General features: G+C 41.4%; 2 protein-coding genes, 1 long non-coding RNA gene and 9 other non-coding genes across 15 annotated transcripts; 1 reads left to right on the top strand and 11 right to left on the bottom strand.

Moving 5' to 3' along the window:
* Positions 1-5,552: 5,552 nt before the first annotated feature.
* LOC145457300 (uncharacterized) lies at positions 5,553-10,849 on the bottom strand. 2 transcript variants are annotated; one of them, XM_080335489.1, is made up of 2 exons: positions 10,485-10,849; positions 5,553-7,396 (listed from the first exon to the last, which is right to left on the bottom strand). In XM_080335489.1, exons 1-2 carry the CDS (start codon positions 10,731-10,733, stop codon positions 5,657-5,659), a joined length of 1,989 nt encoding a protein of 662 aa, XP_080191615.1. In that variant the 5' UTR covers positions 10,734-10,849; the 3' UTR covers positions 5,553-5,656. The 2 variants fall into 2 exon arrangements, with proteins under 2 accessions (XP_080191615.1, XP_080191616.1); XM_080335490.1 differs by having other exon boundaries at positions 6,263-6,398.
* Positions 10,850-64,835: 53,986 nt separating this feature from the next.
* On the bottom strand, positions 64,836-142,554 carry LOC145457481 (protocadherin-16-like). Of its 3 annotated transcripts, none has more exons than XM_080335697.1 (60): positions 142,092-142,554; positions 141,622-141,762; positions 141,409-141,558; positions 140,713-141,056; positions 140,395-140,536; positions 139,603-139,701; positions 138,825-138,934; positions 134,608-134,721; positions 134,433-134,548; positions 132,099-132,231; positions 124,593-124,791; positions 97,469-97,651; positions 96,544-96,793; positions 95,788-96,030; positions 90,647-90,780; positions 90,365-90,583; positions 89,789-89,892; positions 89,007-89,159; positions 88,413-88,563; positions 88,197-88,347; positions 88,026-88,136; positions 87,002-87,202; positions 86,705-86,850; positions 86,352-86,426; positions 86,184-86,284; positions 85,937-85,966; positions 85,726-85,876; positions 85,440-85,586; positions 85,175-85,375; positions 84,698-84,817; positions 84,038-84,182; positions 82,737-82,843; positions 82,028-82,166; positions 81,842-81,967; positions 80,525-80,770; positions 79,232-79,469; positions 78,871-78,992; positions 76,329-76,623; positions 75,675-75,859; positions 75,507-75,607; positions 75,059-75,201; positions 74,820-74,994; positions 74,378-74,512; positions 73,778-74,049; positions 73,244-73,412; positions 72,877-73,024; positions 72,295-72,416; positions 72,087-72,235; positions 71,506-71,676; positions 71,334-71,448; positions 70,441-70,569; positions 70,222-70,377; positions 69,509-69,708; positions 68,296-68,524; positions 67,984-68,185; positions 67,743-67,866; positions 67,544-67,676; positions 66,524-66,718; positions 66,235-66,384; positions 64,836-66,021 (listed from the first exon to the last, which is right to left on the bottom strand). In XM_080335697.1, exons 1-60 carry the CDS (start codon positions 142,329-142,331, stop codon positions 65,035-65,037), a joined length of 10,467 nt encoding a protein of 3,488 aa, XP_080191823.1. In that variant the 5' UTR covers positions 142,332-142,554; the 3' UTR covers positions 64,836-65,034. The 3 variants fall into 3 exon arrangements, with proteins under 3 accessions (XP_080191823.1, XP_080191822.1, XP_080191824.1); XM_080335696.1 differs by having other exon boundaries at positions 81,842-81,970; positions 82,031-82,166; XM_080335698.1 differs by having other exon boundaries at positions 67,544-67,673; positions 81,842-81,970; positions 82,031-82,166.
* Positions 91,748-91,865, bottom strand: Trnal-caa (transfer RNA leucine (anticodon CAA)). The gene is made up of 2 exons: positions 91,828-91,865; positions 91,748-91,793 (listed from the first exon to the last, which is right to left on the bottom strand). It is a non-coding gene; the product is annotated as a tRNA-Leu (tRNA).
* Positions 92,669-92,740, bottom strand: Trnaw-cca (transfer RNA tryptophan (anticodon CCA)). Its single transcript has one exon. It is a non-coding gene; the product is annotated as a tRNA-Trp (tRNA).
* Trnaw-cca (transfer RNA tryptophan (anticodon CCA)) lies at positions 92,838-92,909 on the bottom strand. The gene has a single exon. It is a non-coding gene; the product is annotated as a tRNA-Trp (tRNA).
* Positions 93,007-93,078, bottom strand: Trnaw-cca (transfer RNA tryptophan (anticodon CCA)). Its single transcript has one exon. It is a non-coding gene; the product is annotated as a tRNA-Trp (tRNA).
* On the bottom strand, positions 93,176-93,247 carry Trnaw-cca (transfer RNA tryptophan (anticodon CCA)). Its single transcript has one exon. It is a non-coding gene; the product is annotated as a tRNA-Trp (tRNA).
* Positions 93,345-93,416, bottom strand: Trnaw-cca (transfer RNA tryptophan (anticodon CCA)). The gene has a single exon. It is a non-coding gene; the product is annotated as a tRNA-Trp (tRNA).
* On the bottom strand, positions 93,514-93,585 carry Trnaw-cca (transfer RNA tryptophan (anticodon CCA)). The gene has a single exon. It is a non-coding gene; the product is annotated as a tRNA-Trp (tRNA).
* Trnaw-cca (transfer RNA tryptophan (anticodon CCA)) lies at positions 93,683-93,754 on the bottom strand. Its single transcript has one exon. It is a non-coding gene; the product is annotated as a tRNA-Trp (tRNA).
* Trnaw-cca (transfer RNA tryptophan (anticodon CCA)) lies at positions 93,852-93,923 on the bottom strand. The gene has a single exon. It is a non-coding gene; the product is annotated as a tRNA-Trp (tRNA).
* On the top strand, positions 114,349-126,626 carry LOC145457483 (uncharacterized). The gene is made up of 3 exons (XR_013920891.1): positions 114,349-114,467; positions 125,477-125,583; positions 125,782-126,626. It is a non-coding gene; the product is annotated as an uncharacterized LOC145457483 (long non-coding RNA).
* Positions 142,555-144,179: the final 1,625 nt, after the last annotated feature.

Below are 144,179 nucleotides of genomic sequence, written 5' to 3'. Positions count from 1 at the left end.
CGATTATGCTTTGGGACAAGACTCGAATCCTGTACGTGGTTAAAAGTGGAGCACTTGTATATAATGGAAATATCGGCGTCTTTAATCCGAGAGCTATACGTGTAATTTTGCGAAAGACGTTAACCAGGTGATGATACTCGCGCAATTTCTCTGAAAAGTAGAGATGAAATTCGACTCGAACTAGACGGTAGAATTGGCTAAAACTCGGTTCGATTATGCTTTGGGACAAGCCTCGACTCCTGAACGTGGTTAAAAGTGGAGCACTTGTCTATGATAGAAATATCGGCGTCTTTAATCCGAGAGCTATACGTGTAACTTTGCGAAAGACGTTGGCCAGGTGATGATACTCGCGCAATTTCTCTGAAAAGTAGAGATGAAATTCGACTCGAACTAGACGGTAGAATTGGCTAAAACTAGGTTCGATTATGCTTTGGGACAAGACTCGAATCCTGTACGTGGTTAAAAGTGGAGCACTTGTATATAATGGAAATGTCGGCGTCTTTAATCCGAGAGCTATACGTGTAATTTTGCGAAAGACGTTGGCCAGCTGATGATACTCGCGCAATTTCTCTGAAAAGTAGAGATGAAATTCGACTTGAACTAGACGGTAGAATTGGCTAAAACTAGGTTCGATTTTGCTTTGGGACAAGACTCGACTCCTGTACGTGGTTAAAAGTGGAGCACTTGTCTATAATAGAAATATCGGCGTCTTTAATCCGAGAGCTATACGTGTAATTTTGCGAAAGACGTTGGCCAGGTTATGATACTCGCGCAATTTCTCTGAAAAGTAGAGATGAAATTCGACTCGAACTAGACGGTAGAATTGGCTAAAACTAGGTTCGAATATGCTTTGGGACAAGACTCGACTCCTGTACGTGGTTAAAAGTGGAGCACTTGTCTATAATAGAAATATCGGCGTCTTTAATCCGAGAGCTATACGTGTAATTTTGCGAAAGACGTTGGCCAGGTGATAATCGCACGGATTCTTTTGAAACTACACTCTAATTTCAACCGGAACAAGACGGTAGAATTCGATGAAACTTAGTTCGAACATGATTCACGACAAGCTTCGACTCGTGTACCTGTCTACGTTTTGATGCCGTATCGATAATTTAAATGGTGACATCTTAAATCAGACGGCCATGTGCTAATTTTCGACAAACATTGGCGGAGTGATGATACTCGCGCAATTTCTCTAAAAAGTAGAGATGAAATTCGACTCGAACTAGACGGTAGAATTGGCTAAAACTCGGTTCGATTATGGTTTGGGACAAGACTCGACTCCTGTACGTGGTTAAAAGTGGAGCACTTGTCTATAATAGAAATATCGGCGTCTTTAATCCGAGAGCTATACGTGTAATTTTGCGAAAGACGTTGGCCAGGTGATGATACTCGCGCAATTTTTCTGAAAAGTAGAGATGAAATTCGACTCGAACTAGACGGTGGAATTGGCTAAATCTCGGTTCGATTATGCTTTGGGACAAGACTCGACTCCTGTACGTGGTTAAAAGTGGAGCACTTGTCTATAATAGAAATATCGGCGTCTTTAATCCGAGAGCTATACGTGTAATTTTGCGAAAGACGTTGGCCATGGTGATGATACTCGCGCAATTTCTCTGAAAAGTAGAGATGAAATTCGACTCGAACTAGACGGTAGAATTGGCTAAAACTAGGTTCGATTATGCTTTGGGACAAGACTCGACTCCTGTACGTGGTTAAAATTGGAGCACTTGTCTATAATAGAAATATCGGCGTCTTTAATCCGAGAGCTATACGTGTAATTTTGCGAAAGACGTTAACCAGGTGATGATACTCGCGCAATTTCTCTGAAAAGTAGAGATGAAATTCGACTCGAACTAGACGGTGGAATTGGCTAAATCTCGGTTCGATTATGCTTTGGGACAAGACTCGACTCCTGTACGTGGTTAAAAGTGGAGCACTTGTCTATAATAGAAATATCGGCGTCTTTAATCCGAGAGCTATACGTGTAATTTTGCGAAAGACGTTGGCCATGGTGATGATACTCGCGCAATTTCTCTGAAAAGTAGAGATGAAATTCGACTCGAACTAGACGGTAGAATTGGCTAAAACTAGGTTCGATTATGCTTTGGGACAAGACTCGACTCCTGTACGTGGTTAAAAGTGGAGCACTTGTCTATAATAGAAATATCGGCGTCTTTAATCCGAGAGCTATACGTGTAATTTTGCGAAAGACGTTGGCCAGGTGATAATCGCACGGATTCTTTTGAAACTACACTCTAATTTCAACCGGAACAAGACGGTAGAATTCGATGAAACTCAGTTCGAACATGATTCACGACAAGATTCGACTCGTGTACCTGTCTACGTTTTGATGCCGTATCGATAATTTAAATGGTGACATCTTAAATCAGACGGCCATGTGCTAATTTTCGACAAACATTGGCGGAGTGATGATACTCGCGCAATTTCTCTAAAAAGTAGAGATGAAATTCGACTCGAACTAGACGGTAGAATTGGCTAAAACTCGGTTCGATTATGGTTTGGGACAAGACTCGACTCCTGTACGTGGTTAAAAGTGGAGCACTTGTCTATAATAGAAATATCGGCGTCTTTAATCCGAGAGCTATACGTGTAATTTTGCGAAAGACGTTGGCCAGGTGATGATACTCGCGCAATTTTTCTGAAAAGTAGAGATGAAATTCGACTCGAACTAGACGGTGGAATTGGCTAAATCTCGGTTCGATTATGCTTTGGGACAAGACTCGACTCCTGTACGTGGTTAAAAGTGGAGCACTTGTCTATAATAGAAATATCGGCGTCTTTAATCCGAGAGCTATACGTGTAATTTTGCGAAAGACGTTGGCCATGGTGATGATACTCGCGCAATTTCTCTGAAAAGTAGAGATGAAATTCGACTCGAACTAGACGGTAGAATTGGCTAAAACTAGGTTCGATTATGCTTTGGGACAAGACTCGACTCCTGTACGTGGTTAAAAGTGGAGCACTTGTCTATAATAGAAATATCGGCGTCTTTAATCCGAGAGCTATACGTGTAATTTTGCGAAAGACGTTAACCAGGTGATGATACTCGCGCAATTTCTCTGAAAAGTAGAGATGAAATTCGACTCGAACTAGACGGTAGAATTGGCTAAAACTCGGTTCGATTATGCTTTGGGACAAGCCTCGACTCCTGAACGTGGTTAAAAGTGGAGCACTTGTCTATGATAGAAATATCGGCGTCTTTAATCCGAGAGCTATACGTGTAACTTTGCGAAAGACGTTGGCCAGATGATGATACTCGCGCAATTTCTCTGAAAAGTAGAGATGAAATTGGACTCGAACTAGACGTTAGAATTGGCTAAAACTCGGTTCGGTTATGCTTTGGGACAAGCCTCGACTCCTGAACGTGGTTAAAAGTGGAGCACTTGTATATGATAGAAATATCGGCGTCTTTAATCCGAGAGCTATACGTGTAATTTTGCGAAAGACGTTGGCCAGGTGATGATACTCGCGCAATTTCTCTGAAAAGTAAAGATGAAATTCGACTTGAACTAGACGGTAGAATTGGCTAAAACTAGGTTCGATTATGCTTTGGGACAAGACTCGAATCCTGTACGTGGTTAAAAGTGGAGCACTTGTATATAATAGAAATATCGGCGTCTTTAATCCGAGAGCTATACGTGTAATTTTGCGAAAGACGTTAACCCGGTAATGATACTCGCGCAATTTCTCTGAAAAGTAGAGATGAAATTCGACTTGAACTAGACGGTAGAATTGGCTAAAACTAGGTTCGATTATGCTTTGGGACAAGACTCGACTCCTGTACGTGGTTAAAAGTGGAGCACTTGTCTATAATAGAAATATCGGCGTCTTTAATCCGAGAGCTATACGTGTAATTTTGCGAAAGACGTTGGCCAGGTTATGATACTCGCGCAATTTCTCTGAAAAGTAGAGATGAAATTCGACTCGAACTAGACGGTAGAATTGGCTAAAACTAGGTTCGATTATGCTTTGGGACAAGACTCGACTCCTGTACGTGGTTAAAAGTGGAGCACTTGTCTATAATAGAAATATCGGCGTCTTTAATCCGAGAGCTATACGTGTAATTTTGCGAAAGACGTTGGCCATGGTGATGATACTCGCGCAATTTCTCTGAAAAGTAGAGATGAAATTCGACTCGAACTAGACGGTAGAATTGGCTAAAACTAGGTTCAATTATGCTTTGGGACAAGACTCGACTCCTGTACGTGGTTAAAAGTGGAGCACTTGTCTATAATAGAAATATCTGCGTCTTTAATCCGAGAGCTATACGTGTAATTTTGCGAAAGACGTTGGCCAGGTTATGATACTCGCGCAATTTCTCTGAAAAGTAGAGATGAAATTCGACTCGAACTAGACGGTAGAATTGGCTAAAACTAGGTTCGATTATGCTTTGGAACAAGACTCGACTCCTGTACGTGGTTAAAAGTGGAGCACTTGTCTATAATAGAAATATCGGCGTCTTTAATCCGAGAGCTATACGTGTAATTTTGCGAAAGACGTTGGCCAGGTGATAATCGCACGGATTCTTTTGAAACTACACTCTAATTTCAACCGGAACAAGACGGTAGAATTCGATGAAACTTAGTTCGAACATGATTCACGACAAGCTTCGACTCGTGTACCTGTCTACGTTTTGATGCCGTATCGATAATTTAAATGGTGACATCTTAAATCAGACGGCCATGTGCTAATTTGCGACAAACATTGGCGGAGTGATGATACTCGCGCAATTTCTCTAAAAAGTAGAGATGAAATTCGACTCGAACTAGACGGTAGAATTGGCTAAAACTCGGTTCGATTATGGTTTGGGACAAGACTCGACTCCTGTACGTGGTTAAAAGTGGAGCACTTGTCTATAATAGAAATATCGGCGTCTTTAATCCGAGAGCTATACGTGTAATTTTGCGAAAGACGTTGGCCAGGTGATGATACTCGCGCAATTTTTCTGAAAAGTAGAGATGAAATTCGACTCGAACTAGACGGTGGAATTGGCTAAATCTCGGTTCGATTATGCTTTGGGACAAGACTCGACTGCTGTACGTGGTTAAAAGTGGAGCACTTGTCTATAATAGAAATATCGGCGTCTTTAATCCGAGAGCTATACGTGTAATTTTGCGAAAGACGTTGGCCATGGTGATGATACTCGCGCAATTTCTCTGAAAAGTAGAGATGAAATTCGACTCGAACTAGACGGTAGAATTGGCTAAAACTAGGTTCGATTATGCTTTGGGACAAGACTCGACTCCTGTACGTGGTTAAAAGTGGAACACTTGTCTATAATAGAAATATCGGCGTCTTTAATCCGAGAGCTATACGTGTAATTTTGCGAAAGACTTTAACCAGGTGATGATACTCGCGCAATTTCTCTGAAAAGTAGAGATGAAATTCGACTCGAACTAGACGGTAGAATTGGCTAAAACTCGGTTCGATTATGCTTTGGGACAAGCCTCGACTCCTGAACGTGGTTAAAAGTGGAGCACTTGTCTATGATAGAAATATCGGCGTCTTTAATCCGAGAGCTATACGTGTTATTATTATTATTATTATTATTGGAAGAAGAAAAAGAGTGGCGCCTATCACCGTTAGGTCTTGTGCGCCACGACAGTACTCAATTTTAATATATAGCAGCAATTCAAATATATCGATTACAACTCAGCACATATTCTACCACGTATTTCAAAATGCTTGGATTCGTTAGTAAGTTGACGAGGCGAAATGGAATATTTATACAAACACAAGCACGACGCAGGAACGTTCTATGAAATTCATGCGAGGGGCATTTCATTATAAAGTGCTCAACCGTCTCAGGTTCATTGCAGGAGCTACAATGTGGTGAAGGCGCGATTCCAATCCTAAACAAGTGTGCGTTCAGTCCACAATGACCTGAGCGCAGTCGAAATAATATTCGGTCACTAATGCGATTTTCAAGAGGTGGTGTACTATGATGAAGGGATTCACGAAAAAGTTTGAAATGAGAGCCTTTATCTTCTTCGAGGTAATGTTGGTTCCAAATTTGCTTGCAATATTTCTGTATGACTTGCTTAGCTTCATGCCTTGTCAAAACTGTATTTGTAGGATTCCGCCCTTCGGATGACGTTGCTGCGGACTTTGCTAATTGGTCTGCCGCCTCGTTGCCTTTAATATCGACGTGTGCTGGTATCCAAACGAAGGTAATATGTATTTTCTGGAATTCAAGCTCAAGTAGATTAGTTGAAATTTCATTTGATAACTTACTCATCCTTCGGAAACGGGCTTTTTGTAGATGCTGCAGTGCACTGCAACTGTCCGACAGTAGTAAATATCTCTTGACATACGAGCCGTTTTGTAAAATCCACTTCAGTGCTTCGGAGATAGCAGTTAGTTCAGCTGTGAAGCTTGACGAATAGAAGGAACATCGTTTGGTTATCGACACGTGGTTTGGGATATACACTGCACATCCTGTTCCAAAGTCGTTTTTTGAGCCATCCGTATAAATATGGTCGTATCCAATGTATTTTTCTGTTATATATGAAATGGAATCCGACCGTAACTGTTCAAATGAGGTATTGGACCGCTTGAAATGCAGTAGATGAAAATCTACGCAGGGAACAGGAATTTTCCATGGTTGCACAGTTGTGTGTCGATACGTATCTATTGTGAAATGTTTGAGCAAGTCGATTTTTGATAGAAGGTTGAAGGTTCGAAATTTTGGATTTGTCAAACTGTATATTTCATGCCAGGTATCATCTAATAATTCCTTTGCTGGATTGTTGTTGGCGGAATGGGCAAGAAGAAAACAGCGATAATTAAGGCAGAGGTGTAAATGGCGGGTGTTAAGCGGCATCTCGTTACATTCGGCTTCTAAAGCGCAAATTGGAGTGCTTCGCATTGCACCGCAACAGAGCCTCAGAGCTTGATTATGTATTATATTCAGTCTATCCAAATGTTTCTTCGCTGCAAAAAAGTATGCTGGCATCGCGTAATCGATTGTACTCCTAATCATCGCTCGATACAATTGTAACAAAGAAGATCGACTTGCCCCCCAAGAAGTACCGGTTAGGAGTCGTATCATATTCAACCGCTTCGTGCATTTCGAGGCAATATTTTCAATGTGATATTTGTATGTTAGTCTTCTATCAAATGTGACTCCTAAATACTTCGCTTTTTCTTCAAATCTTAACGGAACTCCACCGAAATCGAGCGTATGATGACCAACTCTAATTTTTCTGGTGAATATCACTGCAATTGACTTGTCAGTAGAGATCTTGAAACCCCACTCGGAGCACCAATTGTGTATCACGTCTAATGATTTTTGAACTTCCGCTACTGCGTTAGTTATTGACAACTCACTGTCCCATACTGCACAGTCGTCAGCAAAAAGACCATTTCCCACCTGTAATAAGGGCGCCAAATCATTTATCATCACTGCAAAGAGTATGGGGCTTATAGCGCTTCCTTGCGGAAGACCATTTTCAAGTTGAAATGGGGTGGATAGCGAAGAACCAATGCGAACCGAGAACGATCTGTCACTAAGAAAATCTGATATCCATTTCAGCATCCTCCCATGTATGCCGAGGGCAGACAATTTATAGAGCAAACCATTTCGCCATACCATATCGTAGGCCTTTTCGATGTCGAGAAAAACTGCAACTACTGATCTCTGATTGTTCAGTGCCTTATATATGGTGTCATGTAGGCGAAGTATATGGTCTAGGGTACTGCGATCGTGCCGAAAACCAGACTGGGAGTGATGAAGAAGATTGTTCGTCTCAAGAAACCACCGAAGTCTATTTACTATCATCACTTCCATAACCTTACAAAGATGGCTGGACAATGAGATGGGGCGATACGATCCCGCTTCAGACGGATCCTTTTGCGGTTTTAGGATAGGAACGACGACAGCATGTTTCCAGGATTTAGGTAATTTTCCATCTCTCCATGAAATGTTATATAGCTTAAGAAGTTCGGTCTGGGCTGACGCCGAAAGATTTTGCAGCATTTGATAATTTATGGAATCATGCCCAGGAGAAGAGATTTTCCGACTCTGTATGGCCTCCCTAAGTTCCGACATCTGAAACGGCAAATTGATTGGATCTTCCAGATTCACATTGAAAGGTAGACACGATGTAATATGCTGGTCACGTTGACACTTGGAAAGGAGGAAATTTGAACCGTAGTTATCGGATCTGCTTATGGTAGCGAAGTGCTCGCCAATTATTTCAGCTTTTGACTTGTCTTCGGTGTGATCTATTCCATTTACTCGGATATCAGGAATTTGGTGATGCGCTGTTGTACCAGCGATGCTACGAATAACCCGCCATACGCGATTTAAACGTGATTTATTATTCAGCGAAGAACAGAAGGACTCCCAGCAAAGACGTTTTGCTTCGAGTATAGTTCTTCTGCATGCGGATCTGGCCTTTTTGAAGTTTATAACGTCTATTATATCAAATGTGCGCTTCATTCGTAAATATGCTGCTCTTTTCCTCCGAATCCTTCTCTCACATTCGGGACTCCACCAAGGGACAGATTTCTTGTCCATATTCTTTGTCTTTGGTATTGATTGATTCGCTGCTGTCTTTATGCATTTTGTTAGAATAGTATTTGCAGACTCCACCTCTCGTTGATCGGAAAGATCGATCATTTCATCTGCAATTCGAGAAAACTTCTTCCAATTTGCTTTCTTGAGAGACCACGATGGTGGTCGATAAAAAGAAGATATCGCCGAGTTTGTCATATACTTCGTGAATACTACGAAATGATCACTTCCTAGCAGCGACGAAGATATTTCAGTTTGGCATCTCGCGGCTATATCTTGAGTAGCGAGTGTTAAATCTAGCAACGACCAACGATTGACAGCATTGCTCGCGAGATTGATATGTGTTGGAGTTGAAGAGTTCAACATGACTAAGTTTGCGTGATCGAGGACATTAAAAAGTTTAGTCCCTCGTTGGTTCGTTTGGTAACTCCACGACCAATGATGTGCATTGAAGTCGCCAAAGACAATGGATTTTGGTGGTAACGTCTCGAAAATGCTCGCATCACTGTCGCGTAAGCGGCAGTCGGGTGGGATGTACACATTGTACAGTGATAGGCCATGAAGCTTCACACAAAGTACTTCGATGTCAGTTGTAGCAACTGCTTCGATGCTGGAGTTATGTGAAGATTTAATAAAGATCGCCAATCCACCGGAATGAAGGGATTTGTCCTTTCTGTGACAGTGATATCCTGGAAATTTAATAGAGTATTTTTCGATAAGGTGTGTTTCCTGGAGAATTATCGCATCTGGAGCCCGTTCCAGAGTCGTGAGAAGGTGTTTTAGTTCGTGATGCTTCCTATATAATCCTCTACAATTCCACTGTAAAAAGTTTAGTCCTATATTATCCATCGTTTGTGGGATTTGTCATCGGATTGGTGTCATTGATATCGTGGAAGGGTTCGAAAATATTTCTCATCGTGACAACATCTGCCTGTCGACCGAGATATTTCAAAGAAACTTTGGATACTATATTGTATACATCGCACTCCGTGTCTGATTTGCAGGCCGCCAATGTAAGCTTCACTATTTCAGCCAGTAGTGCGATCAGATGGATCGGATCAATATACGCTAACGAAGATTGCTTATTTGGTTCCAAATCAGGATGATTGTTTAGGTCGTTGCTTTCAATGTCTTTGTTTATGTGATTAGAGGTTGTTTGTAGCGGAATCTTCCTGATGGTGGCTCGGTGACTTGGGTTGTTAATTGTTAGTCGTTGATTGACGACACGCGTTGCGCTATCCTGCACCGCTTCACTGTAAAGACGCGTAGCTTGTGTTTCGGAATCGAGTATTGATTTAGCTTCGGAGTGAGTAACCTTGGAACGTTCCTTTATGATTTGTAATTTCGCCTGTTCTTTGTACACCGGGCACCCGCCATAAGCAGCACTGTGTGGTTGTTTACAATTAATGCAACATAAATCTTTGGTACACTTATCAACCTCGTGATCACGACCCCCACATTTTGAACAGCATTGTTTCCCACGACAGTTCTCTTTTGTGTGGCCATATCTATTGCATCCAAAACATCTGACCGGTGGCGGGTTATAAGGTTTGGTACGGAACCGTAGGTATGAAAAATGCACATAGTCCGGGAATGTCTCAGATGTGAAACATAACAAAATCGAGAGACTGCTCTCATATTTTCCATCTACTTTGCGCTTTAGCCGTTTAGCGAAATTGACGCCAATTTCATAGAACTCTTTCAAGATCTCTTCTTCTGTGATATCCAGCGGAACACCGGATATCACTGCTCGTGCTCCGTAAGGTTTGACACCAAATAATGAGGTTTTGACTTCGATCAGGTTGGAGTCCTTTCCTATTTGATCTATAGTGAGAAGTTTATCAGCCTGCTCTTTGGTTTTACAAGTTACAACTAGATCTCCAGAAGGCAATCTACGTATTTTTCCAAAATTGCCAATGTTTATCTTAAGTGCCTCACATACCTTTGTAGGATGTTGGTGTCCCATGCGTGTTCCATCAGACCCCGATAGCAGCACGTCAAGTTGTTGACTTGTTGCTTTTTGGCTATTAGATTCCTGTTCCTTCCCAACTGCATTATCCATCAGTGCAAATTTCTTGGCAGGTATTTTGCTTCTTACTTCGCACCACTCCCCATCCCCGCATTCTTCCTCAGAAGAATTGAAGGTAGTTGAAGACTTCCTCTTTGCGGAGGAACTTGTCTCCATATCCATATCTGGCTACGCCAAAGCGTAAATTGCTAGTAAGACACTTGTCTTGATTACCCACTCTGCTAAGCTTAAATGAACTGAAACGACGATGCGTCCGCACGCTACGACGTCTCTGAGCGAAAGAGCTATACGTGTAATTTTGCGAAAGACGTTGGCCAGATGATGATACTCGCGCAATTTCTCTGAAAAGTAGAGATGAAATTGGACTCGAACTAGACGTTAGAATTGGCTAAAACTCGGTTCGGTTATGCTTTGGGACAAGCCTCGACTCCTGAACGTGGTTAAAAGTGGAGCACTTGTATATGATAGAAATATCGGCGTCTTTAATCCGAGAGCTATACGTGTAATTTTGCGAAAGACGTTGGCCAGGTGATGATACTCGCGCAATTTCTCTGAAAAGTAAAGATGAAATTCGACTTGAACTAGACGGTAGAATTGGCTAAAACTAGGTTCGATTATGCTTTGGGACAAGACTCGACTCCTGTACGTGGTTAAAAGTGGAGCACTTGTCTATAATAGAAATATCGGCGTCTTTAATCCGAGAGCTATACGTGTAATTTTGCGAAAGACGTTGGCCATGGTGATGATACTCGCGCAATTTCTCTGAAAAGTAGAGATGAAATTCGACTCGAACTAGACGGTAGAATTGGCTAAAACTAGGTTCGATTATGCTTTGGGACAAGACTCGACTCCTGTACGTGGTTAAAAGTGGAGCACTTGTCTATAATAGAAATATCGGCGTCTTTAATCCGAGAGCTATACGTGTAATTTTGCGAAAGACGTTGGCCAGGTGATGATACTCGCGCAATTTTTCTGAAAAGTAGAGTTGAAATTCGACTCGAACTAGACGGTGGAATTGGCTAAATCTCGGTTCGATTATGCTTTGGGACAAGACTCGACTCCTGTACGTGGTTAAAAGTGGAGCACTTGTCTATAATAGAAATATCGGCGTCTTTAATCCGAGAGCTATACGTGTAATTTTGCGAAAGACGTTGGCCATGGTGATGATACTCGCGCAATTTCTCTGAAAAGTAGAGATGAAATTCGACTCGAACTAGACGGTAGAATTGGCTAAAACTAGGTTCAATTATGCTTTGGGACAAGACTCGACTCCTGTACGTGGTTAAAAGTGGAGCACTTGTCTATAATAGAAATATCGGCGTCTTTAATCCGAGAGCTATACGTGTAATTTTGCGAAAGACGTTGGCCAGGTGATAATCGCACGGATTCTTTTGAAACTACACTCTAATTTCAACCGGAACAAGACGGTAGAATTCGATGAAACTTAGTTCGAACATGATTCACGACAAGCTTCGACTCGTGTACCTGTCTACGTTTTGATGCCGTATCGATAATTTAAATGGTGACATCTTAAATCAGACGGCCATGTGCTAATTTTCGACAAACATTGGCGGAGTGATGATACTCGCGCAATTTCTCTAAAAAGTAGAGATGAAATTCGACTCGAACTAGACGGTAGAATTGGCTAAAACTCGGTTCGATTATGGTTTGGGACAAGACTCGACTCCTGTACGTGGTTAAAAGTGGAGCACTTGTCTATAATGAAATATCGGCGTCCTTAATCCGAGAGCTATACGTGTAATTTTGCGAAAGACGTTGGCCAGGTGATGATACTCGCGCAATTTTTCTGAAAAGTAGAGATGAAATTCGACTCGAACTAGACGGTGGAATTGGCTAAATCTCGGTTCGATTATGCTTTGGGACAAGACTCGACTCCTGTACGTGGTTAAAAGTGGAGCACTTGTCTATAATAGAAATATCGGCGTCTTTAATCCGAGAGCTATACGTGTAATTTTGCGAAAGACGTTGGCCAGGTGATGATACTCGCGCAATTTCTCTGAAAAGTAGAGATGAAATTCGACTCGAACTAGACGGTAGAATTGGCTAAAACTAGGTTCGATTATGCTTTGGGACAAGACTCGAATCCTGTACGTGGTTAAAAGTGGAGCACTTGTATATAATGGAAATGTCGGCGTCTTTAATCCGAGAGCTATACGTGTAATTTTGCGAAAGACGTTGGCCAGCTGATGATACTCGCGCAATTTCTCTGAAAAGTAGAGATGAAATTCGACTTGAACTAGACGGTAGAATTGGCTAAAACTAGGTTCGATTATGCTTTGGGACAAGACTCGACTCCTGTACGTGGTTAAAAGTGGAGCACTTGTCTATAATAGAAATATCGGCGTCTTTAATCCGAGAGCTATACGTGTAATTTTGCGAAAGACGTTGGCCAGGTGATGATACTCGCGCAATTTTTCTGAAAAGTAGAGATGAAATTCGACTCGAACTAGACGGTGGAATTGGCTAAATCTCGGTTCGATTATGCTTTGGGACAAGACTCGACTCCTGTACGTGGTTAAAAGTGGAGCACTTGTCTATAATAGAAATATCGGCGTCTTTAATCCGAGAGCTATACGTGTAATTTTGCGAAAGACGTTGGCCATGGTGATGATACTCGCGCAATTTCTCTGAAAAGTAGAGATGAAATTCGACTCGAACTAGACGGTAGAATTGGCTAAAACTAGGTTCGATTATGCTTTGGGACAAGACTCGACTCCTGTACGTGGTTAAAAGTGGAGCACTTGTCTATAATAGAAATATCGGCGTCTTTAATCCGAGAGCTATACGTGTAATTTTGCGAAAGACGTTGGCCAGGTGATGATACTCGCGCAATTTTTCTGAAAAGTAGAGATGAAATTCGACTCGAACTAGACGGTGGAATTGGCTAAATCTCGGTTCGATTATGCTTTGGGACAAGACTCGACTCCTGTACGTGGTTAAAAGTGGAGCACTTGTCTATAATAGAAATATCGGCGTCTTTAATCCGAGAGCTATACGTGTAATTTTGCGAAAGACGTTGGCCATGGTGATGATACTCGCGCAATTTCTCTGAAAAGTAGAGATGAAATTCGACTCGAACTAGACGGTAGAATTGGCTAAAACTAGGTTCAATTATGCTTTGGGACAAGACTCGACTCCTGTACGTGGTTAAAAGTGGAGCACTTGTCTATAATAGAAATATCGGCGTCTTTAATCCGAGAGCTATACGTGTAATTTTGCGAAAGACGTTGGCCAGGTTATGATACTCGCGCAATTTCTCTGAAAAGTAGAGATGAAATTCGACTCGAACTAGACGGTAGAATTGGCTAAAACTAGGTTCGATTATGCTTTGGGACAAGACTCGACTCCTGTACGTGGTTAAAAGTGGAGCACTTGTCTATAATAGAAATATCGGCGTCTTTAATCCGAGAGCTATACGTGTAATTTTGCGAAAGACGTTGGCCAGGTGATAATCGCACGGATTCTTTTGAAACTACACTCTAATTTCAACCGGAACAAGACGGTAGAATTCGATGAAACTTAGTTCGAACATGATTCACGACAAGCTTCGACTCGTGTACCTGTCTACGTTTTGATGCCGTATCGATAATTTAAATGGTGACATCTTAAATCAGACGGCCATGTGCTAATTTTCGACAAACATTGGCGGAGTGATGATACTCGCGCAATTTCTCTAAAAAGTAGAGATGAAATTCGACTCGAACTAGACGGTAGAATTGGCTAAAACTCGGTTCGATTATGGTTTGGGACAAGACTTGACTCCTGTACGTGGTTAAAAGTGGAGCACTTGTCTATAATAGAAATATCGGCGTCTTTAATCCGAGAGCTATACGTGTAATTTTGCGAAAGACGTTGGCCAGGTGATGATACTCGCGCAATTTTTCTGAAAAGTAGAGATGAAATTCGACTCGAACTAGACGGTGGAATTGGCTAAATCTCGGTTCGATTATGCTTTGGGACAAGACTCGACTCCTGTACGTGATTAAAAGTGGAGCACTTGTCTATAATAGAAATATCGGCGTCTTTAATCCGAGAGCTATACGTGTAATTTTGCGAAAGACGTTGGCCATGGTGATGATACTCGCGCAATTTCTCTGAAAAGTAGAGATGAAATTCGACTCGAACTAGACGGTAGAATTGGCTAAAACTAGGTTCGATTATGCTTTGGGACAAGACTCGACTCCTGTACGTGGTTAAAAGTGGAGCACTTGTCTATAATAGAAATATCGGCGTCTTTAATCCGAGAGCTATACGTGTAATTTTGCGAAAGACGTTTATCAGGTGATGATACTCGCGCAATTTCTCTGAAAAGTAGAGATGAAATTCGACTCGAACTAGACGGTAGAATTGGCTAAAACTCGGTTCGATTATGGTTTGGGACAAGAATCGACTCCTGTACGTGGTTAAAAGTGGAGCACTTGTCTATAATAGAAATATCGGCGTCTTTAATCCGAGAGCTATACGTGTAATTTTGCGAAAGACGTTGGCCAGGTGATGATAATCGCGCAATTTTTCTGAAAAGTAGAGATGAAATTCGACTCGAACGAGACGGTGGAATTGGCTAAATCTCGGTTCGATTATGCTTTGGGACAAGACTCGACTCCCGTACGTGGTTAAAAGTGGAGCACTTGTCTATAATAGAAATATCGGCGTCTTTAATCCGAGAGCTATACGTGTAATTTTGCGAAAGACGTTGGCCATGGTGATGATACTCGCGCAATTTCTCTGAAAAGTAGAGATGAAATTCGACTCGAACTAGACGGTAGAATTGGCTAAAACTAGGTTCAATTATGCTTTGGGACAAGACTCGACTCCTGTACGTGGTTAAAAGTGGAGCACTTGTCTATAATAGAAATATCGGCGTCTTTAATCCGAGAGCTATACGTGTAATTTTGCGAAAGACGTTTATCAGGTGATGATACTCGCGCAATTTCTCTGAAAAGTAGAGATGAAATTCGACTCGAACTAGACGGTAGAATTGGCTAAAACTCGGTTCGATTATGCTTTGGGACAAGCCTCGACTCCTGAACATGGTTAAAAGTGGAGCACTTGTATATAATAGAAATATCGGCGTCTTTAATCCGAGAGCTATACGTGTAATTTTGCGAAAGACGTTGGCCAGGTGATGATACTCGCGCAATTTCTCTGAAAAGTAGAGATGAAATTCGACTCGAACTAGACGGTAGAATTGGCTAAAACTAGGTTCGATTATGCTTTGGGACAAGACTCGACTCCTGTACGTGATTAAAAGTGGAGCACTTGTATATAATAGAAATATCGGCGTCTTTAATCCGAGAGCTATACGTGTAATTTTGCGAAAGACGTTGGCCAGGTGATGATACTCGCGCAATTTTTCTGAAAAGTAGAGATGAAATTCGACTCGAACTAGACGGTAGAATTGGCTAAAACTCGGTTCGATTATTTTTTGGGACAAGCCTCGACTCCTGTACGTGGTTAAAAGTGGAGCACTTGTCTATAATAGAAATATCGGCGTCTTTAATCCGAGAGCTATACGTGTAATTTTGCGAAAGACGTTGGCCACGTGATGATACTCGCGCAATTTCTCTGAAAAGTAGAGATGAAATTCGACTCGAACTAGACGGTAGAATTGGCTAAAACTAGGTTCGATTATGCTTTGGGACAAGAATCGACTCCTGTACGTGGTTAAAAGTGGAGCACTTGTCTATAATAGAAATATCGGCGTCTTTAATCCGAGAGCTATACGTGTAATTTTGCGAAAGACGTTAACCCGGTGATGATACTCGCGCAATTTCCCTGAAAAGTAGAGATGAAATTCGACTCGAACTAGACGGTAGAATTGGCTAAAACTCGGTTCGATTATGCTTTGGGACAAGACTCGACTCCTGTACGTGGTTAAAAGTGGAGCACTTGTCTATAATAGAAATATCGGCGTCTTAAATCCGAGAGCTATACGTGTAATTTTGCGAAAGACGTTGGCCAGCTGATGATACTCGCGCAATTTCTCTGAAAAGTAGAGATGAAATTCGACTAGAACTAGACGGTAGAATTGGCTAAAACTAGGTTCGATTATGCTTTGGGACAAGACTCGAATCCTGTACGTGGTTAAAAGTGGAGCACTTGTATATGATAGAAATATCGGCGTCTTTAATCCGAGAGCTATACGTGTAATTTTGCGAAAGACGTTGGCCAGGTGATGATACTCGCGCAATTTCTCTGAAAAGTAGAGATGAAATTCGACTCGAACTAGACGGTAGAATTGGCTAAAACTAGGTTCGATTATGCTTTGGGACAAGACTCGAATCCTGTACGTGGTTAAAAGTGGAGCACTTGTATATAATGGAAATGTCGGCGTCCTTAATCCGAGAGCTATACGTGTAATTTTGCGAAAGACGTTGGCCAGCTGATGATACTCGCGCAATTTCTCTGAAAAGTAGAGATGAAATTCGACTCGAACTAGACGGTAGAATTGGCTAAAACTAGGTTCGATTATGCTTTGGGACAAGACTCGACTCCTGTACGTGGTTAAAAGTGGAGCACTTGTCTATAATAGAAATATCGGCGTCTTTAATCCGAGAGCTATACGTGTAATTTTGCGAAAGACGTTGGCCAAGTGATGATACTCGCGCAATTTCTCTGAAAAGTAGAGATGAAATTCGACTCGAACTAGACGGTAGAATTGGCTAAAACTAGGTTCGATTATGCTTTGGGACAAGACTCGAATCCTGTACGTGGTTAAAAGTGGAGCACTTGTATATAATGGAAATGTCGGCGTCCTTAATCCGAGAGCTATACGTGTAATTTTGCGAAAGACGTTGGCCAGCTGATGATACTCGCGCAATTTCTCTGAAAAGTAGAGATGAAATTCGACTCGAACTAGATGGTAGAATTGGCTAAAACTCGGTTCGATTATGCTTTGGGACAAGCCTCGACTCCTGAACGTGGTTAAAAGTGGAGCACTTGTCTATGATAGAAATATCGGCGTCTTTAATCCGAGAGCTATACGTGTAACTTTGCGAAAGACGTTGGCCAGGTGATGATACTCGCGCAATTTCTCTGAAAAGTAGAGATGAAGTTCGACTCGAACTAGACGTTAGAATTGGCTGAAACTCGGTTCGATTATGCTTTGTGACAAGCCTCGACTCCTGAACGTGGTTAAAAGTGGAGCACTTGTATATGATAGAAATATCGGCGTCTTTAATCCGAGAGCTATACGTGTAATTTTGCGAAAGACGTTGGCCAGGTGATGATACTCGCGCAATTTCTCTGAAAAGTAGAGATGAAATTCGACTTGAACTAGACGGTAGAATTGGCTAAAACTAGGTTCGATTATGCTTTGGGACAAGACTCGACTCCTGTACGTGGTTAAAAGTGGAGCACTTGTCTATAATAGAAATATCGGCGTCTTTAATCCGAGAGCTATACGTGTAATTTTGCGAAAGACGTTAACCCGGTGATGATACTCGCGCAATTTGTCTGAAAAGTAGAGATGAAATTCGACTCGAACTAGACGGTAGAATTGGCTAAAACTCGGTTCGATTATGCTTTGGGACAAGCCTCGACTCCTGTACGTGGTTAAAAGTGGAGCACTTGTCTATAATAGAAATATCGTTGTCTTTAATCCGAGAGCTATACGTGTAATTTTGCGAAAGACGTTGGCCAGCTGATGATACTCGCGCAATTTCTCTGAAAAGTAGAGATGAAATTCGACTAGAACTAGACGGTAGAATTGGCTAAAACTAGGTTCGATTATGCTTTGGGACAAGACTCGAATCCTGTACGTGGTTAAAAGTGGAGCACTTGTATATGATAGAAATATCGGCGTCTTTAATCCGAGAGCTATACGTGTAATTTTGCGAAAGACGTTGGCCAGGTGATGATACTCGCGCAATTTCTCTGAAAAGTAGAGATGAAATTCGACTCGAACTAGACGGTAGAATTGGCTAAAACTAGGTTCGATTATGCTTTGGGACAAGACTCGAATCCTGTACGTGGTTAAAAGTGGAGCACTTGTATATAATGGAAATGTCGGCGTCCTTAATCCGAGAGCTATACGTGTAATTTTGCGAAAGACGTTGGCCAGCTGATGATACTCGCGCAATTTCTCTGAAAAGTAGAGATGAAATTCGACTCGAACTAGACGGTAGAATTGGCTAAAACTAGGTTCGATTATGCTTTGGGACAAGACTCGACTCCTGTACGTGGTTAAAAGTGGAGCACTTGTCTATAATAGAAATATCGGCGTCTTTAATCCGAGAGCTATACGTGTAATTTTGCGAAAGACGTTGGCCAGGTTATGATACTCGCGCAATTTCTCTGAAAAGTAGAGATGAAATTCGACTCGAACTAGACGGTAGAATTGGCTAAAACTAGGTTCGATTATGCTTTGGGACAAGACTCGACTCCTGTACGTGGTTAAAAGTGGAGCACTTGTCTATAATAGAAATATCGGCGTCTTTAATCCGAGAGCTATACGTGTAATTATGCGAAAGACGTTGGCCAGGTGATAATCGCACGGATTCTTTTGAAACTACACTCTAATTTCAACCGGAACAAGACGGTAGAATTCGATGAAACTTAGTTCGAACATGATTCACGACAAGCTTCGACTCGTGTACCTGTCTACGTTTTGATGCCGTATCCATAATTTAAATGGTGACATCTTAAATCAGACGGCCATGTGCTAATTTTCGACAAACATTGGCGGAGTGATGATACTCGCGCAATTTCTCTAAAAAGTAGAGATGAAATTCGACTCGAACTAGACGGTAGAATTGGCTAAAACTCGGTTCGATTATGGTTTGGGACAAGACTCGACTCCTGTACGTGGTTAAAAGTGGAGCACTTGTCTATAATAGAAATATCGGCGTCTTTAATCCGAGAGCTATACGTGTAATTTTGCGAAAGACGTTGGCCAGGTGATGATACTCGCGCAATTTTTCTGAAAAGTAGAGATGAAATTCGACTCGAACTAGACGGTGGAATTGGCTAAATCTCGGTTCGATTATGCTTTGGGACAAGACTCGACTCCTGTACGTGGTTAAAAGTGGAGCACTTGTCTATAATAGAAATATCGGCGTCTTTAATCCGAGAGCTATACGTGTAATTTTGCGAAAGACGTTGGCCATGGTGATGATACTCGCGCAATTTCTCTGAAAAGTAGAGATGAAATTCGACTCGAACTAGACGGTAGAATTGGCTAAAACTAGGTTCGATTATGCTTTGGGACAAGACTCGACTCCTGTACGTGGTTAAAAGTGGAGCACTTGTCTATAATAGAAATATCGGCGTCTTTAATCCGAGAGCTATACGTGTAATTTTGCGAAAGACGTTTATCAGGTGATGATACTCGCGCAATTTCTCTGAAAAGTAGAGATGAAATTCGACTCGAACTAGACGGTAGAATTGGCTAAAACTCGGTTCGATTATGGTTTGGGACAAGACTCGACTCCTGTACGTGGTTAAAAGTGGAGCACTTGTCTATAAAAGAAATATCGGCGTCTTTAATCCGAGAGCTATACGTGTAATTTTGCGAAAGACGTTGGCCAGGTGATGATACTCGCGCAATTTTTCTGAAAAGTAGAGATGAAATTCGACTCGAACTAGACGGTGGAATTGGCTAAATCTCGGTTCGATTATGCTTTGGGACAAGACTCGACTCCTGTACGTTGTTAAAAGTGGAGCACTTGTCTATAATAGAAATATCGGCGTCTTTAATCCGAGAGCTATACGTGTAATTTTGCGAAAGACGTTGGCCATGGTGATGATACTCGCGCAATTTCTCTGAAAAGTAGAGATGAAATTCGACTTGAACTAGACGGTAGAATTGGCTAAAACTAGGTTCGATTATGCTTTGGGACAAGACTCGACTCCTGGTCGTGGTTAAAAGTGGAGCACTTGTCTATAATAGAAATATCGTTGTCTTTAATCCGAGAGCTATACGTGTAATTTTGCGAAAGACGTTGGCCAGCTGATGATACTCGCGCAATTTCTCTGAAAAGTAGAGATGAAATTCGACTAGAACTAGACGGTAGAATTGGCTAAAACTAGGTTCGATTATGCTTTGGGACAAGACTCGAATCCTGTACGTGGTTAAAAGTGGAGCACTTGTATATGATAGAAATATCGGCGTCTTTAATCCGAGAGCTATACGTGTAATTTTGCGAAAGACGTTGGCCAAGTGATGATACTCGCGCAATTTCTCTGAAAAGTAGAGATGAAATTCGACTCGAACTAGACGGTAGAATTGGCTAAAACTAGGTTCGATTATGCTTTGGGACAAGACTCGAATCCTGTACGTGGTTAAAAGTGGAGCACTTGTATATAATGGAAATGTCGGCGTCCTTAATCCGAGAGCTATACGTGTAATTTTGCGAAAGACGTTGGCCAGCTGATGATACTCGCGCAATTTCTCTGAAAAGTAGAGATGAAATTCGACTCGAACTAGACGGTAGAATTGGCTAAAACTAGGTTCGATTATGCTTTGGGACAAGACTCGACTCCTGTACGTGGTTAAAAGTGGAGCACTTGTCTATAATAGAAATATCGGCGTCTTTAATCCGAGAGCTATACGTGTAATTTTGCGAAAGACGTTGGCCAGGTTATGATACTCGCGCAATTTCTCTGAAAAGTAGAGATGAAATTCGACTCGAACTAGACGGTAGAATTGGCTAAAACTAGGTTCGATTATGCTTTGGGACAAGACTCGACTCCTGTACGTGGTTAAAAGTGGAGCACTTGTCTATAATAGAAATATCGGCGTCTTTAATCCGAGAGCTATACGTGTAATTTTGCGAAAGACGTTGGCCAGGTGATAATCGCACGGATTCTTTTGAAACTACACTCTAATTTCAACCGGAACAAGACGGTAGAATTCGATGAAACTTAGTTCGAACATGATTCACGACAAGCTTCGCTCGTGTACCTGTCTACGTTTTGATGCCGTATCCATAATTTAAATGGTGACATCTTAAATCAGACGGCCATGTGCTAATTTTCGACAAACATTGGCGGAGTGATGATACTCGCGCAATTTCTCTAAAAAGTAGAGATGAAATTCGACTCGAACTAGACGGTAGAATTGGCTAAAACTAGGTTCGATTATGCTTTGGGACAAGACTCGAATCCTGTACGTGGTTAAAAGTGGAGCACTTGTATATAATGGAAATGTCGGCGTCCTTAATCCGAGAGCTATACGTGTAATTTTGCGAAAGACGTTGGCCAGCTGATGATACTCGCGCAATTTCTCTGAAAAGTAGAGATGAAATTCGACTCGAACTAGACGGTAGAATTGGCTAAAACTAGGTTCGATTATGCTTTGGGACAAGACTCGACTCCTGTACGTGGTTAAAAGTGGAGCACTTGTCTATAATAGAAATATCGGCGTCTTTAATCCGAGAGCTATACGTGTAATTTTGCGAAAGACGTTGGCCAAGTGATGATACTCGCGCAATTTCTCTGAAAAGTAGAGATGAAATTCGACTCGAACTAGACGGTAGAATTGGCTAAAACTAGGTTCGATTATGCTTTGGGACAAGACTCGAATCCTGTACGTGGTTAAAAGTGGAGCACTTGTATATAATGGAAATGTCGGCGTCCTTAATCCGAGAGCTATACGTGTAATTTTGCGAAAGACGTTGGCCAGCTGATGATACTCGCGCAATTTCTCTGAAAAGTAGAGATGAAATTCGACTCGAACTAGATGGTAGAATTGGCTAAAACTCGGTTCGATTATGCTTTGGGACAAGCCTCGACTCCTGAACGTGGTTAAAAGTGGAGCACTTGTCTATGATAGAAATATCGGCGTCTTTAATCCGAGAGCTATACGTGTAACTTTGCGAAAGACGTTGGCCAGGTGATGATACTCGCGCAATTTCTCTGAAAAGTAGAGATGAAGTTCGACTCGAACTAGACGTTAGAATTGGCTGAAACTCGGTTCGATTATGCTTTGTGACAAGCCTCGACTCCTGAACGTGGTTAAAAGTGGAGCACTTGTATATGATAGAAATATCGGCGTCTTTAATCCGAGAGCTATACGTGTAATTTTGCGAAAGACGTTGGCCAGGTGATGATACTCGCGCAATTTCTCTGAAAAGTAGAGATGAAATTCGACTTGAACTAGACGGTAGAATTGGCTAAAACTAGGTTCGATTATGCTTTGGGACAAGACTCGACTCCTGTACGTGGTTAAAAGTGGAGCACTTGTCTATAATAGAAATATCGGCGTCTTTAATCCGAGAGCTATACGTGTAATTTTGCGAAAGACGTTAACCCGGTGATGATACTCGCGCAATTTGTCTGAAAAGTAGAGATGAAATTCGACTCGAACTAGACGGTAGAATTGGCTAAAACTCGGTTCGATTATGCTTTGGGACAAGCCTCGACTCCTGTACGTGGTTAAAAGTGGAGCACTTGTCTATAATAGAAATATCGTTGTCTTTAATCCGAGAGCTATACGTGTAATTTTGCGAAAGACGTTGGCCAGCTGATGATACTCGCGCAATTTCTCTGAAAAGTAGAGATGAAATTCGACTAGAACTAGACGGTAGAATTGGCTAAAACTAGGTTCGATTATGCTTTGGGACAAGACTCGAATCCTGTACGTGGTTAAAAGTGGAGCACTTGTATATGATAGAAATATCGGCGTCTTTAATCCGAGAGCTATACGTGTAATTTTGCGAAAGACGTTGGCCAGGTGATGATACTCGCGCAATTTCTCTGAAAAGTAGAGATGAAATTCGACTCGAACTAGACGGTAGAATTGGCTAAAACTAGGTTCGATTATGCTTTGGGACAAGACTCGAATCCTGTACGTGGTTAAAAGTGGAGCACTTGTATATAATGGAAATGTCGGCGTCCTTAATCCGAGAGCTATACGTGTAATTTTGCGAAAGACGTTGGCCAGCTGATGATACTCGCGCAATTTCTCTGAAAAGTAGAGATGAAATTCGACTCGAACTAGACGGTAGAATTGGCTAAAACTAGGTTCGATTATGCTTTGGGACAAGACTCGACTCCTGTACGTGGTTAAAAGTGGAGCACTTGTCTATAATAGAAATATCGGCGTCTTTAATCCGAGAGCTATACGTGTAATTTTGCGAAAGACGTTGGCCAGGTTATGATACTCGCGCAATTTCTCTGAAAAGTAGAGATGAAATTCGACTCGAACTAGACGGTAGAATTGGCTAAAACTAGGTTCGATTATGCTTTGGGACAAGACTCGACTCCTGTACGTGGTTAAAAGTGGAGCACTTGTCTATAATAGAAATATCGGCGTCTTTAATCCGAGAGCTATACGTGTAATTATGCGAAAGACGTTGGCCAGGTGATAATCGCACGGATTCTTTTGAAACTACACTCTAATTTCAACCGGAACAAGACGGTAGAATTCGATGAAACTTAGTTCGAACATGATTCACGACAAGCTTCGACTCGTGTACCTGTCTACGTTTTGATGCCGTATCCATAATTTAAATGGTGACATCTTAAATCAGACGGCCATGTGCTAATTTTCGACAAACATTGGCGGAGTGATGATACTCGCGCAATTTCTCTAAAAAGTAGAGATGAAATTCGACTCGAACTAGACGGTAGAATTGGCTAAAACTCGGTTCGATTATGGTTTGGGACAAGACTCGACTCCTGTACGTGGTTAAAAGTGGAGCACTTGTCTATAATAGAAATATCGGCGTCTTTAATCCGAGAGCTATACGTGTAATTTTGCGAAAGACGTTGGCCAGGTGATGATACTCGCGCAATTTTTCTGAAAAGTAGAGATGAAATTCGACTCGAACTAGACGGTGGAATTGGCTAAATCTCGGTTCGATTATGCTTTGGGACAAGACTCGACTCCTGTACGTGGTTAAAAGTGGAGCACTTGTCTATAATAGAAATATCGGCGTCTTTAATCCGAGAGCTATACGTGTAATTTTGCGAAAGACGTTGGCCATGGTGATGATACTCGCGCAATTTCTCTGAAAAGTAGAGATGAAATTCGACTCGAACTAGACGGTAGAATTGGCTAAAACTAGGTTCGATTATGCTTTGGGACAAGACTCGACTCCTGTACGTGGTTAAAAGTGGAGCACTTGTCTATAATAGAAATATCGGCGTCTTTAATCCGAGAGCTATACGTGTAATTTTGCGAAAGACGTTTATCAGGTGATGATACTCGCGCAATTTCTCTGAAAAGTAGAGATGAAATTCGACTCGAACTAGACGGTAGAATTGGCTAAAACTCGGTTCGATTATGGTTTGGGACAAGACTCGACTCCTGTACGTGGTTAAAAGTGGAGCACTTGTCTATAAAAGAAATATCGGCGTCTTTAATCCGAGAGCTATACGTGTAATTTTGCGAAAGACGTTGGCCAGGTGATGATACTCGCGCAATTTTTCTGAAAAGTAGAGATGAAATTCGACTCGAACTAGACGGTGGAATTGGCTAAATCTCGGTTCGATTATGCTTTGGGACAAGACTCGACTCCTGTACGTTGTTAAAAGTGGAGCACTTGTCTATAATAGAAATATCGGCGTCTTTAATCCGAGAGCTATACGTGTAATTTTGCGAAAGACGTTGGCCATGGTGATGATACTCGCGCAATTTCTCTGAAAAGTAGAGATGAAATTCGACTTGAACTAGACGGTAGAATTGGCTAAAACTAGGTTCGATTATGCTTTGGGACAAGACTCGACTCCTGGTCGTGGTTAAAAGTGGAGCACTTGTCTATAATAGAAATATCGTTGTCTTTAATCCGAGAGCTATACGTGTAATTTTGCGAAAGACGTTGGCCAGCTGATGATACTCGCGCAATTTCTCTGAAAAGTAGAGATGAAATTCGACTAGAACTAGACGGTAGAATTGGCTAAAACTAGGTTCGATTATGCTTTGGGACAAGACTCGAATCCTGTACGTGGTTAAAAGTGGAGCACTTGTATATGATAGAAATATCGGCGTCTTTAATCCGAGAGCTATACGTGTAATTTTGCGAAAGACGTTGGCCAAGTGATGATACTCGCGCAATTTCTCTGAAAAGTAGAGATGAAATTCGACTCGAACTAGACGGTAGAATTGGCTAAAACTAGGTTCGATTATGCTTTGGGACAAGACTCGAATCCTGTACGTGGTTAAAAGTGGAGCACTTGTATATAATGGAAATGTCGGCGTCCTTAATCCGAGAGCTATACGTGTAATTTTGCGAAAGACGTTGGCCAGCTGATGATACTCGCGCAATTTCTCTGAAAAGTAGAGATGAAATTCGACTCGAACTAGACGGTAGAATTGGCTAAAACTAGGTTCGATTATGCTTTGGGACAAGACTCGACTCCTGTACGTGGTTAAAAGTGGAGCACTTGTCTATAATAGAAATATCGGCGTCTTTAATCCGAGAGCTATACGTGTAATTTTGCGAAAGACGTTGGCCAGGTTATGATACTCGCGCAATTTCTCTGAAAAGTAGAGATGAAATTCGACTCGAACTAGACGGTAGAATTGGCTAAAACTAGGTTCGATTATGCTTTGGGACAAGACTCGACTCCTGTACGTGGTTAAAAGTGGAGCACTTGTCTATAATAGAAATATCGGCGTCTTTAATCCGAGAGCTATACGTGTAATTTTGCGAAAGACGTTGGCCAGGTGATAATCGCACGGATTCTTTTGAAACTACACTCTAATTTCAACCGGAACAAGACGGTAGAATTCGATGAAACTTAGTTCGAACATGATTCACGACAAGCTTCGCTCGTGTACCTGTCTACGTTTTGATGCCGTATCCATAATTTAAATGGTGACATCTTAAATCAGACGGCCATGTGCTAATTTTCGACAAACATTGGCGGAGTGATGATACTCGCGCAATTTCTCTAAAAAGTAGAGATGAAATTCGACTCGAACTAGACGGTAGAATTGGCTAAAACTCGGTTCGATTATGGTTTGGGACAAGACTCGACTCCTGTACGTGGTTAAAAGTGGAGCACTTGTCTATAATAGAAATATCGGCGTCTTTAATCCGAGAGCTATACGTGTAATTTTGCGAAAGACGTTGGCCAGGTGATGATACTCGCGCAATTTTTCTGAAAAGTAGAGATGAAATTCGACTCGAACTAGACGGTGGAATTGGCTAAATCTCGGTTCGATTATGCTTTGGGACAAGACTCGACTCCTGTACGTGGTTAAAAGTGGAGCACTTGTCTATAATAGAAATATCGGCGTCTTTAATCCGAGAGCTATACGTGTAATTTTGCGAAAGACGTTGGCCATGGTGATGATACTCGCGCAATTTCTCTGAAAAGTAGAGATGAAATTCGACTCGAACTAGACGGTAGAATTGGCTAAAACTAGGTTCGATTATGCTTTGGGACAAGACTCGACTCCTGTACGTGGTTAAAAGTGGAGCACTTGTCTATAATAGAAATATCGGCGTCTTTAATCCGAGAGCTATACGTGTAATTTTGCGAAAGACGTTTATCAGGTGATGATACTCGCGCAATTTCTCTGAAAAGTAGAGATGAAATTCGACTCGAACTAGACGGTAGAATTGGCTAAAACTCGGTTCGATTATGGTTTGGGACAAGACTCGACTCCTGTACGTGGTTAAAAGTGGAGCACTTGTCTATAAAAGAAATATCGGCGTCTTTAATCCGAGAGCTATACGTGTAATTTTGCGAAAGACGTTGGCCAGGTGATGATACTCGCGCAATTTTTCTGAAAAGTAGAGATGAAATTCGACTCGAACTAGACGGTGGAATTGGCTAAATCTCGGTTCGATTATGCTTTGGGACAAGACTCGACTCCTGTACGTTGTTAAAAGTGGAGCACTTGTCTATAATAGAAATATCGGCGTCTTTAATCCGAGAGCTATACGTGTAATTTTGCGAAAGACGTTGGCCATGGTGATGATACTCGCGCAATTTCTCTGAAAAGTAGAGATGAAATTCGACTTGAACTAGACGGTAGAATTGGCTAAAACTAGGTTCGATTATGCTTTGGGACAAGACTCGACTCCTGGTCGTGGTTAAAAGTGGAGCACTTGTCTATAATAGAAATATCGGCGTCTTTAATCCGAGAGCTATACGTGTAATTTTGCGAAAGACGTTGGCCAGGTTATGATACTCGCGCAATTTCTCTGAAAAGTAGAGATGAAATTCGACTCGAACTAGACGGTAGAATTGGCTAAAACTAGGTTCGATTATGTTTTGGGACAAGACTCGACTCCTGTACGTGGTTAAAAGTGGAGCACTTGTCTATAATAGAAATATCGGCGTCTTTAATCCGAGAGCTATACGTGTAATTTTGCGAAAGACGTTGGCCATGGTGATGATACTCGCGCAATTTCTCTGAAAAGTAGAGATGAAATTCGACTTGAACTAGACGGTAGAATTGGCTAAAACTAGGTTCGATTATGCTTTGGGACAAGACTCGACTCCTGTACGTGGTTAAAAGTGGAGCACTTGTCTATAATAGAAATATCGGCGTCTTTAATCCGAGAGCTATACGTGTAATTTTGCGAAAGACGTTGGCCAGGTTATGATACTCGCGCAATTTCTCTGAAAAGTAGAGATGAAATTCGACTCGAACTAGACGGTAGAATTGGCTAAAACTAGGTTCGATTATGCTTTGGGACAAGACTCGACTCCTGTACGTGGTTAAAAGTGGAGCACTTGTCTATAATAGAAATATCGGCGTCTTTAATCCGAGAGCTATACGTGTAATTTTGCGAAAGACGTTGGCCAGGTGATGATACTCGCGCAATTTTTCTGAAAAGTAGAGATGAAATTCGACTCGAACTAGACGGTGGAATTGGCTAAATCTCGGTTCGATTATGCTTTGGGACAAGACTCGACTCCTGTACGTGGTTAAAAGTGGAGCACTTGTCTATAATAGAAATATCGGCGTCTTTAATCCGAGAGCTATACGTGTAATTTTGCGAAAGACGTTGGCCATGGTGATGATACTCGCGCAATTTCTCTGAAAAGTAGAGATGAAATTCGACTCGAACTAGACGGTAGAATTGGCTAAAACTAGGTTCAATTATGCTTTGGGACAAGACTCGACTCCTGTACGTGGTTAAAAGTGGAGCACTTGTCTATAATAGAAATATCGGCGTCTTTAATCCGAGAGCTATACGTGTAATTTTGCGAAAGACGTTGGCCAGGTTATGATACTCGCGGAATTTCTCTGAAAAGTAGAGATGAAATTCGACTCGAACTAGACGGTAGAATTGGCTAAAACTAGGTTCGATTATGCTTTGGGACAAGACTCGACTCCTGTACGTGGTTAAAAGTGGAGCACTTGTCTATAATAGAAATATCGGCGTCTTTAATCCGAGAGCTATACGTGTAATTTTGCGAAAGACGCTGGCCAGGTGATAATCGCACGGATTCTTTTGAAACTACACTCTAATTTCAACCGGAACAAGACGGTAGAATTCGATGAAACTTAGTTCGAACATGATTCACGACAAGCTTCGACTCGTGTACCTGTCTACGTTTTGATGCCGTATCGATAATTTAAATGGTGACATCTTAAATCAGACGGCCATGTGCTAATTTTCGACAAACATTGGCGGAGTGATGATACTCGCGCAATTTCTCTAAAAAGTAGAGATGAAATTCGACTCGAACTAGACGGTAGAATTGGCTAAAACTCGGTTCGATTATGGTTTGGGACAAGACTCGACTCCTGTACGTGGTTAAAATTGGAGCACTTGTCTATAATAGAAATATCGGCGTCTTTAATCCGAGAGCTATACGTGTAATTTTGCGAAAGACGTTGGCCAGGTGATGATACTCGCGCAATTTTTCTGAAAAGTAGAGATGAAATTCGACTCGAACTAGACGGTGGAATTGGCTAAATCTCGGTTCGATTATGCTTTGGGACAAGACTCGAATCCTGTACGTGGTTAAAAGTGGAGCACTTGTCTATAATAGAAATATCGGCGTCTTTAATCCGAGAGCTATACGTGTAATTTTGCGAAAGACGTTTATCAGGTGATGATACTCGCGCAATTTCTCTGAAAAGTAGAGACGAAATTCGACTCGAACTAGACGGTAGAATTGGCTAAAACTCGGTTCGATTATGGTTTGGGACAAGACTCGACTCCTGTACGTGGTTAAAAGTGGAGCACTTGTCTATAATAGAAATATCGGCGTCTTTAATCCGAGAGCTATACGTGTAATTTTGCGAAAGACGTTGGCCAGGTGATGATACTCGCGCAATTTTTCTGAAAAGTAGAGATGAAATTCGACTCGAACTAGACGGTGGAATTGGCTAAATCTCGGTCGATTATGCTTTGGGACAAGACTCGACTCCTGTACGTGGTTAAAAGTGGAGCACTTGTCTATAATGGAAATATCGGCGTCTTTAATCCGAGAGCTATACGTGTAATTTTGCGAAAGACGTTGGCCATGGTGATGATACTCGCGCAATTTCTCTGAAAAGTAGAGATGAAATTCGACTCGAACTAGACGGTAGAATTGGCTAAAACTAGGTTCAATTATGCTTTGGGACAAGACTCGACTCCTGTACGTGGTTAAAAGTGGAGCACTTGTCTATAATAGAAATATCGGCGTCTTTAATCCGAGAGCTATACGTGTAATTTTGCGAAAGACGTTTATCAGGTGATGATACTCGCGCAATTTCTCTGAAAAGTAGAGATGAAATTCGACTCGAACTAGACGGTAGAATTGGCTAAAACTCGGTTCGATTATGCTTTGGGACAAGGATCGACTCCTGAACGTGGTTAAAAGTGGAGCACTTGTATATAATAGAAATATCGGCGTCTTTAATCCGAGAGCTATACGTGTAATTTTGCGAAAGACGTTGGCCAGGTGATGATACTCCCGCAATTTCTCTGAAAAGTAGAGATGAAATTCGACTCGAACTAGACGGTAGAATTGGCTAAAACTCGGTTCGATTATGCTTTGGGACAAGCCTCGACTCCTGAACGTGGTTAAAAGTGGAGCACTTGTGTATAATAGAAATATCGGCGTCTTTAATCCGAGAGCTATACGTGTAATTTTGCGAAAGACGTTGGCCAGGTGATGATACTCGCGCAATTTCTCTGAAAAGTAGAGATGAAATTCGACTCGAACTAGACGGTAGAATTGGCTAAAACTAGGTTCGATTATGCTTTGGGACAAGACTCGACTCCTGTACGTGATTAAAAGTGGAGCACTTGTCTATAATAGAAATATCGGCGTCTTTAATCCGAGAGCTATACGTGTAATTTTGCGAAAGACGTTGGCCACGTGATGATACTCGCGCAATTTCTCTGAAAAGTAGAGATGAAATTCGACTCGAACTAGACGGTAGAATTGGCTAAAACTAGGTTCGATTATGCTTTGGGACAAGAATCGACTCCTGTACGTGGTTAAAAGTGGAGCACTTGTCTATAATAGAAATATCGGCGTCTTTAATCCGAGAGCTATACGTGTAATTTTGCGAAAGACGTTAACCCGGTGATGATACTCGCGCAATTTCCCTGAAAAGTAGAGATGAAATTCGACTCGAACTAGACGGTAGAATTGGCTAAAACTCGGTTCGATTATGCTTTGGGACAAGACTCGACTCCTGTACGTGGTTAAAAGTGGAGCACTTGTCTATAATAGAAATATCGGCGTCTTAAATCCGAGAGCTATACGTGTAATTTTGCGAAAGACGTTAACCAGGTGATGATACTCGCGCAATTTCTCTGAAAAGTAGAGATGAAATTCGACTCGAACTAGATGGTAGAATTGGCTAAAACTCGGCTCGATTATGCTTTGGGACAAGCCTCGACTCCTGAACGTGGTTAAAAGTGGAGCACTTGTCTATGATAGAAATATCGGCGTCTTTAATCCGAGAGCTATACGTGTAACTTTGCGAAAGACGTTGGCCAGGTGATGATACTCGCGCAATTTCTCTGAAAAGTAGAGATGAAGTTCGACTCGAACTAGACGTTAGAATTGGCTGAAACTCGGTTCGGTTATGCTTTGTGACAAGCCTCGACTCCTGAACGTGGTTAAAAGTGGAGCACTTGTATATGATAGAAATATCGGCGTCTTTAATCCGAGAGCTATACGTGTAATTTTGCGAAAGACGTTGGCCAGGTGATGATACTCGCGCAATTTCTCTGAAAAGTAGAGATGAAATTCGACTCGAACTAGACGGTAGAATTGGCTAAAACTAGGTTCGATTATGCTTTGGGACAAGACTCGAATCCTGTACGTGGTTAAAAGTGGAGCACTTGTATATAATAGAAATATCGGCGTCTTTAATCCGAGAGCTATACGTGTAATTTTGCGAAAGACGGCCAGCTGATGATACTCGCGCAATTTCTCTGAAAAGTAGAGATGAAATTCGACTTGAACTAGACGGTAGAATTGGCTAAAACTAGGTTCGATTATGCTTTGGGACAAGACTCGACTCCTGTACGTGGTTAAAAGTGGAGCACTTGTCTATAATAGAAATATCGGCGTCTTTAATCCGAGAGCTATACGTGTAATTTTGCGAAAGACGTTAACCCGGTGATGATACTCGCGCAATTTCTCTGAAAAGTAGAGATGAAATTCGACTCGAACTAGACGGTAGAATTGGCTAAAACTCGGTTCGATTATGCTTTGGGACAAGCCTCGACTCCTGTACGTGGTTAAAAGTGGAGCACTTGTCTATAATAGAAATATCGTTGTCTTTAATCCGAGAGCTATACGTGTAATTTTGCGAAAGACGTTGGCCAGCTGATGATACTCGCGCAATTTCTCTGAAAAGTAGAGATGAAATTCGACTAGAACTAGACGGTAGAATTGGCTAAAACTAGGTTCGATTATGCTTTGGGACAAGACTCGAATCCTGTACGTGGTTAAAAGTGGAGCACTTGTATATAATAGAAATATCGGCGTCTTTAATCCGAGAGCTATACGTGTAATTTTGCGAAAGACGTTAACCCGGTAATGATACTCGCGCAATTTCCCTGAAAAGTAGAGATGAAATTCGACTCGAACTAGACGGTAGAATTGGCTAAAACTCGGTTCGATTATGCTTTGGGACAAGACTCGACTCCTGTACGTGGTTAAAAGTGGAGCACTTGTCTATAATAGAAATATCGGCGTCTTTAATCCGAGAGCTATACGTGTAACTTTGCGAAAGACGTTGGCCAGGTGATGATACTCGCGCAATTTCTCTGAAAAGTAGAGATGAAATTCGACTCGAACTAGACGTTAGAATTGGCTAAAACTCGGTTCGATTATGTTTTGGGACAAGCCTCACTCCTGAACGTGGTTAAAAGTGGAGCACTTGTATATGATAGAAATATCGGCGTCTTTAATCCGAGAGCTATACGTGTAATTTTGCGAAAGACGTTGGCCAGGTGATGATACTCGCGCAATTTCTCTGAAAAGTAGAGATGAAATTCGACTCGAACTAGACGGTAGAATTGGCTAAAACTAGGTTCGATTATGCTTTGGGACAAGACTCGAATCCTGTACGTGGTTAAAAGTGGAGCACTTGTATATAATGGAAATGTCGGCGTCCTTAATCCGAGAGCTGTACGTGTAATTTTGCGAAAGACGTTGGCCAGCTGATGATACTCGCGCAATTTCTCTGAAAAGTAGAGATGAAATTCGACTTGAACTAGACGGTAGAATTGGCTAAAACTAGGTTCGATTATGCTTTGGGACAAGACTCGACTCCTGTACGTGGTTAAAAGTGGAGCACTTGTCTATAATAGAAATATCGGCGTCTTTAATCCGAGAGCTATACGTGTAATTTTGCGAAAGACGTTGGCCAGGTTATGATACTCGCGCAATTTCTCTGAAAAGTAGAGATGAAATTCGACTCGAACTAGACGGTAGAATTGGCTAAAACTAGGTTCGATTATGCTTTGGGACAAGACTCGACTCCTGTACGTGGTTAAAAGTGGAGCACTTGTCTATAATAGAAATATCGGCGTCTTTAATCCGAGAGCTATACGTGTAATTTTGCGAAAGACGTTGGCCATGGTGATGATACTCGCGCAATTTCTCTGAAAAGTAGAGATGAAATTCGACTCGAACTAGACGGTAGAATTGGCTAAAACTAGGTTCAATTATGCTTTGGGACAAGCCTCGAATCCTGTACGTGGTTAAAAGTGGAGCACTTGTCTATAATAGAAATATCGGCGTCTTTAATCCGAGAGCTATACGTGTAATTTTGCGAAAGACGTTGGCCAGGTTATGATACTCGCGCAATTTCTCTGAAAAGTAGAGATGAAATTCGACTCGAACTAGACGGTAGAATTGGCTAAAACTAGGTTCGATTATGCTTTGGGACAAGACTCGACTCCTGTACGTGGTTAAAAGTGGAGCACTTGTCTATGATAGAAATATCGGCGTCTTTAATCCGAGAGCTATACGTGTAATTTTGCGAAAGACGTTGGCCAGGTGATAATCGCACGGATTCTTTTGAAACTACACTCTAATTTCAACCGGAACAAGACGGTAGAATTCGATGAAACTTAGTTCGAACATGATTCACGACAAGCTTCGACTCGTGTACCTGTCTACGTTTTGATGCCGTATCGATAATTTAAATGGTGACATCTTAAATCAGACGGCCATGTGCTAATTTTCGACAAACATTGGCGGAGTGATGATACTCGCGCAATTTGTCTAAAAAGTAGAGATGAAATTCGACTCGAACTAGACGGTAGAATTGGCTAAAACTCGGTTCGATTATGGTTTGGGACAAGACTCGACTCCTGTACGTGGTTAAAAGTGGAGCACTTGTCTATAATAGAAATATCGGCGTCTTTAATCCGAGAGCTATACGTGTAATTTTGCGAAAGACGTTGGCCAGGTGATGATACTCGCGCAATTTTTCTGAAAAGTAGAGATGAAATTCGACTCGAACTAGACGGTGGAATTGGCTAAATCTCGGTTCGATTATGCTTTGGGACAAGACTCGACTCCTGTACGTGGTTAAAAGTGGAGCACTTGTCTATAATAGAAATATCGGCGTCTTTAATCCGAGAGCTATACGTGTAATTTTGCGAAAGACGTTGGCCATGGTGATGATACTCGCGCAATTTCTCTGAAAAGTAGAGATGAAATTCGACTCGAACTAGACGGTAGAATTGGCTAAAACTAGGTTCGATTATGCTTTGGGACAAGACTCGACTCCTGTACGTGGTTAAAAGTGGAGCACTTTTCTATAATAGAAATATCGGCGTCTTTAATCCGAGAGCTATACGTGTAATTTTGCGAAAGACGTTTATCAGGTGATGATACTCGCGCAATTTCTCTGAAAAGTAGAGATGAAATTCGACTCGAACTAGACGGTAGAATTGGCTAAAACTCGGTTCGATTATGGTTTGGGACAAGACTCGACTCCTGTACGTGGTTAAAAGTGGAGCACTTGTCTATAATAGAAATATCGGCGTCTTTAATCCGAGAGCTATACGTGTAATTTTGCGAAAGACGTTGGCCAGGTGATGATACTCGCGCAATTTTTCTGAAAAGTAGAGATGAAATTCGACTCGAACTAGACGGTGGAATTGGCTAAATCTCGGTTCGATTATGCTTTGGGACAAGACTCGACTCCTGTACGTTGTTAAAAGTGGAGCACTTGTCTATAATAGAAATATCGGCGTCTTTAATCCGAGAGCTATACGTGTAATTTTGCGAAAGACGTTGGCCATGGTGATGATACTCGCGCAATTTCTCTGAAAAGTAGAGATGAAATTCGACTCGAACTAGACGGTAGAATTGGCTAAAACTAGGTTCAATTATGCTTTGGGACAAGCCTCGAATCCTGTACGTGGTTAAAAGTGGAGCACTTGTCTATAATAGAAATATCGGCGTCTTTAATCCGAGAGCTATACGTGTAATTTTGCGAAAGACGTTGGCCAGGTTATGATACTCGCGCAATTTCTCTGAAAAGTAGAGATGAAATTCGACTCGAACTAGACGGTAGAATTGGCTAAAACTAGGTTCGATTATGCTTTGGGACAAGACTCGACTCCTGTACGTGGTTAAAAGTGGAGCACTTGTCTATAATAGAAATATCGACGTCTTTAATCCGAGAGCTATACGTGTAATTTTGCGAAAGACGTTGGCCAGGTGATAATCGCACGGATTCTTTTGAAACTTCACTCTAATTTCAACCGGAACAAGACGGTAGAATTCGATGAAACTTAGTTCGAACATGATTCACGACAAGCTTCGACTCGTGTACCTGTCTACGTTTTGATGCCGTATCGATAATTTAAATGGTGACATCTTAAATCAGACGGCCATGTGCTAATTTTCGACAAACATTGGCGGAGTGATGATACTCGCGCAATTTCTCTAAAAAGTAGAGATGAAATTCGACTCGAACTAGACGGTAGAATTGGCTAAAACTCGGTTCGATTATGGTTTGGGACAAGACTCGACTCCTGTACGTGGTTAAAAGTGGAGCACTTGTCTATAATAGAAATATCGGCGTCTTTAATCCGAGAGCTATACGTGTAATTTTGCGAAAGACGTTGGCCAGGTGATGATACTAGCGCAATTTTTCTGAAAAGTAGAGATGAAATTCGACTCGAACTAGACGTTGGAATTGGCTAAATCTCGGTTCGATTATGCTTTGGGACAAGACTCGACTCCTGTACGTGGTTAAAAGTGGAGCACTTGTCTATAATAGAAATATCGGCGTCTTTAATCCGAGAGCTATACGTGTAATTTTGCGAAAGACGTTGGCCATGGTGATGATACTCGCGCAATTTCTCTGAAAAGTAGAGATGAAATTCGACTCGAACTAGACGGTAGAATTGGCTAAAACTAGGTTCGATGATGCTTTGGGACAAGACTCGACTCCTGTACGTGGTTAAAAGTGGAGCACTTGTCTATAATAGAAATATCGGCGTCTTTAATCCGAGAGCTATACGTGTAATTTTGCGAAAGACGTTGGCCAGGTGATGATACTCGCGCAATTTTTCTGAAAAGTAGAGATGAAATTCGACTCGAACTAGACGGTGGAATTGGCTAAATCTCGGTTCGATTATGCTTTGGGACAAGACTCGACTCCTGTACGTGGTTAAAAGTGGAGCACTTGTCTATAATAGAAATATCGGCGTCTTTAATCCGAGAGCTATACGTGTAATTTTGCGAAAGACGTTGGCCATGGTGATGATACTCGCGCAATTTCTCTGAAAAGTAGAGATGAAATTCGACTCGAACTAGACGGTAGAATTGGCTAAAACTAGGTTCAATTATGCTTTGGGACAAGACTCGACTCCTGTACGTGGTTAAAAGTGGAGCACTTGTCTATAATAGAAATATCGGCGTCTTTAATCCGAGAGCTATACGTGTAATTTTGCGAAAGACGTTGGCCAGGTTATGATACTCGCGCAATTTCTCTGAAAAGTAGAGATGAAATTCGACTCGAACTAGACGGTAGAATTGGCTAAAACTAGGTTCGATTATGCTTTGGGACAAGACTCGACTCCTGTACGTGGTTAAAAGTGGAGCACTTGTCTATAATAGAAATATCGGCGTCTTTAATCCGAGAGCTATACGTGTAATTTTGCGAAAGACGTTGGCCAGGTGATAATCGCACGGATTCTTTTGAAACTACACTCTAATTTCAACCGGAACAAGACGGTAGAATTCGATGAAACTTAGTTCGAACAGTATTCACGACAAGCTTCGACTCGTGTACCTGTCTACGTTTTGATGCCGTATCGATAATTTAAATGGTGACATCTTAAATCAGACGGCCATGTGCTAATTTTCGACAAACATTGGCGGAGTGATGATACTCGCGCAATTTCTCTAAAAAGTAGAGATGAAATTCGACTCGAACTAGACGGTAGAATTGGCTAAAACTCGGTTCGATTATGGTTTGGGACAAGACTCGACTCCTGTACGTGGTTAAAAGTGGAGCACTTGTCTATAATAGAAATATCGGCGTCTTTAATCCGAGAGCTATACGTGTAATTTTGCGAAAGACGTTGGCCAGGTGATGATACTCGCGCAATTTTTCTGAAAAGTAGAGATGAAATTCGACTCGAACTAGACGGTGGAATTGGCTAAATCTCGGTTCGATTATGCTTTGGGACAAGACTCGACTCCTGTACGTGGTTAAAAGTGGAGCACTTGTCTATAATAGAAATATCGGCGTCTTTAATCCGAGAGCTATACGTGTAATTTTGCGAACGACGTTGGCCATGGTGATGATACTCGCGCAATTTCTCTGAAAAGTAGAGATGAAATTCGACTCGAACTAGACGGTAGAATTGGCTAAAACTAGGTTCGATTATGCTTTGGGACAAGACTCGACTCCTGTACGTGGTTAAAAGTGGAGCACTTGTCTATAATAGAAATATCGGCGTCTTTAATCCGAGAGCTATACGTGTAATTTTGCGAAAGACGTTTATCAGGTGATGATACTCGCGCAATTTCTCTGAAAAGTAGAGATGAAATTCGACTCGAACTAGACGGTAGAATTGGCTAAAACTCGGTTCGATTATGGTTTGGGACAAGACTCGACTCCTGTACGTGGTTAAAAGTGGAGCACTTGTCTATAATAGAAATATCGGCGTCTTTAATCCGAGAGCTATACGTGTAATTTTGCGAAAGACGTTGGCCAGGTGATGATACTCGCGCAATTTTTCTGAAAAGTAGAGATGAAATTCGACTCGAACTAGACGGTGGAAGTGGCTAAATCTCGGTTCGATTATGCTTTGGGACAAGACTCGACTCCTGTACGTGGTTAAAAGTGGAGCACTTGTCTATAATAGAGATATCGGCGTCTTTAATCCGAGAGCTATACGTGTAATTTTGCGAAAGACGTTGGCCATGGTGATGATACTCGCGCAATTTCTCTGAAAAGTAGAGATGAAATTCGACTCGAACTAGACGGTAGAATTGGCTAAAACTCGGTTCGATTATTTTTTGGGACAAGCCTCGACTCCTGTACGTGGTTAAAAGTGGAGCACTTGTCTATAATAGAAATATCGGCGTCTTTAATCCGAGAGCTATACGTGTAATTTTGCGAAAGACGTTGGCCACGTGATGATACTCGCGCAATTTCTCTGAAAAGTAGAGATGAAATTCGACTCGAACTAGACGGTAGAATTGGCTAAAACTAGGTTCGATTATGCTTTGGGACAAGAATCGACTCCTGTACGTGGTTAAAAGTGGAGCACTTGTCTATAATAGAAATATCGGCGTCTTTAATCCGAGAGCTATACGTGTAATTTTGCGGAAGAAGTTAACCCGGTGATGATACTCGCGCAATTTCCCTGAAAAGTAGAGATGAAATTCGACTCGAACTAGACGGTAGAATTGGCTAAAACTCGGTTCGATTATGCTTTGGGACAAGACTCGACTCCTGTACGTGGTTAAAAGTGGAGCACTTGTCTATAATAGAAATATCGGCGTCTTAAATCCGAGAGCTATACGTGTAATTTTGCGAAAGACGTTAACCAGGTGATGATACTCGCGCAATTTCTCTGAAAAGTAGAGATGAAATTCGACTCGAACTAGATGGTAGAATTGGCTAAAACTCGGTTCGATTATGCTTTGGGACAAGCCTCGACTCCTGAACGTGGTTAAAAGTGGAGCACTTGTCTATAATAGAGATATCGGCGTCTTTAATCCGAGAGCTATACGTGTAATTTTGCGAAAGACGTTGGCCATGGTGGTGATACTCGCGCAATTTCTCTGAAAAGTAGAGATGAAATTCGACTCGAACTAGACGGTAGAATTGGCTAAAACTAGGTTCAATTATGCTTTGGGACAAGACTCGACTCCTGTACGTGGTTAAAAGTGGAGCACTTGTCTATAATAGAAATATCGGCGTCTTTAATCCGAGAGCTATACGTGTAATTTTGCGAAAGACGTTTATCAGGTGATGATACTCGCGCAATTTCTCTGAAAAGTAGAGATGAAATTCGACTCGAACTAGACGGTAGAATTGGCTAAAACTCGGTTCAATTATGCTTTGGGACAAGTCTCGACTCCTGAACGTGGTTAAAAGTGGAGCACTTGTATATAATAGAAATATCGGCGTCTTTAATCCGAGAGCTATACGTGTAATTTTGCGAAAGACGTTGGCCAGGTGATGATACTCGCGCAATTTCTCTGAAAAGTAGAGATGAAATTCGACTCGAACTAGACGGTAGAATTGGCTAAAACTAGGTTGTTCGATTATGCTTTGGGACAAGACTCGACTCCTGTACGTGATTAAAAGTGGAGCACTTGTATATAATAGAAATATCGGCGTCTTTAATCCGAGAGCTATACGTTTAATTTTGCGAAAGACGTTGGCCACGTGATGATACTCGCGCAATTTTTCTGAAAAGTAGAGATGAAATTCGACTCGAACTAGACGGTAGAATTGGCTAAAACTCGGTTCGATTATTTTTTGGGACAAGCCTCGACTCCTGTACGTGGTTAAAAGTGGAGCACTTGTCTATAATAGAAATATCGGCGTCTTTAATCCGAGAGCTATACGTGTAATTTTGCGAAAGACGTTGGCCACGTGATGATACTCGCGCAATTTCTCTGAAAAGTAGAGATGAAATTCGACTCGAACTAGACGGTAGAATTGGCTAAAACTAGGTTCGATTATGCTTTGGGACAAGAATCGACTCCTGTACGTGGTTAAAAGTGGAGCACTTGTCTATAATAGAAATATCGGCGTGTTTAATCCGAGAGCTATACGTGTAATTTTGCGAAAGACGTTAACCCGGTGATGATACTCGCGCAATTTCCCTGAAAAGTAGAGATGAAATTCGACTCGAACTAGACGGTAGAATTGGCTAAAACTCGGTTCGATTATGCTTTGGGACAAGACTCGACTCCTGTACGTGGTTAAAAGTGGAGCACTTGTCTATAATAGAAATATCGGCGTCTTAAATCCGAGAGCTATACGTGTAATTTTGCGAAAGACGTTAACCAGGTGATGATACTCGCGCAATTTCTCTGAAAAGTAGAGATGAAATTCGACTCGAACTAGATGGTAGAATTGGCTAAAACTCGGTTCGATTATGCTTTGGGACAAGCCTCGACTCCTGAACGTGGTTAAAAGTGGAGCACTTGTCTATGATAGAAATATCGGCGTCTTTAATCCGAGAGCTATACGTGTAACTTTGCGAAAGACGTTGGCCAGGTGATGATACTCGCGCAATTTCTCTGAAAAGTAGAGATGAAGTTCGACTCGAACTAGACGTTAGAATTGGCTGAAACTCGGTTCGGTTATGCTTTGTGACAAGCCTCGACTCCTGAACGTGGTTAAAAGTGGAGCACTTGTATATGATAGAAATGTCGGCGTCTTTAATCCGAGAGCTATACGTGTAATTTTGCGAAAGACGTTGGCCAGGTGATGATACTCGCGCAATTTCTCTGAAAAGTAGAGATGAAATTCGACTCGAACTAGACGGTAGAATTGGCTAAAACTAGGTTCGATTATGCTTTGGGACAAGACTCGAATCCTGTACGTGGTTAAAAGTGGAGCACTTGTATATAATAGAAATATCGGCGTCTTTAATCCGAGAGCTATACGTGTAATTTTGCGAAAGACGTTGGCCAGCTGATGATACTCGCGCAATTTCTCTGAAAAGTAGAGATGAAATTCGACTTGAACTAGACGGTAGAATTGGCTAAAACTAGGTTCGATTATGCTTTGGGACAAGACTCGACTCCTGTACGTGGTTAAAAGTGGAGCACTTGTCTATAATAGAAATATCGGCGTCTTTAATCCGAGAGCTATACGTGTAATTTTGCGAAAGACGTTAACCCGGTGATGATACTCGCGCAATTTCTCTGAAAAGTAGAGATGAAATTCGACTCGAACTAGACGGTAGAATTGGCTAAAACTCGGTTCGATTATGCTTTGGGACAAGCCTCGACTCCTGTACGTGGTTAAAAGTGGAGCACTTGTCTATAATAGAAATATCGTTGTCTTTAATCCGAGAGCTATACGTGTAATTTTGCGAAAGACGTTGGCCAGCTGATGATACTCGCGCAATTTCTCTGAAAAGTAGAGATGAAATTCGACTAGAACTAGACGGTAGAATTGGCTAAAACTAGGTTCGATTATGCTTTGGGACAAGACTCGAATCCTGTACGTGGTTAAAAGTGGAGCACTTGTATATAATAGAAATATCGGCGTCTTTAATCCGAGAGCTATACGTGTAATTTTGCGAAAGACGTTAACCCGGTAATGATACTCGCGCAATTTCCCTGAAAAGTAGAGATGAAATTCGACTCGAACTAGACGGTAGAATTGGCTAAAAGTCGGTTCGATTATGCTTTGGGACAAGACTCGACTCCTGTACGTGGTTAAAAGTGGAGCACTTGTCTATAATAGAAATATCGGCGTCTTTAATCCGAGAGCTATACGTGTAATTTTGCGAAAGACGTTACCCAGGTGATGATACTCGCGCAATTTCTCTGAAAAGTAGAGATGAAATTCGACTCGAACTAGACGGTAGAATTGGCTAAAACTCGGTTCGATTATGCTTTGGGACAAGCCTCGACTCCTGAACGTGGTTAAAAGTGGAGCACTTGTCTATGATAGAAATATCGGCGTCTTTAATCCGAGAGCTATACGTGTAACTTTGCGAAAGACGTTGGCCAGGTGATGATACTCGCGCAATTTCTCTGAAAAGTAGAGATGAAATTCGACTCGAACTAGACGTTAGAATTGGCTAAAACTCGGTTCGATTATGCTTTGGGACAAGCCTCACTCCTGAACGTGGTTAAAAGTGGAGCACTTGTATATGATAGAAATATCGGCGTCTTTAATCCGAGAGCTATACGTGTAATTTTGCGAAAGACGTTGGCCAGGTGATGATACTCGCGCAATTTCTCTGAAAAGTAGAGATGAAATTCGACTCGAACTAGACGGTAGAATTGGCTAAAACTAGGTTCGATTATGCTTTGGGACAAGACTCGAATCCTGTACGTGGTTAAAAGTGGAGCACTTGTATATAATGGAAATGTCGGCGTCTTTAATCCGAGAGCTATACGTGTAATTTTGCGAAAGACGTTGGCCAGCTGATGATACTCGCGCAATTTCTCTGAAAAGTAGAGATGAAATTCGACTTGAACTAGACGGTAGAATTGGCTAAAACTAGGTTCGATTATGCTTTGGGACAAGACTCGACTCCTGTACGTGGTTAAAAGTGGAGCATTTGTCTATAATAGAAATATCGGCGTCTTTAATCCGAGAGCTATACGTGTAATTTTGCGAAAGACGTTGGCCAGGTTATGATACTCGCGCAATTTCTCTGAAAAGTAGAGATGAAATTCGACTCGAACTAGACGGTAGAATTGGCTAAAACTAGGTTCGATTATGCTTTGGGACAAGACTCGACTCCTGTACGTGGTTAAAAGTGGAGCACTTGTCTATAATAGAAATATCGGCGTCTCTAATCCGAGAGCTATACGTGTAATTTTGCGAAAGACGTTGGCCAGGTGATAATCGCACGGATTCTTTTGAAACTACACTCTAATTTCAACCGGAACAAGACGGTAGAATTCGATGAAACTTAGTTCGAACATGATTCACGACAAGCTTCGACTCGTGTACCTGTCTACGTTTTGATGCCGTATCGATAATTTAAATGGTGACATCTTAAATCAGACGGCCATGTGCTAATTTTCGACAAACATTGGCGGAGTGATGATACTCGCGCAATTTCTCTAAAAAGTAGAGATGAAATTCGACTCGAACTAGACGGTAGAATTGGCTAAAACTCGGTTCGATTATGGTTTGGGACAAGACTCGACTCCTGTACGTGGTTAAAAGTGGAGCACTTGTCTATAATAGAAATATCGGCGTCTTTAATCCGAGAGCTATACGTGTAATTTTGCGAAAGACGTTGGCCAGGTGATGATACTCGCGCAATTTTTCTGAAAAGTAGAGATGAAATTCGACTCGAACTAGACGGTGGAATTGGCTAAATCTCGGTTCGATTATGCTTTGGGACAAGACTCGACTCCTGTACGTTGTTAAAAGTGGAGCACTTGTCTATAATAGAAATATCGGCGTCTTTAATCCGAGAGCTATACGTGTAATTTTGCGAAAGACGTTGGCCATGGTGATGATACTCGCGCAATTTCTCTGAAAAGTAGAGATGAAATTCGACTCGAACTAGACGGTAGAATTGGCTAAAACTAGGTTCGATTATGCTTTGGGACAAGACTCGACTCCTGTACGTGGTTAAAAGTGGAGCACTTGTCTATAATAGAAATATCGGCGTCTTTAATCCGAGAGCTATACGTGTAATTTTGCGAAAGACGTTTATCAGGTGATGATACTCGCGCAATTTCTCTGAAAAGTAGAGATGAAATTCGACTCGAACTAGACGGTAGAATTGGCTAAAACTCGGTTCGATTATGGTTTGGGACAAGACTCGACTCCTGTACGTGGTTAAAAGTGGAGCACTTGTCTATAATAGAAATATCGGCGTCTTTAATCCGAGAGCTATACGTGTAATTTTGCGAAAGACGTTGGCCAGGTGATGATACTCGCGCAATTTTTCTGAAAAGTAGAGATGAAATTCGACTCGAACTAGACGGTGGAATTGGCTAAATCTCGGTTCGATTATGCTTTGGGACAAGACTCGACTCCTGTACGTGGTTAAAAGTGGAGCACTTGTCTATAATAGAAATATCGGCGTCTTTAATCCGAGAGCTATACGTGTAATTTTGCGAAAGACGTTGGCCATGGTGATGATACTCGCGCAATTTCTCTGAAAAGTAGAGATGAAATTCGACTCGAACTAGACGGTAGAATTGGCTAAAACTAGGTTCAATTATGCTTTGGGACAAGCCTCGAATCCTGTACGTGGTTAAAAGTGGAGCACTTGTCTATAATAGAAATATCGGCGTCTTTAATCCGAGAGCTATACGTGTAATTTTGCGAAAGACGTTGGCCAGGTTATGATACTCGCGCAATTTCTCTGAAAAGTAGAGATGAAATTCGACTCGAACTAGACGGTAGAATTGGCTAAAACTAGGTTCGATTATGCTTTGGGACAAGACTCGACTCCTGTACGTGGTTAAAAGTGGAGCACTTGTCTATAATAGAAATATCGGCGTCTTTAATCCGAGAGCTATACGTGTAATTTTGCGAAAGACGTTGGCCAGGTGATAATCGCACGGATTCTTTTGAAACTACACTCTAATTTCAACCGGAACAAGACGGTAGAATTCGATGAAACTTAGTTCGAACATGATTCACGACAAGCTTCGACTCGTGTACCTGTCTACGTTTTGATGCCGTATCGATAATTTAAATGGTGACATCTTAAATCAGACGGCCATGTGCTAATTTTCGACAAACATTGGCGGAGTGATGATACTCGCGCAATTTGTCTAAAAAGTAGAGATGAAATTCGACTCGAACTAGACGGTAGAATTGGCTAAAACTCGGTTCGATTATGGTTTGGGACAAGACTCGACTCCTGTACGTGGTTAAAAGTGGAGCACTTGTCTATAATAGAAATATCGGCGTCTTTAATCCGAGAGCTATACGTGTAATTTTGCGAAAGACGTTGGCCAGGTGATGATACTCGCGCAATTTTTCTGAAAAGTAGAGATGAAATTCGACTCGAACTAGACGGTGGAATTGGCAAAATCTCGGTTCGATTATGCTTTGGGACAAGACTCGACTCCTGTACGTGGTTAAAAGTGGAGCACTTGTCTATAATAGAAATATCGGCGTCTTTAATCCGAGAGCTATACGTGTAATTTTGCGAAAGACGTTGGCCATGGTGATGATACTCGCGCAATTTCTCTGAAAAGTAGAGATGAAATTCGACTCGAACTAGACGGTAGAATTGGCTAAAACTAGGTTCGATTATGCTTTGGGACAAGACTCGACTCCTGTACGTGGTTAAAAGTGGAGCACTTGTCTATAATAGAAATATCGGCGTCTTTAATCCGAGAGCTATACGTGTAATTTTGCGAAAGACGTTTATCAGGTGATGATACTCGCGCAATTTCTCTGAAAAGTAGAGATGAAATTCGACTCGAACTAGACGGTAGAATTGGCTAAAACTCGGTTCGAATATGGTTTGGGACAAGACTCGACTCCTGTCCGTGGTTAAAAGTGGAGCACTTGTCTATAATAGAAATATCGGCGTCTTTAATCCGAGAGCTATACGTGTAATTTTGCGAAAGACGTTGGCCAGGTGATGATACTCGCGCAATTTTTCTGAAAAGTAGAGATGAAATTCGACTCGAACTAGACGGTAGAATTGGCTAAAACTCGGTTCGATTATTTTTTGGGACAAGCCTCGACTCCTGTACGTGGTTAAAAGTGGAGCACTTGTCTATAATAAAAATATCGGCGTCTTTAATCCGAGAGCTATACGTGTAATTTTGCGAAAGACGTTGGCCACGCGATGATACTCGCGCAATTTCTCTGAAAAGTAGAGATGAAATTCGACTCGAACTAGACGGTAGAATTGGCTAAAACTAGGTTCGATTATGCTTTGGGACAAGAATCGACTCCTGTACGTGGTTAAAAGTGGAGCACTTGTCTATAATAGAAATATCGGCGTCTTTAATCCGAGAGCTATACGTGTAATTTTGCGAAAGACGTTAACCCGGTGATGATACTCGCGCAATTTCCCTGAAAAGTAGAGATGAAATTCGACTCGAACTAGACGGTAGAATTGGCTAAAACTCGGTTCGATTATGCTTTGGGACAAGACTCGACTCCTGTACGTGGTTAAAAGTGGAGCACTTGTCTATAATAGAAATATCGGCGTCTTAAATCCGAGAGCTATACGTGTAATTTTGCGAAAGACGTTAACCAGGTGATGATACTCGCGCAATTTCTCTGAAAAGTAGAGATGAAATTCGACTCGAACTAGATGGTAGAATTGGCTAAAACTCGGTTCGATTATGCTTTGGGACAAGCCTCGACTCCTGAACGTGGTTAAAAGTGGAGCACTTGTCTATGATAGAAATATCGGCGTCTTCAATCCGAGAGCTATACGTGTAACTTTGCGAAAGACGTTGGCCAGGTGATGATACTCGCGCAATTTCTCTGAAAAGTAGAGATGAAGTTCGACTCGAACTAGACGTTAGAATTGGCTGAAACTCGGTTCGGTTATGCTTTGTGACAAGCCTCGACTCCTGAACGTGGTTAAAAGTGGAGCACTTGTATATGATAGAAATATCGGCGTCTTTAATCCGAGAGCTATACGTGTAATTTTGCGAAAGACGTTGGCCAGGTGATGATACTCGCGCAATTTCTCTGAAAAGTAGAGATGAAATTCGACTCGAACTAGACGGTAGAATTGGCTAAAACTAGGTTCGATTATGCTTTGGGACAAGACTCGAATCCTGTACGTGGTTAAAAGTGGAGCACTTGTATATAATAGAAATATCGGCGTCTTTAATCCGAGAGCTATACGTGTAATTTTGCGAAAGACGTTGGCCAGGTGATGATACTCGCGCAATTTCTCTGAAAAGTAGAGATGAAATTCGACTTGAACTAGACGGTAGAATTGGCTAAAACTAGGTTCGATTATGCTTTGGGACAAGACTCGACTCCTGTACGTGGTTAAAAGTGGAGCACTTGTCTATAATAGAAATATCGGCGTCTTTAATCCGAGAGCTATACGTGTAATTTTGCGAAAGACGTTAACCCGGTGATGATACTCGCGCAATTTCTCTGAAAAGTAGAGATGAAATTCGACTCGAACTAGACGGTAGAATTGGCTAAAACTCGGTTCGATTATGCTTTGGGACAAGCCTCGACTCCTGTACGTGGTTAAAAGTGGAGCACTTGTCTATAAAAGAAATATCGTTGTCTTTAATCCGAGAGCGATACGTGTAATTTTGCGAAAGACGTTGGCCAGGTGATGATACTCGCGCAATTTCTCTGAAAAGTAGAGATGAAATTCGACTCGAACTAGACGGTAGAATTGGCTAAAACTCGGTTCGATTATGCTTTCGGACAAGCCTCGACTCCTGAACGTGGTTAAAAGTGGAGCACTTGTCTATGATAGAAATATCGGCGTCTTTAATCCGAGAGCTATACGTGTAACTTTGCGGAAGACGTTGGTCAGGTGATGATACTCGCGCAATTTCTCTGAAAAGTAGAGATGAAATTCGACTCGAACTAGACGGTAGAATTGGCTAAAATTCGGTTCGATTATGCTTTGGGACAAGCCTCGACTCCTGTACGTGGTTAAAAGTGGAGCACTTGTTTATAATAGAAATATCGGCGTCTTTAATCCGAGAGCTATACGTGTAATTTTGCGAAAGACGTTGGCCAGGTGATGATACTCGCGCAATTTCTCTGAAAAGTAGAGATGAAATTCGACTCGAACTAGACGGTAGAATTGGCTAAAACTCGGTTCGGTTATGCTTTGGGACAAGACTCGACTCCTGAACGTGGTTAAAAGTGGAGCACTTGTTTATAATAGAAATATCGGCGTCTTTAATCCGAGAGCTATACGTGTAATTTTGCGAAAGACGTTTATCAGGTGATGATACTCGCGCAATTTCTCTGAAAAGTAGAGATGAAATTCGACTCGAACTAGACGGTAGAATTGGCTAAAACTCGGTTCGAATATGGTTTGGGACAAGACTCGACTCCTGTACGTGGTTAAAAGTGGAGCACTTGTCTATAATAGAAATATCGGCGTCTTTAATCCGAGAGCTATACGTGTAATTTTGCGAAAGACGTTGGCCAGGTGATGATACTCGCGCAATTTTTCTGAAAAGTAGAGATGAAATTCGACTCGAACTAGACGGTGGAATTGGCTAAATCTCGGTTCGATTATGCTTTGGGACAAGACTCGACTCCTGTACGTGGTTAAAAGTGGAGCACTTGTCTATAATAGAAATATCGGCGTCTTTAATCCGAGACCTATACGTGTAATTTTGCGAAAGACGTTGGCCATGGTGATGATACTCGCGCAATTTCTCTGAAAAGTAGAGATGAAATTCGACTCGAACTAGACGGTAGAATTGGCTAAAACTAGGTTCAATTATGCTTTGGGACAAGACTCGACTCCTGTACGTGGTTAAAAGTGGAGCACTTGTCTATAATAGAAATATTGGCGTCTTTAATCCGAGAGCTATACGTGTAATTTTGCGAAAGACGTTTATCAGGTGATGATACTCGCGCAATTTCTCTGAAAAGTAGAGATGAAATTCGACTCGAACTAGACGGTAGAATTGGCTAAAACTCGGTTCGATTATGCTTTGGGACAAGCCTCGACTCCTGAACGTGGTTAAAAGTGGAGCACTTGTATATAATAGAAATATCGGCGTCTTTAATCCAAGAGCTATACGTGTAATTTTGCGAAAGACGTTGGCCAGGTGATGATACTCGCGCAATTTCTCTGAAAAGTAGAGATGAAATTCGACTCGAACTAGACGGTAGAATTGGCTAAAACTAGGTTCGATTATGCTTTGGGACAAGACTCGACTCCTGTACGTGATTAAAAGTGGAGCAATTGTATATAATAGAAATATCGGCGTCTTTAATCCGAGAGCTATACGTGTAATTTTGCGAAAGACGTTGGCCAGGTGATGATACTCGCGCAATTTTTCTGAAAAGTAGAGATGAAATTCGACTCGAACTAGACGGTAGAATTGGCTAAAACTCGGTTCGATTATTTTTTGGGACAAGCCTCGACTCCTGTACGTGGTTAAAAGTGGAGCACTTGTCTATAATAAAAATATCGGCGTCTTTAATCCGAGAGCTATACGTGTAATTTTGCGAAAGACGTTGGCCACGCGATGATACTCGCGCAATTTCTCTGAAAAGTAGAGATGAAATTCGACTCGAACTAGACGGTAGAATTGGCTAAAACTAGGTTCGATTATGCTTTGGGACAAGAATCGACTCCTGTACGTGGTTAAAAGTGGAGCACTTGTCTATAATAGAAATATCGGCGTCTTTAATCCGAGAGCTATACGTGTAATTTTGCGAAAGACGTTAACCCGGTGATGATACTCGCGCAATTTCCCTGAAAAGTAGAGATGAAATTCGACTCGAACTAGACGGTAGAATTGGCTAAAACTCGGTTCGATTATGCTTTGGGACAAGACTCGACTCCTGTACGTGGTTAAAAGTGGAGCACTTGTCTATAATAGAAATATCGGCGTCTTAAATCCGAGAGCTATACGTGTAATTTTGCGAAAGACGTTAACCAGGTGATGATACTCGCGCAATTTCTCTGAAAAGTAGAGATGAAATTCGACTCGAACTAGATGGTAGAATTGGCTAAAACTCGGTTCGATTATGCTTTGGGACAAGCCTCACTCCTGAACGTGGTTAAAAGTGGAGCACTTGTATATGATAGAAATATCGGCGTCTTTAATCCGAGAGCTATACGTGTAATTTTGCGAAAGACGTTGGCCAGGTGATGATACTCGCGCAATTTCTCTGAAAAGTAGAGATGAAATTCGACTCGAACTAGACGGTAGAATTGGCTAAAACTAGGTTCGATTATGCTTTGGGACAAGACTCGAATCCTGTACGTGGTTAAAAGTGGAGCACTTGTATATAATGGAAATGTCGGCGTCTTTAATCCGAGAGCTATACGTGTAATTTTGCGAAAGACGTTGGCCAGCTGATGATACTCGCGCAATTTCTCTGAAAAGTAGAGATGAAATTCGACTTGAACTAGACGGTAGAATTGGCTAAAACTAGGTTCGATTATGCTTTGGGACAAGACTCGACTCCTGTACGTGGTTAAAAGTGGAGCATTTGTCTATAATAGAAATATCGGCGTCTTTAATCCGAGAGCTATACGTGTAATTTTGCGAAAGACGTTGGCCAGGTTATGATACTCGCGCAATTTCTCTGAAAAGTAGAGATGAAATTCGACTCGAACTAGACGGTAGAATTGGCTAAAACTAGGTTCGATTATGCTTTGGGACAAGACTCGACTCCTGTACGTGGTTAAAAGTGGAGCACTTGTCTATAATAGAAATATCGGCGTCTCTAATCCGAGAGCTATACGTGTAATTTTGCGAAAGACGTTGGCCAGGTGATAATCGCACGGATTCTTTTGAAACTACACTCTAATTTCAACCGGAACAAGACGGTAGAATTCGATGAAACTTAGTTCGAACATGATTCACGACAAGCTTCGACTCGTGTACCTGTCTACGTTTTGATGCCGTATCGATAATTTAAATGGTGACATCTTAAATCAGACGGCCATGTGCTAATTTTCGACAAACATTGGCGGAGTGATGATACTCGCGCAATTTCTCTAAAAAGTAGAGATGAAATTCGACTCGAACTAGACGGTAGAATTGGCTAAAACTCGGTTCGATTATGGTTTGGGACAAGACTCGACTCCTGTACGTGGTTAAAAGTGGAGCACTTGTCTATAATAGAAATATCGGCGTCTTTAATCCGAGAGCTATACGTGTAATTTTGCGAAAGACGTTGGCCAGGTGATGATACTCGCGCAATTTTTCTGAAAAGTAGAGATGAAATTCGACTCGAACTAGACGGTGGAATTGGCTAAATCTCGGTTCGATTATGCTTTGGGACAAGACTCGACTCCTGTACGTTGTTAAAAGTGGAGCACTTGTCTATAATAGAAATATCGGCGTCTTTAATCCGAGAGCTATACGTGTAATTTTGCGAAAGACGTTGGCCATGGTGATGATACTCGCGCAATTTCTCTGAAAAGTAGAGATGAAATTCGACTCGAACTAGACGGTAGAATTGGCTAAAACTAGGTTCGATTATGCTTTGGGACAAGACTCGACTCCTGTACGTGGTTAAAAGTGGAGCACTTGTCTATAATAGAAATATCGGCGTCTTTAATCCGAGAGCTATACGTGTAATTTTGCGAAAGACGTTTATCAGGTGATGATACTCGCGCAATTTCTCTGAAAAGTAGAGATGAAATTCGACTCGAACTAGACGGTAGAATTGGCTAAAACTCGGTTCGATTATGGTTTGGGACAAGACTCGACTCCTGTACGTGGTTAAAAGTGGAGCACTTGTCTATAATAGAAATATCGGCGTCTTTAATCCGAGAGCTATACGTGTAATTTTGCGAAAGACGTTGGCCAGGTGATGATACTCGCGCAATTTTTCTGAAAAGTAGAGATGAAATTCGACTCGAACTAGACGGTGGAATTGGCTAAATCTCGGTTCGATTATGCTTTGGGACAAGACTCGACTCCTGTACGTGGTTAAAAGTGGAGCACTTGTCTATAATAGAAATATCGGCGTCTTTAATCCGAGAGCTATACGTGTAATTTTGCGAAAGACGTTGGCCATGGTGATGATACTCGCGCAATTTCTCTGAAAAGTAGAGATGAAATTCGACTCGAACTAGACGGTAGAATTGGCTAAAACTAGGTTCAATTATGCTTTGGGACAAGCCTCGAATCCTGTACGTGGTTAAAAGTGGAGCACTTGTCTATAATAGAAATATCGGCGTCTTTAATCCGAGAGCTATACGTGTAATTTTGCGAAAGACGTTGGCCAGGTTATGATACTCGCGCAATTTCTCTGAAAAGTAGAGATGAAATTCGACTCGAACTAGACGGTAGAATTGGCTAAAACTAGGTTCGATTATGCTTTGGGACAAGACTCGACTCCTGTACGTGGTTAAAAGTGGAGCACTTGTCTATAATAGAAATATCGGCGTCTTTAATCCGAGAGCTATACGTGTAATTTTGCGAAAGACGTTGGCCAGGTGATAATCGCACGGATTCTTTTGAAACTACACTCTAATTTCAACCGGAACAAGACGGTAGAATTCGATGAAACTTAGTTCGAACATGATTCACGACAAGCTTCGACTCGTGTACCTGTCTACGTTTTGATGCCGTATCGATAATTTAAATGGTGACATCTTAAATCAGACGGCCATGTGCTAATTTTCGACAAACATTGGCGGAGTGATGATACTCGCGCAATTTGTCTAAAAAGTAGAGATGAAATTCGACTCGAACTAGACGGTAGAATTGGCTAAAACTCGGTTCGATTATGGTTTGGGACAAGACTCGACTCCTGTACGTGGTTAAAAGTGGAGCACTTGTCTATAATAGAAATATCGGCGTCTTTAATCCGAGAGCTATACGTGTAATTTTGCGAAAGACGTTGGCCAGGTGATGATACTCGCGCAATTTTTCTGAAAAGTAGAGATGAAATTCGACTCGAACTAGACGGTGGAATTGGCAAAATCTCGGTTCGATTATGCTTTGGGACAAGACTCGACTCCTGTACGTGGTTAAAAGTGGAGCACTTGTCTATAATAGAAATATCGGCGTCTTTAATCCGAGAGCTATACGTGTAATTTTGCGAAAGACGTTGGCCATGGTGATGATACTCGCGCAATTTCTCTGAAAAGTAGAGATGAAATTCGACTCGAACTAGACGGTAGAATTGGCTAAAACTAGGTTCGATTATGCTTTGGGACAAGACTCGACTCCTGTACGTGGTTAAAAGTGGAGCACTTGTCTATAATAGAAATATCGGCGTCTTTAATCCGAGAGCTATACGTGTAATTTTGCGAAAGACGTTTATCAGGTGATGATACTCGCGCAATTTCTCTGAAAAGTAGAGATGAAATTCGACTCGAACTAGACGGTAGAATTGGCTAAAACTCGGTTCGAATATGGTTTGGGACAAGACTCGACTCCTGTACGTGGTTAAAAGTGGAGCACTTGTCTATAATAGAAATATCGGCGTCTTTAATCCGAGAGCTATACGTGTAATTTTGCGAAAGACGTTGGCCAGGTGATGATACTCGCGCAATTTTTCTGAAAAGTAGAGATGAAATTCGACTCGAACTAGACGGTGGAATTGGCTAAATCTCGGTTCGATTATGCTTTGGGACAAGACTCGACTCCTGTACGTGGTTAAAAGTGGAGCACTTGTCTATAATAGAAATATCGGCGTCTTTAATCCGAGACCTATACGTGTAATTTTGCGAAAGACGTTGGCCATGGTGATGATACTCGCGCAATTTCTCTGAAAAGTAGAGATGAAATTCGACTCGAACTAGACGGTAGAATTGGCTAAAACTAGGTTCAATTATGCTTTGGGACAAGACTCGACTCCTGTACGTGGTTAAAAGTGGAGCACTTGTCTATAATAGAAATATTGGCGTCTTTAATCCGAGAGCTATACGTGTAATTTTGCGAAAGACGTTTATCAGGTGATGATACTCGCGCAATTTCTCTGAAAAGTAGAGATGAAATTCGACTCGAACTAGACGGTAGAATTGGCTAAAACTCGGTTCGATTATGCTTTGGGACAAGCCTCGACTCCTGAACGTGGTTAAAAGTGGAGCACTTGTATATAATAGAAATATCGGCGTCTTTAATCCAAGAGCTATACGTGTAATTTTGCGAAAGACGTTGGCCAGGTGATGATACTCGCGCAATTTCTCTGAAAAGTAGAGATGAAATTCGACTCGAACTAGACGGTAGAATTGGCTAAAACTAGGTTCGATTATGCTTTGGGACAAGACTCGACTCCTGTACGTGATTAAAAGTGGAGCAATTGTATATAATAGAAATATCGGCGTCTTTAATCCGAGAGCTATACGTGTAATTTTGCGAAAGACGTTGGCCAGGTGATGATACTCGCGCAATTTTTCTGAAAAGTAGAGATGAAATTCGACTCGAACTAGACGGTAGAATTGGCTAAAACTCGGTTCGATTATTTTTTGGGACAAGCCTCGACTCCTGTACGTGGTTAAAAGTGGAGCACTTGTCTATAATAAAAATATCGGCGTCTTTAATCCGAGAGCTATACGTGTAATTTTGCGAAAGACGTTGGCCACGCGATGATACTCGCGCAATTTCTCTGAAAAGTAGAGATGAAATTCGACTCGAACTAGACGGTAGAATTGGCTAAAACTAGGTTCGATTATGCTTTGGGACAAGAATCGACTCCTGTACGTGGTTAAAAGTGGAGCACTTGTCTATAATAGAAATATCGGCGTCTTTAATCCGAGAGCTATACGTGTAATTTTGCGAAAGACGTTAACCCGGTGATGATACTCGCGCAATTTCCCTGAAAAGTAGAGATGAAATTCGACTCGAACTAGACGGTAGAATTGGCTAAAACTCGGTTCGATTATGCTTTGGGACAAGACTCGACTCCTGTACGTGGTTAAAAGTGGAGCACTTGTCTATAATAGAAATATCGGCGTCTTAAATCCGAGAGCTATACGTGTAATTTTGCGAAAGACGTTAACCAGGTGATGATACTCGCGCAATTTCTCTGAAAAGTAGAGATGAAATTCGACTCGAACTAGATGGTAGAATTGGCTAAAACTCGGTTCGATTATGCTTTGGGACAAGCCTCGACTCCTGAACGTGGTTAAAAGTGGAGCACTTGTCTATGATAGAAATATCGGCGTCTTCAATCCGAGAGCTATACGTGTAACTTTGCGAAAGACGTTGGCCAGGTGATGATACTCGCGCAATTTCTCTGAAAAGTAGAGATGAAGTTCGACTCGAACTAGACGTTAGAATTGGCTGAAACTCGGTTCGGTTATGCTTTGTGACAAGCCTCGACTCCTGAACGTGGTTAAAAGTGGAGCACTTGTATATGATAGAAATATCGGCGTCTTTAATCCGAGAGCTATACGTGTAATTTTGCGAAAGACGTTGGCCAGGTGATGATACTCGCGCAATTTCTCTGAAAAGTAGAGATGAAATTCGACTCGAACTAGACGGTAGAATTGGCTAAAACTAGGTTCGATTATGCTTTGGGACAAGACTCGAATCCTGTACGTGGTTAAAAGTGGAGCACTTGTATATAATAGAAATATCGGCGTCTTTAATCCGAGAGCTATACGTGTAATTTTGCGAAAGACGTTGGCCAGGTGATGATACTCGCGCAATTTCTCTGAAAAGTAGAGATGAAATTCGACTTGAACTAGACGGTAGAATTGGCTAAAACTAGGTTCGATTATGCTTTGGGACAAGACTCGACTCCTGTACGTGGTTAAAAGTGGAGCACTTGTCTATAATAGAAATATCGGCGTCTTTAATCCGAGAGCTATACGTGTAATTTTGCGAAAGACGTTAACCCGGTGATGATACTCGCGCAATTTCTCTGAAAAGTAGAGATGAAATTCGACTCGAACTAGACGGTAGAATTGGCTAAAACTCGGTTCGATTATGCTTTGGGACAAGCCTCGACTCCTGTACGTGGTTAAAAGTGGAGCACTTGTCTATAAAAGAAATATCGTTGTCTTTAATCCGAGAGCGATACGTGTAATTTTGCGAAAGACGTTGGCCAGGTGATGATACTCGCGCAATTTCTCTGAAAAGTAGAGATGAAATTCGACTCGAACTAGACGGTAGAATTGGCTAAAACTCGGTTCGATTATGCTTTCGGACAAGCCTCGACTCCTGAACGTGGTTAAAAGTGGAGCACTTGTCTATGATAGAAATATCGGCGTCTTTAATCCGAGAGCTATACGTGTAACTTTGCGGAAGACGTTGGTCAGGTGATGATACTCGCGCAATTTCTCTGAAAAGTAGAGATGAAATTCGACTCGAACTAGACGGTAGAATTGGCTAAAATTCGGTTCGATTATGCTTTGGGACAAGCCTCGACTCCTGTACGTGGTTAAAAGTGGAGCACTTGTTTATAATAGAAATATCGGCGTCTTTAATCCGAGAGCTATACGTGTAATTTTGCGAAAGACGTTGGCCAGGTGATGATACTCGCGCAATTTCTCTGAAAAGTAGAGATGAAATTCGACTCGAACTAGACGGTAGAATTGGCTAAAACTCGGTTCGGTTATGCTTTGGGACAAGACTCGACTCCTGAACGTGGTTAAAAGTGGAGCACTTGTTTATAATAGAAATATCGGCGTCTTTAATCCGAGAGCTATACGTGTAATTTTGCGAAAGACGTTTATCAGGTGATGATACTCGCGCAATTTCTCTGAAAAGTAGAGATGAAATTCGACTCGAACTAGACGGTAGAATTGGCTAAAACTCGGTTCGAATATGGTTTGGGACAAGACTCGACTCCTGTACGTGGTTAAAAGTGGAGCACTTGTCTATAATAGAAATATCGGCGTCTTTAATCCGAGAGCTATACGTGTAATTTTGCGAAAGACGTTGGCCAGGTGATGATACTCGCGCAATTTTTCTGAAAAGTAGAGATGAAATTCGACTCGAACTAGACGGTGGAATTGGCTAAATCTCGGTTCGATTATGCTTTGGGACAAGACTCGACTCCTGTACGTGGTTAAAAGTGGAGCACTTGTCTATAATAGAAATATCGGCGTCTTTAATCCGAGACCTATACGTGTAATTTTGCGAAAGACGTTGGCCATGGTGATGATACTCGCGCAATTTCTCTGAAAAGTAGAGATGAAATTCGACTCGAACTAGACGGTAGAATTGGCTAAAACTAGGTTCAATTATGCTTTGGGACAAGACTCGACTCCTGTACGTGGTTAAAAGTGGAGCACTTGTCTATAATAGAAATATTGGCGTCTTTAATCCGAGAGCTATACGTGTAATTTTGCGAAAGACGTTTATCAGGTGATGATACTCGCGCAATTTCTCTGAAAAGTAGAGATGAAATTCGACTCGAACTAGACGGTAGAATTGGCTAAAACTCGGTTCGATTATGCTTTGGGACAAGCCTCGACTCCTGAACGTGGTTAAAAGTGGAGCACTTGTATATAATAGAAATATCGGCGTCTTTAATCCAAGAGCTATACGTGTAATTTTGCGAAAGACGTTGGCCAGGTGATGATACTCGCGCAATTTCTCTGAAAAGTAGAGATGAAATTCGACTCGAACTAGACGGTAGAATTGGCTAAAACTAGGTTCGATTATGCTTTGGGACAAGACTCGACTCCTGTACGTGATTAAAAGTGGAGCAATTGTATATAATAGAAATATCGGCGTCTTTAATCCGAGAGCTATACGTGTAATTTTGCGAAAGACGTTGGCCAGGTGATGATACTCGCGCAATTTTTCTGAAAAGTAGAGATGAAATTCGACTCGAACTAGACGGTAGAATTGGCTAAAACTCGGTTCGATTATTTTTTGGGACAAGCCTCGACTCCTGTACGTGGTTAAAAGTGGAGCACTTGTCTATAATAAAAATATCGGCGTCTTTAATCCGAGAGCTATACGTGTAATTTTGCGAAAGACGTTGGCCACGCGATGATACTCGCGCAATTTCTCTGAAAAGTAGAGATGAAATTCGACTCGAACTAGACGGTAGAATTGGCTAAAACTAGGTTCGATTATGCTTTGGGACAAGAATCGACTCCTGTACGTGGTTAAAAGTGGAGCACTTGTCTATAATAGAAATATCGGCGTCTTTAATCCGAGAGCTATACGTGTAATTTTGCGAAAGACGTTAACCCGGTGATGATACTCGCGCAATTTCCCTGAAAAGTAGAGATGAAATTCGACTCGAACTAGACGGTAGAATTGGCTAAAACTCGGTTCGATTATGCTTTGGGACAAGACTCGACTCCTGTACGTGGTTAAAAGTGGAGCACTTGTCTATAATAGAAATATCGGCGTCTTAAATCCGAGAGCTATACGTGTAATTTTGCGAAAGACGTTAACCAGGTGATGATACTCGCGCAATTTCTCTGAAAAGTAGAGATGAAATTCGACTCGAACTAGATGGTAGAATTGGCTAAAACTCGGTTCGATTATGCTTTGGGACAAGCCTCGACTCCTGAACGTGGTTAAAAGTGGAGCACTTGTCTATGATAGAAATATCGGCGTCTTCAATCCGAGAGCTATACGTGTAACTTTGCGAAAGACGTTGGCCAGGTGATGATACTCGCGCAATTTCTCTGAAAAGTAGAGATGAAGTTCGACTCGAACTAGACGTTAGAATTGGCTGAAACTCGGTTCGGTTATGCTTTGTGACAAGCCTCGACTCCTGAACGTGGTTAAAAGTGGAGCACTTGTATATGATAGAAATATCGGCGTCTTTAATCCGAGAGCTATACGTGTAATTTTGCGAAAGACGTTGGCCAGGTGATGATACTCGCGCAATTTCTCTGAAAAGTAGAGATGAAATTCGACTCGAACTAGACGGTAGAATTGGCTAAAACTAGGTTCGATTATGCTTTGGGACAAGACTCGAATCCTGTACGTGGTTAAAAGTGGAGCACTTGTATATAATAGAAATATCGGCGTCTTTAATCCGAGAGCTATACGTGTAATTTTGCGAAAGACGTTGGCCAGGTGATGATACTCGCGCAATTTCTCTGAAAAGTAGAGATGAAATTCGACTTGAACTAGACGGTAGAATTGGCTAAAACTAGGTTCGATTATGCTTTGGGACAAGACTCGACTCCTGTACGTGGTTAAAAGTGGAGCACTTGTCTATAATAGAAATATCGGCGTCTTTAATCCGAGAGCTATACGTGTAATTTTGCGAAAGACGTTAACCCGGTGATGATACTCGCGCAATTTCTCTGAAAAGTAGAGATGAAATTCGACTCGAACTAGACGGTAGAATTGGCTAAACCTCGGTTCGATTATGCTTTGGGACAAGCCTCGACTCCTGTACGTGGTTAAAAGTGGAGCACTTGTCTATAAAAGAAATATCGTTGTCTTTAATCCGAGAGCGATACGTGTAATTTTGCGAAAGACGTTGGCCAGGTGATGATACTCGCGCAATTTCTCTGAAAAGTAGAGATGAAATTCGACTCGAACTAGACGGTAGAATTGGCTAAAACTCGGTTCGATTATGCTTTCGGACAAGCCTCGACTCCTGAACGTGGTTAAAAGTGGAGCACTTGTCTATGATAGAAATATCGGCGTCTTTAATCCGAGAGCTATACGTGTAACTTTGCGGAAGACGTTGGTCAGGTGATGATACTCGCGCAATTTCTCTGAAAAGTAGAGATGAAATTCGACTCGAACTAGACGGTAGAATTGGCTAAAATTCGGTTCGATTATGCTTTGGGACAAGCCTCGACTCCTGTACGTGGTTAAAAGTGGAGCACTTGTTTATAATAGAAATATCGGCGTCTTTAATCCGAGAGCTATACGTGTAATTTTGCGAAAGACGTTGGACAGGTGATGATACTCGCGCAATTTCTCTGAAAAGTAGAGATGAAATTCGACTCGAACTAGACGGTAGAATTGGCTAAAACTCGGTTCGGTTATGCTTTGGGACAAGACTCGACTCCTGAACGTGGTTAAAAGTGGAGCACTTGTATATGATAGAAATATCGACGTCTTTAATCCGAGAGCTATACGTGTAATTTTGCGAAAGACGTTGGCCTGGTGATAATCGCACGGATTTTTTTGAAACTACACTCTAATTTCAACCGGAACAAGACGGTAGAATTCGATGAAACTTATTTCGAACATGATTCAAGACAAGCTTCGACTCGTGTACGTGTCTACGTTTTGATGCCGTATCGATAATTTAAATGGTGACATCTTAAATCAGACGGCCGTGTGCTTATTTTCGACAAACATTGGCGGAGTGAGGATTCTCGCGCAATTTCTCTGAAAAGTAGAGATGAAATTCGACTCGAACTAGACGGTAGAATTGGCTAAAACTCGGTTCGATTATGCTTTGGTAAAAGCCTCGACTCCTGTACGTGGTTAAAAGTGGAGCACTTGTCTATAATAGAAATATCGGCGTCTTTAACCCTTTTAAAATCTGATTCCGTATACGGAATCGGTCAACTTCATCTGGCCCTATCTTGATTTGTCTGCGTCCTATAGGCTTCATTTGTGTTTGTAGGGAAAGCTAGCAATCTTCTGAGTTATATGATACCTAATTCGAAGGTATAAAGCATGACAATTTTCGAGCACCGACGATCTAACATCAGGAGTTTGGTCGAAAATACCCCTGCAGAAAAAAGTGGTTATCACCAAAAATTTCCAGATATTTTCCGAGTGGAAAATCTAGTCAGACATTCTGCCAGAACATCAGAAGTCGACTTGTACGGCGTTCTGTGTAATTTTTCACCGTTTCAAACATCAAAACTAGTTCTTGGGAGTATTCTGAAGGGGTTTAGTAATTGTGGTCACGCTTCGGTGATTTTCAAGAACATAGTTAAGTTCGTGACCGAATATGAGTCATAAACTGGTTTACTATGCCTGCAAAAGGTTGGATACGACAAGAGAAAGTATACCACGTTGTTTCATGCCATTAACTGGGCGGTAGGGCTCCTATTCGGTATTGATATTGAACTTGACCATTATGACCACTCACTGACCACGCCCATATGTAAATTTTTCATGTATTTTTGATTTTTCGATATCTGGCGAGCCGCGCGGTTTACAGCCATGGTTGACGGCTTGTTCGAAACTAGGCAACGGTGGCTACGCACTGATGCATCATTTTTGACTCTCTGACGCTATCTTGGGGGTCAGTCTTGAAAAATGAGAAAGAGAAAGAGATTTTTTAGAGAAAAAGTTTGTTTATTTAGTCTTATAAAAAAACCTAGACATGTCTTGGGGTGTCGATCGAAGACGGAAACGGTATAGGGATATAGTCCGCCCACTTCTAAAATGAAACAGCCCAGATTGAAGTCTTGCTGAGGTCACGGTATGAATTTGAAAAGTGATGGTCAGTTTCGCGAAAAATGACCAGATTTCAAAAGGGTTAATCCGAGAGCTATACGTGTAATTTTGCGAAAGACGTTGGCCAGGTGATGATACTCGCGCAATTTCTCTGAAAAGTAGAGATGAAATTCGACTCGAACTAAACGGTAGAATTGGCTAAAACTAGGTTCGATTATGCTTTGAGACAAGACTCGACTCCTGTACGTGGTTAAAAGTGGAGCACTTGTATATAATAGAAATATCGGCGTCTTTAATCCGAGAGCTATACGTGTAATTTTGCGAAAGACGTTGGCCAGGTGATGATACTCGCGTAATTTCTCTGAAAAGTAGAGATGAAATTCGACTCGAACTAGACGGTAGAATTGGCTAAAACTCGGTTCGATTATGCTTTGGGACAAGCCTCGACTCCTGTACGTGGTTAAAAGTGGAGCACTTGTCTATAATAGAAATATCGGCGTCTTTAATCCGAGAGCTATACGTGTAATTTTGAGAAAGACGTTGGCCAGGTGATGATGCTCGCGCAATTTCTCTGAAAAGTAGAGATGAAATTCGACTCGAACTAGACGGTAGAATTGGCTAAAACTCGGTTCGATTATGCATTGGGACAAGCCTTGACTCCTGTACGTGGTTAAAAGTGGAGCACTTGTTTATAATAGAAATATCGGCGTCTTTAATCCGAGAGCTATACGTGTAATTTTGCGAAAGACGTTGGCCAGGTGATGATACTCGCGCAATTTCTCTGAAAAGTAGAGATGAAATTCGACTCGAACTAGACGGTAGAATTGGCTAAAACTCGGTTCGATTATGCTTTGGGACAAGCCTCGACTCCTATACGTGGTTAAAAGTGGAGCACTTGTTTATAATAGAAATATCGGCGTCTTTAATCCGAGAGCTATATGTGTAATTTTGCGAAAGACGTTGGCCAGGTGATGATACTCGCGCAATTTCTCTGAAAAGTAGAGATGAAATTCGACTCGAACTAGACCGCAGAATTGGCTAAAACTCGGTTCGGTTATGCTTTGGGACAAGCCTCGACTCCTGAACGTGGTTAAAAGTGGAGCACTTGTATATGATAGAAATATCGGCGTCTTTAATACGAGAGCTATACGTGTAATTTTGCGAAAGACGTTGGCCAGGTGATGATACTCGCGCAATTTCTCTGAAAAGTAGAGATGAAATTCGACTCGAACTTGACGGTAGACGTCGCTGAAATTCGGTTCCATTATAATTTGGGACAAGTTTCGACTACAGACCGTTTCTGCGTTTTGATGCGGTAGCGATAATTGAAATGGTATCATCGTCTTGCGTATTGTATTTGGTTGAAACGATACTTGCGATAAATCATAGTTGTCTGTTTTGGACACTTTCTGCGACAGATCTGCATGAAATTTGGTATGGACAGAGTTTTATATACGTTTTATCATGTGTCAGTGTCCAAATCCGGATACCATATATGGATACGCCATTGTTTCATCAGTATGGTGATACAACCGTTTATGTTATTACATGTCAAATTTAGTAGGTACCCTTCGATTTATGTGATAGAATTTTGTGTGATAACTTCACTCTGGTGCGCCGAAACGGGTGTTCGCGTGGGAGAAAGTGCCTCAAGCCATTGAGTCACTCGGCTCCGACGGCTAGACGCCGTAGACGGCTAGATGGTTTTCAGCGTAACCGGAGTGGATCCGGATTCTGAATTTGCTTTGACAGTCGGGTAGCAGGATTTTTCTATTCAACGTTCAAATAGCATAGCATTATTTTGGCAGCAGTTTTTTGGATTACCCAGAATTGGAAATTCATAAGACTTTCAAATTGCCGCCTGGAGCCGTAATGGATTCGGATTCCAAAATTTGGGATGGCCAAGAATCAAAATATCTGCAAAATCACGCGAAAGTGGCGTGTGACAAAAGGAAAAACATTCGATCATAGCAACGATGTAAATTGCTATGATTCGATGGTGGCAATTACGGTGACATATCACTCCATAAGAGTAAGACATCAATAAAATTGATAGTAGATAAATTATACCATAAAATGAAACAATAATCGAATTTGATTCCTCACAAATATATTTTCGGCATTTTGACGAAAGTTGTTGGATAAGAAAAAGATGTATTCAAGATACGTTTCCGCACAAGATATGCATTAACACAATTTTGAGATAATTAGGATAACAAAAAGATATCCGAACATGTCCTGAATATATCTCGTGTTTGCTGGGTGCAGCTTAGAGGTAACATTGGTTACCAATCTTACCATATGTCCTTTTTTGAGGACTTGTCGTCGTTTTTCAATAAATTGAAAGTGTCCTCGGAGGACGCCTAAATGTCCGGAAACAGGACTAATGACTTTTTTGTCAACAGCACAGAGGTACCGTAAAAAGTGGGTAATTCGGGAGCTTTCAGAGTTTTTGAAAAGTGTCTTATTTTTTGGAGCTAAAAATTCTACATAATAGTCTTTTACTTTGTGTTACAGGCACAAAATCCGAATTATTAGTCGTGAATTCCCGTGACAACATATCCGTTGAGATCGGTGGTCAACATATTTCCAACGCTGAAAGTGCCAAATACCTTGGCGTTTTGATGAATTCGGCGATATCCTGGAGCCGAAAGAGTCATATATTCTCACACACGATTACTAAGACAACAATTTTCGAAAATATGTGGCCTGTACGCCACCTTTAGTCACTGCCTGTCGATTTGGGTTCGGTTTGATGCACTGTAACTGTGCAGTCAGTTCAGTAAGAATCCAATTGATCCACTACAAAAACTACAGCATCGGATTCTCTGTACCATTGCCAAGGCGCCTCAAAGGGGCCTGAATGTTAGGGTTACCATACGTCCTCCTTTAGGAGGATTTGTCCTCCTTTTTCAGGTTTTTGAAAATGTCCTCCGAGGACGCCCAAATGTCCTCCTTTTTGAGATTTAGTCCTCTTTTTAGAGAATTTTGGTGAAATTTATTGGGAAATTGGAGTGAGATACCGTAAATCAGCACCGAAGTAAAGCTCCGGCCGGTATTTCGGGAGCTGAGCCGGAGAGATGACCTTTTTTTAGTGTGAAGTGAGAAAAATTTACCATTTTCTCAAGATTTCACTCCGGAATTCTAGGTTTTAAAATTTTGAAAAAGTGTCCGCCTTTCCCGATTTTAAAATATGATAAGCCTGCTGAATGTGCAACTGTCAAATCGCTAAGTACTCAAAAGATTTAGTGTCCTTAGAAGAAGTTAGAAATTGCCAAGTTGATGATCAGCTCCATTGAGGCCACTGTCCCACGAATTTTAACTACTTCGCATCGGAACCAAAAGCGCAAGTACAACACACGCGCGTTATCTTCGTCGCCCAACTTCCATATCATCAGAACGAAATACAAGAAAACCCATCGCTCCATCAAGTATGCTCGCCTAGACCTCAAGTGTGGAACAGTATCTCGCCGGTTATCAGACAGTCGTCGAGCATGTCCAAATTCAAGTCGAAATACACGTAACTTCTGCTGAATGATTACTAGTCAGCCATCAAGATTACCTGACGACGACCTGGCATATGTACCTCGCGTACCGTGATACATTCATTATTGTCGCTTCCTTTCGTGTCATTTCTTTTCATTCAATGTGCAATGTGCATGCCTCTTATTTACATGCTATAGAGGCGAAGGTCTTGTGCGCAGTCTTGTGGTGTTCTGTACTGATCAAAATTTCAATAAATGACTGCCTGCTTGACTGATCTGGCGTTGCCCATTCCCGACTTTCAAATAACTCAAACAAGCCCAGTTCGCATATCATAAAAACGCACACGTTTAAATCTTTTCAAAGCGCAAACAAGAGAGTAAAAAACGCACAATCAATCCTTCGTTGATTGTACGCGCGCGATAATATAAACCGGACAGCGCAATGGATAAAACACGGTACAAAAAAGAGCGCGACAAAACATCACAAGTTCACAAAGACAGTTGACGAGTTGACACCGCAGTTAAACATGAACCATACGTTCGTTCTTATCATCGTCGAAATCGCTGGCGTAGTCCACAAGGTTCGAATCGCTTTTAGACAAACTCCGCCGCACATCACTCTGCTCGTATTCGCAACCGGTATGAAAAAACACCCCGTCTCCGACAGTAGATACAGATGGTGATCTGGTAGCTAACGGACTCAAAGACGGCGACAGCGCAGGCGATAAAGCCGGCGATGTAAAACTTGACTCGTGACTGATAGGTGTCCTGGGCAGCGAACATACAGACAATCCTTGCTGGCTGGAATTAATCGAAGGCGACATGCGTCCAAATACGGGTACATTAAAAGCTACTTGCGACCGACTCGAATTGTACACATTGCTACATCTTTGTGTTTCGGGGGTTTTAGGGTACATTCCGGGTAAGTAGGAAGGTTGTGGCGCGTGTGTGTTTAAGTATTGTGGGTGTGGATGGTAGGGCATGTTACCTACACTGCCTCGTTGCATGCGGTTTGTAATTATAGGTACCGGGGCGACTAGATCGTTCCGTTGCTCAGCCACTGATGTGATTAAAGGGGGTGGTCCGTTTGAGTCAAAAGAAGGGGGTAAGGTTAAATCTTTCATTACGAAAGTGTTGTGATTACCGGATCGAACCGCGGTTTCGCGTTCGTCGATGCGTTTCGCTTCTGAAAAGACTTTTGCGATTGTTGCGAATTCTGGGACCCAGTCGGGTATCCTACCCCTACGCCCGTACCCCGAATCAGCCCCGTCGCTGCCTCGTTTGCTGTTGAAGCTGCTTTTGTTCGAGTCCGAGCTGACCGAGGGTTTGAATTTCGAGTCGTTTTTGGAGTGCGAGGATTCGGCCCCCGGGTGGGGGTAGCCTGGCATTTCTTGGATGCTGAGGGGCTCTTCACCAGCGCCTTCGTTGTCGAATATGTGAATGCTCTCGACGCTCGGGGTGCGTACATGGTTGGGGCCGTCACTGATGTCCGAGCCGCAGTCCATGTCCTGAAGATAAGAGTGTGGTATGGTTATTTGGGGAACGTCATCGTTGGCAGTAAAGTCGTGAGGACTTGTACTTTTTCGCAGTACTCGAAAACTTGCGCTACTTGAGTAGTTATGATTTTACACTTGAGTAGAAATTTAGGTTACTTCGACTTCAATTTGAGCACCAAAGATTTTAATTATTCCCTTATTTGAAAAAACCTGAGCCAATCTTACTTTTTGTATCCCGGAATCCAAAACCTGCTTTTTGGTCCTGCCCTGGTTGGAAACTTTCTTCCTAATCTTGACTTTGGCATTGCCTGACCCGTACGTGCTGGTGGTGTCCGACATTGAATTGATGCGGTCCACCTCTCTGTCGACGTCGATCTGATAATTCATAACATAAAGCGAGTGAAATCCGAGAAATCGCGGAAAGCTCAAAGTTAAGCAAAAGCCGCATTTTCACCCAAAACATGGCATGAGGCAATCTATCACAACCACTGTGAGAAAGTTTTATAACTCTTACGTCTTCGTCCTGCTCCGACCCTCTACCGCTGGACAGCGAATGCCTGACCGCGGCGTTGTGGAACTGCAGCATTTGCTTGCCCGCGTGTCCGTTTTGCGTGAGGTTGGACCGATTGGCGGCATGTAGTTTTTCTTGCGCCACGGGATGTTTTACCCCGTTTCCGGTTTTTACTTTTCCGTTTTCAGGCTTGTGGTTCTGTGTTGTAGCAGGATAAATGAGCTGAAGCCAAACGCTGCTTTCGAATGGGTAGCAATACGGATGGATGGATAGATATTTAGACGGAGTTACAAGCTTTAATTTTCCGCGTATGACTGTTACACCTCCCCCCCCCCCCAGGTGGCACGCCTGTTTCAATTAAAAAGACATGAAAATGTCAAAAATTACTACTTTTTGCTTAGAAAACTACTGACTAAGGATAAGAATCTATCCAGAAACGGCTCTTGAATCTAGAACACTTGGAAATGTCCAAAGCCTCAATACTGGAATTTACATAAAATAGGGTTACCATATTTTGGGATCCGGAAAGGCGAACAGTGTTTCCAAATCACAAAAGTTAGATCACGAGACTAGAAAACTGCCGATTCTAGAACTATTACGGGAAATATTGTTTTGTTGACCAAAAAAAAATTTTGTTTTTCCGACTCGACCCACTTTATACCAACACTGCTGCGGTGTGGACTAGAAAAAAGGTCATTTTCAAGTCCTAGTCCTGAAAGACCCGCCCAAACATCCGTATCGCAGATTTCACGTCATTTATGGCGTTTTTTAGTTGTGTCTGTCCATGAGCTTGTCTCTGAAAGCGATAAAGAAAGTCGAACTCCCAAAAAGGAGTACATTTAGACGTCCTCGGAGGACATTTTCGATTTCCTGTAAAAAGAGGACAAATCCTCCTAGGATATATGGTAACCCTACATAAAACCAGGGTACTCGATCAAGCACTGCAAATAGATGTGATAAATTTTCGAGCAATCGGAATAACGCCTGGTAATGCCATGAAATTAATGTTAATAAAAATCCCACCTGTTTTTCTGCGGATTGATGCTTACGAACGCCGTTTCCAACAGGAGCTGCATGGTTTCGCGTCACCATATTCTTCGTGTCGTTAAACTCTGCCGTGTTACCCGTTCCTTGAGATGGCGAGTCCTCTTGGCTGCTAGATAACAATCCGAGAGACGATGTTAAACAAAAGGAAATTAGCCTCTAAAACACAACGTCTCACCTTTGAGCCTTTTTATTCCTGCGAATTCTCATGCAGACCACGGCAACCACTATCAACGCCACCACTGCTATCACGCTGAACACGATAGCTAGTACTTGCGCCTCCATTGCGATGGCCGGGGCTCCTAAAAAGTAAAGTAACGTGATTGCAAATGGATCACAAGTGTTGCGAAAAAGGTAGTTCCAAGGCACAATTCCTAAAAGCATAATCAAAACGTATTGCAACATTCATTCTAGGTCACCTTCGATTTCAATGGTGACAAAGATCTGGGCGGACCGCCGTCCAGACGTGGCGGTGATCGTGACCACGTGACTGGCCCCGCTGGCTATCTTCCGCCTCAAAGTGATGACCCCTGTAGACGCGTCGATTACAAAGTACTGCTCGTCGTCAATCTCGTACGTAATATCGCCATCAGCACCACCGTCTGCGTCAGTGGCATTAACCTGAACAAAGAAATATTAATATCATTTTTGCTGAACCTCCAAGAGTCTATTGAACATTTTTGTACACACACATAAAAAGCGAATGCACCCAAAAACATTTATGGCATTACCTGACCAACGACGTATCCGACTTCGGCGCCGTAAGGCACCTTGAATGTGACAGGGCCGGTCACCTCGGCCGCAAACACCGGAGGAAACTCATCGACCGACTTCACCTCGAAATTGACCCGCATGTACGACGAGGTCCTTCTCCCAGCCCTGGACAGTCGGGAGCCCCCCGAAAGGCGGTTTTCCGCTTTCACGTCAAACGAATATTTCCGGCACTCTTCGTAATCCAGTCTGAAAAACAATTTTTTGTAAGATATTATCAAACTGAAAATAGAGAGCAGCCAGAGATGGTCATTAACGAGACCTTTCTACTTTTTTGGGATGTTACCAGTGTATTATAAATGAACAGATTGCAGGGATCTCTTTGCCTCGATGCCATATTTTTTGATACCATTGTTGATATACAATGTTGTTTCAATTCTCGACTAGTTGCTACGATTACTCCTGACGGGTGTCAACCGAAAATATTGGGGTTTATTTCAAAATGAATATACTATTCAATTGTACAATATATGTATAATATTAGAAGAGCTTCTTGGAGGTACAGAACTTCAATATACAATTGAATAGTATATTCATATTGAAATGAACCCGAATATTTTCGACTGACACTCGTCAGGGGTAATCGTCAGCAACTAGTAGAGAATTGGAAAGAACATTGTATATCAACAATCGTACCACAAAATATGACGTCACCAGCATGAAAGAGAGAGCGTTCAATGTACTATTTTTAGGTGGTACACGAACTCCTTTTGTTGACTTTTTGAGTCGACTTTTATCAAAATACACCAACCAAAACTCCGTCAACAAAAGGAGTTCGTGTACCACCTAAAAATAGTACATTGAACGCTCTCTCTTTCATGCTGGTGACGTCATATTTTGTGGTACGATTGTTGATATACAATGTTCTTTCCAATTCTCTACTAGTTGCTGACGATTACCCCTGACGAGTGTCAGCCGAAAATATTCAGGTTCATTTCAATATGAATATACTATTCAATTGTATAATATTATGATGAAAGCAATGGAGACAATATCATAGCATATCGTGTCAGTATGGACATGAGTTGTGGTATACGGAACATGGTGAACTCGGCACTTGGAATTTGGTATATATAAATGCATTCGTGTTAGGGGTAAGGTTCGTGGTAGCTTGACCTATTCAAAAGGCCATGAAAATACTGAGCAATCATAACATCAAGACCAATCACTTACCGGCGCCTTGTCTTTATTTCGCCGGTAACAGGAACGACGTAAAACATCTGGTCAGCCGGAACGCACGATTGGCCCGAAGCCATGGCGCTCTGCGCGTTCATTATGGTGTAGACCACCTCACCGTAGACACCGCCGTCCTCGTCGATACCAGGCAGGATGAATACGGTCTGATTCGCGTCCACGGTTTCGGAGACTCTTTTCTGAAATGCAAATTGAAGATGGAACGATTGGAAGACAATCATGCGTGCCAATAAGGTTGCACCAAAATGACGAATAAAATTGCAATCTAGTTTTTATAACAATAATCGTCGGATTACATTTTCATCTGCCCAACACACTCAGAGAATGTCTACAAATTGGTGGCATTTATGAAAATATATTCAGTTCAGGATGATACAGGAATTAATTCATCCGGCTGTCATGACAATTGCAGTCGGAAAGTGACGTTTAGCATACCCCAAAGTACTTTCTAAATGGTAAAATTTAGGTTGTTTTGCCTAAAAAATGTCCCGTACAAGTGGAAGTGGTCTGAACGCACCGGGACTTGAGTAAGTACTACAAATAGGCCAACCATTTTGAGTACTCATAAAATGCACAAGTACTCCATTACTGACGACTTCTGTCGATTAAAATGGCAAATATACCGGAATGTCACGGACATCAAATTCTCGTTTCAGAATGGCAAATAAAAATCATAAATTGGAAATACTTACAAAGCCAGTATTGAGCGAGAAGTACGGAGAAAACTCATTCACGTCCAGTACATGAATAGTAACAGGTACCACCGACGATTTTGAAGTCCGTACGTCCCTATCGTCCCACACTTGCACCGAAAGGTAGTAGGCTGATATCTTCTCGTAGTCCAATTGCTAAAGGCAGGACAGTTGATGAATACACACCAAAACAGGCACAGTAACATCAGGACCACTTACTATTGCTGATATTAAAGCGCACCCTTGAGAAGGCGGATCGCATTCCACGATTTCAAACGCGGAATTGACATTGCCCGTCGTGATTTTGAACATCAGATTGGAAGTGCTGTCAAGATCTTCGGCAAACACCTGAAACGGTTATCGGCAAAGTGTTATCGATGGTGACACCATAAAATAACTGGTCTGATCAAAAAGAGGCCTAAAAATTTTTTGAAGGAATCAAGTTTACTGCCTTCAATACTTCCGCTTTCGGTATCTTTACAGGTCGAAACATGACAACTTGTGCATTCTGTAAGCAGTTTCACAGTTTTGCCCGTTACCGGCAACCTACTAACAGACGTTTTCAAACCTTGGTTTAAAGCAAAGTTCGTGTTCAAAACACGTGAATATGACCCCAACAACGTACGCATCGACATGTTCTCAATTTGACCCGAAGCTCAAATGAGGTTGAAGCAAGATTTCACTTGTCAAGGGCTCGCCAGTCCCATAGAGTAGTATAGTCACTTGTTCAAAATCTGCTGGACCCTTGTTTAAACTCAAGATAACCGCATCAATCTGATTTGAACTTGAACAAAACTTGAACTCAAGTTCAAACAAAGGCTCAATTTGAACTCCAGTTTAAGCGAACGCTCGACTCGAACTCAAGTTCAAACGATAGCTCAACTTGAACTTAAGTTCAAACAAAGGCTCAATTTGAACTCCAGTTTCAAGGAACGCTCAACTTGAACTCAAGTTCAAACGATAGCTCATCTTGAACTAAAGTTCAAGAAACATGACCAAGAACCTGTTCAGTGCTCATCTCGAAGGATCTTCAAATTTGAACGTCAGCGCAACACGACTCCAGGTTCAAAACACACTGTAGCATGCCGTTAGCACACTTGAAAAATACATACCATCAAAACCGCCTCCCCTGACGCGTCCTCCGGTATACTGGCGCTGTATGAAGACTGGTTGAACATCGGCCTGTTGTCGTTCACATCCAACACTGTCACCGAGACAACAGCAGTGCTGCAAAGTAAAAATCTCACAACCTTTGTCCAATATATCGAATACTTTGATACGCACCTGGACTTTTGCGGATGTCCTTGATCATAAGCGGTCACAGTGAGAGAATAAGAAGGTGTTGTTTCTCTGTCGAGTTCATCGGCCAAGCGTATCTCTCCTATCGTGCTGCCGCCGTCCAAAGCCGTGAGGGTGTTGATCTTGAACGCGTTATCTTCATTACCGCTGGTAATTCTGGAGAAAAGACAACGTTCAGGGCGACTGTGGGATTTAATCTGAGATTCTAGGTGAGATAAAAAACGTAGGGTGTTGCGACCTAGTCATACATATGGACCAATGTCTCGCCGGTTATCAACTGCGGAATGCTGCAGTGGGGTTTGTAACAAAGTGGAGACCATTTCCTAACTATTCATGTTTTAACGGTACACATCTAATCACTGGGGCTACTTAAAATCAAGTGCCTAAGTAATACATATACAGATAAGCGGGAGGTTCGACATAACAGAGTCATCAAAGCCGAGCCAGCCACGCCAGAAGCATCTTACTACAGAGGTCATTGCTAGCATCTTTTCATTTAGTCAACGTCTTGTCTAGCTACAGAGCTCAGGTCAGGTTAAGTAACGCTGACATTATGCAATGCTTACTCGTAGTACACGTCACGGTTTGGATCTGCGAAATCTGCGTCTGTCGCAGAAACGTTGATAACACGAGCGTTCCTGTCAGCCCCTTCGCTAACAGACGCTGTATACGACTCGGAATTGAACAACGGTGAATGATCGTTGATATCTTCGACCTGAAAACAGAAAGGTTGCTAATACTTTTTCGAAACACACAGAACTATTACGAGACTACCTCGATGCGTACTGGCACGGTGCGACTCAAAGGCGGAGACCCTCCATCGGTTGCCTCGATGATGAGATTATAAATGGACGAATGCGGGTCGTACTTTAGTGTTAGATTTGTGTAAATGACACCTGCAAAAGAGAAGTGGAAATTATGTCAAAGTCCTTTGAGTACAGTGTTCAATAATGGTGGGATGAAGCCAGAGGTGGTCAAAGTGGGTCAGTGTTGGTGCTCAAGTAGAAGTAGAAGTAAACATAGGATTAGGACGTTGTATTTTTTGTCCTTGATGTTTTTTTGCGGCATGTACACCGACTATTGATTGATGTGCATAGGCCGCTGGACAAGGAAGTTGCAGACATAGCCTTGTGCGGCTTTCTAAGTCTTGCACCACCCCTCCACGCTATTCCGGCAATGCCGAGTGCCTAGCGGGGAAGCCATGGATACTATTCAGGTCTCACCACTTCTACTCGACTGCTGACGCTGACTATTTCGACCACCCCTGCTGTGGACACAGTGGACCGCCACAAAAAGTCAAGATTGTGTCCGTGCTGTGAACTAAATAGCAAGATACGAACATTGACAAAACATCACCTGAGATCGGATTGATGTAAAATGCATTCTTAGCTGGAATTGCGTCCACGATGGAATAGCGTAGAATGGAATTCACTCCAGAGTCGGCGTCGCGGGCTACAATCTTCACCACCTCAATATCGACGGCCGACATTTCATCCAACGAAGCCTATGAGTGTAATAAAATGGACATATTATACTTTTGACTATTTCTTCTCCAATCTCATGAAGAAGAAGCACAACTATATCGGTCAGGGTGGTTCAAAACGCAACAAGATTGTGATAAAATGAAGAGTCAAAATGACTTGGCAGAAGCCCACACTTTGATAGCTCAACTGTGAACAATTTCCCGACATAGCATATCGACTTATGTCCACACTCAATGTACCTGATACGCTTTCTTGTCAAAAACCGGAGTGTTGTCGTTTATGTCCAAAATATTCAATTCGAGTCGTTTTTCGTCGATATGAAGACCGTCGCTAGCTTGAACGACGAGCACCGCGGTTGTCATGGTCTCGTAATCGAGAGATTTCGCCAAATGGATTCTACCGCTGTCACTGAGAAGCCAAAAAATTTATCGCCATTTGAAAATTGTAGACATTGGCAATCGCGATAGCTTGAGGTGGCTAGAATAGTCATGGTTGGTGCTCAAGTTAATGTGAACGTAGCGATCTTTAAGTAAGTAAAAATGCAAGGATTCTAGGCTTAGTTTTGTTTAAAAAACTGAGAGCCGTGACATAGAAGTAAAAGTAGGTACTCTCAAAGAGAAGTAAGCAATCTCAAAAAGAGCAATTACTTCGTTACCGACCACCTCTGCTTGTAATTGGGTTGAAATTTGTGGAGTACACCTATACCTACTGCAGTACAGACGCTTGACTACTTTGACCACCGCATTAGCTAGTGCGGCACACTCATTACTCACCCATTTATTGTGAAATAATCGTTATCATTGTCCTTGCCAGGCGAAAACCGAAACACCACGTTCCCGGCGTCAGGGTCGTTTGCCGTGGCGGTGGTGATCAATTTTCCGACCTCCGCATTTTCGCTAACGGTCAACCCCTCGGACGGACCCAGCAGTAGCGTGGGCCTGTGGTCGTTTTTGTCTACGACCGTGATTTTCAACACGCAACGGCTGGTTTGGCGGGGAGTGCCGTTGTCGTGGGCCCACACCGTCAGCTTGTACTCGTCGTGGATCTGAAATAAATAATATAATGATAGTACTTCCACTTCAACGAAATGAGCTTTTAATTGAGCATGGCCAGGTACGATCAAGCCAAGCTCTAGTGGGCTAAGTGAAGAGACAACATAATACCCTATTTGATAACCTGAATTGCTTCCAAGTCACTATTATGAGTAATGTGATTACAGATTTTATTGACACCATCACCGTTACCAATTCCTAATGACACGAAAGGTCTTTGATAGCCAACACGCATTCCGCGGCTTCAACACGGTATTTATATCTGACCTGCCTGCCCAAAAGGTCAGTGACAACTAGCAAAAATGAGCTCAGTATCATTACCTCTCTATCCAAGGTCAGCGCGGTGGTCACGATACCGGTGACAGGATCAATGTGGAATGATTCGTCCGTGTTCCCGGAACCCATGTAATATCGGATCTCTTTGTTCTGTCCTTCGTCAATGTCAGAGGCCCGCACCTGAAAAAATAATTCATTGTTTAATGGGTCTCGAATTTGATGCCCTTTTCACACGGAAGCATTCGAATCAAAGGTCAAACTCACACATCTGCTGAATGAGACACGATATTGCTAAAGGTTCGCACTTTCATATCATTTTCAGCGCTACATTCTCTGATCAGAGATGTTCAGCAACTGAGTAACTGAGCCTCTGCCGGTCAATCAAAGTTACAAACATTTCTGCAAGCTCCCCCAATGAATTGTAACACAAATAGCACAGCCCAGGGTGTCAAGGTCCCATAAAATCACAGCTATAAACATCCAATACCTGTATCACGAACAACCCGGCGTCTTCCTTCTCGAAAGTGGAAGTGACGTAACGGTCTGGCTCAAACACAGGAGCGTTATCGTTGTAATCGGTCAGCAATATCGAAACCATAGTGTAAGCGACGGTGTCCGCGGCACTGAAAGATTCTCCGGTAGCTCGAACCACCAACGCCAAGCTGCAAAAGTAAAATGTCTTCAAATTACAAACAGATTCAACTTGACTTAAAATCACACACTCACCGAGGCGCGGTCTCGAAATCCAGCAGTTCAGGCTTGCGGACTGTAATGTTTCCGTACGAGTTTATAGCAAATATTCCGCGATCGTTTCCAGAATGGAATTGATAGGATACAGATATCGAGATATCGTTCGGCACGGCTTCGATCTGAAACACGCAACAACGTTAACGCTGGCCACATGTCATCCACAAATATCATGGTGAATCTCTCACATTACTGTTTTTCTGGCAAATAATGGTTCTCTAATAAAGTTCCAGAATGTTTAGTACAGTAAACAACGAACACACAATATGTACAATATATACAACAGTTTGACAATGTCTCAAGTAATACGAAAATCATCATTTTCAACAGGTCCCTCCCGATTAGAGTCAGTTGCAAAGCCAAGAGTAAATCAAACACAACGTGACAAGAAAACACAACGGATTACAAAGTCAGAACAATCCGTTACCTTTACGACTTCTGCATTTTTCTTCGCACCTTCTGATAAGTGCACGTCGTATGTTGGTTTGACAAACTGCAATCTCGCAGCATTAGAAGCCGAGAAAGGAACTAGAAACAATAACGGAACATTAGCTGAAAGTAACACACGAAGAGAGGTGTAAGCTTCATTTCTTACCAACATTGATGGTGACTACGGCAATAGACGCTAAAGGTGGACTGCCACCATCGCTAGCTTCGATATCGAGGTAATACGTGTAACCTCCGGTCAACGATTTTGTAGTCCGTAACTTTCCGTTCGAGTCAACTGCAAAGGTGTTGTTCCACGCTGCGTCGAATGGCTCAGAACGGCCACCAGAGATTCTGAAATTCAACGTAGCCCACCATTATTATTTCGGTTTCCAAATTTATGAGTTACTCCGAAAAGTATATGGTAGTTTTATAACAGTTTGAATTAGAGAATCAGAATAAAAACGGGTTGCGGCCATATCATTTTACTGCCCGTCAGATTATTTAATGTGTTTCTTTATCAATTTCATAATCTCGAAACATTACACTAGCCGAAGTTAGTTACGAAAAGAAATTGAAAACACTTGCCGCGACTTGACAGCATATTTTCCAAACCATCAAAAGAACATGAATTTCAAACCAGCCAAGTTTTATATTCGTTGAATGTATATATGTATGTAGTTACTACTGCCTGTACGTAAAACTATTAGAGTCCTAGGAAAAATTAAATGTACTTCCAAACACCTGCAGTTCAATCAAGATTGTAGTGCTTGCCTACATATGACAAGTACATATTCCAATATCCAATAATATCATAGTTTACCTGTACGTAATCGTGGCGTTTTCCCCGTTGTCCTCATCTTCGGCTGACAGTGTGGCTACAGTTGATCCAACCGGCGTGTTCTGACTCACGTTTTTCACAGTAAGACCCGTATCGAAAGTGGGCCGGTGATCGTTAACATCGAGCACTGTCACCGTGACAGTCACGGAGGAATTTCTGGGCCCGAAAGGCCCCGAGTCGGTGGCGCAAACCACAAACCGATGACTCTGCGCTTTTTCGCGGTCGAGGGAGGCGGCCGTTGTGATGGCGCCGGTGTCTGGGTCGATGGCAAAGAGACCTAAAAGTGAGATTTTATTTTTTGATATTTTATTTTTATTGATTTTTGATACCAACATACTGGAATGACTGTTTTCACAAGATTTTGTTCACAAAGTGATTTTTTAAAAAATTTGTAACACATGAATATTTTTGAGACTACCTACACACGCTACTAAGAAGACTATATTTTCATAATTCATTTTTGCCGAGTTTCAATCCGTTTATAGAAACATGGGTTATTAACATGGGGTCCACGGACTAGTTCTAGGGAGCAGACTGTAGCAGCAAGAAGATTTTCAGGTTTTCGGAATGATAATGGAATTAGAATTATAGCTAAAAAGTTTTTTCCAAATTGCATTAGAGTCAGAATTACTGATCTCGCAAAATCTTGGAAATTGAATCATTCTAATGAGCACGAGAATAGCAAATGACAGTAATCTTGGCTCTTTTCGCGCTATACAGTTCACCTGAAACATTTACAGGAAAACCAGGAAGCAGAATAGAGCATAGACGCATTTCATAAATTAGATTAGAATTAGATTACCGTCATTTCGCTCTAATTAGTTCGAATTAGTCAACTAGAAATACTGACGTCGAAACCACAACTATAAAACCGTCCTTCTTTTCAAGTGATGATCTCTTTTTCAGTCATCAGATAGCTTTTAAGACAACAACACTAGACTTTAGTCAGCAGATTCCCTAATTTCATGGTGAGGGGGTCCACGCAACCACCCATAAAGATTTAAGGATCCACGCTAGAAAAAAGGTCAATAAGCACTGCATTAAGTCAACAAAACCCCGCCTCTTATAAATAGGAACAGCAAAATCTGCTAAATTATTAAGAAATATTTGCTGCATTCATACAAATATTAAAATGTTGTACGTCTGAAACAATTTGACGACCATAAGACGATAGCTCAATTGTTATATGTTTTCAATATGCTTGTTAGTGAGTGCAATGGGCTTTCATTAGGGTGCCTTGGGGTTGACTTTTATCAAAATACGCCAACCGAGTCCGTACCTACAGAAAGAGTTTGTGTACCATCTAAAAATATTACGTTAAGCTAAACCGCTCTTTTAGCCCTGATTAATCGGAATTCCATGTCAATGAGTCATATTTTGTGATACGATTTTTGATACACAACGTTCTTCCCAATTCTCTGCTAGTTGCTGACGATTTCCCCTGATGAGTGCCGACCGAAAACATTCGGGTTCATTTCAATATGAATATACTATTCCACTATTTCCATCACGTAAACAGTCCTATGCTTTGCAATAAGGTGAAAGTGGAAACATTAATAATCTTGATTATAGCAATAGCAGACTGCTATGTTGTCTATTTAAACACAATCCTTTCATCCAGATGCCGCACATATGCACCTGTGTCATATACGTCAGCGTATTATCTACCAGAACAAGCGCAGCAAATATTACATCGTCACCACCGAAATTACATAGGATTATCCCGGAACTCGATGTATGTGATGTAACTGATAACCTTCAACGCTGATATTCCGGGGTTGATCAAAATCTCGGCATAACGACTGATATTATAAACCGAATCCATTTTGACAGAAAATTACGGCGCTGAGTTGCAGCTAGAGGTTCTGTTTGAATGAATGTCAAATGTATTGTTGAATGTTTTAAAATCATGCCCTTTGGCAACGCTCAGATTCGTGAGCCAGCTTACATCACAAGCACCGCTGCCTATATATCGACTTTCGGCAATCACGACTAAATGCTGGGTATTGCTTTCAGGACGAATTTCATTGCAGTATAATACATTTAACTCAGTGGCTCCCAACCATTTTGTTGACCCCTTTAGACAAATTATTATTTCTGCGGACCCCTGCCTGATTTTGTCTGAAACTCAATTTACATACTATCGACTATTGAAATAATTACGCTACTAAACTTGCCAAATTGTTGGGAATTCTTAATAGGTCCAGATTCTCGTTAAAATAAAGTTTCGTCATGTGAAAATTTGTCAGTTTTCAAGTCAAAAAGAATTTTCGGGCCAAATTACTTCGTAATGACTGCCAGTTCCAACCAGAAATGAATATAAGTAGGACAGTTCGAACATTATGCGGGGAAACGCCTAATTTAAATACTCGAGGGCAAAATTTTGTCAAAATTAAGTTTTTGAAGGTCAAAAAATGGTAAAATTTCCATTTCTTAGGTCAAAATCCTCCGTTTTTTAGCTAAAAAAACGCCCTAGTTATAAGTTACAGTTCGAATTTTGGCGAAAAACAGGGAGGAAAAATACCTTCGGTACGTATGGACGAAGATTCGCTTTGCTGTTGCGGGGCCGGGTCGATTGAATACGTCACCAATCCGTTAACGCCGATATCTGCATCGTCAGCGTGGACATCGATCACAAATTGTTCCCTGCGAATGAAATAGGTTCATCGAAGCGCAAAATCACGAAACAAGCGTCGAATGAATGAAGAATTGTAACTAAATTTTTCATTGATAAAATAATACGGTTGGTGTGAAGGCGGGCATTCTCGATACCCGAAAAATTCTACTTTCACTAATCGAAACGAATGATTACAATTGATACTCGAATTGGATTCAAGTATTCGAATTGTGCGTTATGAAATCAATTTCAAGGTAATTCAACTTACGGATCCAACTCTTCGCTGATCTCGGCTTGGTATGAAACCTCGGTAAATTTCGGGTCGTTGTCGTTAAAATCGACGACGGCCACATCCAAATAAGCTTCGTTCTTTCTGGTGTCCGCTCCGTTATCGCACGCGGCTATCGTCAACCGGTAAGAGGCGATTTTTTCCCGATCTAAATTTCCGCTCGTCCAAACTTGTCCAGATATAGAATCAATAGTAAAGGCGTCGTCTGTATTACCATCTGCAATGTTATGTGGATTTGACGTTAGCAGCAAAAAACAATGTAGAAATCGAGAATATAAGCCAGAACGGGGTAGTTTTGAGTGACATATTCGATCAGCGATGAACTACTCTATTCTGTACGGTCCTCAAAATTGGCTATTGCTGCATGCAGTACACGAACGTTTCCCAACTTTGTTAAACTTTGCACAAATTTCCATCATCTCTATGCTGACGAAATCATGATAATGTCCTGGCAATACAATCGCCTAATCGCAGGGTTGTAATCAAGTCATGAGGCTCCGACTCACAGGTCAATCTTACTTTCATTGTTTTGAATTGAGTCAAGTCGAGTCATTTTTAATTCACCAGCGAGTCAAGTCCGAGTCCAAGTCAGCGAGCAGAGGGCCGAGTCAGAGTTATCGTATTATAACTCGAGTCCGAGTCCAAGTCATTGCGTTGACTGCACAGTTTCAAGTTAAAGTCTCGTTAAAACCACTTTTTATAAAACTCTGTTAATTGTGATATCGAATTGTTCGCATTTAAAGTATACTTGTTTTACTCAGTTTTAGCAGTTTCTGGTTGCATTTTCAAGTATCAGTACCAACAGGCGATATCACAACAGCGTGGTTACTTTACTGTTTTTGAAAATTACAATTAAATTTCGGTCTTGGCCGCCTTGGACTCGAGTCATATGACTTGGTCCGAGTCGTGCGCAATGACTCGAGTCGAGTCAATCCGTATTTTGAGAAAATGACTCGAGTCAAGTCGAGTCATCAGAAAATCGCGACTCGAGTCAGACTCGAGGCAAGTCATGACTCGAGTCATTACAACCCTGCCTTATCGTGATCGAAGAAGGCAGTTTTGAAATCAAACTTGCCTTCAGCACAATTACATTATCTGTGGTTTTTACTAACATAAATATGCAAGCAAATTCAGAGAGGTGAAGTTTAGCGGCGGAGTAGCATCGTATATATACACCATATCATTATTTATACATCACATACACACAATGTGAGATTGCAAGCTTTTTTCTATCATTTCCTATGCAGCAGTCTGTAAGCATCGCAAACTTACCGGTGATGCTGAAAGTGATATTTCCATTGTCACCGCTGTCTGGATCAGTGGCCAAAGCCGTGTAAACGTATGTGGGGCCGTTTTCATTTTCCGGAATTGACACCGTCGCCAGAATAGGTTCGGTAGAGCTGTCGGCAGCATCGTTATCAAATGCGAACTGAGGCGCGTTATCGTTTACGTCCAAAACGGAAATTTCAACGGTACACCAAGCATACAGAGACGGAAAGGCACCGTCATGTGCATACACTGAAATTATAGGATTTTAATGAAAAATCAGCAAAATATTACTACTAAAAGCCCAGATTTCAATCGCGAGACAAGGCAAGTTGGAGGTCTAAAATATACCACGGGGCGACATGCGAAAATGTCAAATTTCCGAACTTTTATTTACAGTTTCTCGTAAGGTTGAGTTTTTAATCAATGGACAATTGGACATTGATGCTAAAGTGCTCGGCTCCAAGCATCCAACGTATTTTCACCTTTCCAAATTAGGTCTTTATAATCACAGATTAGCACTATAAGTACAGCCTACCCAGGCCTAGGTAAGTCTGCCGATCCGTTCTCGCATAAAAGTGCTTGAAGTGTGGCCCAAAACTAGACTTTTTACTCGACAAAATTAAGTATGTGAAAATAAGCATTTCTGCATCAAAACTGTTGAATCACACGTAGCATACTAACAAAACTATTTGAGTAAGTAATGCAAGTACTAAGAAAAACTAAATAAACTTTGTTATGATAACTTCGTGGTTTAAGGACGGAGATAAAGACATGCTGAGCTTAATAAGGGGACAGTGGGGCTAAAAAGTTAGAGAAACTCGGATGTAGATTGTGACTTTGCAATGTAATGCTATAGCATGGCGTGTACTTGACAGTACGATTTTCTAAATGGCCGACAGCTGGTACGTTTTGGTCACTATAGTTGACCTTTAATGACTAATTCCAAATTTACTGTCATTGGAGACATAGTTAGTTACTTTTATGAGACTTTTTATCAGCACGTAGCAATATAAGCTTTCAACGATTACAGGTCGTGAGTTTCTCAATAATAACGATTGTAAAGAAGTATAAAATGATTGTTGGATATACGACACGACATTTACAAACATGCGGACAGAGTAAAGGCGTTTTCATGTCGATTTCCTGTTATTTTATGTTAATCCGTTGCTATTCTAGTCGGCAAGCCGCGTTATGACCGCAATTCCAGATTACAGGCAAATGATAAGTGATGAAGCGAGAAACGTAATCGCTACCAACAAGGTTTTAAAAGATATTTCAAGCATGAAATGTGCGAAAAATGTATTTCACGAAGGCCCTCACCGATTACAACGTAAGAATCAATGGTTTCTCTATCCAATTCCTTCCTGGAAGTGATAACGCCGGTGTTGTGGTTGATAGAAAATGTCGCGGTTTGATCGTGCAGTACATAGGTGACCGCTCCATTAACGCCTGCAATGTAACAAACGTGAAAACGGACATTTATCGAACAACTAACTACCTGCAATCTACCTGAGTCTCCATCCGTCGCATTAACCCGTGAGACAAGGCTGCCGACTTCCGCGTTTTCGTACACCTCGGCCGAGTAGACGCGTTGCGTGAATTCCGGGCTTTGATCGTTGATGTCGATAACGTGGACGGCGACAAGCTGGAAATCAAAGGTCTATATTGATATATGTGCAGCAGAAATGCCAGTGGTGAATTCTGGGTCGGAGGTAAAAGATTGTCCGATTCCAAGTCATTGTTTTAACTGTTCGATCTCGCGTTAAAAAGTCTTGTTAAACCCCCTTTTTACAACTCTGCTTGGTGATATCGAATGCTTCACATTCATGATATACAAATTTTCCTCGCTTTTAACAGTTTCTGGTCGCATTTTCAAGTACCAGTAGTGATAGAGAAAATACCTATAGTGCGGTAACTTTACTATTCTTCCAAAGTACAATGAAATATCGGTATGGGCTGTTTGAGTCTCAAGTCATGCGAACCCAAGTACTAGTCGAGTCAACGCACAGATCAACTCAAGTCGAGCCGAGTCATTTTCGGTATTTTGAGAGGATCGAGTCAAGTCGAGTCACCAAATAACCGTGACTCGAGTCATTGTAACCCTTCATATTACAGCTGGAATCGCTAATTAGTGCAGCACATACAAACTTCATTCGTCGTGTTGCTGAGCATTTGTCATATTCAGAGATATTGATAGAGGTATAATCACACCGACCTGGTACGATGTAAGAGGATCCAGGGCCGCCGCGTCCGTGGCACTGACGTTCAGATAATGAGACTCGGCCGATTCGAAGTCCAACTTTGCAATCAGCGAGATAAGACCTGAAATACATAGAGATGTGAGGAGAAAGCCAGCAAATTGCAATTTTGCATCTGATAAACATCGCCGTAACCGCCGTGAAAAGCACACGCGGTTTGATCCCAAATAAAATTACATGTAATATGACGATTACACAAATTTTTACATTACCGTTTTTAAATTGACACTAATCTCGTAAAAGAATCAGTATTGTGGATTCCGCACTTGAATGGACGTACATTAAATGTATATCTTGGTGTATTATACGGCATATTATATTACTGGGATTGCATCTGTATCTGACATTCTGAAGGTATACACATTTGACAATTCTTCTTGGGATGGTCATGAAATTGAAATTATCTTGTTAATGAGCCTAAGAAGTCATGGAAAACAACATAAATTCAGCCAGATAATCCATGAACTAATCAGTTTTGTAAAAGAATCGATTTAGCACACGTTTTAGCCAACATGTTTCCAAAATATGCACTAACTCCATGCTAAAATGTACACATTTTACACTGGCGATCGACAATCCTAGTTTAAACCTGATTCTAATACTCCTCACAACCTGACAATGTCAATAATTACCAATTGACCATAATAACAACATTGATATAATAATCTCATCATATCATCTCTACTGCAGGGTGCTGTAGACAAGGGCTAGTAAAATATAAAGGGATATGAAAAAAGAATTAAAAGTAAGTGAAGTATGAGCACTACTACTATGGTGTAGTTTGAATGCATGTGGCTATAAATAAAATATTTTTGATTTTCAAGACAAGATAGCGTAATGGTTGAGCGTCCGGCTTCTTGATCGGTAGGTCGTGGGTTCGATTCCCGGCCGGGTCAGACCAAAGACCTGATTAGTAACACTGGTATCCATGGCTTCCCTGCTTGGCGCTCATGCATTACTGGGATAGCATGGAGGGGTGGTGCATGACTTAGAAAGCCGTAAAGGCTATATCTGCGCTTCCTTGTCCAGCGGCATATGCACATCATGCACTCATGGTATGCATATGCGCAGATCGTGTGTATGTGTATCATGAGTCGGTGTATATGCCGCAAAAACATCAAGGACAAAAATAAACTACGTCCTTTCCTTTCCTTCCTTCCTTTCATACTTGAAAACATTTAGCGAGTCTGATATTACGATTCTTAATCTTACTGAGGGCACTTATGATATGAAAAAACATATAGCACTTTACAATCACCTGTCTTCGGATCGATCTGAAAATTTCGAGCGTTGCTGTCAGTGTCCGACCACTGCCGGCTTATACCGTAAATGATATGTCCGTTCGCCCCTAAATCTCCGTCTTCGGCGGTGACATACAGCAGCGGAAATCCGATTGGCTCGTCCTTTAACGTAAACAAATTACATGACATGACAGTGCAGTTTTACGAGGGGTGAATTTACCACCTGCTCAATTATTGTGAGTGCTCTTAACTTAATTAATCACGGAGACTACACTGATGGCTCACTCAAGCCATAAAAGATGTAATCAGTCAGTTAAACTGTTATAGCCGCAAATTGCATTTATTATAACAGGTCATTTTAAACACTTAATTTGATATGATGCCCATATTGATGATTGTAATAGCAATGTGATTCTATCAGAAAAAACAGAGAATGACTGACGGTGTTTCAACATATTTAGGGACTCTTTTTTAACAGACAGATTAGCTACTACCAGAGATGAACAATGGGAATTTGATTTGACACATGATACAAAATTAATCCTAGATTTAGATTTGAACTAGGATTTGAATGACAAATTCGTAACAATATTTGGATTTGAAAATGAAAAAATGGTTCATCTCTGGCGACGTCGCCAGGAATTCACACCAATTTGAAAGGGTCACCGAACACGAACCTCAAAAATGTGTATTTCGTTCCGCGAAACTATAGCCGGCACGATATCGTTTACATCTTGAACGGTGATAACGACGGAGACAGAACTTGACTTTGGTTCGGACACTGAACCGTCTGTTGCCTGAAAATCGATAGAAAGCACGTGTAAAATAAGTTATCCGTCCCATAAAGTCCAACTAAAACTAGTGTCACATACAAATACATATGCCTTCACACAAAGAGTAATATTTTATCAACAAAATATACAGTTTATAGTTCATTTCCAACGCAGGAGTCTCAAGTTCTCGGTTAGCTGTATCTCAGCATCGAAAAACATGTCGCACTCGGCTACGAATATTCATGTAACGACATTCATGTCAAGAATGGCCATCGAGCCTCGCTCTCACATGTAAAATAAGGAAATTATTTAAGACGACGTAGATTGAATGCATAATATAGTTTCGAGCTTGCGGGCAGCGATAAATTCAGCGATACTCACTTTTAAAATCAGAATATACTGCGGAATATCTTCTCTGTCTAGAACAACGGCAGTGTATAGTTCTCCGGTCTGCTCGTCGATACGGAATGCAGACGCAGAATACGAGCCTGGCGACATTGAATTTCCAGTTTGGCTTGTTATCTCGTAGCGTAGCCGTCCGTTTTGCCCGATATCGTAGTCAGTAGCGGTTATTTTTCCGATCTGGATGGAGGTAAGGTGGATCACCATAAAAACCAATTATTCAAGGCAGAAGTAACAAACTCACCTTTGTATCAAGATTGCTGTCTTCCCGGACTGTCAGGGTGAATGTGGCCGCGGAAAAAGTGGGCGAGTAATCGTTGGTGTCTTGTACGTTGATCTGAGCCTCGAAAGTCCGCAAATCTGCGCTGTCCAGCGAGTTCTCGGCGGTCACCTGAATGGATATGTCTCGGGTAAGCTAACGTAAACTAAGTAAGCGAAGTAAAGCCCAAATTTCCATCGTCTCTATGATAAAAATCACTGGAAAGTTACTAGAGTCATTACTCGAGTCATTACAACCCTGGAATGATCACCTTTAAATTGAACTGCGCGTAGTCCTCGTAGGTAGGCTTCTTCAAAACGACCAGCGACCCGTTCGTTTGGTCGACGAAGAAATGATCGTCAGAGTTTCCTTCCGAAATGTAAAAATTGACCAGTTCGATTTTTCCGGTTTCCCGTTTTGCCCTGCGCGTTAAACGGAAAATTTTAGTCATCTGTTCGTATTTTGGAGAAAAATTCACCGACCTGTTCGATCGAGAAACGGTATGTCCAAACCTGTGACAAAAGAAATGAGTTTTATTTGTCAACCGTGCATATCAATAATATAAGTAACAAAACGTAATCGGGTGCAATGTATAACACAGATACGCAATATGTAGATGGGAGGTTCAATCTCACACAGTCACCAAAGCCAAGCCATTCAGGCAAGGGGTATCTTACTACGGAAGCTTAAGCTACTATAAAGTAACTTTATGTAACATAACATGCTCACCGTCCCAGTATATCGCCAGGGCGAGTGTTGACGGGTGGGAAAAACGCGTATTTGGTTTCGGAAAACTGCGAAGGATTCGAAAACTCATCGACCACTATCACCTGGGCAAAAAAAATTGCAGTTACGAGAATATGTCAGCAAAAGACAACCGCGATCCGTGTGACTTACTTGCAAATCGATCGAAGACAATTTCCGATTAGTGCCTCGATCTCTTGCCTCGACTGTCAAGTCGTATCTGGTATCCTGAAGGTAGTGAAAATATTCCTTGTTATATCGATGCTTAAATTGATAATTTATAGGCTTCGTAGCACCTAGAGATGGTCAAAACAATCACAGGCAATGCTTTTACAACAAAGTACTCAGAGCAGAAGTAGAAAACAGGTGTTAGTTTTAAAAATGAGTCCCTTGTAGTCACATTAGATTATCTTAAGGCTACGTAGAGAGAGAGAGAGTCAAATTCCAAATCCAATTACCCCCATAAAACCACTGAATGCCTCTGCTAGTTAAAGTTATGCACTCACCAGGTCTAATTCATTCCGAAAGCTGACCTGTCCACCGTCGCCGTCAATTTCGAACAGATCTTTACGCCCGGTAGTGATAGCGTATTCAATGACGCCATTCGGCCCGCTGTCGTTGTCGACAGCTTCGAGAACAGATACGAGATGACCTGAAAATTGAAATCGTTAGTTCCGAAATCTTATAAGAATACACTCTTCTAAATGCTGGCGATTACCCCTGATGGATATATTCGGGTTTATTTCAATATGAATATACTATTCAATTGTACGGTATATTAAATTCTTATCGGAATCAATTACTTCCAGATTTCTTTTGCAGCACGGCCAGCACCGGTGAGAAAGTGTACAGGAAATTCGGCGCATTATCATTCTCGTCTTCGACAAAGATCCGCACGGGCGTCGCAGACAGCAACGGCGCACTGCTAGTGTCTCTCGCTTCCGCAACAAGAATATAGCTCGACACGGTTTCCCGATCTATCTCTGCCGTAGTGGTGATGATACCTGCGGAAGATTGCACGAAAATATGATTTCCGAGTATTTTATAATATCCATACGGTAACAAAGGACTGATTTTTTGCCGATGATTACATATGCGAGTGGTTTTTAACCCAGGTGTATGTAGACTGGTTTTAATGGGCCCATGATAGACCAGTTCACAAATTCCTTTTTTTTGTTAATTTCAAAATGCTACACGCAAAATTTGGCTCAATTCCAACCATTAGACGCATTACGACGAGAGGAGAAAATATTTGATTTATCAAATAGAAAATAATTTTTTTAATTTTACAGACTGCCCCTCATGAAAGTGTTAGGTTGTGAAAAGGAAAAAACAGTGCATAACAAATTTAGCGGAATTCCAACCCGTAGAAGAGAAGTTATGGGTTTTGTTTCTTTGTTTTGAGGGATTCATGGTGTGTGTCGACTACTTTGGTCATTTACACCAGGCCAATTTTCTTCATCTTTATTTCGTAGCTGCGGATTTGCAGCACGGCCCACTTCTACGCTTTTATAAGACACCGCTTACACGGATGAGACGGCGAGGAGGAGCCTAGATAAACCTCCAACACTTAGGTAGGAATTCTGGAGGAAGTTATTGGTGCAGAAAATTTTAGATTTGTAAAAAATTGTATTACGGTGTGAAATTCTTTCAATATTAATGATCGAACTACCTACCGTAAATACTATTTTTTCAAATCCAAAATCTTCTACACCAATAATTTCCCGTCTACAGGTTGGAATTGATTGTAATCTGCTATGCATAGTTTTATAGACAACCAAACGGTAACGTGGTAATGTGTTTAAAAACATGCGCAATCTCACTTACCTTTATCACTATCAATTCGGAAAGTATCCGACGGATTAGCCAAAGAAAACTTGAGAATACCATTGCTACCAATATCCGCATCAGTAGCGATAACGGTGCCAACAACGGTGCCTGAATATAAGACAGGTATAACTTAATCAAACACATCGCTAATCAAGTATTCTCACAAACCTATATCCACGTTTTCCTTCACAGTAAATTGAGTCGTATGAGGGTCAAAATACGGCAAATTATCGTTCACATCCGTAACCGTAATTTCGACTGTCGCCATAGCGATGCAAGGTACGGAAAACCGGTGAGCTTGTGTACTTTCTGCTGCAATCTAAATCGAAGAGCGTAAGGTTAACGTTAAGTCAGATTAGAAATACAAAATTTATCGATTCTTACTTGAAATACATGGCGATCCTTAGTTTCGCGGTCCAGTTTCGAAGTCAAATATAATTCGCCGTTAGGGAATACGGCAAAACTGTACGAGTCCACATTTGGGACAATGCGGAACATGACCTTTTCCGACGTCGACATAGTGATGTTATAAAACCTATTGCATAGAGAAATATATTATTACAATATATCAAATGCTGTCAGCTGTTTTTGGTGCAACACACGGCCACGTGGAAGAAGGGTTTTGAAATCCAGCTAGTCAATAACGAAGTCCTTCCACTTTTTGGGAGTACTCAAGCATGTATTATTGGACTTGTTCTATTTACTAAAGTGATTATGTTTTGAGAGTAATTCCAGTTCTATATAAATGATTGTTAGGCAAACTACCTACTTTTCAAATTTCTGACTTTGTAAAGTAGAAAGTTTTGTGACAACTATACCGTATGGTGGTTTTGACAAACCTAATTTTAGAATATGAGGCTACCGTATCTAAATTTACATTCAGCTCCACGCACCCTACTCAGAAAACAGTAAATAGCAGAAATATTATGATAAAATGCCTTTCTGCAATTCACTCAAGTACCCGCTGTAGAAACTCACCCCACTGACAAGGATAAGTCCTCAGGTACGGACACCTCCATGATATCGGAGTAAAATCGGGGACAACTGTTGTCATCTTCCAGCACTTCAATGAGAATCGTCGCTGTCGCGCTCAGAGATGGTGTACCTTGATCTGTAGCTTCCACAGTAACGCTGCGAATGTAGGAGTAATTACAACCAGGAATCAGAGTGTGCATCACTCCGAGTAGGTATTGAATGCATGCCTATGCTTTTTCAGATTCGTAACTAGCCTTCTTAGACTCTGTAAATCGTGAGATGCAACAAAAATAGATATTGAAGTAAAACGTGTATCACAGTATAAACTGTGTGCCTGAGGTAATAAAAATACTAGTGCCGATGGTTTATGGCTATGCAGATGCAGAATACATATTACAAAAGCAAACTTGGCAAAGATTGGAAAACCATATACTCTCATTAAATTCCTAGACAATATGTAGCCTACACAATACAATTCAAGGTAAAGTGAACATTGAAGAATGATGTATAACCAGGCCGTGGCTAGGAGATCTTGCAGTTTCAGCTTTGTATTGAAATTACATGAACTTACATCCGCTGCGTTGATAAGATTTAGAGGTCATTACAGTGCGAGGAGTGCATGATACGAGAGGATCTCCATGTTAATTAGTACATTAAAAGTCTCCCGCTGCAGACAGATTTAATGCATGCGGTTCGTTAGCAAGACGAGAAAGGACGTAAACATGGAATCTAATCACTTTCGCCTTGAAATAACCCAAGACTGAAGCACCAACAAAACAACATACCTATAATTTGTGCTGGCACTAGTAAGAGGTTTCCGTATGGATATCACCCCCGAATGCGAATCGATCGAAAAATATTCCTGTCCATGCTTTAAAGTGTGCTCAATCTGAGAAGACAAATTCAAAACAGTGAAACAACATATATGTTTTTACAGTGGTTACAAAAATCATGGTTTTCATATAAAGTAGTCAGCAAAAGTAGTCAGTGTAGCTACTCAAGTAGAGGTAGAAGTAATGACATCAATTTCTACTCAATTACACAAAGAAACGATTACCTAGACATGTCAAGACTATTACTCACAAGTGGAAGTAGATAATTAAGCTATGGAAAGTAGGCAACTCCAGCAAGTAGCTTCAAAAAGCAGATTTTGTCGAGGGATTGAATACTTTCAGCAGTTAATCTACCGCGAACGCAAGATAAATGATACCGCAAATATTCGAAAAGAAATTCAGTAACCGTGATACACGGGTTATTTTGCCCGATGGTATGACAATTTTACTCATGAAGGAGACGCAAACATACCCCGATATTACTTTCTAGCTAACAGAATCCAAAGTCGAAAAATCAAAAAGACATACCACAGAATTTTGACCTTCGTCCGGGTCAAATCCATCTACCGCATAAATTTCGGTTGTCACCGGCAGCGAGTGCGGAATAGTCACGACGTCAAAGATTCCAGGCAACGGGTCTTGCAGATAGACGGGATGCAATATCGGAGTGTTATCATTCACATCTTCGATAGTAACGGTTACATCACAGAATCCGTAAATCGGCGGGCTTTGAGCTGACGCCACCACCTGATCGAATGCGGACGTTGTTTTATTTCAAATGGATCGGAACACGCGATAAAAAGTTCTTACTTGTAACTTGACAACTGAAAATATCTCTCTGTCTATGTTAGAATCGAGCAAAATTTGTCCTTTTTCACGGTCGATGGTAAACCATTCAGATACGGGCGGATCATTTCTCAAGTGATAAGAGACTTTGGCGTTACCTGCAAAATCAAATGGATGTATTGTAACTAGACGAAGGTAGTAGGTTCCTCAATAATATCAAGTCGATATCACACATTGAAAGCCTTTTTAGTTTTTTTTTTCATTTACAAGCGTAACAATGGCTATAAACTTATTCAAATTAATGCTGTGAAGATTTGAAAACGCGCTTTAGAGCCAAATGTCATATCTTTTTGAATATCTGCTGAATATATTGGGTTCATTGGTTCAGTTCCGTTCGGTTTATTAGCAATCGGTATCAGTTCCATACACCACAAAAATGCGATACAATGAAAAGATAGGAAGGTGTCGAAACGGCTTGGAGTAATCTTAGGAATCAGACACCCACCTTGGCCTGGGCGATGTAAAGAGGAGGCATGCACACTGAATGAAAAGTAACAGAAGATAGTTTAGAAAAAGCAAGCGACAAAAAATGGGGTGGTATGTCATGGAGGGCGAGATCGATAGGTCAGGTCGTGGTCCGGTAATCTTGAGGACGGACTAGTAGTGGAGTTGCTAATTGCCTGCAATTTCTTCTAAATCAATACTAGCCAGTCTTCAGGATTACCGGACCACGACCTAACATCGACCTCGCCCTCCGCCACATGCCACCTCATTTTGTCGCTTGCGTCTTATATTCTCTGCATTACTTTTCATTCAGTATGCATGCCTCCTTTTACTTCGCCTAGGCTAAGCTGGGTGTCTGATCTTAAAGGCTACTCCAAGTTGTTTCGACACCTTCCTATCTTTTCATTGTATCGCAGTCTTGTGATGTTTTGAAACGATGAAAATATAATAAACCTGATTGATTGATTGTTTCATTGGTATCGGCTCAAAATCGAATATATATGTTATTTAATAATATATTTATATAGATAGAAACCCAAATTCGTATGAATATATTAGTTAACAGTATATTAAAGTTCAGTAGCCCCAATTATCCGTTGATATATACAGGGAAAAAAAGTGTGTCAGAAGTGGGATTCGAACCCACGCCTCCATTCGGAGACCAGAATTCTCAGGCCGTCTATCGACGGAAGAGCAGCGCTCTTGAGTCTGGCGCCTTAGACCACTCGGCCATCCTGACGATACAGAACGACCACGAATGGAGAGTTTTATTATCTCGAGCTCTTTTCTCTCTCCTAATAATTCTCTCGAATTTAAATGGGCGGCTATCAGAGTTAGGAATACGTACGAAATCATTTTAGTTAGTCTATCAACAATATGAAGTTATTGATTCGTGTAGTTCTGAAGTTATGTACCTCATTTGTTTTTTTTTCAATTGCGACGCACGTACCTCGTAATAACGCAAAAGATATAAAGTTCTTTCCGTGAACAACTAGTAGCCGATACGATACACATACACAGGCTCCGCAATATCCTTAAAGTCCAGCCAGAACGCAGAATAGCTAGCTTTTCGGAACCACGCTAACCAACATACAATGAGACAAATTATGCTATTACATCTAAGCATAATATTGGATAACACACCAATGCTGTGAGACGGAGTTACATGACCACGAAGCGTTATGAAGATAGGTTTCTAACCCAGAAACGGGGATATGAAATACAATATACTTGAAAAACGTGGTTTAGCGTAGGCATACTTCTAAAATGCATCGCATTTATCGTGTAAAATGAAAGGGTACAATTTTATCCTTCCAAAAACAACATTGTATCGCAGTCTTGCAATTATGAATTTTTCAGCAATAAATTGAATTAAATTAAAGATAATATTGCGAGATTCCGATTTCAGACACTACTTCAAGTCGTTTCGGCACCTTCCTATCTTTTCATTGCATCGCAATCTTCTGGTGTTTTGTTAAATCACGAAATTAGTAATAAACTGAAGACGATGTTGACGGCAATTCCATTTTGTTCAAAATTACGTGACCCCGACGTGATTTGAACACGCAACCTTCCGATCTGGAGTCAGACGCGCTACCGTTGCGCCACGGAGTCGTACGTCCGGCGCACGCATTAAAAGCACAAAACCACGGCCAATTATCGTAAAAATGCTAAATACACTAATATATTAATCCCAGCTTTCAGAATAGGATGACCCCGACGTGATTTGAACACGCAACCTTCTGATCTGGAGTCAGACGCGCTACCGTTGCGCCACGGAGTCGTACGTCCGGCGCACGCATTAAAAGCACAAAAGCACGGCCAATTATCGTAAAAATGCTAAATACACTAATATATTAATCCCAGCTTTCAGAATAGGATGACCCCGACGTGATTTGAACACGCAACCTTCTGATCTGGAGTCAGACGCGCTACCGTTGCGCCACGGAGTCGTACGTCCGGAGCACGCATTAAAAGCACATAACCACGGCTAATTATCGTAAAAATGCTAAATACACAAATATAATAATCCCAGCTTTCAGAATAGGATGACCCCGACGTGATTCGAACACGCAACCTTCTGATCTGGAGTCAGACGCGCTACCGTTGCGCCACGGAGTCGTACGTCCGGCGCACGCATTAAAAGCAATTAACCACGGCCAACTATCGTAAAAATGCTAAATACACAAATATATTACTCCCAGCTTTCAGAATAGGATGACCCCGACGTGATTTGAACACGCAACCTTCTGATCTGGAGTCAGACGCGCTACCGTTGCGCCACGGAGTCGTACGTCCGGAGCACGCATTAAAAGCACATAACCACGGCTAATTATCGTAAAAATGCTAAATACACAAATATATTAATCCCAGCTTTCAGAATAGGATGACCCCGACGTGATTCGAACACGCAACCTTCTGATCTGGAGTCAGACGCGCTACCGTTGCGCCACGGAGTCGTACGTTCGGAGCACGCAATAAAAGCAAATACACACGGCCAACTATCGTAAAAATGCTAAATACACAAATATATTACTCCCAGCTTTCAGAATAGGATGACCCCGACGTGATTCGAACACGCAACCTTCTGATCTGGAGTCAGACGCGCTACCGTTGCGCCACGGAGTCGTACGTCCGTACCTAGCATTAAGAGTACTCAATGCCCGTCTGACTATCGTTAATAGGAAAAGATACTACCATATAATTTCAAGCTTTAAAAAGACTATGACCCCGACGTGATTTGAACACGCAACCTTCTGATCTGGAGTCAGACGCGCTACCGTTGCGCCACGGAGTCACGGTAAAGCAGCGACCCTCATTCCGTGCAAGTACCGATTGCGTGTTTGCACGATAGGTACTTGACACCACTGATATAGAAATAAATTCTACTAACACAGCGAGCAGATAACATTGTATCAACAGGGTGGTTAACACACGAGGATGCACGCGAGCGTAGCAAATTATGCGACAAGTGTTGTTGATATTGCAGTATAGAAGTAGGCTACAGGTGGAGATTATCATCATCATCATTGGTTTATTAGCAATTTTATCAGTTCAATACACCACAAAAATGCGATACAATGAAAAGACAGGAAGATGTCGAAGCGACAAGGAGTAGTCTATGGAATCTGACACCCACCTTGGCCTAGGCGATGTAAAGAGGAGGCATGCACACTGAATGAAAGTAAAGAAGATGGTATAGAAAAAGAATGCGACAAGAAATAGGGCGGCATGTCATGGGAAGCGAGATCGATAGGTCAGTCGCGGTCCGGTAATCTTGAGGATGGACTGTATTTATTTAGTAGTAATTGCTTGTATTTCGACTTGAATTTGGACATGCTCGTCGACTGTCGGATGGCCGGCGGGATACTGTTCCACACATCAGGTCCGGCATATTTGATGGAGCGATGATCTTTTCGGTCGATCATATGATATTTGGACGACGTGGACGCGCGTGTGTTGTACTTGTGCGCTTTTGATTCAGAGGTAAAGAAGTCATTGAAATATTCGGGGCAACGACCGCAGTGAAACTGATACATAAACTTGGCGATTTCTAGTTTCCGCATATCTTCTATGTTTAGGACGCCGAATCTCTTCAGCAGCGACTTATTGGATGGGCAGCCAGGACCCTTTGGGGCCCTAGCTATGATTCGGAGTACTTTATGGCGACGCCGTAAATTTCTACTAGGGTACAATTAAAGGTATAGATTTCCGAGTAAGTGAAAAAACATGTATTATAATCCCACTTCTGCCTAAAAAACTGGAACCTGGTGAGTAGAAGTGAGTATAGTTTAAAAACAGGAGCCCTTGAGTTCAACTTGAGTACTCCGAAGAGTAGAAATACTTCGTTACTGGCCATCTCTGGTCACAAGCATAGAAAATTATGCCCCGAAGTGTAAGTCCGAGTGTAATAATTACAAACGTGCGCATTATCAGGTGACGCAGCGTACTGAATATGATTGGTTTTACGCTACGCCATTATAGACAATATCACGCATACATAGAAGCAAGCGATTTCCTAGATGAGTATTGTCAATCTGTGCTTCGCTGATACTGGGAGCATATTAATACAAGAACAGGGTTTTTAGCATAAGCGCGCGACTGATCTCATAAAGTCTTATATCCGCTAACACAAGATTTTTCATCAGTAGCGAGAACGAGAAAGAACGGTCAACGGCCGCAGTTGTTGGCTGGCCCTGGCAACACTGAAGTTGTGCGTACACTGCTGATGACACACCGCGTTGCTTCATTCTGACAATGCTGTCCGCATCACAAATTTTCATCATGCACCATTTTTCGCACACTGCATTTCGTTGGTTTTGTAGAGGTGGCACTGTCGGCGAAGTGATCATTTGACATTTTACACCTTGCAGCATACTGTTTAGGCCTACTGTTGTAGACGGCCCAGGTTATTAGAGAGAGCATTGCATATCAATTTCCAATTCTCTACTAGTTGCTGACGATTACCCCTGACGAGTTTCAGCCGAAAATATTCGGGTTCATATCGATATGAATATACCACTCAATTGGTATATTGAAGTTCTGTGCCTCCAAGAAGTTATTGAAAGCGAAGAAAAGTAGTATAAAACATAATCACTTCACTAATCTCTTCAAGAACTGCATATATCAACAAGGCACGTATGTCACAAAAAGCAACCAACCTTCCGCGGACGCCAACACTTCACCGACAAGACTTCCAGACGACCAATCTTCGCGGGCAGTAAAGAAATATTCGGTCTGCGTAAACTCAGGCCCGCCAACAGATCCGGCTGTGCTGTTGATGATACTGATGGTAACCGTGGCGGGTGACGGTGAAGTTTCGCCCCCGCCGTCTACAGCGCTGATCGCGAGTTCGACAGTAAGGTCTCCGCGCGATTGCAGTGGCCTGGCGATAGTTACATCTCCTGCGATTATATAAGGATAGGCTTGGCAAGGTCGAGAATAGATAGTACGGTAGCCTATGTGACAAATAAGCTATCGCTAAACGTATGCACGAGGGCTGTTTAAAAGTAACCTTTTTTTCTTCGAATTTCACTGGCTACCCCTGGAAATTAATAGGTTTTGGCTCAATTCCAACCAGCAGAATTAGAGTTAAAGCTGCACAACTTTTTCCAAATTAGACTAGACTTAGACTTATAGCTTCATCTTTTCCCCAAATTAGATTAGTATTAGAATTACAGCTACACAGTTTTTGTAAACTTGATTAGAATTAGAATTACTGAATTTGCTTAAGCTAGGGCATTGAATCAAGTTAAGTTCATATAAAATGATAGGCCAGTCGCATGAGCGAATGTCTGTACAGCAAGCTTGGCTCGTTTCGCACTGTACAATTTTCCTGCAGCATTTTAAGGAAAAACAGAAATTAGAGCTATAACTATCTAGTTGTTCCAGTCTGCTACTACCAGACCATATCTCACCTGTCCTGCTATCGAACGCAAACAATCCAAGCCCATTCCCGGACAGTAGCCTGTACGAAACGACCCCGAATCCTGATCCGTCTCCGGACGCATCATCTGCGTCTGTAGCCACAACAGTGTCGACTAAATCACCAACGCTAGATGTAGCGGCGTGTAAACTGGCAAAGTAATCCGCCGGGTGGAAGCGCGGAGCGTTGTCGTTCACGTCTATCACGACGATTGTGACGCGGGCGAACGCGTGTTGTCCGGCCTGTAGATCGTAGAATGACATCGGTATTAGATACAAGATTGGCCGTGCTACAAGCCGGCAGACACGGAATCATCATCAAGAATATCGGACTGGTGTAAACCGATCGTTGCAATCGAAAAACACCGTGAATATCACAAACAACAACAACAGGTTTGGTTGACTGGAAAATCTTCAGCTATTTCTAAATTAGACTAGAATTAGAATTATAGCTACACACGTTTTGCAAATCATACTAGAATTATAATTACATCTACATTTTTCCCCAAAATTAGATGTATAATTAAAATTATAGCTACACATGATTTTCCAAATTATATTATAATTACAAATATAGCTATACAGTTCCTATCCAAATTACACTAGAATTAGAATTATATCAACAGTTTTTCTTCTGAACTAGATTATAATTAGAATTATAGCTGAAGTATTTTCCAAATCAAACTAGCAGTAGAATTATATCTACCGTACATTTTTCCAAATTAGATTAGAATTTGAATTATAGCTATACAGCTTTTTTTCAAATTAGATTATAATTACAACTCTAGCTACACTGTTTTTTCAGATCAGATTAGAATTAGACCTACACGTTTTTTTCAAAATTAGATTAAATGGAAACCCAACTCATTTCCTGACCGCCTCTGAATATATTGTCAAATCTTTACACAAAACACATACCTTGTCCACGGCTTTAACGCGGAAATTGTAGCCCGCATTGGTTTCTCTGTCCAGCGAGCTTTTCACGCATAGGTTACCGTTCGTGCGATCTAGCGATATTTCCGTAGGTATGGGATCGCCGCCAGCGAATGTGTATTCGATTTGTCCGTCCAAATTCGGATAATCCGGGTCGATGGCTGTTACCTAAATGATAAAACGGTCTCTTTACATAACTTAACCACGATATCGTATGTTTAATAGAGTATGCGCGCAAAAATGCTGTGTGAATCACGTAGATCCGACACATCCGCACTATAAAGCACAGTACGACCCTACAATAAACACAAAATCGCGCACCACAATAGCGGCTGTGTTTGCCCATATAGTACAACAGTTCAGATGTTCCTTTCGTGGTAGCGATGTCAATACAAAAAACGCGTGGGTAATGGCTCGAAGATTGGATCATGGAGCCAACTGAGTCACCAGAGTTGGATTAGTCCAGACGCGCAAATTAGTCGGATTAGTGTCGATTGGCAATTACGGCGAGCTTGCTACGCGAAACTGAAAATTCGCGGACGAGATTAGGCGTTTATGGGAAGGACAACTTTATTTTCCGAATGGAAAGAACAACCCGCCATGACCCGGCAGTGCTGATAAAAACATACTCTGCCAAGGCATAGCTCAAAAACTATAATCGAGTATATCGCGTGTACTGTACACGGTAATGACTTAGCTGTGTATGTGTTGTGTATATTGGATATATCAGTTTATACCATCGCATTTACAACGTATCTAAACTGAGTACCGGTAGCAGACAGCATGTAATTGTAAAATCTCTACTGTACGACACAATATCACTGTGAGTGTGACGCCACAACTGTTGACAGCTCTCACGTGATGATGGCGTACCAATCACAATCTACAAGCATATCTAAGATACAATATAACAATAATGTTCCACTTCTGTTTCACAGTTTTCAGTTTGAATAGATTTTTGTAGGTACAGAAACTTCAATATACAATTGAATAGTCTGGGGTAATCGTTAGCAACTAGTAGAGAATTGGAAAGAACATTGTATATCAACAATCGTATCACTAACTATGACATCACCGGCATGAAATTTCGGATAATTGAGGCGAGATCGCTTAAGCGCAATGTATTATTTTTGGATGGTATATATAATTTTTTAGGCAGATAGTTCGAATTGTACCCGAGTAAAAATTCACGATTATATACTTCTACTTCTACATCTACCCGAGTACCAAAGATGCCAAACTCTGGCCGCATCTGTATGCCGCCGCAAATATGACACCATCCCTGTAGCAAGCCAATTCAAAATCGGTACATGCACATTGCACAATGGAACATCCTATAACCACAATACAATTGAACAGAATAATCATTTGCGAACTGGGAGCTGTGAACTTATCAGTTTGAATGTATCTAGTCACGAGTTCGTCAAACTAGAAATGGAACCGACACGGCAGGCTTGGTCAATTATTGTGGCGAATCGAGAAATTAATCTACCGCCGACTCATTAACAAGAAATTGTCAAACAATGGAATCCACTATATTGCCGCGACAAATACGGCGGTTAAAAACGCACACAGAAGCGGATTGAGTTTAACCGACGCTTCTGGCATGAAAGGAAATACGGATTTGGGCGTTTCGGAGAAATATCGTCCAATGTGCAACGGCTGAGGGTGGGATTTATCGACATCTGTATATTAATTTTGAATTTTACCCGTAGACTATATTTGATCTCCCAAATTCTAGTTTTCAAAATTACATACTTGAGTTCAAATCTACTTTTCTTACTCCTCTCAAGTAGTTTTGACGTGTATTTGAAATCGCTAATTCTACTTGCAATCGATTAGAAATGTTATACTTTTTTCCGCTTCTGAGTGGCAATGCTGATTACTTCGGCCACTGTAAACATGATAATCACCACCATAACATGGTAAGGAATATTTTCATGATTCACGCAGTGTTTACCAACAATATCACGCACGTAAACGACATAATCCCAGAACGCCGTATCAACCAACTGCGCCTCGCCATCCAATTTAAGTGTCTTTGATGTAAAGCGCAAATAATGACACGCGATACCGCGGTTCAGGTTTTAGGGTCACGGTATACGTTAGCGACGCGAGTGCCATTGCCAAATCGGCTCGTAGACCTATTAAACTAAGGTCAGCAACGCGAAATTGGTCGGTATATACCTGAATTGGCACTGTAAACTCCCAACACGCATGTATGGCAAGTGCCGATGGCCGCGTAATTGATACGCTTATCAAATTGAATTTATTGATGGTCCGGTTTGAAGAGAGTATAAAAACGGATAGGGCAACAGCTAACTTATTCGGATGTAAATAATGTGGCGATGACGTAATTTTCACGATGTAATTGTGACGTCATTAATCACAACACGACTCGCGTAACGAAAAACAACAGTCGTGTTCGAATGGGTTAAAATTGAAAGCGATTTCATGACCGCACTTGAGCGGTCTCAAACGGCGCGGGAAGGGCCCATTCAAACTAAAATAAAACGGAGCGAGGTGTCGATTGAAATTAACTCTAGGATTGGCGGTTGTGACGAGGCTAGAATTCAGCTCAAGTGTACTGATTTACTGTTTAAGAGCGGCTGTGTTGCCGGAAACTACATTGGTAGCTTTTGGCTTGGAATATGTGCGAAATTGACCATGGTAATAAGACATCAGAGCACCTTCAATTGCCTGTTTGACTCTTTTTCACACAAATACGTGATAACAATAGCTCTGAGCGCGCAAATTATTGCAGCTGTTATACAACAGTCCGATACGGAACTACTGAATTTTAAAGTAAGCACACGGTTCACACTTCACCAAGTACACTGACACATTGCAGCATAAAGCATACAGGACCAGGGGCCCAGCCAGAATCGAAATTTGGAGGCTGCTAACATTTTTGAATACCGACGCGATATCACAGATAGTCTGTGACGTAACAAATTGATTGAATGTTGTATTCGATTTATACCGCGGTATAAGTCGGATGCGGGTTCAGGTTTCGTGAGCAATGGGTGGCCTGGCCACGCACTTATATCAGGGGTGGTACACGGGTGGAAATACACATTCTTTTCGCTAAGAGAGGTACTCTGACCACTTCTGATTACAGCCATATGTACTATTGTGCACTATCATACGATTGATAAGACATGAGATTGATGTATATACGGCCAGCATACAGATTACAGATGCATCACCGCAAAAATGGAATGCGGAGCGGATACACGGTCAAACGGGCAATCAACATCCAGCTCTTGTTTATTCAACACCGCGATCAGCAGATAACCCAAATCGTGTAACCGGTTATCAACAATTAATCTCGACCGGAGCCGAAACCGCACGAGACAGAATAACACACTGGCACAGAACGTTCACAATACTTCCAGCGAACTGCGGATTAAAGAGCGCGAACCAGCGTGCGTTTCCAGTGACGAATTCTCCGTTAAAGCCCGGAGGACATGCGTTTCGCGTTTTGATTCAGTGTGGAGATGCGAAATGGCGACATTACGCTGTTTTCGAAACATTGCTTGCGTAACTGGAAAGCGCAGCACTCGCCTATTGAAATACTCCATACCGCGCGAACTATTGTGATCATCAGTACTCAGTATACTTAATCTATTGCACCCTCAAACTACTTGCATCAATTACATTGACGGCGATCGCAATATACGGTCATGGTGTATTCTTCTATGGCAGTGTTTCTCAAACTTTTAAGACCCCGTACCCCTTGAGCTGTCATGAAATGTTTCTCATACCCCCTATCCAGGATCGAAGCAGCCCTTCGTCAAGCCACCCTCAAAGGCGGGTCTTGGGCCCCCCCATAGGGCTTTCAGCACCACTGATGTGGATTTCAGGGAAGGAGACATTTCTATGACTGACGACTTTACTATCGACGGTTTCGCAGATGTGCTCTGATTTTAGGGTCTAAATGTTAAAAGTCGGTGCACCTAAATGTCTTGGCGTGCTCTGGGTCGGAAATTACAGTCAGCGCCGAAATTCTGGAGTGTGATAGTCCCGTCCCAGTAGGTTTCACAGCCCCGGACTAAAGCACCCAATGGCCCAAAGGCACCAATCTGTCACAATTGCGAAAAATTTGTAGACTCGTTTCTGTAACTAATGTTGTATCTTTTATGAAGCCTACTATTATTTTGTCGGAGGGAATGGCATACCCAAATTTCAAGCAAGGGTGCTCGTGAAAGGGAATCGCGCGAAACGCGAAGAAAATATTCGAGTTGAAGGAATCCGACCAATAATATTCCATTATATGTTAATGAGCAAAGTAATATCGAGGTAATTAAATGGCGTATAATTGCAAACTGCATCTCGAACCCCCTACATCGGTGCTCCGTACCTCCAAGGTGTCTGTGGACCCATGTTTCAGAACCGCTGTTCTATGGTGACTCCTTGAGCGTGTATTTTTGTGCAGTACAGCGACAATAATAAGAGCTCGAAAGATGATGTTTTACCAAAGACTACGTACCATACTGTACATGGTAAAATCGTACTGTGTCGCCGGAAAACTGATTCCAAGGCGTCAACACCGCTTATCATAATGAGTCGAGTATAATCGCGGCAAAAACTGCTGCCAACACAAATGCGGATTATCGGGCGGAGTCATAATGACTGATACGTCGATATTTTGGATTAGCCTACACGAGATGACATGCAGGGTTTTAAGGCGGTGGTATACGCAATACACGTTACACATACTCGGTGAATGTACCACGCATATAATGCAACTGTTTCTATAATAATAATTATCATAATGGCCTTGTCCACAAGTGCGGAACTGAGCAAATGCATTCTTCACAAATTACATTGGCACTGGATTAATTACACAACAAGAATTGACTAGAATGATTTGCTGCACATACCAAGCACAGCATGAATTCAGCACTGCTAACTGCCATCTACAAGGTGTAAAAGACTCGCGTTTAAATTCCAATGTCTAAAATTAGCTTGAATAAATAATAATAATGGGCGAAATGAACTTGCAAGGCACGAATAAGTAAGAACGGCCACCTGGCGAGTCGTATAATCATTTATGCGTAATAAAACAAGCTGATCTCATTCATTGCCAAAGATTGCGGAGTGATTATTAAATAACGCGTCGGTAATGACTGAACAAAGAGCGTAATCAAAGAACTGCCGATGGTTAAGAATGGCGCGGTCTAAAATTAATCCTTTCGACGCTTGTGGCATTACAAGGCTCGTGCGGGTGACCTGTAATATGTGCCGCGCCTATAGAATATACGGACTGAATACGCGGAATTGGTCTTGAAATAACGTCGTATGCAGCATTTTACTTGTTGCAATGTTGGTATGTAAATTGTAATTTTAGCAACGTACTTTGTTTTTAGTTAAATTTCGTAACAAAAACCATCGCTGTCACCAGGGCAAAATGTTCTACTATTATCGGCATTGTATTTAATCATATTAATTCACTGCACCCTTATAGTTGGATAAAATTTGAAATGAAGGCGTCTTTGGAAAAAATGTGTAACAAACCATAGATTAGGTTTGCCATTGTACGTACCCCATCAAATACCTCGCCGTGAATTCACCAAAAGCTATGTTAAATCTAACGAAAATCCGCGATTATATCAGATATTATGTATATACGCTATACGTAAGGACATCACAATGCCAATATCGCCGAATGTCATCAAGGCATGAATTTTGCGAATTCCAAATCAATTAAGACATATAGTAGTGATAATAGCTCCCGGGCTCAGAAATTTCCTGTATTGAAAGTCCACTTGAGCGGCGCGCGCCGGACATGTTGCTCTATTCTGTTATTGTGTTGAAGACACTCCGCCATCTATGATTGATGATCATTTAAAACAAGACAGATATTATTATTATTATGAGTCCTGATCTGTAGACTTACAGCACGGCGCACTTTCGTTCTGCGCTTTTTGAAAGACACGATTTTCAATTTTTACGCGATTTTCAAATGTTTTGAGGCATTACCGGATATTACACTTGTATCTGGGTAAGACACGAAATGAATAGGTGTTGTATTTGAAAAATATGAATTGAATTAATCAATTTCATCAGGAATGTCTATAGTTGACATGACAGCAAAATCAACGTGATTATAGGGGGCTCGTAACGACAGATTCGAAAAATCCAACACAGCTGACTTATTATAATCTTTCAGGCCTATAGAAATTTCAAAATAGAATCAGCTGAATGTCATAACGAATCAATGTCAACACAGCACCGGCGTAAGCGTCTTAGACCAGGTGTCGGCATACGTTCTGGATTCCTAAGGGTATATAACGGGACAGTTTCATAACAGACCGAAACATCGCTAGAAAACCGCGGTATTGATAGAGCTTTCGAAATTGCTGGTATAGCGCAAAGGGATTATTCGATTTGTATTAACATTTTGAATAAACATAAAGGGAAAAGTGTCACTCATACAGGCGTGTAATAACTCTTCAATGTCTCTCGCACAAAAATAGTTATGGGATTGAAAGAAAAATTGGATTTCGAAAGAAGGTTTCAAAGTTGTAAGGATGGTATGCTAATGTAATTATAGTAGTGGAATATTACGAAGTCCCAGTTTTTCTGAATTAGATTAGAATTACAATTACAGCTACAAACTAGAATTATAGCGACAGATTTTTTTCCAAATTACATTACAATTACTGAATCCGCGAATATCTGGTTCATATCAAATCATGAGAATCGCAAATGTCGGTGTAGCAAGCTTGGCTCGTTTCGCATCAAATAGTTCTGTCGTATTTACAGGAAAAGCAGAAATTAGATTAGAAAACATTTCACAAATTACATAAGAATTAGATCAGCGGCATTTCGTTCTAATTAGCCTGGCTGGAATTATAGTTGTCCAAATCTGCTGGGTGCAACAATGAATCTGATAAACCTGGAAAATTTTTGGGCTGTGCAAACTTTGTACTCTTTACAGCACACACATTTATTACAAATTGAGGACATTATTCCGATTTTTCACAAATTTTCATACAGTCGTGTATATGATTTACATGATAACCGACCATAGTTCTCTGCACCCACATTTTAAATTAAACACAATAAAAAATATGACTAATTAGCCCAAAACCGTTTCTGACACGTCCGGATTAGGTTAATTATTTTCAACACAATAGGATTACGGTACGCCTATGCGGGAAATAGACGGAAAATGAATACGGAATTATGCGACACCAAACCAGAGCATTAAAACCTAAAACCAGAGATGGAATCTCACGATAAAAAATGGCTGCCGATCAGTCAACTCTTTACGATTTGACAGGACGTAAACAAATATATTCGATGACACATTGTTTGACACACGCTTTGATAGGCGATATCAAATGTAAATATCCACAATTCCTTGTCAAACTTGAGTTACTCAAGATTTGTGAGTAATGGGTTTGATATGAATTTAATGCAGGAGAGACTATTAATACTACTTCAGCACACATTCATGCAGCTATTTAACCTTACAATAGATACTAGCGTATAAAACGGCCATCGTTTTGACGGATACAATTGACGGATGCATATTGTACATGCATAGAAAAACTGGGATTTGCGTCTATCACATTTCAGGCGATATTATCAACTGTAACAGTACAAGACCACCCAATTTTCGGCGTATGGCTAAGCCTTGAATCGAAGATTAAAATTCCACTTCACAGCAGACTTGGACGAGTATATAATTCTAATTAGAGCTAAATGACGGTAACCTAGTTCTAATCTAATTTGTGAAATGTTTCTATGCTGCAATTTAAATTCTAATCTAATTTCTGGTTTTCATGAAAATGCTGCAGGAGAATTACGCAGTGCGAAACGAGACAAGCTCGCTGCACACAAGTGCACAGACATTTGCTATCCTCATACGAGTTCGTGATAATGAACTCTGATTTGAAATGAACTAAAATTCATCCAGTGCCCAAGTTTTTGCGAATTCAGTAGTACTCATTCTAATCTAATTTGGAAAAATATGTGCAACTAGAATTCTAATTTTAATTCGGTTCGGAAAAAAATCCGTGTAGTTAGAATTCTAATTATAGTCTAATTTGGAAAAAAATGTGTAGTATTAATTCTAATTCTAAGCTAATTTGGAAAAAATCTGTGCAGCTATGATTCTTGTTTTGAGTCAATTCGGGGAAAAAATCTGTGCAGTTAGAATTCTAATTCTAGTCTAATTTGGAAAAAAATGTGCAGTGTTAATTCTAATTATAAACTAATTTTGAAAAAATCTGTGCAGCTATAATTCTTGTTTTAAGTCATTTCGGGAAAACAAATCTGCGTAGTTATAATTCTAATTCTAGTCTAATTTGGAAAAAAATGTGCAGTATTAATTTTATTCTAAACTAATTTTGAAAAAATCTGTGCAGCTATAATTCTTGTTTTAAGTCATTCGTAAAAAAAATCTGTGTAGTTCTAATTCTAATTCTAGTCTAATTTGAAAAAAAGGTGTAGTTTTAATTCTAATTCTAATCTAATTTGTAAAATTTGGAACTTTGAACAGCAGCAACAACAATATTGTGAAACTGTAATCAATTCCAGCATTTCAAAATGCTTTATTAAGCCTTTTTCCGAAGTTTCAAATCAGATCGCAGGCAGCGTTGGTGACCCGTGGCCTAGAATATTTGTTTTCTTACTTTTAATAGCTACTTCTACTGCTACACGAGTAGAATTAGTAGCAATGGCTATTGGCTACTGTGACCACCATTCAGGGAGCAGGTGATGATCAATGCTGACATTGCGCTACACAGCCTCCCGAGGTGCCCTACCACATGTAGAGGTTATCCATCAAACCATTGGCACAAGACATAACACTGTGACCGCGTACTCTATGACGTGGCCTGGGGGGCGAATTAGCCGTTATGCATCATACATTCCGATGATTGTTCGCGGCGCGTAAGTCGGATTTACAGACATCCGAGTTTTGATAATTCCTTCGGACGATGTCGGACAAATGGTATTGTGTGACGTTTTCCGATTTTGCGCAATCGCTAATCCGGATTACGCAAAGGAGCAGTTTTTCGGTGCGAGCCCAGGGTTTAAAATCCGACATGGCCCTGACAAGAATGCCATCGTGTTTTCTAGTTTATGATCACACCACGCGGAAAATACGACTTTCGTTACAAGCCCCTATATCTAATTATACTGATAATATGGTAGTAGCCAGAGCAAGAATCATTGCATCATTGCAGATTGACAGAGGTCGTGTCATTTTCAATCGGACACTTTCATATCACCAAATACGGCCTTCTTGGCAGGAGAGGGATAACCACTAGGGATGGTGTGAACGTGAGGTTCACGTTCACGTTCTGTGTGTGAACCTCGGAAATTTTGAGGTTCGCGTTCACAACAGAACCTTGGTAGGTTCTGCACTGTGAACCTTCTTCATATATATTACAATTTTTTGTTCATTACAACTTATTTGGTTCAAATTTATTGCATTTCAACTGCGGACCACTCTATGCATGGCGCTGGCAGCGTGAACAATCAACACTAAATGAGCATTCACTTTAACAATCTAAAAGATTTTACTTGCTTTGTTACAAAAGTTTGCTCGAAATAACCAGCTTTCCGTTTGTCAATATTTAGTGACTCTCTACTGTGAGCTTGATCGGCAATCACATAACATCAAGAGCGAAATACATTAGTCAGCGAATGATGCTTATTCAATTAATATCGTTTTCTGATGTAAAAATATAGCAGGCGTACGGATTGGTCAATTTTGACTAAAAATGTTTATTACTGTATCATAAAAACCAAATCCGTGCGATTGGGGTGTTGGCTACTTATGTATAACTTGTTAATGGGGTAATATCGGTAGCAAGTATAGACACCCGTTTTACACTCTGCTCAATATCCATGACTCGAGATGCCGAATACATTTTCTGGTCTGGCCTAAACCGTTAAGGCGTAAGCTTACATTCCCTGGTAAGTCCTCGTCGAAATTGTTGCAAAGTGACAGAAGATATTGATTTGTGAGATTATTTTATCATTTGATTGCCTCAGTTGATACATTTAGCGACGTTTAAAGCGTCAATATGTACTTCCGCATTGTGGCCCGAGTCGTCGCTAGGTATCGTGTACAATAATATAGGCCATCACTTCATTGAAATATTGGGTTGAAATTAGCAATAGGACGTCACGTGACGTCATGAGGTTCACGTTCGCGTTCACACTGAACCTTTCAAAAAGGTTCGCGTTCACACGAACCTGAACCTTTCAGAGGTTCACACCATCCCTAATTACCACCATTGCCAGCAGCGTTGCCACGACTTTATTTCTCAGATTTGTCCTTATTTTGAATGATATGACACCACTACATTGTATTAATTTGTCAAATTTCGCTTTATGTTTGAATTGTGTCTTTATTTTGTCCTTATTCTCTGCATGTTTAAAGTTTATCCTTATTTTCGACAATGAGGCCGCGATTACGGTTGGGCAAAATACTTTTGTAGTCATTACTATACTAATTTCGCGTTTTGTTGGGCTGTCCCTAGTTTGGTATCCATGTTAATGGCAATCCTGATTACAAAGATGCGGCCTATGGCGTCTACCAAGCTAGGAAATCGGCCAGCGACCGCTTTTGAGTTTGATATTACTGGTCTAAACGCCGAAAAATACGACATAACAGCTACACCATCATCCCGTGAAACATGATTACCTCACTAACGACGCGCAGTCTCGATCACATGCCAGATAAAACGATAGCTGCAGAATGCAGATGTATTTTAGCACGACCAAGAGGACACAATAATCGCCACAGAGAAAGCGTTAGCATTCAAATTCGTATCCACCGCAACAAGCGAAACGCACGAGATATCCGCGATCAGACTGCTATTTCACGCAGTAAATGAGCACGAAGGTATTTCGCAGATTATCGCTGCAGGGGGTGGTGGCACGTGCTGTGTTCAGAAAATAACTGCGTTTTCCTACACTGACCGCTTCCAGAATGTATCATAAGTATTTCTAATAGGCGGTTTACGAAGTGGTAGTCGGCATGAAATAGATAATGTTATACTTGACTGAAAATCGTTATTATATCCACGGCAGGGTTTAGCTATTCGCTGGCAACCGCTGGTGGTCAAATGTCATCGTTGGTACTCAGGTAGTCGAAATACCGTCGTAAAATTCTACTCAAGTACAATTACAAGTAGATATATCCAATTAGGTTTGCAGTATTGCAGAGCTTCTTGGAGGTACAGAATAAACCCGAATCTTTTCGGCTGACACTGTCAGGGGTAATCGTCGGTAGCTAGTGGAGAATTTGGAATCCATATCATCCAATTGAATATTGAGTAGAATCCCACGGGTGACTAATACAGCGATACAGCGTACTACAAAAACACGGTACTATAAAACCAATTCGGCCGCGAATATATACCATACACGACCGATTTCACGATATGTGCCCAAGCGCAAATATTAAGGTCGTAAATTTCTGTCACACACTAGTACCGGTCAGTAAAGGTAAGGAGTAAAGCAAAAATATGACGGGAAGTCTTAAAACTAGCCGTTAACCCAAATGCAAGAGATTTACGCTAGGAGCCGGCCGTTTCGAGCGTGCCAGCCCACACACAGCATCTGACACGGGGCCCCGCAAAACATCAAAGATACAAAGTATTGAATGGTCCGCAGCGATTGGATTCTGGCGGCAAACTCAATAACCTTTTTATAGCCGGCGAAATGAATTTTATGTTGTTTGCGTAGTTGTTACAATTTTGCGATGCTTGGTCTTAAGATTGGTGACACGTGAGGTGGACGCAATGCGACGGGTTGAGTGAGGCTACAGGATCACGTAAGCAGAACCGGCCCGTGTATACGTGGGCGTAATTATTCAAAATGTTGGCCTCGGTGAGTGTAATTTGGGGTGAAAAATACACGAATTACCAACTCTAGATACTGGTTGCATTTTTCAACGAACCAAGTCGTGCGAATATCGAATCAGACGATGCGAAGCGAATCTATAAGAATATTCACCCAGTTCCTTTGCATTCTCTCGTTAGGCAATCAGGTTTTGATTGGTGGCTCTCAATAACGATATTAACTGAACTACGCGGTTAAATCAAGCGATCAAAGAACCCATAAACGTGAAGCGATACGATATAACTAATACAATTACACATTCGCTGATTCAATACCATTGGTAAAGACAATGTATGTATTTTCGTTCAGTAATTAAAATAATGGCAGTCTACCATCCGGACACCGAATAACCCCGAATACCGCGTTATTCGGCCAAAATACTCGGGAGCGAAAAAAAAAAGAAAAACTTGGACGTAAAAAACTACGGTTAATTCGGACAACTATCCGCTTAATCCGGACACATGGTCGCAATTATTATCGTTATCGTAGGCCCCAATACGACACAGTAAACAGTAGCCTACTTCGTTTGTCTCGACACAAGATGAGTGATTATGGTGAAACCAAGTCGAGTATACAACACATCAGTATTTTAAATGTGCTGTCTGCCTTTACGCATGACCATTGACCATTGACCAATGACCATTGACCATGCATAACGAACAGTTGGTATTCCGCGCAATTCCGACAAAGCCGTTTGTCCGTCGAATTCGGCCAAAAGCGAGTGGAGTCAAAGTATCCGAATTGAGCTGGGTCGACTGGTCTTTAAATAGTGGTTGGCTTGGCCGTGGCTTTGAGATACCCATTCGAATTGGGTTTAACTCGATTTTACTGATTCCTACCCGTGAGAGAGAGAGAGAGAGAGAATTTATTCGTCGAGCCTCAAATACAACTATAACTACGTAATAATAATGCATTAATTACTATCATTTGCGCATTTATCTAGTCGCAACAGCGAAAGTACCAGTCATATGGTTTCGTTATATACAAAAGTAAACAATTGCGTCAATGTCGCCCTTAACGGAGCCACAAACTCCCGGATTATTATTTTACTCCAAGAAAAATTCCCATCCCATGTACGACTCCAGCCTTATCAGACTCACAAATCACCGGCCATTGAAACTGTTCCATTCGGTATGGAACATTATACCGAACAAATTGCGACATGGGAGATCGCAGATAGCCCTTCCGCATGCCTACGGGGTATCGTACGCACGGAACATCACAAACACATCGCTTTATCGTGCTGTAATCGGGAATACTCCAGTAAAGATAACAAATCCTCGATGCATTGGATACGGAAAGCGCGTGTATAATATTTTCGTTTGTATTTCACAATTTCGTTGATAGATTAAGTGAAAAAACGTCAGGTTTGCTAGATATTACAAGACGCACGTGTAGCGGTACTCCATGTCTTTGATAGATTAATCAAGATTGTGTTATGCTGAAAAAATTCATGGTAATCCGAAATCTATTTGACTCTGTGCAGTGCTCAAATTAGGAATCTAATTCCTGGCATCGGAACCGCTCATTGACAGACCACTTCGCGTGTCGCTACTTCGCATTGAGAGGCACAAAAGATGAAATAACTCGCCCGCCCCAAAATAAACTAACCGAAATGGGGTCAATCATCGGGAAAGCATTTGTTGGCACAAGGATTATTGTTAAGCAGAAAGCAATTTTGATTTTATCGGCGTACTGAACAGCTCAAGTATCGCACAATGGGACACTTAGTCTTAGCGGGATTGATGTTGTCGGAAGCGTGGGCATTTGATTTCCGATATGTTGGATTTATTGATTCGGGAGGGAATATAAACCGAACATAAAAGCTCACTCACAAATCGTAACTTGAAAACAAATGCATACGACAACGCTTCAGTAATATCTAACAAGACCACTCGCGGAATGACCAGGAGACTATACAATACTCACATGTTTTAACCAAACATTTCACACACATATTTGTATATCAACGTATCTTGTGTAACGATTGTTGATAGACAATGTTCCCTCCAATTCTCTACTACTAGTTGCGACGATTACCCCTGACGAGTATCAGCCGAAAATATTCGGGTTCATTTCAATATGAATATACCAATCAATTATATAACTTCACGAATCGCAGGACACTTTGAGAACAATGACTACACAAGTCAAGAAACGGGCATACAGATTCATGTCAGGAAGTCACATAAATTTTTACGCGCATAATTAGTCACCGCCTGGTTACGCGCGAAGACCACATCTTCACAACGGCTCCTGACGTAATACGTATTATCCGACAGCACCCATAACACGATCTCCGCGCCGGGCGGCCGGTGGGAAATGTATCGAATTGGCTAAAATTGATTTGTACAGCCCTTGTGTGCGCTAATCCACTCGACCGGAGACGGTGTTGTCGCCGGTAAATCTCTGCGCACACATCTTCGAGGAGCGATCGATATTATGACCTCATGAGAGTAGTCGCTTTAATAGGCGATGCAAACAAATAAACGGTAGACACTCGAGAAGGATACCATAGCACCGAGATGTAGGATCTGTAACTTTCTAGTCACTTTTTGTAAGGGGCTTAATCTGAGTCACAAGAGCTATACATCGGACTGGATACATTTAGCCCGCGGATATACGCTGTAGTAGGTTACCTTACATATCCACCCGAACATACTTTATTACCAGGACAAGTAGGCTACTAATACATACAGACACGCATAAAAGGTGGCACTAACTCTACGATTATACCGTGGCAAACAAGGTACCGGTAGTTGTCGTTTTGGGTATTCATGGTGTTTCATTTTACACCAGGCTGATATTCCTTATTATGATTCCGGATTTGCTGACTTATGGCTCGGCCGACTATCGTCCTAGGCTCTTTCTACGACACCACTTACAAGGTAGTAGTACCCCATTAAACGTATATATTCGGAGGGGCGTTGATAGAAGTGAACAGCTGTTACTAGAACAGGGGGCACCAAACTGGGGTTCGAGGACGAACTGGGGCCCGTGCAGTTTGAAAGGGTCGCAGTAAGAATTTCTTTAATGATTGTCATTCGGTAACAGAACTTTATCAGGTGTAAAGCCTGATTTATTAATATTCGTTAGTTAGCGAAATATTTTCAACATTATAGCTGCACACTGTTAATGTACAGTTATGCTGTACTAGAAAAAAACCATTTAAAAAGCTTTTAAACATTAGGTTATGTTTTAAAATATTACATTCCATCACTATTAGTTAGTTTTATTTTTCGATAATATAGATGGTTTTACGTGGTTTTTGTGACATCTTAAAGCATGTACCTATAATATTAGCGAATCGAATCTTTCCTATAGCATTATTTGATATTTTAGGACCGCGAAATACCAGGATAATTGCAAAGGCATTTTTGATAAGTTCGGAAACCACTGAACTAGAAGGACAATTTCGGAATAATGAAGTAGTTGTACGAAAACAAAATTGGGCTGAGATGGGCCTATGATGCACTATATATACTCAAGCATAAAAGTCCCTGCATTGGGGCATGACAGAAATGAACACAGTTCGCAAAATTCCTATACCCACACAGCCAGCGGCAATAATTTGTCATACGTTGCGAAAATGCAATATCCAACATAACCGACCTGTTTATTACGCAACCACACGAAGTTATGAAACACACGGGGAAACAATCCGCCGTGTGCAGCCCGCCAGCTGCATCGCACCTTTCACCGAACCGTAAACCGCGCCGCGTAAACACAAAGAAGCCAAAATGTACCATCGCGAAATCTTAACACAGATGGGTAAGCGTGGGACCATCCGCAGTGTGGTCGATAAAAACAAAACTCAAATTGCGGTCGAATGTCGTCGCAATTCCTGTGCAGAGTTGGCGAAAGACACACTACGACAGGATTCTTAACCTGTAGTCAATAGACCACATTGGGGCCCGGACTAGATTTAAGGGGACCACGAAAGCCCCGTAGACAAACACCAATGGGTTGCAACACCAATGTGACTCCAGAATCCCTTCCTAAGTGTTGGAGGTTTATCTGGGATCCGCCTCGCCATCTCATCCGCGTAAGCGGTGTCTTATAAAAAGCTCAGAAGTGGGCCGTGCTACAATTCGGCAGCTACGGAATAAAAATGAAGAAAATTGGCCTGGTGCTGTCTTACAAAAGTCAAGGATGAATGTGAACAGTGCCACAAGTTGACAGATCAGGAATCATAATTAGGAATATCGGCCAGGTGTAATGACATTACGCTTGCAGTCGAATCGCCCTGAATACCATAAAAACTTGGTACGCGCCAGATCAGCACTGATTGTTTCTGTTGCAACGAATGCTGCAAAAACACGTAGAAAGAAGAACAACAAATCGTTCCAAGTTCACGTTATGTAGCCAATACCGCAAGTCACAAACGACTGTTTCACCACAACGTTGTCTATCGCGGAAACAGCTTTTCTCGACTATTCTACGGACTTGATTTGAGCAGAGATAAAATACTCTTTCGACACCTCCTAGTCACGAACACTGCAGGCGTCGAAAGCGATTGCAATGTTAACGAAAATCGTGTATTTCTACGATTACCACCATATCGCAGGACGCAAATCGGATGAAAGGCACTTTCTGGTACAAAATCTTGCTTTCACGCCATTTCAAAGGGTAAAATCAAGTCAAATACACCAATTCTTATCGATATATATCACAGGGTTGGTGTTATTTGGGTGAAAAGGCCTGATTTGCACGGGTGCAGGATCCTGCTACCTGCTCCATGGCTGAAATTTGAAAAATAGACATTAATTCCCACCCGTATGGCGGAAAACTGGTAAATACATCAATTTTCCAGCGTTAATTTTCCAGGCATTAACAGTGTGCCTTTCGCTAATCTTAGAACGCGCGCAAAAGTAATTAAGGACGGCTGCAGTAACGTTAAGGTTAAACACAATGTGACGTCATAAAGATTGTGACAGATCGCTGATTTTGCCGTTACGCTGCGAAACGAGAATGTATCATTGATACCGCACACCGTCGCGACAAAGCAAACCGCCATAGCAGGAAACAAACGGATTATTTCTGTGACAAAGAGGAGTTATTGCGCGAAATAGGATAAAGTGGAATTACTGGATTGACGTGACGAATGCTGGTGGGTACAAGTCAGGAGGCTGAGATTATTGCGATTGATAACATTCGCGTATCTAACATATCTGCTGTAAATCCTTGGTCTTTATGCGGTAAATATTCCCAGGCGGATCGAATTCTACGTTATGAGCGTCATAATGAATTATTATTATGTGGCAACATGGCTCGGACAATGGCAATATTGCTTGAATGGTGGGCAATCATGGTCCGCGTGGGTGATAATATATCACTACCGATATGACGTAGGCCTACAGGTGATGGGTAAGTCATTATCGGCTTTGCTAAAATGATGCCCTTTCGCAAGTAAGATGAATATCGCATATAAATACGGTATTGCGATTATTGAAGAGCTTCTTGGAGGTTCAGAACTTCAATATACAATTGAAAAGAATATTCATATTGAGCTGTTGCTAGTTGGTGACAATTACCCCTGATGCGTGTCAGCCGAAAATATTCGGGTTTATTTCAATATCAATATGCTATTCCATTGCGGTCAGTAGACACTACGCCATAAGTCCATCAAATCCCGTGGGCGTCACTGGTCAAAACAGACGGGTATTATAAGCTGAGCAGATAAAGAGATATATGGGTTTTTCGGAAAATGCTTAGTATTAGAATTCAGCATTACTTTTCAACAAACGCTTGCATTTGCATGCAAATTTTATGTGCACTTGAATATTGCGCAAAGTTTGGTTATTAACCGGGGTTCAGACGAACCCTATTTGTTCACTAGGGGTGTTCAAAAATGACTTTTTTTCTCAAATTGTACTGGCTACTTTATAAAATTGTTAGGTTAACTGATTTAAGCCTACACACCAAATTTGGTTCAATTCCAATCAGTAGCCGCATTGCTACAGGAGAACAAAGTTTTCATTTATTATACAAAAAATAATATAAAAAATTTCAAAATTTTCTGTTCACCCCATGAAAGTGTTACTGTAGGTTGTCTATAAAAACAATGTCCACCAAATTTGACTCAATTCCAACCAGTGGAAGTGAAGTTATTGCCGTCGAAAAATTTGGATTTGAATAAAATAGCATTTACGGTGGTCAATTCTTTAATTATTTATTATAGTAAATACTATTTTATTCAAATCCAAATTTTTCGACAGCAATAACTTCACTTTCACTGGTTGGAATTGAGTCAAATTTGGTGAACATCGTTTCTATAGACAACCTAACACATCCATGGGGTGAACAGAAAATTTAGAATTTTTTATATATTATTATTATATGATATATAGCAGGGGTCACCAACGTGGTGCCCACGGGCACCAGGTAGCCCGCGAGGAACAGATGAGTAGCCCGCGAGACTGTTTTAAAAATAGATCGAATAGAAGCATTTACCAATATTCGTCAGATTATTACCAGCGAGCTTTTAAATATATAGATTGATTGATTTAGCTATTCTTGTTTAAATCACATTGACATGTAGCTTACAAGTGTCAATACATAATTAACACTTAAAATGATGATATCAAATTTCCGCAATTACAATTAGTAATATACCAACATGTAATAGAATCACAAGATATCGAAGACGTAGGATGCGGCTCACTGCCCATACAGGCGACATGACGGAATGCCATCCAAGGTCTTCTTGGAATGGCGGGGGGTTCCGTTATGGTAGCTCGACGTCCTGGACAATGCCAAAGTAGTAAACAACATTAATATTCGGTAGCAGATAGCAGTGAAGTACTAGCAGATTTTCAATATGTGTATGTCCATTACGTATTGCATCTTTTGACAAAGCTTATTTCTCTTACACTCAACGCAGTTTAGCACCATATTTCTAACTTTCCGTAATCGATGCTGCTGTCAGGTATATTGAAATCTGTTGTGTCTGGATGCTGAACAGGATAAAATTGAAATTGTAACACTGCAAAATGACCTCCACCTCAAAGCCCACAAGGCTGCAGCAAACTTTTGGTGCCTTGTTGACTTGGAAAAGTACAGTGGTGTATGTGCACTGTGCAGCAGCTATGGCGGTTGCAAGCGTGTTTGGTTCAACTTATCGTTGCGAATCAGCCTTTGCGGACATGAACTTAATCAAAAACAAATACAGAACAGAACTCACTAACGCACATAGGGAACACTAACTCAGAGTTGAAAGGTCAAGTTACATACCACAGTACAGCGCACTAGTTGATTGCATGCAATGTCAGGCCTGCCACTGACTGATATAGAGACAGAGAACATGATGTCCAGTCTAAAGTGTGACATGATTTATTTTAAAACTTGAGTCGACTGTTGCTGTATAATTTATATAAACATGGTGCGAAGTAATTCGTGATTTCTCAAAAGGTCGTAGTGCTTAGCTAGTTAAAATGAGATGTGTTGATTTAGAAGACTCTCGTAGAAGTCTTACCGCAATGTGATTCCTGCCCAGTGTTATGAATATCAAAGCGGAAATTCAATCTGGCACGGGTAAACGACGGGAGTAAATGGTAGCCCGTCACTGCAATCAGTACACAAAAGTAGCCCTTGGTTGCAAAAAGGTTGGTGACCCCTGATATATAGAAACTTTGTTCTCCTGTAGCAATGCGGCAACTGATTGGAATTGAACCAAATTTGGTGTGTAGGCCTCAATTAGGTAACCTAACAATTTTATGAAGTAGCCAATACAATTTGAGAAAAAAAGTCATTTTTGAACACCCCTAGTGTTCACTCAGCCTGTTTGAGGATTGGTCGGAGTTCAACACAACATATATGGTATGTATCACCCATCCGGCCGGAAATACATCCCATGGATATGGTATAACCGTGGTGTATATAGTGGGGCTACGAAACATCACTGTGCTTTGGTAAATTTGCAGTAATGTCACGATCGCGCTTGGCTGTAATCGGGCTTAAAACGACTCCACTAAATGCAACGTAGAATGAACTGAGCAACTTCGACAAATAATTCCGCGACATAATAGCCCATCAAAGGCGCAAAGGTATGATAACCGCATTCTGAAGCGCCTAGCTTCATAGTCTTAAAGCATATTCTCCCTCTCAAAGCAGCGATTATTAGAAATATTTTCCCCATCAAGTATGACATCGAAAAGGCGATATTACTGATTCGAAACTTCGAGAGTCAGGCAAAAGCTCTCTAGAGTTCAGTAGCATAAAAAGCCAGCCAGCTCTCTCAATGTAGCACGCACTCGAAGTGCCATTATACCTTATCGAGTGGGGCAGCGTCGCAACAGCAAGCCAGGCGCGACTTGATGGGCGTTAATCGAAAAAAATATGGCCGCCGCAACGCATTACCGCGACCCGGGGGTGAGATTGTGATTACCGACAACATTACGGCCGGCCTGGTAAACAAGCACAGGCGCCCCGGTCGAAAAGGTAACGCAATCAGATAAGGTTTAATACAGACGCAGGTCGCGGCGATAATCGACGCGGGTTGAGTCAGCGTGCCGACCGAAGAACTGTGCAAGTGTGCAAACAAGCCAGCCTCGACGGATTAATGACATCATCATTTATAGTGTAAAAGGGGTGATGTTCGCGATGAAAAATACAACACAATACAATACATTAGCGGGGTGTTCGGAATTTGTTTTGTGTTGCGTTATGAATGGTGTAAAGTAAACAGTGTTATAGTCCGCTTGAGGCTCGCATACTAGCCGTGGTCAAAGTAGTTCTCTTTGGTGCTCGATTGGAAGTAGAAATAAACCTCCACTTAAGTACAAGTACATGATTATATAACGATTTCCATGAATGTAATAAAGTAATTATTCTAGGAATGGTTCTGACCAATAAACTAAAAACAATTGAATAGTATATCATATTGAAATATGAATAATACGAATACGATATAATACAATATGAATGTACTATTCAATTGTATATTGAAGTTCTGTACCTCCGAGAAACTGTTCCGTGTAATAAATGGCCCGGAGATATCGTAACTCACTATCTGGTGTTTATCGAAAATCGTAATCAGATCCGCATTGTGACTAATAAATATGATAATGACAGTATGCCTTCTGTATCGAAGAATGGGGAATGGGGATATAGGCTACTATACTAGATGGAGTAACACGGCTACATGGGCACCAGTTTCGTGTAATGTGACGTATACTATATTCAAGCGTCACAAAAAATATGTGACGTCACGTTACTGTTAAAAATATTCTGCCACGACTTTCCATACAGGCCAAGTACACGGATGCATCTCCTCTCGTAGTGATGAATATAACTAGAAAATTGGAAGTCGATATGGCAATTGTACAGTTGGTGGATTGAATTTCAAGGAGAATTTCGTATGTCTTATCGTCTCCATATCAACTAAAACGCTGCACACAACAATGAACCGGAGTTTTGACTCGAAACGCCATTCAAGGCTTCTTGGAAGTAGGCGCATTGTAGGGATTACATCCCGCAGATTCATAGCTCTTGAGCACTTTCTACTTGAGAACATAGCCAGAGATCTCACGTACAATAACATTTCTCGCAAGGTATAAACTACTTAGCGATCACTTCATACGAAACGGATTCGGCGATAGTCATGTCAATAACAGCCCGGACTGTATTATACGTTCAGCGCTTTATCAACATCTGAGAGAATATCTCACGTCAGGCAGAGAATACACGGTGCTGAATTCCGGGCAACTATATTATATCAACAGCGGTTTGCAACTATGTACGCTATCGCTGATAAAAGCCGAAGAATAACTCACTTTAATAGCGTGTTTCGAAATGGCAAAGACTAATATTGTACCGGTTGCCGTGTATTTGCATAAGCGCGCACCGTACGCCGTACAAATATTTGTTTGCCAAATAACATATCCCTATTGCCTATTTATTCGCTCTAAACTTTTAGACAGGCTCTAAAGTCCGGCACCGACAAAACAGTTCATTGATTACAAATCGGTAAATACTACTAGATCCGATATTCATATGAAGTCGAACATAGCATGTCCGCATAACTCCGTACCGTCATATCCCATTACGAAAGGAAGTAAATACAGAAACTGTCAAGGGGTTGATTTTGATGGGACGACAGTACATGACCCCCACTACGGATTGAAATATATCGCATAGCCTATCACATATGTTATCTCCACACCAATTTACTCATCTATTCGCAATAAAAAGGTGGCTATCCTGTATATAATAATTATTATTTGTACTGTAAAAGTTTGGTGGCGCTTATCATCTGTAATGGTTTGGTTGGGCCACGGTCTGTAATACCATGTCACAAAATATGTTGGAAATTAACTGAAAGATGCTATATATATCCGGCAATAATACAAAATTATCCACAACTATAACCGCACACCCATCATTTCAAACCGAAAGGCTATGTCTCATATGATACTTGAATTACGTATCACCTCCATAGGTTGATTTTGAATAATTCTGCATATGGTCCTGATGGGATTTGTAGTATCATTGATGTACATTGTACATACGTAAACAGTATAGTATAGCAATTGTAAGGGCCAAATAGTGCCGCGCGACTAAACTCCAATGCATCAGTCAACCGGGGCGGCAAATCCATCAACTCATCAGGCCTTGTTAGTCAAGGATTAACTTAATCTATGATTAATCACGAGTGACGCGACGGCAATTTGGCAATCCGAGTACAAACGCTTTTCGCCCGACCTTCTCAGTTTAGACACAACAGAATCGTGACGTACTGTAGCTCTGATGAAAAATGGCCGCGAGAAGCAGTAACGAGGGGCTGGTGGAATGAATTTATGAGATTAAAAAAATCTGATAGGGCGACCGCAAGAGACAAATCGCTGTCAAGGTATGTGTCATTTCTCCAGAGATGTTGGCGTAGGAGATTACACGGGGTCAATTACGGAGGGCGCGCTGATGAACCGCGACGGGGCGTTAACAAACATCCGAGTCATACTAAAGATCTCTGCACAGGCGGAAACGAAAATAACTGCAGACCAGAGGCTTTATAGGGAGATTAGTGACGGTGTATCAACAGATTAAGGCGTTGAAACGTTACAATCATTGGCATCATCAATGTTCACAAAGATACCAGCCGTGTATGTGCCGAAATCTAACTGCTACCTCGATACTATACTTGACCTAACAATAAGAATGCACGGGCTTAACCTTCTACAACTATCTTGTTACTAATTCTCAACAACGTATTTTTAGAGACCATGCTACCGTAAGTAATAAAAATTGGTGGACTAAGGTCCACCAAAGGGTCAGTTTACATTGTCCAATGCTCGTGTATCAATAGGCGCGATATATCTATGACAGTCGGAATATAGACTGGGCATCGAGAAAATAGGAAGGCAGATCTTAATGTGCAAAAAAAATCGCGGCGTTGATAAGCACAACTTACAGTTACATATAGGCTATGCGATATAGAACCACCCTAACATAGAATCAGCACCGAATAATATGTATAATTTGTAGATATTGGAAGAATCTTGGAGGCCTTCAGAATACACTCGAATGATATATTCATATTGAAATAAACCTGAATATTTTCGTCAGACACTCGTCAGGGCTATGTAGTTATGTAGAGTGTTCAGCTGTTCGTTTGTAAGCTTGAAAGTAGAGGAGAAAGTACATCAGCGCCATACATTCAGTGCGACGCTTAACGTAATCACAATTTCAAGATTAAAATGTTCAAACTTGCGATTTCATGCTAGTTTTACAAATAGTTGTTGATTTTTCCCATGGATCGAGTTGATCGCGGGCCAACAATAATTCCTACCTTCTCGTACGAAAAAACTACCCGGCAACGCACGAAACTTTCATATACGCCGGCGCGTAAATAAAGATAGTCCGACGCCAAGCTTTTCAAGTACGGTCGGTAAGAAAGTCCAAGAAATCATTCACGGTCCAACGCAAGAACAAACGACGGCTGAAACGCGTCACAGATAATCGCCGCGATTTGATGGGTTTCAGTATTCCCGCAAAGAAATCTGCTAAGCGTTTTGTCGCCGCCAGCTAACGGCTTTGCTGCTTGGCATGGCGAGGCTAGTTTGCATTGTCGCTGCAGCGTACGCGGAGTGATCACAGCTTGTGACTTTTCAAGTCAGCTGGCTTTTACAGTCAACTCAACACTTAACAACATGCAGCGCGCAATGTTTATAAAAAAGGTTCTGCGTGACATGTAGCTATAAAATCGGTCGTTGCCATTCCATCTTTACATTCTATAGTTACACAATATACACAGTTCTCCTGTAGCATTTTCAGGAAAACAAAAAATTTGCTTAGATTCATAATCAGAACATAGAAACATTAGACACAATCAGATTATCGGTATTTCGAGCTAATTATTTCAATTGAACAACTATATAGGATTATCTAGTCCAAGTTTTAAGGGTCCATGACAGGTCAGTTTTATTTCAATGTCATGATGTGTATGAGTATTTAGTTGCATGAGAGACGGTTCAGAATACCTGTTCACGACTCTTCAACCAAAAGTAACTATACACTGTACGAAAACGAAATAAAAGTATTAATACACGGATACGGTCGTCTGGAAATCTCCCTATCGAAGACAAGCACTAAATTTATTTCATACTTTATTAAATTAGCGACCAGCAAATACGGGAAATTCGGCCGTCCGACGCAGGCGGTGTAAACCAACTGCCAATTAAGTATCAAGATTAGCTACACGTACCACGGCGCCTCACCGCAGCCGACTTGTCCGGTTGATAAGGAGCGCACAATAGTATTCGAAATTGCAAGATTTGCTACTACGCGTGCAGCACTTGAGCAACGCTAGTATATGATTGCTACTGTCAGAACCTTTTCCGGTGATTGTTTACCGAACTTTGACTATACGCATCTCGCAGCGATAAGATCTACGGAATTTCGTAAAAAGGCCCGAAAATTCAGATACACACAATGCCTTCACGAACGATTATGACGGATTCCCCGTGAACATAAAGGATTACAGACATTACGACATGATCTCAAGTTCGTGGGCAAACAAAACAGGCCCGTGAAATGGCGAAAGTGTGATTCATCTTTCTTTTCTGGGACGACACAATCGGTATGGTTGTGTCGTTTGAATTTCGAGGGGTAGCCCTACGTAACAAATCATACGTTGATAACCTGATGCTCGTATTGAAACGGATGTCAGAAATAACACATTTCCACCGAAACAATCCCCTGTTTATAATAGGAAAGTTTCCAGAATGTACAGAAGTTCAATATATTGTATACCAACGATCTTATCACTCAATTCTCTACAAGTTACTGACGAATACCCCTGACGAGTGTCAGCCGAAAATATTCGGGCTCATTTCAATATGAATATACCATTCAATAGTATATTGAAGTTCTGTACCTCCTATAAGCCTTCAAATATGTTATTCAATACGAAAATTGTTATTTGGTTTGCCGATTCATGATAAAAGCGAGCGCATGATGATTTCAGCTCACATATCAGCAGTGCATGAATTGGATTTCGTGTGTCTTCACCTAATCACCATTTTACAAAATGTACAACTATTATCAAAATTCAAATATACTGCCCGACATGGATGCATATAGCCAGAATTGTGATGCAACCTACCTGGGTGAAGTATGACACGGGTTTATCATGTGAATATGCAACACATGATCAAATATTTGACTTTAACACAGATAGCGAAACCACAAAAATTCGATGGGTAAATCTGTCTGAAAAATTACGCCTCACATTCGTCAGTAAATATTATGTCGAAATTATCGGTACTACTGAAATACGACGCTATCATCCTTGCACAATGCACACTGCGTCACACGCACACATATTAATTGGTGAAAAATTCCGTTCAAATCAGAGCGATAGAAAGACGAGTTCATGCACTTGCACGAGAATGACTATTTGTGTCGCTGTGAAATTGGATTGCGTTCGGAGAAAAGCTATATGCGTTTTTAGATCCGTGAGAGATCAAGTCCATAAAAATCCAACGTTACTGTATCGTCAGTTATATTTACGAAACAAATGATTGCCAAAACAGTAACGTGTTGAATAGCCAAGTTCTCAGTATAAATTTATGTACTGGAGTATTTGGTTGCATTAAGGATCGGATCACGATATAACAAACTTCGAAAGACGTGGTTATTGATCATTAAGAGCTCTTTATGTCGTCGCAAGTTGAGATCCCAATACATATAAGGCATTGAATTTGCTAACGTTTGATGTGTAGGCTGCCGCGACTCAGTCACTACCAGTCTAGTATTCAATTTTCCCACATTATCGGTGTCAACACCGTGAATAGTGCCGCGCCCTTTACGCATGGACACCGTGACAATCGTGCAGGTGCATATTGAAACGATTTTGAAGAGGCTAAAATCGTAGGTTCGTAAATATAACGGGGTGTTATTGGGGTCAAGTCGATATTGTCGCCAAAATACTCCCGGTTAAGTGGATACAGAAATGCATCAGCAACGTCTGCGCAGCTCAACACCTGGTTGTGTTGCGGGTGAGCGTGAATACAAATTCAAGACAAATTATTGTGTCACAAATAGTATGAAGTTTGTGTCAAAACGTTGAGAGTCTTCTCGTTAAAAAGCGGGGCACACCCACCCAAGAACTATACACACGGATTTACAGTTAAACGCAATATACCTAGCCCACCTCGTTATCTGTGATCCGCTTGACCACAATTACCAATTTTAATCTTGAGAACGGAAGATTGTCACAACAATCGCAAAGAAATTCCAGTGGAAATTGCTGTGTCTTTCAAGAAATTGTGGTACGACTGTTTATTGAAAGTCGGAAGAAAATAATTGGATAAGTGTAAAAAAGCAGCGTGCTACTACACATAACGATAACCTGCGGATTGTGGTTTGAAGACTACACCAAAATGCTGATACATATCAATTCAGGGAAGAAGAGATTAAGCCTGATGACCTCGATGCTTACAGTTGGAACATATACGCAGTAAGGGTAAGGGCCTTGTAATAATGACAAATTCAATTGCCTCTTCAAATCTGCGATGATGCTGTGTCTGTCATAGATTTAAAAACCCTTCACACTGCATATAGACTTCACACCAAAAACAAATCAGTATTCAAAGTATATTGTTTTCATCTGTCTATCTCACGCGATGCTCCTATGCTAGCTTGATTTGAGCTAACGACGATCACATATCTCTACAACCTTTCATTACTTTCCCCTGTAGCTTTCTGTACACAGAAATTCCACATAAAGACCACAAACTTGAAGGAAGCACTGTCGCTCGCCGATGTCTTCGGACACGCTTCTTGTGTAAGCAGTGCTTTCAAATCGCGGCGCGGAGTCGTTGGCGTTGCCGACAGTCACGACAAGGGTCGTGGATGAATTATATCTGGGAGTACCAAAGTCTATCGCCGTTACGGTCAAGAATACTTCGGCAGCTATTTCGTGGTCGAGATATTTCCTGTAAGCCAAAAAAGTACTGATGATGGTGGGAGGAAATACATAAAATACGGCAAATCTCGAGATTATGTAAGGATGTAAGTCCAAGAATTAAAATATACTGACTACGAGATCACAGTAAAAAAAAATAACGGCGTACATACTACATTATGGGAATGGGATTGCATCATGAGGTAAAGACGTTCATATGCAAAGTTGTGCAAAACATACCAAGCTAAACTTCAAACTTTGCTACCAACTTACTACCAGATCCAATATGAGCAGTGAGCACTTGAGCAGTTATTATATTCAGTCCCAACCTTGCACATGGCCAGGGCTGGGGATGAGAGGTGTTCAAAGTTATTGCTGATAAGGAAGTATAGTATTGATGTGAAATTATGTATCAGCGCAATTGAAGAGTTTGAAACGTAGGCTATACTCAATTAGCATTTCGAAAAGGTATTGTCTTGGACTACGCGTCCATGTCAACTATCCATAACACACGAATAACTTTTGAAGTTAGCAAGATGCATACTTTTAGACAATATCTACTTGATTTATTGGAAAAGTGGAGGCAATCCGCTTACGGCCACCTCAGCGGTGCAATCTTTTTACGGGACGCTTTCGATTTCATTTTTACGATTGTTCGTCGTCCGTAATCCCAACAGTTTTCTTGGAAAATACATTATCTTGCTATCGTATTATAGGTATCATCTCGAGTGTCTACTTTTGAAGGAGGAATCTCGTGGTCAAGTCCGGTGCATTCTGCAAATTTTCTAACAGATAATACTATACGGTTATGTCACGTTTAAAGGTAAGCAGCCTTACTTTCGTGTAGGTTACATTGTTACAGACACAGTAACAATAGCATAGATAAGAGTGGTGCAAATTGGCAGTACACTGCTCAAGACGTTGATCAAACATTTTCAATGAAACAATTGTGGATTCGAACTGGTTTCAGCCGTTCTCCATTTCCAAATCGGCAAACTCACAATTATCGCGATCATTACAGGATTAACGAGCATTGTCAACGAAACAAAAGTCACGACTGAAACTCAACGGGCAGGAGTATTTTCAAGTTATATTCCACTGCCATAGTGTCAATTAGCGGTTTTGATTATAACTATGAAAGAAGAACCTCACTCATGCATGATATAATTTGACCTGGTGACCAAACCGCACGACACAGAGTCAGTTTAATGAGCAGAATTGAGAGCAGAAAAGCATAATAACAGTTGCATAACCACAACATAATATAAATTAAAATGTCCGCTAAAGTTATAATCAAGAAATACACGTTGGAACAGCAAAGTAGTTCTGACGACGCGTATCCTATTTATAATCCCGGGATAATTCAGATTTTAATATACGGCACGTTATCATCATGACTTGCTCCTAATTATGGGTAAATTTGGGAGTGTTAACTTAATTATTTCATTTATACGGTATGTCTCTTGCTGTGGCCATTTTACACGGGGCCAAGCTCGACCGATATCTGTAGAAATATCGGGCCCACTGACTACATCTACCCCACAACTGTTTCAAGTAGGCGGGTCTTCAGTACTGTTGATTTGGTTTATGAGGACTATAGGAGATCAGTTCTTGAAAACGCTCAAAAGATGAATTTCCGGGACTGAAATATACGCCTGCTGTACCAGAACTGGAAGTACTAGTGTCTTACTCAGCTGAGGTTTGATTTTGAATTAATAAAGTTTATCGGAATATATTTTTCTTATTACTGTCACTAATTAGAAATGTCAGTAGTAAAATGCCATTTTTCATATCGGCAGAATATATCGGTTTAAATATGTCATATCAGCCCGAAATTTTGATAACAGTCGGGGTCAACTTGTAGAATGTGAGGTATGCGTTGCAGCGAGCGAGCAGTTTTGACAAAATTTATTTTGCGATACATTAGTGCAAATTCTGCTATGGTATATCGGTATCATTGATACCATCTCGCAGACGTGCAAACAAAAAAGCTTAACATCGTCCATATATTCCGTGTAACGGCAATCATGATTAGCCGGAATTCGGTGCACGGGAATCCATTCAGGGTCGCTGTGCAACAGTAAGCCTAATTACGGAACAACTCAAATTTGTTTGACACCGTATCGAATTTTTTATAGCAATTCTCTATTTAGAGTCCTCCGAGGTTTGATTTTCGGAGATAATTAATCCAAAACCCGAAATATTCACGATTGCAGCGTGTCATCAAAGCGTGGATACACAGCCAGGAGAAAAGCACCTCTCGTTCTCAATTCGAGGGTTGAATCACATAATTATCACGAAGCCCCGCGATTAATCATAGACGAATTACACCATCAAAATACAACAGATGCCTATTAGTCGATAGTGATGGTTCCAATATTGTAATCAAAGACATGAGCTATAAAGTGAACGTACCAGTACAAGTCGATAATAATGGCATACAGTGTCGAAACGATTATAGGAAGGCGACAAAAAGCATAAAAGAAATATTTGAGTTGTTTTCCGGTGATGAATAAACGTGTCTATACATCGGGGTGTATAGCGGGCCTACTCACGTATGGTTACTACTTACTACTGTGAAAAGGATAATTTTTATTGTATTGAAACACCTGAAGGGTGCCGACATTTTCTCTTTAGAGCGGCATATTGACGCCACACACTCGCGTCTTAAACAATAGAATTACGCGTCCTCAAGTTACACCGCTCCAGTAACTTAGTAAGCAAGAAAAATTATACTAGGTCTTCAGTAACTCGATAACGAGAAACAAAATTCGTTCGCAACACTCATGGTAACTTATAGTACGGTCGATGCCATCGGTGTTTACGCGCTAACACTGCTTATAACGGTCCAATTTGGTACGCGCTAGTACATAATTTGATTTCCATTGATGTATTGACTTAATGTTAAACATGGTGTTCTCGCGTGACCGAAATTGGTCTCAGAATTACTGAGTATATTGAGTGATAACAATAATACAGCGGTATGCGTATTGAGACCTCCTTCATGAGTGGAGTTTGAAAGCGTACGGGCCAAAAACAATTCTCTACTATGTTAAACTTTTCGCAGGTATGCGCCGGACAATGGCGCAGCATTCCATACGAAAGCGTATTGATTTCTGACTTAGTAACGTACTGTGGTAATGTGGAAACAGTTTTACTGTAAACGCAAAGACAGTTTGTGTGTAATCTGTCAAAACTGCCGCGAAAAGCAATGTATATGAATTCGGCTGCTACATCAAGCAGAATACCCGATTATAGCTTGAGACATATCAGCAATTGTTGTGTGGAATGTCGGAGATAACAAATGCCAAATGCTGACCACATTTGCCAAAGTAAAATCCAACTCTAAGAATATACAGCATGATCTATAGCCGCGTCATGTAGATTAATACTCTGTTATATCAACCTTTTAACCCACCTACAGTAACAAAAGTCGAAGCGTAGGCGTATTTCGTTGGTTTCACAGTGTAACGGACCTGGGAATACTCCTCGGAGGCTCGCTTTTGCTACAAGGAGTCGAATCCAAAACGTCCGGATGTGCTGGGTTTTATATCGCTCATGAAATGACTATGCAATAACTATGTAGGAGTATACAGGATGCCAGATGAAACCAGGAATATAGTTTTGAGATGAGTATAATAAAATATTTCAATCAATCCTTATTGAAAGCTGATATAAACCTCACATATGGAGTCTGTTGGGATTTGTGATATTCAAGCGACTTGGAAAGTTTATTCAATCATAATTTGGAACGTAACGCAACGAAAACTTTAACTGCGTCCGTTGACGTAGCCAGCAAGCGAACAGCATGTATGTTTGATTGTTTACAATAGCATCGTATCATCGTCAAAAAATATCGTCCCTCCAACGCCCAATTTTCACTCCGACTACGCCTATTGATGTCAAATTGTTGGCAAAAATCCATTTTCCGGTGATATTCATACCCAAATGTGTCGACGGAAGCGTTACGCGTTATTATTACATTCATCACCACCTATCTGTGTGGATTTTTGGCACTCGTTCATGTCAAATCGACGGCGCGTATTTTCAATACACGACCGCGGATTTCAAGGAATGCAGCTACATAATCCGCTTTGATATCATAGAAGGCTTCCCAATTTCTACATAATTAGTATGATGATACGTTCGAGAAAAGTTGGTGTTTATCACTAGCCTGCTGTTGATATTTACACAAGACAGACCGCGGTTGCACGATGATTGAGGTAGATTTGAACTAAACTGGGGGGGGGGGGCGCGGGGTCCATGGCGGTAAAATGACCAAAGACACGACGAATAGAGGCAATCCTTGAAAATATATTTAGTTACCGGGATGCATGAGTTCTTTCGCCCAGTTTTCATAACCATTTCACTCGCTGAAGCGACCGAAGACCACCAGTGGTACAAAAGAGCCTTGATTGACAACACAGCGACATTCGCGAATAGGAAGTGGCTTCGCGGTTAGTTAGTTTCTGTTCACGATAATCAGTTTGATTTCTCGAGATCAAACTCATCTATTTACCACTAATGGTGACGGGATCCGTAAATTATCCCGGCATTCCGTCTAAATTAGGCTGTTCCGTGTGTTCGGGGCGATGGCTTTCTCCCGCGTTTAATGAGACGTCTCGCAAGTCACAGAATTAGATCAGGCGCTTGAAACGCGGACAAACGCGCCTTCCGGCGTAAATCTTTATTAAACGAACGTAGGCCTATTAAACATTGTGTACTCCGAAACATAGTTCAAGATAACAGTCGAATTCCAATTCCTAATTACACTTTGATAATGTGGACGTGTTTTACAATGTCAAGACACTGTGCGCATTGTTTACTTGAAGGCGCAAAAACTAATTTTGCCAGAAAGGGAGTCTATTGCTACCAACAAAACAAAGCTGTCATTAGAACACCAAAACTGTTGAGTAACATCAACAAATCTTACAACTTCAAACATAGCGATCAGGCGATGGCGAATTTTTGTGTAAAAACCAGGTTTGTCGAAATAAACGATGCGTTTACATATCCGGAACCCCCCTTTCCTGTACCACAGACGTGGACAACGAGATAATTGTAGTTGTATAAATAGACTGATAAGAGCGAAATGTCGGTAATTTAATTCTAATCTAATTTGTGAAAATGTTTTACTTCTGCTACAGGAAAACTGTATACTGTGTATTAGTGTATAGTGCAAAACGAGCCGAGCTTGCTGTACAGACATTTGCAATCGGGGTATTCAAATTTTTTTTTCTGAAATCATACTGGCTACTTGATAAAATTGTTTGGTTACCTAATTTAAGCCTTCACACCAAATTTGATTCAATTCCAGCCAGTAGACGCGTCGCTACAGGAGAACAAAGTTTCTACTTATTATATAAAAATAAATTAACAAAAATTTCAAAATTCAAACAAATTCATGGCGTGAACAGAAAATTTTCAATTTATTTAATATTTATTTTTATATAATAAATCGAAACTTTCTTCTCCTGTAGCAATGCGGCTACTGGCTGGAATTGAACCAAATTTGGTGTGTGGGCTTAAATTAGGTAACCAAACAACTTTATCAAGTAGCCAGTATGATTTGAGAAAAAAAGTCATTTTTGAATACCCCTAATTTGCAATCCTCATGCTCACGACAATGAACTTTGACTCGATATGATGAGCATGATTCAATTTCCAAGTTATCACGAATTCAGTAATTCTAATTCTAATGCATTGCTATTATTCCAATTCCAGTCTACTTTGGAAAAGATAGTGTAGCTATAATAATAATAATTCCAATCTAATTTCGAAAATCTGAAAATGTTCTCGACTTCTCGTTGTCAAACTCTGCCCCTATGATTGTTTGCTACGCGATTGAACCGCAACTGCTTTCCTTACCAGCTGCCAGGAGTTATGCTACTCAGGTGCGAGTATATAATTGTGGATGTTCAACATACAATTTCCATGACTGGGTATATTGTTAGTGTCTTTGTAAACCCAATCCATTTAAAAATAAAAATGCGAATTGGTAACCTTTAAACGGTGGAAATACACCACAAAGGCAACACGTTATAATTGCACACCGCGCAACACTATGTCAGCAATGTGCACATAAGATATAACACGAATCATTTGGTGAACCTATGATACAGCCAAGCGAGATAACCATATCAAGCCGGATTTGATGACAAAATTATACGTTCCCGCACGTAGATCACTCGCGTATTACATACCGGGCGATTTTTATCTCATGGCAAAACAATAACAACGGCCGACGCGTACAAGTGTTTTCATAATTAAACGCCTCTTTAGCCTTGGGCCATGCTCTTTAGGAAAGGCAGCACGCGGCCACCGTCAAGCCGCATGTTTTATTCTTTAGAAAGTATAGTTAAGTGAAATGTCTAACTGCCGGAAGCACTACGCGAAATCTATAAACCATTAATTATGACTGTAGAAAAATCAGACATAAAGCGAGTTACTAAATAGTAAATTAAAAACTGGAAATGCTATTAATATTCAGGAAAAATGATATTAATATTAAGTAGCTATTTCCAAGTTCGTAAAAAAGTAAGTATTCCAAGCCTAGTTTCACAAAAAAATCTGAATAATCTCCGGAAGCCTCTTTCGTCGAAGAAGTCATATTTACCTTAGCCTATGTTTTTAATTGTCAATGTCGATAAAGGGCTATGTTTTAATCATGTTTGTTTTAAATGCAACCCTACGTATATTGTGTTTCGATATCACACTCAAAATCAGAACACCCCACAATCGCCGAAGATAATCAGCTTGATTCAGCTATATTTAATCTAGAAGTCAGCGTTATAACGTTATTCGCGCACGGCATTCCCATTTCTCTATCAACCGCCGTAATATAACCCCGGTCGTGATATGCTAACGGCCCGACCACAAAGCACGCGTCTGCCAGGCAATTTATAGCGAAGCGATTACGACTGTGTGCCGGAAAGTCTATCAGTCCGCACTCCAGCTGTGATAACCCGTAGATAGAATGGGCCTTGTTTACCGATGTCAATCAATCGAATTTGTTCAGAAGCGGTGTCACGAAAATCAACCATACAATAGAGCGCACTATATATTATATAATGACGAAGCACCAGTACAATAAGCGGTAAAGCATTGCGGTTATGAGCAGCAAACTGCCCAATTAAACAAATTAGATCGAAATGTCGGTAATTTAATTCTAATCTAATTTGGAAAATCTGGATATATTGTAGATGTCCAAGCCAGCAACGATGGCTACTTTTACCATATCTGGTTATAAGTCATAACAACCCTACCGATATGTGCCATACGTAGGCCAGGGCCGACCTAGATCTAGACCTAGATCAAAATTGCAAGATAATAACTTACGCAGTTGTGACGAGTCCGCTTTGCGAGTTGAGGGTGAACCAATCGCTGTGAGCGGAAGGATCCAGCACGAATTCAAATTCCTGATTTCGTCCTGCGTCTGCGTCTTCGGCGGACAGGTGATATACGAACGTTCCTGGGTACAAAATGGGACGTTAATGTCGTAAGGTGATAATATTGGAATATCACAGATCACACAGTATTGTAAATAGCACACACAGCATTGTAATTAGTAATTACTGTCTCATTCTTATACGTAACGTTTTCAAAATGCACATCTAATAGATGCTGGTTTATTTGTGCGTCATCAGAGCCTACCTATTATCATGCCATTCACAAGGTATCAATAACTACGGCGCCATTCACACTAGCCCTGTACGACTTCAATTTTGATGCAGATAACCAAAGTGTCGATATATAGCACGGTTGTTATCGATGACAAAGGCTAGCAAAAGTTATTGTTTGTAATGTATAATTTAGGGGTTTAGGCGATATTGGGTTTTGACTAGGGCTGGACAAAATGGACTCGGGTCAAGTATTCGGCCTGTCCCGCCAGTAAATGCTATAAACACCGCGTGAACAAGTGTTCAGAATTACCAACAAACCAGGTTTCTAGCGAAAAATATCCAGTCATGGTATATATCCTTATCAACGCAACGCAGCCTCAAATTTGGAATTTCAAATTCCAATTTCACGATGCGTCTTATATTAAATCATGTCACGAAAGGTTACTCTCTATATAGAATCGGATACGATTTGTTTTCGAAAGCACCTAGTTCCTATCGCCATCACTATCGGCACCCGTATAAAATTCATCTCACTGTTTTTACGAAACAGTACATTAATTTGCATCAAAGGACACCGAAAAAGTCCCGCCGCAGTCCTAAATCATCGCCGATTTCAGACGGAAATTTCACGACCAAATTACCGCCGGAAGCCAACAAAGGCAGGAGATAGTTCGGAATTAGGCGGTGGACGTGACGAATTCGCCCGCGTAGACGCTCGCGGTAGGAAATAAAAACGCACGCAAGTCGAAAAGCGTAGCTCGGGGCGGTGCGAAAATGAGTTGTCTACAGTTGAGTCATTTTCGCCTACGGACCTGACTTGTACAAACTCCTGGATTTTCAAAATGCTCGAATAGAACTATCGAACTAGAACTAACATTTAAAAATCCGCACGAATTCATTCGTTTCTACTAAATCGGCCACGTTAACACCAAGAAATATCGGAGATAGAATCGGCATTTCAGAAAGACGGGGTTTAGAGTTTGAAACGGGACGGGGTTCGACCCCCAAAAATAGATGTTCTATATATTTTTTTCCTTGATGTTTTAGCGGCATTACACCGACTCATGATATACATCCCACGATCTGGACAAGGAGGGTGCAGATATAGCCTTGTAAGGCTTTTCAAGTCTTGCACCATCCCTCCATGCTATCCCGGTAATGCTGAGAGACAAGCGGGGAAGTCAAGTCATATGGATACCAGTGTTATTAATCAGGTCTTCGGTCTGACCCCGGCCGCAGGATTTAATCCACGACCTACCGACCAAGAAGTTCATCAAACCCCACCCCTAACTAAACGGATGTTAGTAGTGACGACTCTGAGGTAGCAATAACTGCAAGAACATTACACAACAGAACACCGGTACGACCATTCACTCCAAACGACGGCACATGTCTTCTATAGTTGTTCGGCAACAAAAATTATAACTATTAAAAAGAATAGTTAGTTGGCCGTTAAGTAGTTATCATATTTTGGGATCGGGAAAGAAGGACATTTTTTCAAAATTATCAAACTTAGAATACTAAAGTAAAATCCGGAAAAAATGGTAAATTTTTCCGGACTTTGTGGTGGGTTGACTAAAAAAAAGGTCAACTTTGCGGCTCAACTCCAAAAATACAAATTTTCTTTCACAAAAACAGGTCACTTTCGTGCGAACCACGAATTTCCTATTTAGCGTCATTTATGCCCATTTTCACTCGAATCCATCCACTATCTTAGCCCTAAAAGCTGTAAAGGAGGACGAATTCCCAAAACGGAGGGCATTTAGGCGTCCTCGGAGGACATTTTCAAAATTCTGAAAAAGGAGGACGTATGGTAACCCTACGTCAAGTATCTAGATTAGTTACTCCTCGCCATCTGATCCGTGTAAGCGGTGTCTTAAAAAGCCAGCAAGCGGGCCGTGCTACAAGTCGGCAGATATCGAAACAAATATTGAATATCGGCCTGGTTTAACTGACAATTGTAGTTGAAAAACATATAAATATCACAAACAACAAGATTGGTAGCGCGCACAATTGTACACTATGTACGCGTCTGCCACGGACGACTCACCGGGGAAGCTTTCTTCGCTCACAATCGCGCTGTATTCGTCCTGATCGAACAGCGGCGCGTTGTCGTTGATATCTTCGATTTCAATCGTAAGTCTTTCGACTGCGTATCTCGGCGGGCTGAAAAAGCACAGCGTGAAATTGGGTTGGGTATTCCGGCAATTGAACATGGGACTTACTTTCCGAAGTCGGTGGCGTTGAGAACGATGTCGTAGAACGCCGTTTCTTCGCGGTCTAACTTCTGTTGCACTCGCACCAAGTACACCACGTTGTTTTCGGTGAGTAATCCAAATCTGAACGGATGGAAAAATAAAATGAAACGTAGTTTAAGGCACACAGCTGTCGCAACAACTAGGTCATACGTGATCGTTGGTATACTCAAGTAGTAGGAAAAGGAACGTTTTCAAAGTCAATTTCTATCAAGTACACAAGTAGAACTTAGTGATTCCAATGTCAAGAAGTATTCTAGGCCTAGTTTTGCGTACACAACAGCATGGTACTGAAAGACTCATACCCGTAAAACGGGGTAACTTTGGACACTAAGCAGTAAAACATTTGGATGGTCATTGATGGAAAAGGGTTGCCGCTGGATGTCCATTGTCCAATTATATTTCATGAGTCAACAGTACCGCAATAAAAGGTGGATTCGTTTCACTACCAGATCAACTTGACCCAACATTGATAAATTAATGGCGGTGGTCAATTTCATCACAGTTGATTCTTACATCCAAACATTGATAGCATGTGAGTCATAGATTCAAAACTTGGCTGCAGATAGCTTAAAGTAGTCTTAATCTAGGGCACAAATCTCATCAGGCTCCTCTTAGTTAGATCAACATAAGAAAACGTGATGTCAAAAGTTACCCTCTCATATTTTATCAGAACGGGGTAACTTTGCATAGTGGAAAATGTGATATTTGGAGCTCTGGAAAGTGTCTGCTTCATCTATATACTTGGACAGATTGTATCCGGAATAAAGTTAATAGATGTATTCTAGCTTGACCACGTATGACATTGACTCGATCGATGATGATAATTACGTTGGCGGACGTTGATCGACGTTGGTGAATCGGAAAATAACGATACCCGTCAAAAGATCAAAATATACGTCGATATCACGCCACGTACTCAGCTCATCAAAAAGACACAATTTCTTGCTGTCAGCCTTTCATTATAGCTGTGACGTCACGTGTTTAGCGAAGACGCATGCAATTATTACTTAAAATCGGTCGCGACGTTCAAGTGATGTCTCACTTGGCGAACCACCATCGAGAACTCAACGTTGACTCAACAAAGAAACCATGGCATAGGACGAAGCGAATGTAACACTGTTTTGTTATTGTCGCTAATCGTATTGAACAGGTAAAACTTGGTTCTGGTACCAACATAAGATTCGTGATGATACAAACATCTCACACCACAATAATAAGGCTTCATTAAATTAACCAAAACAAAACTCACTTTCTTGGACACGCCCCCCTTTATGATAGTGAATAATTTCGCGCCCCCTTATTGTCATATCACAAAATGCAACGAGAATGCCGGCAATACCAACGGATAGTTTATGGCATGGTAGGCTATGGATATTGATGAGAGAGTTCTCAAATATGAAATTCGGACTTTTCACACGGCAATAACTATGAATTATACGTAAATCGCGCCCAGCGCGCAATTTTTTTTCAGTTGATCGCTGCTTCGCCCCCCCCCCCCCCCCCCCTTCAGATGCTTTCACGCCCCCCAGTTTGAGAACCACTGATCTAGACTAATTAGTGCGAAATGCCGGTAACCTAATAGTCTAATTTCAGGCTTTTCTGTAAATGCTGCAGGAGAACTGTATAGCGCGAAACCACCCAATCTTGCTGTACAGCCATTTGCTATTATCATGCTCATGATAATGTACTGTGATTTGATACAAACTGAAGTTATTCAATATCCAAGTTTTCAGTAATTCAGTAATTATAATAGCAACGTAATTAGCAAAAAAATCTTCAACTATGATTTTAATTATAACCTAATTTGAAAAAGCTGAGAATATTCTAGTTCAAGTCTAGATTGATCCACAATACATTCCGATATCCGACACAATAAAAATGACACGATTCGACAAGTAATGGCAGGCGCAATGACAGTAACAAACCCTCAAGGAAATCAACAATAGGACAGAAACATAGAATATATAATTAGCGCAACACGACATGCGTCGGGGATTATCTCTACCAACGACAGAACGATAATGATTATGATCCGCATGATCCGCGGACGCAGTATTGACGCGAAATGTCGCGGTAAGAATCGACTTGACCCCGCGTTACCGTAGTCCAGTGGTTCTCAACCTTTTTGACCTCGCGGCACACTTTGAAAATTAAAAATAGTTCGCGGCACACTACCACAGTGGTTCCGAACTCTTTTGGCTTACGGCACAGGCAAACTACCAGAATGCGTATAGCAGCAACCATTCTTACAGAGGTGGTCACTGACGAAGCACTGCTACCCCTTCGGAGCACACAAGTAGGCTTTTCTCTGCTTAAGTTTTCTTTTATCTCTGCGGACATGCCACAAAACGTCTATCATTTTGACATGGGAATCGTTTTCAATTCTTCCCATTTTTTTTTTACAATTTTATTGCAGGCCGAAGAAGAGCTTCTTTCGTTTCCGTGTGAGGTTTTGAATTATCAGCTATTACCTCTGTTACCACATAACTGGCCTGCTGAGATCTCGTTTAAACTTCAGGTTCAGCTTAATTTCATAGGATTGACTTGACCATGAAGTCTGCCTACCACCGCATTGTCGATGTAGCGATTGTAGCCTAATTAACCGTAGCATCGAAGAGTCCAATCACGATCGCCATTAACAAATACAGAGGCGTAGAGGTGCATTATACAATATACATGGATGCCAAACGCATTTCCCCGCAGATTACGTAATAGCACCTGTGGGGATAGTATAGCCTACCTCAATAGTGTTACTGGCAGCCACCCGCAGTTCAATTGTTGTTCCAACGAATCGGGATAATAAACCTCAGCGGCGGGGAAATTTGTTTCTGATACAATTTGATCAACTTTACTTCCCAATTCTCGAATTTGTTGCCTGCAACATAACATTGCGCACTGAGCCTACGTTTTACCTGCAGCGTTGGCACGCTAGGCCCACCTAACACTCACAATGTGAATGGTTATGTTAGCAATTCCAATTTGTAAACGTGAACATCACTTCCAAATGAGTTCATTTCTCGATGGCGAGAATGCCTTCCTAGGTGTTGGTGATTTATATGGGCTCCTACTTGTCCTACGATCTGCAAAAGCAGTGTCTTACAAAAAGTGGGCCGTACTATAAATTGGCATCTCAGGAATCAAAATATGTAATATCGGCATGGTGTAAAATGATCATCGATGACGAAGACATGGCAAGAATACGACTACAAATAGAAACATAAAAAGGTCATCAACCTGCGTCATGTCCCTGTTCTGCCTATGGTTCTAATGTGAGACAAGTAAAAGGGGACCTCGACCACACCTCAATATCACGGTCTAATTACCGGAGTTTAGTTATCGCCGTCCTAAATGCTACTATGTGGACAAACTAGCATATCACACCCGTCATTGACGGTGGAGGCCCCAGCAGTTTGATTCATGGCAGTGCAGTAGCAAGTTACAAAGCGTTGCAGATTTATTAAATTTTCCGCCCCTATACGTTGTTGTGCTCAGAGCGTCTTTACTGCAATAAAAAGCCCAGAGAAAGACCCAATCCATGACCTAATGGGGATGCCAAATTGAAATACTAGATTGAGATACCGTAACTACGGTCGACTCGGCATCCTTATATCTGTTCACTGCATCGGTTGGTGCATCGCGTGTCTTGATCGATTAAATTCAATAGAAAATCAACAATGTCCCACTCAAAATTGGGATTTTTGTTATACTTCGACATAATTTACCACATTTGCTCGCGGCACACCTGAGCAGCCCAATTGGCACACTAGTGTGCCGCGGCACACCGGTTGAGAACCACTGCCGTAGTCAATTAGCCGACCAAGGCAGGTATCAAATGCAGTTGCGAAAGAGGATTTCATGCGGCTAGAAACCAAGTTCAACATAGGTCTACGGTGACGTCACAATATCAGTCGTGTCATACTGTTGAATTTACTTCGGCCTGCGAAAAATTTGCTCCTTGCGACTGGTGATATTGTGGTGTCATTTTTAAGTATGTTAAATATGATGGCTTTTAGTCTTTTCTGGCACATGGTACCAATGAAGCGGTCAATAACGAAGTAATCCTACTTCTTCGAAGTAGTCAATCCAACTCAACATCATATGCGGCCAATAGTCGGTCAGCATCCCGTACTATGCTAACATTACGATTTTAAGTTCAGACGCGATATTGTTTGAGCAGTACTCACCGGCCATCTCCTCCAGTTAGGGTCACATTAAATTTTTCGACATCACCAACGTCAGGATCGGAAACAGATATTCGAGCGATGTAGTCTCCAATGTCCGCGCCTTCTGAAACCTGAATGAAGCGATGCAAGATTGCTGTGAACTAGTTCGCTCGAACCGAAATTACGATAGGATCTTAGCTACACAGGTATACACGTACACGCCGTTACTTGTGAACAGAACAGCAAGTCTCCATTGTTGTACTAACAACTTGTTGACACATTATAACATTTACAAGAATCTGAATTCGATGCAGTCAAGAATAATACTGATCGAAATAACTTTTTAGTAATGGAGTTTGTGAAGTCACCATTGCGTTATGTCAAACTGTCCACAGAAATAAACTTCGACATACGGTTAAGAATTCAGTCCACGAACTTAGCATCAAAATGATACATGATATATAGCACAGTGATTGCCTACCTTTTTGTAAATAAATAATCTGTGGACCCTTTGAACCCTGGAATAAGTTCCCTTCTCACTCTAATGTCATAGACACCGTTACTACAGGCCAACTGAAGTACAACCCCGGTTAAGATACCATAAACAACCAGAAATCGGACAAAACCACGCTTTTTGACTACAAAAATGGCCAAAACTTCCAATAATATGGTAACACGAGATGCAAAAAAAATGGCCAACATTACCAGGTCTCGTAGTTCCCCGGTATTGCCTTGTGGGGTTCCGGAGCAACGATATAGCCTACGAAAACAAGGTCAGAATCATCTGATGAGAGCTTACTTTGCCTTCCTCTGCTGCGAGATAGAAAATCGCGATCGTTGGCTGATTATCATTGACATCCAAAACTTCCACGACGACCACTGTCGATCCGACTTGTGGCTAAAAGATGAATAGTTGATTTGTTATTATTGCCACGGTTTACCTGCTACGGCAATGATGAAACTATTCTATCATCAATTCATTTGCATGTCCTACCACATTTGTAGGCTTACACGCAGTTTTCCTTTGCGCAGGGAATTCCAATTTACGAGTTTGAAGTCATTGAAGTCGTTTGAACCCACCTATACCCTCTCCAACCACTAGAGCAGACTAGGATAGTCGTAAAGTAGAGCCTCGCTTCATAAGCGGCGCGAACTAGTGTTGGTAAATGAACACAAATCAGTGCAGTTCATTCAAATAGCCTCAAACTGCCTCCAAAGACCGTTCAGTTTCGAGCGAAATACAGTAATTACCTGTAAACGCCGGCTTCGCGTCATGTAGGCGCTAAAGCTGGCCGTGACTCAAAGCTTCGCAATTACGATACAAGCTTCGCTTGTATTTACGACAAAATGTCAGCGAGTACGTACACGACGCGTATGAATTCCAAACCGCCAACTGTATTCCATTTATGATACTATCACGAATGAGGGTGATGACATCATTACGGAACTACCAAACAATCCCACATCAGATGTTCGGATTATGTGACTTCTCTTTCAGCATCAATAGAGTCTGGATTATTGCGATTTTTGACACGGTCATTACGTAATCTCAAGCGAAAGATCGTGTGAATTTGTCTGATATTTAACGTACTTGTACTCCGCCATCTGTGGCGAGCACAGTCAGACTGTGCTCTGTCGCGGTCTCCGAGTCTAACTTCTTGTTGATGTAGATAGAGCCGGAGGCTGAATTTATCTTGAACAGTTCTTCGGGGTCGGACTTCGTGCGATCGATGCTGCAAAACAGTGATTTGATGAAATCCGGAGTTGCTCAGTATCGCGTTACTTCTACTCCTTCTGAGTACTCATGTAGACTTCGAACACTGGCATTACGTACTCAACGTTCTGTTTTAGTCTACTACTTACACTTATACCGAACAGTTTCGTAACAATTCGTAACTTCTTTCGTTACCTGTAAGTCACATCTCCGTTAACGCCAGCGTCACGGTCGGTTGCTTTCACTGTTATTACGTCAGTTCCGGGCGGATCGCCTTCCGAAATCGAAGCGTTGTACAACGCGCTGTCGAATATCGGGCTATTGTCGTTGCTATCTGACACCGACACATTTACTGTGATCGTGCCGGTGTTGGGCGTCGGCGTTCCGCCGTCGTAAGCCTCCACTTCCACGATGTGAAAAGGCGTGTTTTCCCTGTCGAGTTTTTGAATAACTACAAGCTCCGCGACGCGGGTGTTGCCGTCCTGCAATACTCTGGTTTTAATCTCGAAATATTCGTCCGTGCCCACAAGCCGGTAGCCCTAAAACAGAGAAGTTATCAATTCAAGACACGACAAGATGACCAACAATTTTTAATTGTTACAAAACGAGGCAATTATGATCGCTGATATACAGTTACATTATCGATCCGTTATTGCACATTTAACGGAGGCGCATCTTCCTCTTGCACAGATCCAAATTAGTAACCAAATTGTCACAAATGCAAGCAATCGTGATGGCTGATACAGTCACATTATCTGGCAGCAGGTACATAGGTGCATCTTGGGCTATCGCAGAGCCAAGCAAATTCTATATACAATGGTATATGTTTTAACAAAACTGTTACAAATGCAAGCAATATGGCTGACATACAACTACATTATCAGGTCGTACTTGCACATTTAACGGAGGTGCATCTTCGTCTTGCGCGGAGCCAAGACTGTAGTCGCTCCCCACGCTGGCCAATTCTGAAACTTCCAAGGTTACGTGGCTTTGCGCGAACATCGGCGAGTTGTCGTTGACATCAAGAACGTTTACAGTGATCTGGACACATTCGAGCATTGTCGTACGGGGAATTAAGACTCGTTTATGCACCGGGAAACTTACAACATAGGAGTTTTCAATATCTTGGAAGTCGAACAGTGTAAAACGATACTGCTGGATGTGCTCTCTGTCTAACGATTCCTTAGTCACGATTCTACCGACCTGGAGTTGACTTGTGTCGAAAGCTTTGAATGCGTCTTCAGACTGTAATAAAACGTTTGATTCCGCGTGAAATGTACGAGATTAATATGGGTACTGGGTAGCTTGTAACAGGGGCGTTTCACGAATGGACTGGACATGGAACAGGGGACTTGGGAACAATCAAGGACATAGTCACGGAGCATAAAGCGCTCTTCCATCTATATTTTTGCATTAGAACATTGCGACGTGATATCCATTTGGTTGTAATTTAATCAGTTATGTCCAGTCCAAACTATTGATGTAATGATTAAACCAATACCGCTTTACCCATTTATAAATGTGACATATTTTCCACCAGATTGTTACCATAAATTCAGCTACGCGCTACATACCCCTTCGGCCTCAATAAAACTTCGTCCATCGCCCAATTCACCGACGACAGTACCAGGAGGTAAATTTTCAGAAATATTGTACGATAGAGGCGTAGATGCTGCACTTGAATATCCGGATATATGTAAAAATATTGTTATTAAAAATAGTCTTTTCATAGTTTTGCAATTTCTTCGACAGTAATCCGTGTTCTTTCGCCATCGGAAGCGCTTTCTATTCCAGTTCGTAACGTCTTCAAACATATTGTATATTGAAAAATTACAAGGATCCGCTATAATGCCCAGTGTTTAATCCAATTTGCGTATTTCCAAGCATATAATATCCATCTCTTGAAGATCCGACGCTGTACCGGTAAGTAACGGAATCTCCAATATCCAAGAAGAACTCTAACAAAAAATTACTGCAACCGAATTTCTTAGATTGATAAAATTAGTTGATGTAGCAGTAGCAATGTCATATTCACCATCAGATCAATAGAATATTACTTCACACATTTTCCAATCGAGATACGGTGTCCTATTCCACGTTATTAGACTGAATCCTGGCTTCGTGACCATTACTATAATTAAAACTACAATTGCTATTTACCATTCTCGTGGTTGCTACTACTGATTACGTCACAAAGACCCTGCGATCAGCTGATACCAAACAGTGCGACTCGCAAAACACCCCGACAGACTGAATTTCAGCGATATATTTTATACCCCGAGGCTGGGCACGACGCTCTATATCGTACGAGTACAATAATACAATGAAGCTGAAGTTGTTAGAATGTTTACATGAGACTACTTGCTCGCATCCGAGCAAAAATTCGCTGGCACATGAGCATCACCTAGAGGCAGTCATGGATTGGTGATCGTCGTTACTCAGTTTCGCTTTATTATGAATGGAAACATTCGGTACTTTCAATATTGAGGTTGGGAGAGTAGCTCTATGTGAACTATGCCGAGATGTTGTCATATTTAGATAACTATTTAGATAACTGCGACTGTCAAAACTGGTGGGGAAACTTCCACATAGCAAATGGTTTAATTGAAATTGTATTTTACTTTCTATTTAATTTTGGTTACTGCTTGAATACGTGCACACTGCACACTATGAATAAATTTACACATTGACTAATTTTAATAACACCTGTCTCACATGACCACCTAGATGAGTAAGTTTCTTTCATCCATATCGCACCGTCAAAATAGCGATATCCCATCAGCTACTGGACACTGTCGTTAGTTTATTGATGCAATAACGTTATTATAAATTTTGTATTGTATTGTCTATTATCTTATTCTGGGAAGCATGCACCAATATGTTCTCATCCCCATCGATATGTTCAGAACCGAATAATCTATGCAATATCTCTGGACAGTTTCAAATGTGTTCCCGTACATAGATTTGGAAATGACCATTCATGCGCACTGCTTCATCAACATTAGGGTTAGGGTTACCATATTTTGGAGTCGGCAAAGCAGGACACTTTTTCAAAATTTTCACACTCAGAATTGTGGAGTTAAATTCGAAAAAAAAATAATAAAATTTTTCTCGACTTTGTGGTTGGCTGACTAAAAATGATTAAAAAAAGGTCAACTATATAAAAGGTCGTCACTCTCGTTCGAACCACGAATTTCCTATTTAGCGTCATTTATGCCCATTCTCATTAGAATCTGTCTTCTATGTTAGGTCTGGAACCTGAAAAGGAGGACGAATTGCCAAAAAGGAGGACATTTAGGCGTCATCGGAGGACATTTTCAAAAACCTGAAAAAATAGGACAAATCCTCCTAAAGGAGGACGTATGGTAACCCTATTCAACATCATCATTTTATTAAAATTATTATCAAATCAATACACCAATTACAAGATAGCGATATCATGAAAAGATAGGAAGGTACCGAAACGACTTGGGGTAGTATTTTAATCAGACACCCAACTTGGCATAGCTACAGCATGCAAATAAGAGGCATGCACAGTGCACACAGGATTCAAGAAAGGATAATATAAAAGCGACGAAAATGAATGCGGCAATTGCGGCATGTGTCGGTAGGCGAGGTCAATATGTCATATTGTGGTCCGGTGATCTTGAGGGCTGACTGGC

This window comes from Botryllus schlosseri, chromosome 15, assembly GCF_051294905.1.
Source record: "Botryllus schlosseri isolate E-star chromosome 15, Bs_hap1, whole genome shotgun sequence".
NCBI lineage: Eukaryota > Metazoa > Chordata > Ascidiacea > Stolidobranchia > Styelidae > Botryllus > Botryllus schlosseri.
The sequence above is the reverse complement of the archived record's forward strand: the minus strand, read 5'-3'. Positions and strand labels throughout refer to the sequence as shown.

Coding starts and splice junctions, on each gene's coding strand:
- LOC145457300 (XM_080335489.1), bottom strand. CDS start 10,733: ATGGATATGGAGACAAGTTCCTCCGCAAAGAGGAAGTCTTCAACTACC. Junction 7,397..10,484: donor GACACCAACATCCTACAAAG/GTATGTGAGGCA, acceptor CCCTTATTACAG/GTGGGAAATGGTCTTTTTGC.
- LOC145457481 (XM_080335697.1), bottom strand. CDS start 142,331: ATGTTTGAAGACGTTACGAACTGGAATAGAAAGCGCTTCCGATGGCGA. Junction 85,877..85,936: donor ACCGTTTCTCGATCGAACAG/GTCGGTGAATTT, acceptor TTTAACGCGCAG/GGCAAAACGGGAAACCGGAA. Junction 84,818..85,174: donor AGTATATTCTGATTTTAAAA/GTGAGTATCGCT, acceptor ATCGATTTTCAG/GCAACAGACGGTTCAGTGTC.